Raw genomic sequence first — 144179 nt, forward strand, 5'->3', positions numbered from 1 at the left:
TAGAGAAGTTTCCCCTTCTTTACAATTTCAAGGATAGATTTATTCTTACCATAGCTCTTAGCTACCTCAGATACAAATTTTTTCTCTTTCCTTATTAAGTAGATAACTTTCCCCTTTTCACTTAAAGGCAGCACTTTATGGCTTCTCTTTGGCATACCCAAACTGTCTGCTGTCTTCCTCTAATCTTAATATCTGTGTGAACACAGTGTGATGATCAAAACCAAGAAAGCATCAATGAATATATGAGAAGGCAGAAGAGCAGAGCATCTTCTCATTGATCATCCTACTGGTCTCCTCCCTTCACCTCAATCTTCACAGTACCTGCCATCAAAAGTTTGGTCTAACAATGCAAACAGATGGCCATAGATACCAACAATTTCTAAGTGAGTGGGTGGATGGACATTGGACAACAGAATAATGGCTTTCAATGAAGTACAATACTGCCAAAAATAATAAGTGAAAAAATAAACAAGTCTGCATTAAATGAATTAGATAGCCTACCCATGCCAAAATATTTCACACTATTTACTTCTCTGTATTTCTTCACTCATCTCATTTTTTCTTCTTTTTGAATAGATAAATGAAATATATTCTGCAAACATCCATTATCATCAGAAGACACCCCATGTGGAAGAAGCAAATTATTTTTGTGCTAAAATGGATATTATCAACTGCAAAGAAAAAGGTGACTATTTCACAAGTGAGCCAGAACCTTTACAGTGTAGTACAAGAGCAATTGCTACCTTTGCTTTTTTCCCCCCTTCTTCAATATGATCACCATGCTTTTCATTACGCAGCTACTCAGTATTTCTAGTCCACTGATTGACATTTTTAAAAGTTTTCAAAGGTATTAATATGAATACACATTTTTTATATTGAATTAGCCAGAGGAAAGCAATTTCTATCTGCCAACTTTACTTTTTTCTTTTCACCTGGCTGCCTCTCTTCACATTCTAGCCCCAAGAAGGAAATTCCATTTCTTTACAATGGCTGCATTCTTAGATCCTGTTTTAAATATCTTTGGTTAATGAGTTCACAAGCAAGGAGTATGAGAAACTGGTGCAAAACCTCCACTAACTTATATGAGTTCAGAAGTTTGTTTCTTTGTCTCTGATTTTTAAGAGCTTTAATAAAATAAAATCAACCTGAGACACATTCATACTAGAAATCCTGAAAACAGGGTTTGTGGAGGACAAAGTCTGCCCTTTCCTCACCAACCTCTTGCCAAATCTTCAGCAAACATTATATAAGACCTCACTAGGGCACGGTGGCTCACACTTGCGATCCCAGAACTTTGGGAGGCCGGGGTGGGTGGATCACTTGAGGTCAGGAGTTGGAGATCAGCCTGGCCAACATGGTGAAACCACATCTCTACTAAAAAACGCAAAAATTGGCTGGGCATGGCAATGGGTGCCTGTAATCCCAGCCACTCAGAAGGCTGAGGCAGGAGAACAGCTTGAACCCAGGAGGCGGAAGTTGCAGTGAGCCGAGACCACGCCATTGCACTCCAGCCTGGGTAACAGAGCAAGACTCTGCTTCAAAACAAACAAACAAACAAAGAAAAACTTATTGAATGGATCAGATAATGAGATTTCAAATTTCCTAGTGGACATCTAGAATTATTGATTGAAGGATTGGATGAGAACTGAGAACTGAGAACTGTTCAACATTGAAGACAACATGTCTTCCTATGAGTGATACTGACATTGTCAAAGAGAAAATGAATCCAAAAGTCACTCTTTTTCAAACTGTCTTTTGAATTCAGGATTTTTGTCTCTAAAGAAAATATCTGGAGCAGGTGCTTCGCAGGAAATCTGTCTGGCTTTGAAACTTGTCCTGCTACGTGTTGGCTGTGAGCTATGTGGCCCATTATTTCACCTCTGAAAAAGTTGGTTTATCAAAGGAATTATGTACTCATTTAATGTAACCCGTTGTTATTACATTATCCACGTGTAATCTCCAGCTACCTCAAACATTCAGGGTCATATTGACCACAGTCAGAACTCGACCTTGGATTCTATAAGTAGGATTCCAACTTGCCCTTGAGAAACCCAGTTAATTTCAGCGACTTTAAAACTCAAACTTCCCCACACCTAGTAGTAAATGTGCCTCAACTATCACTCTCATGGAAAAGACATTATGATTCAGTTTGAGAGCACTAAATCCTGGATTTGGGAAAACTTTAAAACCAATAAAAGCCTATAAAACAAAACAAAAAAGTGGAAATGCCCATTTCCAATTTAGGGAGGAAAGCAATATACAGCCCCTACAATGAAGAACACAAGATGTTCAGGTAATGTCAATTAAATGGAAGCTCATCTATACTAAAAACATGAGACACATTTTTGTTTCCTCAGCTTTTGTCTGCCTTACTCTGGAAGCCTTAGAAGTGGATGATCAGTGCTTGATATGTGCTGCAGAAGAAGGAGCTGTCCCCAAGGCTTCCTGCTAATTCAAATAACAAAGCAAGCGAAGAAAGACAGAAAGGGGAGAGAGAGAGCGTACTACATTTAACGGAGTTTCACTCTTGTTGCCCAGGCTGGAGTGCAATGGCGCGATCTTGGCTCACCGCAACCTCCGTCTACTGGGTTCAAGCGATTCTCCCGCGTCAGCCTCCCAAGTACCTGGGATTAGAGGCATACGCCACCACACCCGGCTAATTTTGTATTTTTAGTAGAGGCGGACGGATCACCTGAGGTCAGGAGTTTGAGACCAGCCTGGCCAACATGGTGAAACCCCGTCTCTACTAAAAATACAAAAATTAGCCAGGAGTGGTGGTGGGCACCTGTAATCCCAGCTACTCGGGAGGCTGAGGCAGGGAGAATTTCTTGAATCCTGGAAGGGGAGGTTGCAGTGAGCCGAGGTCACACCACTGCACTCCAGCCTGGGTGACAGAGCGAGGCTCTGTCTCAAAAATAAATAAACAGAATAATTGTTTTAAAAACATATGTGTATATATGTTATATATACATATATTAATTATATATATATATATTAGGAAGTAACCACATATTTTTTAATTGAAGAGATTTTGAAAATGAAAATGTCTTTAACCCTGAATAATTTGTTAGAAAATTAAACTTTCAATTTGATGGTCCAGTGTTTGAGTTCCTTTTCAGACCCTGATAGTGTTTTTTGTTTCCCTCACTCAGTTCTAATAGAATCCTAGTAAAACCCAGCTTTCTCCTGGATAAACTTGTCTATGTTTCATTCTCCTTGCATATGTTACTTTGGTTCAGCAGAAGTAAGAAAAGCCAGCGTAACTCCATGACTTGAGGCTGTGTATTCTGTTCTACTGCAGGGGAGATCATCTATTTGCAGTTCTTTTGTATCTAGAATGTAGTTATAAGGTCAAACTACCGTGTAAAACATTGACCTGGATTGGTTCTCTTTTTAAATTCTGATATTAATTTGAAATTTTTTTTTCTGTTTTCAAATTTAAAGTACTTTTTTTCTGTATAGTTGTTAGTTTTATTTTTAAATTTGGCTGTGTAAACCATTAACATGATTCCAGTAAACAAAACTATACAGAGAAGTATCACTCAAGATAAATTTTCAAGCTGCCAGAGATTGTTACATCTTGGGACCCTCTCAGGTGGAGGACTGAAAGAGCCCTTCAAGCCTCTTCTTGGAAGCCAAATTTGGGGTGAGCTGACAAGACTGGAATGGTAATATTTTTGTGTAGCATCAAATTACTCTTCTCTTGATGTACCTGTAAGATAGAATGAAAAACCTAAAGGTTTCGGAAACAGAGTCACATATAAGGGATCTTTGTACTAAATTTCAGATTCTCAAAACGCTCAAAGATGAAATTATAATGTTTAGGATATAAAAAAAGTCACGACTACTATAGAGGGGGTGTAGCTCAGTGGGAGAGCGCGTGCTTAGCATGCACGAGGCCCCGGGTTCAATCCCCGGCACCTCCAGTAGGTGGTGTAATATGTTCCACCGCAAATGACGATGTGCGGGTTTCCTGAGTGGCAGTCTCGATTTCTTGTGGTGTTTAAAAAACTCGTCTTGATTTACAGGAAGATAATCTGTGCTACTATCCTATTCTAGAAAAGTTTATTTTCTGTTTGTATTTTAAACATTTTCTATTTGTATTTTAAATTTTAAATTGACAAGTAAAATTATAATTTTATAATTATAACACACACATGCATTGTGGAGTGGCTAAATCGAGCTAATTACCATATGCATTACCTCACAGTTATTTTTGTAGCGACAACACTTTAAAATCTCATCATGTTTCAATATATTGTATTGTTTTTACCTATAGTCATCATGTTGTAGAATAGATTTCTTGAACTTCTTCTAATTTTAATTTTGTATTCTTTTGCCAACATCTTCCCAATGCTTCCCCTACCCTACCAAAGTTACTTATTGACATTTTTGTTATTCACTTACTCTCTCTCTAGCCACTCTGAGCAATCACTGCTGTGTGGGCTACAGTCTTGTAGTTCACAAAAATTTAATGGGAAAAATTAAAGTTCTGAGAGCAGGAAAATCACCTTAACTTGAAAATCATCTCCTTAGACACTTAACCACACTTCCACCTCATCTTTAATGCACCTGAGACTAGCATCAGGAATTAGTTCAAGAGGGTTTATTCTCGGATTTGGGGGAAAGTTTAATATTAATATTAGAAGGCTGGAGCTATTTATTTATTTATTTATTTATTTATTTATTTATTTATTTGACGGAGTTTCGCTCTTGTTACCCAGGCTGGAGTGCAATGGGCGATCTCGGCTCCCCGAAACCTCCGCCTCCCGGATTCAAGCGATCCTCCTGCCTCAGGCTTCCGAGTACCTGGGACCACAGGAGCGTGCCACCACGCCCAGCTAAATTTTTGTATTTTTAGTAGAGACGGGTTTCACTGTGTTAGCCAGGATGGTCTCGATCTCCTGACCTCGTGGTCCGCCCGCCTGGCCTGCCAAAGTGCTGGGATTACTGGCGTGAGCCGCCCCGCCCGGCAAGGTTGAAGCATTTTTTAAAAGTCAGCCTGCTCAAGTACTTTGGAAAAAGTAGCATCCTGTGGGATGAAGAACCCAGTAATGAAAAGCAAGGCTTTTGTTACACAATGTGTGGAGCCCAAAGTCTATGAACAGCACTGGTCACAGACCCATGAGACTGGCCCTGGTGACAGGTATAGAAGAGATCATCCCCAACAAAGAAACTATTTTCTTGTTTCTTTACCTTCTCCTAAAAGATAGAAAAGTAGATGTTCAACAATGCCAGTTGTGAACTGAGGAGGCAGGAGATGCTTATTCACCACAAAGACTTGCTACCTTGTCCTCCTCGTATTGAATCGTGAAGTGAAAGAAGCGAGAGCGCAGAAAAACTCCTTTGTCTTCTACCTGTGCTGAGCTGAGACTCTGGGTATTGTTGAGAGAGTACCACCTTTTGAAAAGGCTGCAGGCCGGGAGCAGTGGGTCACGCCTGTAATCCCAGCACTTTGGGAGGCCGAGGTGGGCGGATCACGAGATCAGGAGATGGAGACCATCCTGGCTAACACGGTGAAACCCCGTCTCTACTAAAAAAAATACAAAAAATCAGCCAGGCGCGGTGGTTGGCGCCTGTGGTCCCAGCTACTCCGGAGGCTGAGGCGGGAGAATGGCGTGAACCCGGGAGGCGGAGCTTGCAGTGAGCCAAGCTTGCGCCACTGCACTCCAGCCCGGGCGACAGAGCAAGACTCCGTCGAAAGAAAGAGAGAAAGAGAGAAAGAGAGAGAGAGAAAGAGAGAAAGAAGAGAAGACCTGCAAGAAGAAGAAGAAGGAGGAGGAGGAGGAGGAGGAGGAGGAGGAGGAGGAGGAGGAGGAAGAAGAAGAAATGTAGTGGAAGTCCTAAGAAATGTAGTGGAAGTCCTAAGCATTTATGGAGACATCAGAGAAGGGCACAGACACAGCATCACATGAACAGGGGGCACAGACACACCCTCTGCACTGAGTTACGACAATCCCCTTATGTTTGCGGGATATTTCTACCTTTTCCCTCCCAGTAGTCTAAATTTGTAGTCCTAATAATAACTTTGATGAATCAACATAAATTGGATTACACAATCCAGCTTATGACAGAAAATAGTTTTTGTGTTTCACTTAAACTAGGAGAAAATATTTTAGAGGGAGACCTGAGTGCATAAGGCAAGAGGTTTGAAGGAAAAATAAAGACTGTTGTATCTGTTGAATAAAATGTCTAGGAGGCCATTGATTTGGACTAGGCTCCTCCACTAAGCCTAACAGACCAAACTAATATGGAGTTGAAATACAGTAGCTGAGCTTTAATTACTTGCTGGAGGCTCTGTAACCAATTAACAAATTGAGCTGTAACCAATGAGGTTGTCTCCACTGTGTTTCTGTTTCCCATAAATGCTGTTAGGCCATGTTATTGGTTGGCATTCTCTGAACCTGCTCTGGTTTGCAGGGTTGCCTGATTCTTCAGTCTTTTTTTGTTTTGTTTTGCCATGTTTCATTTTGTTGTTCTTTGTTCAAATAAGCCCAGTTAAAATTTAAACTTGTCTAAGGATATTTCCGTGAAACATGAAAAAAGGACTTTGGTCACAGAAAAGATGATTGGTCTGGTTTGTGTTAATTTAGTGCTTGCTCAAATAATTTGCCACTTTTTAAAAGAAACCAAGTGGTCACTAAAGTCAGAGGCCACACTGTAAATGTTTCAAAAAAGGAGTTTAGGAAACCTGCATGTCAGGCCAGGAGCTGTGGCTCACGCCTGTAATCCCAGCACTTTGGGAGGCCTAAACAGGCAGATGACCTGAGGTCGGGAGTTCAAGACCAGCCTGACCAACATGGAGAAACTCCATCTCTACCAAAAATACAAAATTAGCTGGGTGTGGGCTGGATGTGGTGGTGCATGCCTGTAATCCTAGCTACTCAGGAGGTTGAGGCAGAAGAATTGCTTGAACCCGGGAGGCGGAGGTTGCGGTGAGCTGAGATCACACCATTGCACTCCAGTCTGGGCAACAAGAGCAAAACTCCTTTGCTCTTGAAAACAAAGAAAACAAAGAAAAGAAACCTGCGTCTCTCTTACCCCACAAATTTGGACAACTTTGAGTCACAAAAAAATAGTTGTTTTGTGAACTAAATTACACGAGCTCTAGAACACATGCTCCATCCAAAGTAAATGGGAATTGTCTTTTCCAGGCAAAAAGAGCCACACCAAGCCATTCCGTGCCACCAGCTTTATGTAGCATCAAAGTTACATTTTCCACAGAAAATACTCCCTCCACTTTCCCAGAAAGACCATCCGCACGTAATGTCTGGTGATTCAGCCAAGCACATATTATAGGAGCATGTTTCTGGAATCTACAGCATAAATGAATTGTATTAAAAACTTCTCCCCTCTCTAGTAGAGACGTCAGTTGCTGCTTACAGGTCCTTTTGGAGTGAATGCTGTTGTCATTCCCCTGAGACTCAAGCCTGTCAAATATACCAGACTCTGGCTCTCTCTCTTCTGTTTCTATCAACTCCCATTGTCATTTCCTTCTTCTTCACTGCAGATTCAATCTCTGGATCTACTCCACCCCAAATGCTGTCATTATCGTCAATGACCTAGGCAGGGTTTTTGTGCTCTATTTTGAATATACATTTGTGTGTGTACATATATTTAAAATTGCTCATATATCTATATATAAAATGGCTTATATACACCTATTATTATACATTATAATAATGTATGTATATAAATAATATAAACTATATATTGTATGTTTTATATACATATTTACATTATTATGGGAGTGGCATCCCTTTCCCTTGCCATATTCTATTGGTTAGAAGTCACAAGTCCCAATCACTCTCAAGGGGAGAGTATTACACAAATACTTGAACACTAGGAGATAGAAATTATTGGAGATCAACCTAGGGACTCTTTGTCAAAGTAAGCTTGTGCAAAATTAATTGTGTTTTCCAGGCTTTTAAATATACTCCTACTGTAATCTGAATGTTTGTGACTGCCCCCATCAACGAAAATTCATATGTTGAAACCTAATCACTGATGTCATTAAGTTAGGATGTAGGGCCTTTGGAAGGTGATTAGGTGATAAAGGTGGAATCTTCATGAATGGAATTAGTGCTCTTATAAAATAAGCCTGAGAGAGACTTTTTTCTGTAAATGGCCAAGTAGTAAATATTTTAGGATTTGCAAATCAAATGGCCAAATCAAGGATATTATGTAGGTACTTATATAACAAGGGAGAAAAAAGTCCACTCATATTTATTAATGAAATTCAAAATACAATACTAATTGAGTTAATGATTAATAATGATAAGAATTAAATCATCGTTATAATAATAATTATTATTACAGATGGGGGCTCAAAGTTAGTGTTTCTATCATCAAAGTCATTTGCTAATGCTCATCTGTTAATGACCTGTAGTATAATTTTATTTATTTCACTTTGAAAATATCTTTTCATAAAGATAGGAGATGTCAAATGGCTAATATTAATCTGTGAGTATATGATTTGGGGCATATTCATTGCATGGAAGACATTTATGGATTCTAGTAGGTTCATCTCTTTATGTCTGCTTTTAGCATGTCATTACATTGCAAGTTAGTCACTTCAAAGTGAGACTTAACTTGAAACTCCTCAATTGCATAGTTAAGTAGATTTTTAAATACGGAAATTGCTTTTGCACTTGCATTAAGTTTTTAACACACTGTTGGTACTTTAGTTCGAGCTCAGAGAATATATCTGCTGAAAATGTCTGTGGGATTGGAGAATTGCCTCTTTTAACTTTTGACAGCACAGGCAGTGCACAGGGCAGCTTGATATTACTATGATTCTAGCAGTGTTCGCTGTCATCAAAATGACTTTACTGCGGTACAAGTTTTGTATATGAACATTGTTTTGCCTTGTAATTTGGGGCCGAATTTATTAAAAAGCATTATCCAGTCTGAAACAAAAGCTAACTTCCAAAGCCATTCAGTGCCTGATCATAGTAATTGAGGGCAGTTCTTCCCCTTCAAAAAAAATTTCCATCTCAGCCCTGAGTTAAAAACAAAAACAAAAACAAAAACAAACAAACAGACAAAAAACACACACACACACAACTTTGCAGCGTTAAGTCATTAAACTGCTGTGTGATCCCTCTTGTCAGGAGCTTCAGTTTCTAATTTCTGATGGCTGGTCTACCAGAGCAAATTAAGTCCACTGTTGACATTACTGTTAAAAACACCTGATACCATCAAATATTTTCCACAAATTATCTGTTGATGAATAACACAATAAATAACAATAGCCTTACATTTATCACAAGATTTTTAAACTTGTTCAACCAAGCCTCTTTCTGTCCTTCTCATAATTTTATCATCACTAGCTGTAACATATCTTAGCAGATTTAGCTTCAGGTTGCAATGAATTATTGTTTTTCCAACCTCTTAGAAAATACTGTACTTCTAGGCCGTGCGTGGTGGGTCATGCCTGTAACTCCACTACTTTGGGAGGCCGAGGCGGGTGGATCACCTGAGGTCAGGAGTTCGAGACCAGCCTGGCCAACATAGTGAAACTCCTGTCTCTACTAAATACACAAAAATTAGCTGGGTGTGGTGGTGCATGCCTGTAATCCCAGCTACTCGGGACTGAGGGAGAAGAATTGCTTGAACCCGGGAGACGGAGGTTGCAGGGAGCCGGAATTGTGCCACTGTTCTCCAGCCTGGGCGACAGAGTGAGACTCCCTCTCAAAAAAAAAAAAAAAAAAAAAAAAGACTGTTGACAGAGATTCTAATCTTCATTCCTTACACTAATAGTTTGAATGCTTATCATCTGAGCTACATGAATCTATCGATCTACCTGGGACACACATATATATTCCACTAACTCATTTGGTAGCTGTAGTCCTAATCTGTGAATCTCCTTTGAATTCTCCTCTTTGCAGAGAAAGTTCCATTTTCAAGGGACAATATAATCGCTAAAGCTCCAGAACGCTCTGTTTTCCTCCCTCCTGTCTTCCTTGTCTCCCATCTCTTTATGATTCTATGTCAAGAGCTGTAAAGTTTCCTAGAAAAAGTCGCTGAGGTTATTAGCTCCTTTACTCATTTTCCTTCCTTTTCAAACTTGTGTAAATCATAGGAACTGCATGTGCTCATTTCCAGGGGTTGACTTTTAAAGTGAAAGAACTTGTGGCACTTCCCTTCTTTCACAGATGCACAATCTAAACATTAAGTCAAATGCCTCAGAAAGCCTAAAATGGGCCGGGCGCGGTGGCTCACGCCTGTAATCCCAGCACTTTGGGAGGCCGAGGCGGGCGGATCACGAGGTCGGGAGATCGAGACCAGCCTGGCTAACACGGTGAAACCCCGTCTCTACTAAAAATGCAAAAAATTAGCCGGACGTGGCGGCAGGCACCTGTGGTCCCAGCTACTTGGGAGGCTGAGCCAGGAGAATGGCGTGAACCCGGGAGGCGGAGCTTGCAGTGAGCCGAGATCGCGCCACTGCACTCCAGCCTGGGCGACTGAGCAAGACTCCGTCTCAAAAAAAAAAAAAAAAGAAAGAAAGAAAGCCTGAAATAAAAATATTTCTCATATTCTCATAGTCCGTTCTCTTTTGATGTTGCTTCAATTTTTCCCTCGGCTTGAGTTCCCATAAGGCAATGAGGCTCCAAGCCTCATTATAACAGTAAGGTTATAAAGAGCAAGAGAAAAAGACTGGCAAATCAGTGCTTCCACCAAAGCTGTTATTCTCTGTCTTGAACGTCTGTGGGTGGGATCAAAGGCCAAATAAAAATCCAATAAATGAACAACTTTTTGTTTTTAATTAAAAGGAAAATCTAAATTCTACTGCAAATACCAAGGTGTACTCTGATAGAAGGAAACCAAGGACAGTTTCCACGGGCTCCGTGGCTTAGTTGGTTAAAGCGCCTGTCTAGTAAACAGGAGATCCTGGGTTCGAATCCCAGTGGGGCCTCGGTTGGTCAAGGTGAGAGTGTCTTCATGCCAACTCTCTTTAAACTTGAGGTTTTTCTGTCGTTCCTGTCTACCATCAGGGATCCTCCGCCCCTGATCTTGGACATAGCAGGTGGCATCCAAAGACTTTGGAAACACACTGACTGTACATCCTGATCTTGGACATAACAGGTGGCATCCAAAGACTTTGGAAACACGCTGACTGTACATCCTCCCAACGTAAGACTACATAAAAATAGCAAAGAGCAGTACGGTGATTATAGTATACTGCCTATTTTTTGTTTGCTTTTTTTTTTTTTTAATACAAGCCATATCTTACATTGGGATTTTCTGTGCAATGTCATTTCAAGTATTCCAATTTTATATAAAGAGTTAAGAACAACGAATTGAAGTTTAGAGAGGAAATGTATACTGTAGGTGTGGATTTTAATACGGTACTGGCCATGCTCTTGGGATTATAATTCAGCGATAGGCGTGTGAAGAGTTAGAATGTCTTCAATTCTCCAAATTTGTAAAATGTCAACTATGAATTAATAATCTGTAATTATGAATGTCGATTATAGATACTACAATTATATGTACGTGAATGTCGATTTAATATTGATGAAGGTCAGCTACATAATTTACAGGTCCAGTGTAAAATGAAAATACAGGGTCCCTTATTCAAAAAGCGGGGGCAACTGCCATAAAAAGTGCTAAAATACAAAGCTTTTCCCTTTCAGTCGCTCTTTTTTCAGCCTGTCATGGTATTTTTCATTTTCTGTCTAAAGTCACTCTAATTAAGAAAAAATAAAATAAAATTGTAAGTATCAAAATGAATTTTACAGTTCATCTTTATTTCACACATCAAAATTCATGGGGCATCGCGATTGCTTTATTATACATGGAGAAGCAAAAGAAGGCAGACATGTAATTCCTTTGCTTGTGTGCCATGTTCTTTTGCTCCCCTGAATATCAATTACTAAACATAAATTAAGAGATGCAGTTCATACGAAATTTTAAGACTGCAAAGGTAGATCGCTGGTAGAGTATCTGAAAAGGCAAAGTTGCCAAAACCCTGAATTGAACCATTCTCCTTTAGATCTTCAGTCTAATACCCTCCCAACCAAGCTATCTCAGCTACTGCAGACTGAAAACTTCATTCAATTTCTCTTTCAATACTTCGATTGTTTCCAACTTTTTAGCTTTCAGGTTTCTTAAGTGCTTTTATTATACAATGTATTTACCCACTAAGAAATACTTGGAACTTATTGAATCCTACATATGATGGCTGAATCCAATTCCCTGGCAGTGTGGAATGGATAGGTGGAGGAGGGACACAGAAGATAAGTGACAGGAATTAAAAAACAAACAAACAAACAAAAAACTTTCTGCTGTTCCACATCCTGTTGGTTGAGCCAGACACAGCAAAGAAAATTTAAAAATAAAAGTAAAAATAAAATGTGATGGTGTTCTTTGTTTTTCTTTTCTTTTTGTCTTTGATAATCTTTAAAGATGCAGAGAATCGGAACCCAAGGTTAATTTCTGTTAATGTGGGGTCAGGTTTCTGTCTCCTAGTGATGATTTCGAATGAGCTATTAATCCTTTGTTTTATCCTCTTCCATCTAGTCTTTGCCATAGTCTTTTGCAGAAGTTTATGGCGTACAAATGGAGTAGCACTAAAGGGAGTCCTTTGGATCATGTATGCGAGTAAAGTGTATGAGAAAAGAAGAGGTGGTGGTTGGCGAGTAGCTAAAGAACAGGGACATTTTCAGGAAATGAAACCAAGACAGCACACATGTTAAGTATGCTTTCTACCACCGAGCAACACTCTCGTGATAGCCAAGCTCTCTTGCACATACATCTTGATATATCAGTGTCAGTATTTCTAATTTTCAAAACATAATGGTTGGCGGGAGAAAATCCACTGAGATAAATCCCACTATTTCTGAAATCACTAAACTGGATCTCCTTTCATCGCTCTACCACGAGAAAGGTTACTGAACTGCAGACTAAATGACAATGCATCAGCTTCTAGGACATTCCCAGTCCAATCTGAAAAGGGTAGACAATTGCTGAAACATGTTTGTATGAATATTGTTTTACTTGTACATAATTAACCTAGGGTGAATAAGTTTCTTTCTTTTGAACTGATAGAGCTTTGTTTTCCTTTGTTTTTCACATTGTGGAATTTGTCACAGACCATTGTCACAATTGTTTTGACCTAATTAAAGTGTGGAGTATATTGCTGCTAATTATTTTCAGTATTCCTCTTTTTATTAAGAGCTAGAATAAGTCTTTATTGTGGATCAGAAGCTGACTGGGAAACTCGGAGCTAGTTTTAATGTAAGAAACATCATAAAATTTTATTATTCAAAATTTAGGACTTAAATTTAGGGAAGACAATATCAAAAAGAACTGCCAAAATGCAACTGTATTACATCAGGATACTAGATGTGTAATGTAAAAAAAAAATTTTTTTTTGCTGTAAAAATTATTAGTTGAATAGGAATGGTGAGAAGGGAAAAATTTATTAGGATTATAATAATAGTACACTAACTAAAGTCTTAGAAGTTTAGTTTCCTTTTGTCTTCAGAAAATTCTTTGCTTATTTTTATGTAAAATTGTAATAGTCCCTAGAGCCACATTAGTAAAGGAATTCCACTGAATATAAAAGTCTATATAGCCTAATGTATTAAGTTTTTTTCTGGAGATAGAAAAAGTTCAGGGAATATGTCTCTTTGAAAAATATTTCACATTCATACAACTGAAGACTTTTAAAATTTTTTCTGGTGTAAATTAGAAAACTCAGGAGTTCTTCTAGATTCACGTTTCTCTACTGCACACCCATATTACATTTGTCTACATGAGGCTGATATCTGTACCACGTGTCTCAATGACACCCCCAACATAAAAAATGAATTTACACAAAGAAATGTGCATCTACACAAATAAATGAAGAGCACTGGGAATTATAAGGATGTAGTAAATATAAGAATTTTTTTGCTATTATTTAAATCTGCTTAAAAATAATTGTTTAGAATACAAATAGTAACAATATGTTGTGGAGTTATAACATATGGAGAGGTTACGTTGTTAACATTAGCACAAACTCCGGTAGAGAAGAAATGAACACAGAGTGGTGTAAAGTCCTTATCTACCTTATCTATACATGAAGTAATATAATACCACTTGAAGTTACAGTGTGATTTTTTAAATGCATACTATAAAGCCTAAAGCATCTACTAAAATTGAATCGCAGGCCTAAGTGTAAAACATAAAACTATACAACTTCTAGAAGAAAACATCTTTGTGACCCTAGGTTAGGCAAAGATTTTGTAGATATGACAGCAAAAGCGTAAAATGTAATAATTTGAACTCATCAAAAATTTAAAAGGGCTTGCTCATCTTTCGGGCGTAGAGCTCAGTGGTAGAGCACATGCTTTGCGTGTATGAGGTCCAGGGTTCAATGTTCAGCACTTCCATGGTTTTGTTTATTCGATTTCCCCAAGTACTTTTATACCACACATACCTTCAGTAACGCAATGCGGAAGCCTCTCTCCTACTTTATGCCTTCAGTTCCCTTTTTTTTTCCACCGGCTCACACAGAAATTAAGCGTGATTTCTGTGATAGCAGAAAGAAGAAACAAAAGAAAAAAAATGCGTATTCAACATCACGAATGCAATAGCACTAACCAGCTTTTCACCTATTCTTTCTTTCTACAATGTTACTTAGGAGAACGAAGAGAAACGAAGAAGAAGAAAAAAAAGAATGTCATGGACATTTTTTTTTTTTTTTTTTTTGCCGTAATAGCTAATCCTGAAGACACTAGCAGTGGAAATTACTTGGGTGTTATCCTAAAGACACCAGCAGTGGGGAAAATTAGGATGGTTTTCCAGCCATCCCAGGAAAAACACTTCGGATAACAAATCGAATGTCTAGGACACAGACTATTTATAAACCTTTATCACGTAGCTGGAATAGAACACAAGAATTTGAATAAGGGCTCTTGTACCTCGTGAAGGAGCTTGAAAAAAGAAACAAAAGTAAGGAAAGTCCCACCACCAACGTGCTTTAATTTTCAAGACAAAATCATGTTCATTCACTGTGATGGAGAACATTTGGCTTTCAGATAAATTCAAGTGATGGAGAGGATTTTTTCCCTCTCCTCCTTCTTCCTTCTGTGCGGTCTTCCAATCCAGAGCTTCTGCATCCACTAACAGGTGTCCCAGGTTCCTAGAACTGTGCCTGTCTGTGATACACACCACTTTTTTTTTTTTCAGACTCGTTATGGAAGTGATAAAAAGCATCCCAGGGACAGAATAGCTATTAACTATGCTCTTCCCCTGCCGGCCAATCCAATTCTATTAGCTCTGTGTTATCCAGGACTTCCTTGCATTTTTTTCATTCATTGATGGCGCTCTGAACATTCCCAGGACTCTCCGGCTTTATTCTTTCAAACATCTATATGTATAGCAGACTTTCCTGTTGTGATAGCTTTGCTCAGTCGCCCATCCTAGCTTCGCTGTTCTGCTTTTGCTGTTGCTCTGTTTATTTTTCTAGTCTGGAAAATCGTCAATTCATTAAAGTTAATAAAATTTTGCAGGTTTTAAAAAAAAATCCTTTGTGAACATAGTTCTTAAGGGAGGGTTAGAGATGGAGGTGTGGAACCAAAATTGAGGACAATCTCAGAGCTCGTGATGCATTAACGAGGATTGAGAGTCAACTGGAAAATGGATGTTGTCACAGCTTCCAACAAATACAGTGTGAATTCAACTCGCGGAAGGCTGCCTCTGGACCGAGCAGCACTTCATTTGAGTCAGTATTGCGGGAGAAAGTAGAAGTGTGGCAAACACAGCTCAGTTGGAAGAGCTCTGGATTAAAGGTCTAGACTAAAATCAGGGATCCTTCTCCATGACCGAACAGTCCTCAATGTTGGAAGTCTGTGCTTTTTGCTGATGGAGGAAAGTAGCTTTCATGCAGTTTGCTTGTGAATGGAGCTTGGAGCAGGCTAACAGGAATGGGAAAGTCCAAGGATAAGAAACTGTCATTTGGACTATAATCTTAGTGTCTTAGTATACTGTTATAAATGTATTAGGATACTGTTAGCTGCCAAACTATATCCAGTTCAGTGATTTCACCGAAGTAGTGGAATTTAATCCAGTGATCCTTCTCCAACCAACAGAAAATGAAACCAACAAACTGAAAACAAAGTGATATTTTATATATTAGCCAACAGGATCTCGTCGTGGGCAGGGGGTGTAGCTCAGTGGTAGAGCGCGTGCTTCGCATGTACGAGGCCCCGGGTTCGACCCCCGGCTCCTCCAGCTGTCCATTTTCTTCGTTCTCCCTTCTCATTCTTTGCATGCGTTTGTCACGCTTGCCCTACTTCTATAAAAAGAGGAGAGTGTCAAATGTGTTGCTTTTAATACTGTGCTGTTTATTCGGGCAGTAATCTGTGGCGTTTTATAAAACTTAGCGTGAGAAGAATATATTGCTAACGTGAGTGAAACAAGCAGACGTTGAAACTGGGCACAAATCACAAGGAGTTCTTGTGGGTCATGGTATTATCATTTCTAACTATATGTAGATATCGACTTGTAGCCCAGCTTAAAAAAAAAAAATCATAAATAGATAAATTTTCCATCAGGTCTCCTTGGCAGGAAGCACGAACCCTGCAGTCACACTACGGACCCATGCATTAGGCGGTATCGCTAAAGAGCGAGACTCAAAAAGAAAGTAAATAAGAAAAAGTTTTGTGAAATAAGAAAAAAATCAGAGAAAATTTTCCTTGCATCTCTGTTTTATGAGCATTAGGTCGTCCAAGGCTGAGGAGCAGAAAATCTTCCCACTGGTTGCCTTACGCGTCTCTCCTCGGGGCTCCTCCAACAGCCGCCTCTGCCTCTGAGAATTGAATTGTGAGCAACAGAGGAGCTGGGCGTTCAGTCCTAAGTTTTTCTGAGTGAGTTAGTAGGCAAAGGTTGTCCAAATGTAAGGTGGCACTCAGCGCTTTGCCTCACGAACGCTTAAAACATAATTTGGATGACTGAAGACAGCTAGCTCTCGTTCGCTGGAACAGCTTACAGCCTGCAGCAAGCGATCTACCAAAAGGTTTTAAAGGTTAGGTCTTGGCTGGGCGCGGTGGCTCACGCCTGTAATCCCAGCACTTTGGGATGCCTAGGTGGGTGGATCACCTCACGTCAGGAGTTCGAGACCAGCCTGGCCAACGTGGTGTAAACCTCTTCTCTACTAAAAATTTAAAAATTAGCCGGGTGTGGTGGCTGGCGCCTGTAATCCCAGCTACTTGGGAGGGTGAGGCAGAAGAAACGCTTGAACCCGGGAGGGGGAGGTTGCGGTGAGCCAAGATTGGGCCCCTCCAGCCTGGGAGACAGAGAGAGACTCCATCTCAAAAAGAAAAAAAAAAAGTTAGGCCTTGGGTTTTGGCAGCAGTTATTTTTATTGCATATTAAATCGACTTTCACAGGAAATGTACACAAAATATGTAATAGAAAACAACAAATAACTATGTAATAGAAGACGCCAAATAATTCCCCCTCCCCCATTCCCCAAACCAAAACATCTAGCTGAAGTAAAAATCTCAGAAGCATTGCCAAATAGCGTAATTAAATCATTTGCTTTCTACATTTCCTCGATGAACTTCAGGGTTTTTTGTTCTTGAGTCTTAAATGAATTAATCATACTTCACATATCACTGCACCAAAGGCTCCAAAGGCAGGTGTGGCCAAAGGGGTGTGGATGAGGAACAGGACTAGATAAAGTTGCCTGAATTTCTAGAAAGAAACACTTGTTAAAGAGTCAGTAAAAATTATGGTATATCATTGTTCTGCACTTTCTTTTCGGTACAAATCATGTGTGGGTGAATGTATCAAAATCGACACCAGTTTTCTTTGTCAAAGCCTTTGCATGCTACCTTTTGTATTAGAAAAGGAAGTTTTAAATGCGAAGTTGAAATTCCAAATATAGCATCAAATTTCCTTTGTTTGGAAAAAACTAAGAGCACGCTCCTCCCAGTTCCTTAAGGAGTGGGAGAGGGAGCAAGGATGAATCACAAGCTCAGTTTTCTCTAACACCCAAACCCAGCTCAGAGGTTTTAACCCTAAGTCACAGAGTCCCCCGGCAGGCCTATCCCCATCAGGTATGTTACGGTCATGCTGCTGTCTGAATTATTTCTGGGCAAAGACAAAATGATAGGCCTTCTTTCTCTTGACTCCTGATCCTTGCCTCCTGATTGGCCCACAGGGTCCCCAAATCAGTGAAAAACAGCTTGGACCACCTTCCATTTTGCCAAGCATGGATTCTCAGGGCATCTTTTACCTCTTGCTGTTTATAGCCCTACAGTATTTAGTGTGGAGCCCTCAACACACCTCAGGCATCTATCAAAAGCCATGAAAGACAAAACATCCCCATGAAGCAGTAGAACTCTGGCCGTTGTAATCCATGAGGGAATCCATATTTTGGACACCCCTTTCCAGGAAAAGGGAATAGCTAAGCCCTATGACCTCAAAGCTTCACACACAAACAAGCCTGGCCAAAGTTAACCCACTTGGCTTCAGGTTGGAGCTCCAGTGTGTTTCTCTTTCTCCAGGTAGTCTCCACCCTATCACAGATTTCCCACACCATTGCACCAGGGCCCCTGAATTTTCACTGCTTCTGACTGTCCGCCCAATTAGAAATGCTAGGAGGAGGTACAAAAAAGCAGAACTCAGAAAGTTGTCTGGGTAAATCTACATCCAGATGGAAGAAGAAAACAAGTCCCAAATGAAAACCTATGTGTGCTTTTCCGCGTTACCCACAGAAGAGTCCGTACGTTGTTCTGGATTCCCGCTGTGACTTAAAGGGAAACTTTCACAATGTCCGGAGCGGTTGATGTCCTGCAAATGGAGGAGGAAAATGTCCTTAAGTTCCTTGCAGCAAGAACCCACTTTGGTGGCACCGATCTTTACTTCCAAATGGAACAGTACATCTATAAAAGGATCCAGGCAGCCTTCCAGGAGCCATGGCTTCCTGTGGTTACCGACCCCAGGGTTGACCACCAGTCTTTCACGGAGGCATCTCATGTTAACCTACCTACCACTGCTCTGTGTAACACAGATTCTCCTCTGTGCTATGTGTACATTGCCATTCCACGCAACAACAAAGGAGCTCACTCAGTGGGTTTGATGTGGTGGATGCTGGCCCCGAAAGTTCAGCACGTAAGTGGCAGCATTTCCTGTGAACACCCGTGGCAGGTTATGCCTGATCCCTGCTTCTACAGAGATCTTGAAGAGATTGAAAAAGAAGAGCAGGCTGCTGCTGAAAAGGCTGTGACCAAGGAGGAATTTCAGGGTGAATGGACTGCTCCAGCTTATGAGTTCACTGCTACTCAGCCTGAGATTGCAGACAGGTCTGAAGGCATGCAGGTGCCCTCTGTGCCTATCCAGCAGTTACCTACTGAAGACTGGAGCACTCAGCCTGCCACAGAAGACTGATCTGTAGCTCACACTGCTCAGACCACCGAATGGGTAGAAGCAACCACTGAATGGTCTTAAGCTATTCTTGCACAGGCTCTTGGACAACATGGAAATAAGGTTGACGGCAAATAAACATCAATTTCAAAGAAAGAAAGAGAGAGAGAAAGAAAGAAAGAAAAGAAAAAAGAAAGAGAAAGAAAGAAAGGAAGGAAGAGAGGGAAAGGAAAGGAAAAGAAAAAAGAAAAGAAAGAAAAAAGAAAAACTTAAGTGTATACTGTCACAGTCACTGCTCTAGCAAACTCTTCAGTGAATCATCATGATCAGGAAACTCAGCAGTGCCTTTGTCTCAGGGAAGCTGCAGTTCCGCACCTGAGACCTACAAAGAAACACATAGGAGGCATTTAAGTTTAAGTGACTTAAATTTCTGTTACAACCTCCTTACTCTTACTCCGTCCTCCTGGAGAGATTCTGAAACCTCAACCATCACAATGGCACAGATAATAGACACTTTCCTTCTGTTGTTAAATTTTGGAGGGTCCAAATATGTCCACATAAATTTTAGGAGGTAATCCTAAACCATTGTGCCTTCTCTTTTACTTTTAACTTTCTCTCTAATATTTTTCTTGTTTATGCAAAATCTGTATATTCCTGAATACGTGAACAAATTATGTATCAACTTCTTGGTTCCATCCCAATTTTTGTCTCCTGTCCCCATCCCTGCTAGAATTAACTGAGTGAGGCTCACTTGTGGCTGGAAAGTCACTGAGATGGGGGTTTAGAGGCAAGGCGACATTTATAACAGAGCTAACCAGAAACAACCTCCAATAAAGAGTCAAAAGGTTTTAGACTGGAATGCAGTGTTTCCTGAGCCTGAGGAACTGCCCTGAGAACTTCAATGGTATTCCCGTTTGTAACTTACAGCTCCGTAGTGAACCGATAATCACCGGATAGGGCGAAAGATGGGGATCTTTACAATTGTAAGGTCTCCCTCAGATGATTATCATTCAGGCTTGAGAACGCCAACCTAGAAAGTGAAGCTGCAGAAACTGTAGTGAGCTGAGCTGCTGGGGGAAATTTAGGTAGGAGCAAGCAATGGAACCGAATCAACGGGAATGGGAGAAAGTGAAGGTGAAGATGACAAGAGGTGGTGAAGAAAACCAGTGGGGAGATAGTAGGAGGCAGGTGGTTGCAGAAGAAGAAGGGACGAAGGAGAGAGCCTGAAGCCAGATCTTTACGGAGGCCCAAGATTTGAATGACCCTGAAAGTGCCTGTATTGCCAATGTCTCCTAGGCTCCTCTATAATGTTTTGTTTTGTTTTGAGACGGAGTATAGCTCTGTCGCCTAGGCTGCAGAACAGCGGCGCAATCTCGGCTCACTGCAACCTCCGCTTCCCGGGTGCAAGCGATTCTACTGCCTCAGCCTCCCAAGTAGCTGGGATTACAGGCGAGCGCCACCGCGCCCAGCTATTTTTCCTATTTGTAGTAGAGACAGGGTTTCGCCATGGTCTCGAGCTCCTGAACTCAGGTAATCCACCCACCTCGGCCTCCCAGTGTGCTGGGATTACAGGCGTGAGCCACCGCGCCCGGCCCCTCGGCTCATCTTTGGCTGTAGGAAACCAGAAGGTCTTTCCCTCCCAAGGGAGGTGAACTACAAGTTTCTGTTCCACAGGAAAACATAACCCTTTATGTCCAAGACTGACACCGCTTTGAGAGCGACCAGAGGCTTTTTCCATCTCTGAAAATAATTTTCTCAACTGTGTATTTTGAAAGTCTCGGAGTTTCGCCAGAAGTGTCTTTCTTTCGGACAAAATTCTAAACATTCCTTCTTTAGAGAAAGCTGGGATCACAGCGCTCTCATGACTAGTGATTGGACCCACCTTTTGCCGCCCAACCAAGATTCTGTGAGTGGTGGAAATGTAAGGGGAGTATGAGGAAAGGTGGCGGGGAGGAGAGAAATCTAATGGATGTTTTCCAAGGGCGATTTTGTTTTTCTTTTCTGTCTTCCCACCCGCCCCCCCCACCAACCCCCGATTTCTTAATAGTATTGAGAAACGGCAGCAAAGGAGAAGAGTCTTATATGGCCGGCATGCCTGTTGCTTCACTGTCAGGGGATCTTGAATAAGCAGCTTCTCTGTTTCAGTAAATGACTATAAAGCTGTGCTGAAGCAGTCAGGTTGGGAGGCTGAAGGAGTGTTAGGACCCATAGTACAAATGAATGACTACCAAATGGCTTACCTTCTCTGTGAGTAGAAAAAAACACAAGGTAAAATATGCACAAAGAAAAAAGAAAAGACTGAAATGAAGTATTCAAACACTGAAACGAAATGCTCAAAGTATAAGAAAACCCTCGTGGAGGTGCTGGGGATTGAACCCAGGGCCTCATGCATGCTAAGCATGCGCTCTACCACTGAGCTACACCCCCACTCGAAGTACTTCTTTTTTACTGGTTTATTATATAGTGTTATCTAAAGGTGAAGGTTTAGGCGTGATAGGTTAAAGTCCACTATGTATGACTCATGTTTCTGAAATTTCTGAATGGAATCTTGTCTTGACGCTGTGTCAAGAGGAGAAAGGCATTCTGGACCGAAAGACCCTTGGATCCTCCCGTCATCTATTTCAAGGACTGCTTTTAGCCAACTGTCTGTGTCAGTTTCCATCCACCTGGAGCGAAGTCCCAGGATTGAATCTTCTTGTATGCTTGTATGTGTTCAGATTCTCTCCTTTTTAAAAAAAACCTTCTCTGCCTATGAAGCTCCCAACACACACACACACGGTAGTGCCAGAGAATATAAAGACTAGTTCTGTGAGTGCTGCAGAGAAAACCTAGATCCAGGTGATGAGATAAGACAAGATGTAGCAAAAGAAAAAGCTTCTTCACAGCAAAGAAAACAATCAACAGAGGAAAAAGGCAAACTATGAAATGGGAGAAAATATTTGCAAATCTTTTATCTGATAAGGGATTAATATACAAAATAAAATTTTTAAACTGCTACAAGTCAACAGCCAAACACACACACACACACACACACACACACACACACAACTTAAGATCCCAAATAACCTGATTTTAAAATGAGCAAAGGACTTGAGTAGACATGTCTCCAAAGAAGACATACAAATAGCCACTAGGTATGTGAAGAGGTGCTCTTAACATTACTAATCGGCCGGGCGCGGTGGCTCAAGCCTGTAATCCCAGCACTTTGGGAGGCCGAGGCGGGCGGATCACAAGGTCAGGAGATCGAGACCATCCTAGCTAACACGGTGAAACCCCGTCTCTACTAAAAAATACAAAAAACTAGCCGGGCGAGGTGGCGGGCGCCTGTAGTCCCAGCTACTCGGGAGGCTGAGGCAGGAGAATGGCGTGAACCCGGGAGGCGGAGCTTGCAGTGAGCTGAGATCTGGCCACTGCACTCCAGCTTGGGTGACAGAGCGAGACTCCATCTCAAAAAAAAAAAAAAAAAACATTACTAATCATCAGGGAAATGCAAATCAAAACCACAATAGATACCACCTCACACCTATTAAGATGTCTCTTATTAAAAAGAACTCAAAAAATAAGTGTTAGTAAAGATGTGGAGAAATTGGAACCCTTCTACAACTGTTGGTGTCTAAAATAATGCCACTACTATGGAAACTAGTATGGAGTTTCTTCAAAAGATAAAAATAGAATTATCACATGATCCAGCAATCCCACTTCTGGGTATACATCCCCAAAACATCGAAATTTGAATCTCAAAGAAACATATACACTCCCATGTTCACTGCAGCATTATTCACAGTAACCAAGATAAGGAAACAATCCAAATGTCCATTGACAGATGAGTGGACAAAGAAAATGTGGTATATACATACAATGGAATGTTGTTCAGCCTTTTATAAAAAAAGAAATTCTGCCATTTGCACCGGCATGAATGATTAACCTGGAGGACATTATGCTAAGTGAAATAAGCCAGTCACAGAAGGACAAATATTTCATGATTCCACTTATATGAGGTATCTAAAATAGTCAAAGTCATAAAAGCAGAGAACAGAATGGTGATTGTCAGGGACCAGAGGCAGAGGGAAAAGGAGAGTTGTTGCTCAGTGAATTAAAATTTTAGTTATGAAACATGAAAAATTCTAGAGATCTATTGCACAACATAGTGCCTTCAGTTAACAATGCTATAATGTACACTTAAAAATTTGTTAAAAAGATAACTCTCATGTTTAAGTCTTCTCGCCACCCATGCACATGACAGAACACAAAGAAACTTTTGGAGTTGATAAATGTGTTTATTACCCTGATTGTGGAAATAGTATTATAAATGTATGCATATGTCCTCACTCACAAATTGCTTACATTCAACTTGTGTAGGGGTTTTGCATATATCAACTGTACTTCAATAAAGTTGTTATTAACTCCTGAAAAACAACCAAACAAGCAAAGACAAGAGGTTAATTCACAACACTTGACAAAAACAAAGAGTGACAAAGGTGGCAGTTTTGCACATGGTTGCGTCCAACATCTGGATTTGGAAATGTGGCAGCGGCTTCATCAGCGATCCTACAGCTCTGGTTTTTTGTTTTGTTTTGTTTTTGATTTTGATTTTTTATAGAGATGGGATGGGGGGCGGGGGGCGGGTCTGTCTTCTCCCTATGTTGCCCAGGCTGGTCTTGAACTCCTGGGCTTAAGTGATCCTCCCGCCTCGGCCTCCCAAAGTGCTTGGATTATAGGTGTTTGCCGCCAAGCCTGGCTAGCTCTGGTTTTAAAGACAATACAAAAGAAGACGAAGACAGAGGACTCTTTGAGAGCAAATTTTTTTGAGCAAGGAGGAAAGCACAAAGGAAGCTAGGCTCAACCTGAGAAAACCAATTCAGCCTTTGTAAAACCTTCCCTACACCCGCACGAGTGAAAATTTCATCAGTCCCTGAAGTGCAGAAAGTAGACTCTTTCCACCTTTATCCAAAATGTGGTGCGACTGTTTAATCCAGATACGAATTTTGGAGAACACTGTAAACCCGGCAGGGGTGTAAGGGAGAGTATGGAGAAGTTTATCCCTAATCTACAGGTTATGTTCTTACTATACTAGAAAGGCAAGTGGCTGGGAACTGAAATGATCTGAGGAGTGGACGCAAAGGAAGGCTTTGAGAAGGAAGGAAGGGCTCTTGGCGCCGGGACGGACGAAACTGAGTGGAGGAGAGAAGAAGCAGCGGAGAATAAGGCAGAAGAAAAATCGGGGATGCGTCTTTAAAGATGGATAGTATTGGGACAAGCGTGGAGGAAGAAAGCAGCCATGCGCCGCGTCTCTGCCAAGATTTCTCTACGCCCTGGGGAAGAGAGAAGGCTGTAGGTGAGTGGTTTCAAAGTGTGTATCCCACAAAAGGATACGGCTCGTGTTGCCCAAGATTTTGTGACTGTGAGAGTGCCTCACTGCACTCTCCATCGCAGGAAACAGGCTGAGCATTTTCGAGGGCGTGTGGTTGAGTATTCGTGGAGCAGTAGCCCCTGGTATTGGAGGTTTGAGGAAAGTGACGTTGTATCAGTTCTCATCTGGGAGCAGCCTGCAGCTTTGATACAGGCAGCAACTGTTTTGTTTGTGCTTCTTTTTGTTTGTTTATTTTGGTGTGTTTGAGTTTAAAACACAAGAGAAACAATGAGGAAGAAAGGTTAAGTAGTGACTGAACGTTTTGGGTTAGAGTGGATACCCACTAAAACCATCGCACTTCTGGCTAGCTCAGCTCGAAATGCATCAGGCCATTCGTCCGGAAATTGAGGAATCAGGATGCTATTCTGAAGTAGATACTTCCCATTTTCCCATACTTCTTTTTAATTCATACTCAATAGGCTACTGAACCCAGCTTTCTCCTGGAGCAATCGGGGGAGTATTTGCGGTACGGTTTGCTACTTACATACTCTTCTGTCTCAGCGGGTTTCTGAAGAGCAATATTTGACAACGGGGAAAGCCGGATTTACAGAGAGCTATTCATTCAAGGCTCTTTTCTGCCCTACTGTCAAGTGGATGAACAAAACACTGACTTAAGGTACGAGGAGGATCGCACAGTGTTGAGAGTGTAGAAAGTGTTAAGTCAAAACATAGACATAGTTTGCTCATAATGTAAATTATTATTATTATTATTGTACTTATTTATTTATTTATTTTTTGAGAGGGACTCTCACTCTGTCGCTCAGACTGGAGTGCAGTGGCGCGACCTCGGCTTACTGCAACCTCCGCCTCCTGGGATCAAGCGATTCTCCTGCCTCAGCCTCCCGAGTAGCTGGAATTACAGGCACCCGCCACTACACCTGGCTAATTTTTGTATTTTTAGTAGAAACAACATTTCACCATGTTAGTCGGGCTGGTCTCGAACTCCTGACCCCAGGTGATCCACTTGCCTCGGTCTCCCAACGTGCTGGGATTGATTACAGGCATGAACCACCGTGCTTGGCCATAAATTTATTAATATCATCAAAAATTATTGGTCAGGAGCAGTGGCTCACACCTCAAATCCCAGCACTTTGGGAGGCCAAAGCAGGAGGATCAATTGAGTTCAGGAGTTGGAGACCAGCCTGGCTAACATAGTGAGAGCCTGTCTCTACAGAAACAGAAAAAAGAAAAATTAGCCAGGTGTGGTGCACACCTGTGGTCCCAGCTACACCAGAGACTGAGGCAGGAGGATTGCCTGGGCCTAGGGGTTTGAGGCTGCAGTGAGCCATGCTTGTAGTGCCACTGCATTCCAGCCTGGGTGACAGGTGAGACGTCAACTCAAAAAATAAATAAAATAAACTTTACTTTAAAAAAATTACTGAAGGAACATCCAGAGTGTCTCACGCCTGTAATCCTAGCATTTTGGGAAACCAAGACATGAGAACTGAGTCCAGGAGTTTGTGCTCAAGTAATAACAATAATATCAGCACTCAATCTTGTTATCTTAAAACTTGACATTTAAATGAAATTTTAATTTGAGTCAATTAAGAATACAATATTCCACTTTTGCATAATTAACCATGAATTCACGCAGCAAATCGAAATTTATTTATTTTATTTTTATTATTATTATTTTTTGAGATGGTGTCTCACTCTGTCATCCAGGCTGGGATGCAGTGGCATCATCTCAGCTCATTGCAACCTCCACCTCCCGGGTTGAAGTGATTCTCGTGTCTCAGTCTCCGGAGCAGCTGGGATTACAGGCGCACGCCACCACACCTAGCTAATTCTTGTGTTTCTAGTAGAGATGGAGTTTCACCATGTTGTCCAGGCTGGTCTTGACCTCCTGACCTCAGGTGATCCGCCGGTCTCGGCCTCCCAAAATGCTGGGATTACAGATGTAAGCCACCATGCCTGGGCCAAATTGGGATTTAGTACCCACATTTATCTTAACTCAGTAGTTTCTAAGTAAAAGAAATTTGTGAGGCCGGGCGCAATGGCTCACGCCTGTAATCCCAGCACTTTGGGAAGCCGAGGCGGGCGGATCACGAGGTCAGGAGATAGAGAACATCCTGGCTAACACGGTGAAATCCCGTCTCTACTAAAAAATTAGGCAGGCGTGGTGGCATGCGCCTGTAGTCCCAGCTACTCAGGAGGGTGAGGCAGGAGAATCGCTTGAATCCGGGAGGCGGAGGTTGCAGTGAGCCAAGATCGCAGTTCTCACCACTGCACTCCAGCCTGGGCTATAGAGCGAGACTCCGTCTCAAAAAAAAAAAAAAAAAGATTTCTTTGTATGTCAATCTAGGAACAATTAATTTACACCCATCTCTACTTTGAACCACCCAAAAGGCTGATTTATGTGAATTTAATTTCACTTCAGAATTAATTAAACTCCTTTGCATGTCCTGTCTTTTTGTTTTTGTTTCTTGTTTTGTGTGCCAAGAGACTGCATTTGCGCTTGTAGTTCACCCCTGCTCAAGCAAGACATACATTGTTTTGTTTTTTCAGATGTGAGTAAATGTCTCTTTTCCTCAGCAATATAGGGTCCTGTGAGATTTCTTAGGGAGCCCTGGCTCATTTTGCTGACAGGGTTGCCAGACTCTTGCCGTGATAATAGTGCATTCTTTGAGCACTTTGTTTTTAAATTCTGGCCACCCTTCAAAACTATGAAGTTGAATGAGTGTCCCAACCACATGAGTTCCAGGTTATTGTAATTGAGCCTTTATCACTACATTTTGATGAAAGGTTTTCCTACTAGAATTCGGATTTGTGACCTTCAGATTTTTGTGGAAATTTATTAACAATGTTTGACTCTCGAATTTTGAGAGCCCAAAGAAAGTTTTTGATAGAAACTTCCTTTTCTTGGTGGTATAATCTCCTTGATTGTGACTTCTTCCTCTTCTTCTTCCTATTTTTCTTCTTCTCTTTCTCCTTCACCTTCTCCTGGTTCTCCTCCTTGTTTCTGCTTTTATTAACCAAGGTCTGGAATGACTTTATTTTTCTGTTTACCGTTTTATTTAAGCTTGTGTTGAGAGTAATAAGGAAATGGTAGAAATCAGAGAGAATGGCATAGGCCCTGTAAGTCACCATCATCTCTAATGTGGATGTTAACCAGTACAAGTACCCCGTTAGAGTTGCATTTGCTTTCTAGGGCAAAAATCTTTGCTCTAAGTTTTTTTAAACACATGACTGTGTATATTTTTTAAAAATCATTTTTTATTTTATAGAGTATAATTGTCCAACAGTCTTAGATTTACAGAAAAATTTAGAAGACATTAGAGTTCCCATATACCCTGCACCCAATACTCTTACTATTATGATAGTCCTTACTATTAAGATGGTACTTTTCTGCCGGGCGCGGTGGCTTACGACTGTAACCCCAGCACTTTGGAAAGTCAAGGCGGGCGGATCACTTGAGATCAGGAGTTCGAGACCAGCCTGACCAACATGGTGAAACCCCACTCTCTACTAAAACTACAAAAATTAGGCGGGTGTGGTGGCAGGAATCCTAGCTACTCGGAAGGCTGAGGCAGGAGAATCGCTTGAATCCAGGAGGCGGAGATTGCAGTGAGCAGAAATTGTGCCACTGCACTCCAGCCCAGGTGACAAAGTGAGAAATAAATAAATAAATAAATGAAATGCGGGGCACAGGGGTTCACGCCTGTAATCCCAGCACTTTGGGAGGCCGAGGAGGGCGGATCATCTGAGGTCAGGAGTTCGAGACCAGCCTGGCCAACGTGATGAAACCCCGTCTCTACTAAAAAAAATACAAAAATTAGCCAGGTGTGATGGCGGGCGCCTGTAATCCCAGCTACTTGGGAGGCTGAGGCAGGAGAATCTCTTGACCCCGAGATGCGGAGTTTTCAGTGAGCTGAGATCAGGACTGCACTCCTGCCTGGTTGACAGAGCGAGACTCCGTCTCAAAAAAAAAAAGGTACTTTTTGTGTTGTGTTTGTTAAATTCATGAAACAAGCAGGACAAGACCATAAATTGGAAAAACCAAGCCAATTCCAAATTACGAATGCCTCCGGTAGTACCTACGCCAAGGACAAAGTGCACTTTAATAATCAGTACACACCTTGCTTACTTACTGGGTTCTTGCTTTTCGTCAATATTCTTCGCTCATTTCAAGTTTCTAAAGCCTTTTTTTTGAAAACCGTCTTGCAGAAAGCTCAAGGAAACATGCAGAAACTAAAGCTAGTTCCTGACAATAGTAAGGACACGACCACGAAGGGACTCGAACCTTCAATCTTCTGATTCGGAATCAGACGCCTTATCCATTAGGCCACGCGGCCACACGCGAGTGTTGATTTTCAAATACGAAAACTGAAGTGCAGTAGGAAAACGTTGAGTTTCTGTTTTCAAACCTTTAACTTCGCAATTGCAGATTTAACAACCTGAAGCGGGGTGGGGAGAGGCGAGGGAGGATGCGCTCTCCAAAATTCCTAATAGCAATTCCTTAGAATTACAAACTGCGAGATGATCAGAAGTGACATCTTTGCCTTCGTTGAAGACTCTCTTCTGTAAGTTACTAATAATGATGATGCAAATTCGTGTACAGAAATACAAGCCAAGAACTCAAGTCTGCAATGAAGGAGTGGACATGACAGCGTAAGAAGGAGCATCGTTTGATATATTTTAACCTTTTCCGTCTCAAAGATACGACGGTGCTTCCTCCAGGGAGAAAAGCTTGTAAAGGTCAAACAAGAGCTGCCCTGGAACAAAAGACACTGGAGACTGGAAGAGGTGGGAGGCAGGGAGGGGGACAAGGATTGAAAAACTGCCTGTTGAGTATTATGCTCACCACCTGGATGACGGGTTCAATCCCCAGACAGTGGCAACACGCAATACACCCTTGTCCCAAACCTGCACTGTACTCCCTGAATCTAAATAAAAATTGAAATTAAAAAAAAAAAAAAAAGCTCACTCTTGTCAGAAAAGCCCCAAGCATTTTGCCTAAAGGTTGCTTGCTCTAAGCTCACCTTTGGACTGATCCACAAAACAATCTAGGACGACTTTTTGTGACCCTTTCCCCAGTTATGTCCCGTATATTGATAGGGTAGGAAAGATAAAAAAAGATTAAAAAAAAAAAGACAAGTTTGTAAAGTAAACCAACTGCAAATTCCCTCAGTTTTCACGTCGTCTTGGCTTCGTGGAAATGACGAGCTACTGGGAAGAAACTTTCATTTTTCCAGTGCCCAGTCTTATCTCCTTTCCCGAGAGAGATGCATCTCTCAGCCCTAAACTTGTCCTGGATCCCTTGTACACCATTTTCTCCAGGTTTCTCCAGTCAAAACTAAATAATTGTTTTAGGCCATATTTTGGATGGTGTATCCTATGTACACTAATTATCAAGTAATGACCCATGTATGAGACCACCGAACGCTAGTTCTGGGGCCAGAGTAGATGAGTCTGGGTAGACCAAGGAAATGTCTTCAGCTGTTTCCTATGAAACTGATTTAGTTAAGTCCCTTTCTTTCTCGGAAAGCATCCTATGAGTAGTATTAGATTGAATAATGGTTTCTGGTGTGATCCAGTTTGGGGAGGCTACTTACTCTAGTCAATGCTGAAGAATCCAACTCTACTTTGGGCAAGGTGCCCTACTAGGACTTATGTTCCAACAGACGCAAACTTATTCATGTGTTTTGAGATTGTTCTCAGTTTTGGTTCCTCACCTTCTCACTAGTGGATGTTGTGCCCAAAGAATAGCAACCCAAAAATCTCAAAATCTAACAAATTTAAATAAATGGGCATTTTTTTTGTTCAGTCTGGAGGAGGAAAAGTTAACTGGCAGACATAGATAGCAGTTAGTAAAGTTGGCACAGTTAGTAAGATTGGCATACTGAGCAAAACCATCAAAATGTATTTATTTATTTATTTACTTTTTCCTGCTCTTTGAGGAGCAGGGCTACCCTATAGAAAGTGTGTCCAAAGTAGCCTGAAATTTCTTTCTTTGGGAGGATGCTAAAAAGGATTGGCACTGAAATTTGAAAGAATAATACTAAGAAGCTATTAAATTGTATAAAATGTTTGTTTATACCAGTGACACCACTTCTTCTCCAAAGCCTTTCAAAGTTTTCTCTGGTGCCTTTTGATTTTTATCTGATGTGTTCCAGGCAAGATTCCTTTAAAATTTTTAAACATTTCTAACAAAAGTATTTTGTGAGGAATTCAAGAGAAATATGAAAGCATGACATTCTTAATCTCTCTATATCAATCTGTCTAGATAATTTCACTGAAGAAATGGATGGAGGAGGGTGTCTGTAGATAAACGCTTCTATAATTGAGCTTTTAAAAAAGTAGCATTTATTTATTTATTTAGATGAAACCAGACAATCTGCCAAGCCCTGAATCAAACTGGGGGATGTATTAGACCTTTAGACAAAGAATCTCCCAATGTAGCTACTTTAGCCATTTTACAAAAACCCATAATGCATGACCCTAGTAATCTTCTTAACTTAGAATTTGGAAAACTCAGCATTTCCTGTGAGGTGTGATTCAGTGTACAACAAACTTTCACTCACACACACAGAAAGAACTAAGATTGGCAGCCTTCATGGTTTGGTTATTGACCTGACATGTGTGCGTGTGTGTGTGTGTGTGTGTATGTGTGTATGTGTGTGTGTTGGGGTGGGGGCTACTGTGAAAGGAAAGGATAAAGAAAACTCAGAGAATAAAGGTTTTCTACTCATATATCTATTTGTCATTCTTTTGTCTATACGTCTTTTTTTTTTTTTTTTTTTTTTTGAGACAGAGTCTTGCTCTGTCGCCGGGGCTGGAGTGCAGTGGCCAGATCTCAGCTCACTGCAAGCTCCGCCTCCCGGGTTCCCGCCATTCTCCTGCCTCAGGCTCCCGAGTAGCTGGGACTACAGGCGCCCGCCACCTCGATCGGCTAGATTTTTGTATTTTTTAGTAGAGACGAGGTTTCACCCTGTAGCCAGGATGGTCTCGATCTCCTGACCTCGTGATCGGCCCGTCTCGGCCTCCCAAAGTGCTGGGATTACAGGCATGAGCCACCGCGCCCGGCACTATATGTCTTTTAAAAGAAGACATACAAATGTCTTGATCATCAAATAAATGCAAATCAAAACTAAAATGAAATATTATCTCACCCAAGTTAAAATGACCTTTATACAAAAGACAGGCAAGGATGTGAAGAAAGGAGAACCCTAGTACACTCTTGGTGGGAATATAAATTAGTACAACCACTGTGGAGAACAATATGGAGGCTCCTCAGAAAACTAAAAATATTACCATATATTCCAGCAATCCCCCTGCTAGGTATATACTCAAAACAAAGTAAATTAGTATATCAAAGAGATATGTGCACTCTCATCTTTATTGCAGCACTATTCACAATAGCCAAGATTGGGAAGCATCCTAAGCGCCCGTCAACAGATAAATGAATAAAGTAATGTTGTACATATACACAACGGGGTGCTATTCAGCCATGAAAAGAATGAGATCTTGTCATTTGCAAAGTGGATGGAACTATGCTCTGTGCAGGAAACACGAGAGGGGAGAAGAAAAGACATACACACAATACCTTTAAGGGTAAATAACATTTATCCCACATAAATGGCAACGCAGATATAATAAACAAATGATACAATAAGCAAATTGCAATGGGAAGGGGAGAAGAGAAAAGATATATATATGTATATAGTAAATGTATGTATATAGTATATATATGCATGTATATAATGTGTATGTATATATATATAATGAAGGATTCATCACCAGACCAGGAAGCAACAGCACAGGCTCCAGAGTCAGCCACTCGTCCGTGCACAGAGAAGGAGAGGCCTCAAGAAGCTATGGTGCGGTCTGGGACCCTAGCTCTTTTTGTAACAAGTTGTTTGGCATGAGGCCCAGTCACGAGGGCCCTTCGTGACTGGGCTCAAGGAACAAGAAAAGGTCAACTTGTTTTTGAAATTGCCTGTTGTTTTTCAGTAACTTACATGTAGGAATAGATTGAAACAGAGATTTCTCCGAAACAGCCCTGGATGAACACCTCAAGGGGCTCATACAACCTGTTCCAGGATTTGGTGACTATTGTTTGTGTCCATGTTCAATTGAGTTCAAATTTAATATGTAACTTTTCCTCCACAAACTCCAGGACATTATGTTAAGCCATGTACAGAAAGTAAAACTTCACATATTCTCTCTCATTTGTGGAAGCCAAAAATAAAACAATTGAACTCATGGAGACAGAGTAGAATGATGGTTACCAGAGGCTGGGAAGGGTATTGGAGGGGGCAGTGAGATGGTTAATGGATACAAAAATACAGTTAGCATGAATAAGATCTATCATTTGATAGCACAACAGGGTGATTATAGTCCACAACAATTTATTGTACATTTAAAAATAACTTAAAGATAGTAACTGGAATGTCTGTAACACAAAGAAATAATAAGATGTTGAGGCGATGGATGAGGTGATGGATGCTTCTTTTAACCTAATATGATTATTACACATTGCATGCCTGCATCAAAATATCCCGTGTATCATACATACATATATATGCTATGCACCCATAAAAATTAAAAATTTAAAAAGATCCATAGATGAAGAAAAAAATACCTTTAAAAATAAAACAAGGAAAAAAGAAAGAAAAGATCCATTATTAATTACTGCCTTTGTCTATCGGTGTTTGGAGAACGAATATCTGGCAGAAAAAGGCTTGCTGTGTTTAACATCACTATTTCTTATACCTTTAGGCTGTGACCAGCAAAAACGGCACTAAATGCTAAACCAAAAGACACTGTTACACGCGGTTTTTCCCTCTCTGGCCAGCCAGACTGCCGGTCTGAGGTCCACTTGACAAAGTGATACCTGGCTGGCAGTTTCATCCATCAACAGGAAGGGGTCCGTTATGGAATGTTCTCTTGCATCTTCAAATTCTTCTTCCTTCGTCTCTCTTACCTCTGCCGACAAAGGCTGCAAGAAAGACATACAAGACAATACTGAGAGATACGAACAAAAGTAGCTCCACTGTTGCCTCTAGAAGTTTAGGCTGCAGGTAATTGGCGAGAATGAAACTCTCTGTATCAAGCAACTCCACAGTGCTTTGTGTAGAAGACGCCTCATCTCAGGTTACGAAAGTCTACAGAAAGGAGATGTTTAAAAGGAGAAAAGGAAAATGTTCCTAGCGGTCATAATGTCACTCTTAAGCAGGATCTTCGAAATGAGGAGAACTCAAGTAACGTGATTCACAAATTGCAACATGAAACATAAAACGAATGGAACAAATGGCGAAATCTAGATTAGATACTCCGTGGACAGCATTGCACAAGGGCCTGGATAGCTCAGTCGGTAGAGCATCAGACTTTTAATCTGAGGGTCCAGGGTTCAAGTCCCTGTTCAGGCGGAGTTTCTGTCTATTTTACTCTAGATCAGGAGTCCTTAGCCTACAGTACACTAACCGGGTACAAGGCAGCGCGGCAGGAGAGCCAGCGAAGCTTCATCTGCACTTACACAGCAACTCCCCCATCGCTCCTATGACCGCCTGAGCTCCCCCTTCCTCCCAGATAAGCGGCGCGTCAAATTCTCATAGAAGCCCAAACCCCACTGTGAACGGTGCATGAAAGGGATCTAGACTGTGGGCTCCTTATGAGAATCTAATGCTTGATGATCCGTCACTGTTTTCCATCACTGCCAGATGGGACCGTCTAGTTGCAGGAAAACAAACACAAGGCTTCCAGTGATTCTACATTATGGTGAGTTGGATACTTATTTTGTTATATATTACAATGTAATAACAATATAAATAAAGTGCACAATAAATCTAATGTGCTTGAATCATTCCCAAATCATCCCCCCAACGCCTGCTCCCTCATCCATAGAAGAAATTGTCTTTGATGAAACGGTCCCTGGTGCCAAAAAGATGGGGAACTGCCGCCCTAGATAGCTTATACCAATTAAGCACAGGAAAAGGTTCAGATACTGTTTGTACAGCCACTAAAACTTTGCTACTTTATGCATCACAAATGTGGAATGATTTACATCATGAAATTACTAGCCCTGAGGGATTGCCTTACTGAAGTTGTTTTCCAAACACCAGAATACAGAAATCTAAACTATTTTAGAGACTGTTGACCTAGAGATTTGCATTTTTATGTATTTTTTAGAGAAGAATCTCCTTCAACAGCTGACTGAAAACAAAATCAATCAAAATTTCTAAACTCTAAAAACAGATAAAGAGATATTAAAGAGATATTGAAAACAACAAAAGAGACAAAACACCTTACCTAGAGAGAAAACCAATTTCCATATTAGTGGGTATCTTATCAGAAATCAAAGAGGTCAGAAAGAGTGGCACAACAGTTTTCAAGGACCAAAAGAAAAGAATTGTTAATTCTGAATTCTACATCCAGAGAAAATATCCTTTAGAGCTGAAGAAGAAATCAAGACATTTTCAGAGCAAAAAAAAACTAAGATAATTAGCTTAGCAGAATTATCCTTTAAAAAACAGCTAAATTTCTCCAGACAGAAAAGAAATGATAAAAGAAGAAATAATTGATATCAGGAAAGAAGAAAGAACACGGTAAGCAAGAAAAAAATGGGTAAAAACAATACATTTTCCTTTTCCTCTTGAGCTTTCTAAATTATGTTTAACAGTTGAAGCATAATTTAGAAGGTCATGTTACACCTTCTAACATGTTAGAACGTGACCAGGCACCGTGGCTCATGCCTGTAATCTTACCACTTTGGGAGGCCAAGGCCAGCAGATCGTGAGGTGAGGAGATCAAGACCAGCCTGGCTAACATGGTGAAACCCGTCTCTACTAAAAATACAAAAAATTAACTGGGCATGGTGGCACACACCTGTAGTCCCAGCTACTTGGGAGGCTGAGGTGGGAGAATCACTCGAACCCAGGAAATGGAGGTTGCAGCAAGCCAAGATCACGCCACTACACTCAGGCCTGGGTGACAGAGTGAGACACTGTCCCCCCCCCCAAAAAAAAAAAAAAGTATAACATGGTCCAATGTGGTTCTAAATGTATGTAGAAGAAATACTTTAAGACAATTATATTACAAGTGGGAGAGGCAAAGTGACAAAAAGGGAGGTAAAGATGACACACACCACTTTAACTGATAAAAAAAAATGATACCAGTACACAGTGATAAATTAAATAAATATCATGTAATACTCAGACAAATCACTAAAAGAGTTATATAAAGAGAGCATTTAAAAACACTACGCATAGGCTGGGCACAGTGGCTCACACCTGTAATGCTAGAACTTTGGGAGGCTGAGGGGGATCACCTGAGGTCAGGAATTCGAGACCAGCCTGGCCAACATGGCAAAACCCTGTCTACTAAAACTACAAAAATTAGCTGGGCATGGTGGCGCATGCCTGTAATCCCAGCTACTTGGAAGGTTGAGGCAGGAGAAAAAAAACAAAAATAAAACCACACACACAAAAAAACACTACAGATAAATGACAATGAAATTCTAAAACGTATACAAGTAGTCCATAAAGAAGACTTTAATAACTAAATACATACATACATATCCTCAGAAAATGGCAGTAACAGGGTACAAATAGAAAACAAACTGCTGGATTTAAGCCCCAACATATCAATAATTACATTAAATGTAAATGGTCTAAAGGTACCAATTAAAAGACAGAGATTAACAGCGTAGATTAGAAAATATAAACCAACTACATGTTGTCTACAAGAAACTTATTTCAAATATAATTTTACAGACAGGTTGAAATTAAGAGTATAAAAATATATAACATTCAAATGCTAATTAAAAGAAAGCAAAAGTGAGTATATTAATATAATATGAACTTTATTTATTTTTCTTTTTTTTTGAGATGGAGTTTCACTCTTGTCACTCAGGCTGGAGTGCAATGGCGTGATCTCTGCTCACTGCAACCTCTGCGCCCAGGGTTCCAGTGATTCTCTTGCCTCAGCCTCCCAAGTAGCTGGAATTACAGGCATGTGCCACCACCACTGGCTAATTTTTGTATTTTTAGTAGAGACGGGGTTTCACCATGTTGGCCAGGCTGGTCTCGAACTCCTGACCGTAGGTGATGTACCTGCCTCAGCATCCCACGGTGCTGGGATTACAGGTGTGAGCTACCACATCTGGCCTAATATAAACTTTAGAACAAAGAAAAAATTTTAAAAACCCACCAAAAATGCGTAACAATTCTAAATATGTATAAACCAAAGAGAGTTGGAAAATATGTAAAGAAAAAAAGGATTAAAAAATAGACAAATCCACAATTACATTAGAGACTTCAACACTTCTCTCATAATAATTGATAGAACAACTAAACAGAAAATCAGCAAGGATACTGAAGAACTCAAAATCATCTTCAGCTAACAGAATTCAGTTAACATTTAAAGAAGAGTCCACACAAGAAAAGCAGAACACATAGCAAGATAGAACATATCATGGGCTGTAAAACAAACCTCAGATTTAAAATAATTAACGCATACGGTTAAAAAAACCACTGAGAGAGAAATGTATACCACTAACTGCATACATTAGAAAAAAAAAAAGTCTCAAGTCAGTCATCTAAGCTTTTACTTGAAGAACCCAGGTGGAGAAAAAAGCAAAATAAACCCAAAGCAAACAAACAAAAGATAACAATAAAAACAAGAGCAAAATTCAATGAAACTGAATACAAACAAAAAAAAGAAAAACAAACAAAAAGCCAGTTCCTTTAGAAGATCAATAAAAGAAGACCTCTAGTAAGACTGAGAAATTTTAGGAAGCTAGATAACACAAATTGCCAATATCAGGAATAAAAAGAGGATATCACTATAGACTCTGCTGACATCAAAAGGATATGTTTTTGGACGATTTCCTTAAAAAAACTTAGCCTGGTGCGGTGGCTCACACCTGTAATCCCAGCATTTAAAAAACAATTAGCCGGGCATGGTGGCGGGTGCCTGTAATCCCAGCTATTCGGGAGGCTGAGGCAGGAGAATCGCTTGAACTGGGAGGTGGAGGTTGCAATGGGCCGAGATAGCGCCATTTCACTCCAGCCTGGGCAACAAGAGCGAAACTCCGTCGCAGACCTTTTTCTCCTCCTTGTAAGGTTGGAGCATTCCCAGTCAGGAAACAACATTTCTCCACTCTAGGTTTATCCGGCCTCGCATCTTTCCCCAGCTGGGCCCAGCCTCAGCCTATGCTGCAGAAATGATTAAAGTCGAACATGTAGAGAAGGAAAAAAACAAAACAAAACGGAAAGTGAGGTGGAAATTAAAATAGCAGCTACATATGAATCTCAACATAGTGCTTAAAATGTGCATAAACGAGACTAGGAGTGCCCTGCACTTTTGTGAAAAGTTCATTTAGAAATAAACGGGAGAGAAGGTGGAGAGGAGCCGAGAATCAACTGGTGGGGAAAGGGAAGAGACAGGGTAGGGTTAAAAAAATGGAGGAAAAGGCCGGGCGCGGTGGCTCAAGCCTGTAATCCCAGCACTTTGGGAGGCCGAGACGGGCGGATCACGAGGTCAGGAGATCGAGACCATCCTGGCTAATACGGCGAAACCCCGTCTCTACTAAAAAAAATACAAAAAACTAGCCCGGCGAGGTGGCGGGCGCCTGTAGTCCCAGCTACTTGGGAGGCTGAGGCAGGAGAATGGCGTAAACCCGGGAGGCGGAGCTTGCAGTGAGCTGAGATCTGGCCACTGCACCCCAGCCTGGGTGACAGAGTGAGACTCCGTCTCAAAAAAAAAAAAAAAAAAAGAAGGAAAAGCATCCTCAAGATTATTAGGAATATATATAAAATATATATTATTATGACATATATATGATATATATCATGATTACATATACGGATATATTATATCCTAATAATACAAGTAAATATAATATATAACTTGCTAAATAATATAATATATTTTATAACTATGTTATTTATTATATAATATTAGCATAACATTAATACAATATTTTATATATCATATGTAGTATGATATATTATATCCTAATAATACAAGTAAATAATAATATATAACTTGCTAAATAATATAAATATATTTTATAACTATGTTATTTATTATATAATATTAGCATAACATTAATACAATATTTTATATATCATATGTAGTATGATATATTATATCCTAATATGTAAAATTAATATTAGGATAAGGGAATACTATTGTTGTAGTAAACTGAGGAACGGAGAGACCAATATGGGAGAACAGGAGGATATTATTTTAAGGTACACACCAGCTGAGTGGATTCACATCCAAAAAGCTGAGCACTGGCTGGACCCTGTGGTTCATGCCTGTAATCCCAGCACTTTGGGAGGCCAAGGCGGGCAGATTACCTGAGGTCAGGAGTTCAAGACCAGCCTGGCCAACATGGTGAAATCCTGTCTCTACTAAAAATACAAAAATTAGCCGGGCGTGGTGGCACAGGCTTGTAATCCCAGCTATTCGGGAGGCTGAGACAGAATTGCTTGAACCCAGGAGGCGGAGGTGACAGTGAGCCGAGATCGTGCCACTGCACTCCAGCCTCGCCGACAGAGCGAGACTCTGTCTCAAAACAAAAAAACAAACAAACAAAGTTGAGCATTGAACAAAGACAGAGCGGGAGTTTTTATAAGCAAAACAAAGGCAGTTAATCAAACAGTGCGTAACTTCTGGCCTTGCAGCTGCATCCAAAGAAAAACAAGAACTGGCTAAATACAGACATTTGTAAAACAGTTATGCTTAAGAAGCCAGGGAAAGGAGTAACAGTATAGGAATTTGTCTTTCCCTCTTTTGTTTCCCTTCAACCTTGCTCTTGAGGGGGTAGAGGGGAAGGGGGTGTCTGGAACCCATTCTTTTGGCCTTGGCTTTTCGGACAGTGTTATCTTATAACTGTCCTTGAAGTGAACTACTAAGCAGAGGAAAACTTGTTTTTTTTCTTTTTAACCCTTGCCTGTTACTTTTCTTGGAGTGAATGAATGCATATTTATTTTTAAATTTCTGCCTCACTATGAATAACTCTTTACACACAAACTTGACAATTTAGATGAGATAGACTAATTCCTTGAAAAACACAAATTAACACAACTAACTTAATATGCAATACATTTTTTATAACCCTGTAACTATTAAGGGAATTAAATTTGTAACATAAAAAAAGAAAAATCAGGAATCTGGCCGGGCGCGTTGGTTGTAATCCCAGCACTTTGGGAGGCTGAGGCGGGCAGATCACCTGAGGTCAGGAGTTTGAGACCAGCCTGGCAAACATGCTGAAACCCCGTCTCTACTAAAAGATATAAAAATTAGCCGGATGTGGTGGCAGGTGCCTGTAATCCCAGCTAGTTGGGAGACTGAGGCAGGAGAATCGTTTGAACCCAGGAGGCGGAGGTTGCAGTGAGCCAAGATCACGCCATTGCACTCCAGCCTGGAGGACAACAGCAAGACTTGGTTAAAAAAAAAAACAAAGAAAAGAAAAGAAAAAAATCAGGAATCTTCGAATCTAAGAAAATTTCACTGAAGAATTCTGAGAAGTGCTTAAAGAGGCCAGGCGCGGTGGCTCATGCCTGTAATCCCAGCACTTTGGGAGGCCGAGGTGGGCGAATCATGAGATCAGGAGATTGAGATCATCCTGGCTAACACGGTGAAACCCTGTCTCTACTATAAATACAAAAAATTAGCCGGTGTGGTGGCTGGCGGCTGTAGTCCCAGCTACTCGGGAAGCTGAGGCAGGAGAACGGCGCGAACCCGGGGGGTGGAGCCTGCAGTGAGCCGAGATCGCGCCACTGCACTGCAGCCTGGGCGACAGAAGGCGACTCCGTCTCAAAAAAATAAATAAATAAAAGTGCTTAAAGAATTAAAACAAGGTCTACACAATCTATTTTGAAAAAACAGAAGAGGACAGAAAACTTTCCATTTTTTTATGAAGGTAATAGTATCCTGTTGCCAAAACCAGGTAAATACAGTACAAAACGATGGGTATTGGTGCATAAATACTTACCAAAATATTATCAAATAGAATTCAGCAATATATAAGAAGCATTATACACCATGACCAAGTGGGGTTTATTCCAGAGATGTAAGAGTAGGTAAATTTAGAAACAATCACTGCAATCCTCCAGGTTAACAGGCTAAAAAATAAAATTACACGATCGTTATCACAGTAGAAAAAGCATTTGCCAAACTTCAATAGCTACTCATGACAAAAAGTCTCAGAAAAATAGGAGTAGAGAAGAGCTAACACTGTACATCACGTTAAAAGACAGAATGTGTGTTAGTCCATTTTCACACTGCTATGAAAACACTACCCAAGACTTGGTAATTTTTTTTTTTTTTAGATGGAGTCTTGCTCTGTAGCCCAGGCTGGAGTGCAATGGTGTCCTCTCGGCTCATTTCAACCTCTGCCTCCTGGGTTCAAGCAATTCTTCTGCCTCAGTCTCCCGAGTGGCTGGGACTACAGGCGCAGGCCACTATGCCCGGCTAATTTTTGTATTTTTAGTAGATATGGGGTTTCACCATGTTGGTCAGGCTGGTCTGTAACTCCTGAACTTATGATCCGCCTACCTCAGCCTCTCAAAGTGCTTGGATTACCGGCGTGAGCCACTGTGTTGGGCCAGACTGGGTAATTGATAAAGGAAATAGGTTTAAGTGAGTCACAGTTTCACATAGTTAAGGAGGCTTCAGGAAACTTATAATCACGGCAGAAGGGAAATGGGAAGCAAGGACCTTCTTTACATGACAGCAGGAGAAAGAAGTATGAGCAAAAGAGGAACTTGCCAAACACTTATAAAACCATCAGATCTCATGAGAACTCACTCACTATCACCAGAACAACACGGGGGAAGCCACCCCCACGATCCAACTACCTCCCACCAGGTTTCTCCCACAAAGTCAAAGGAATTAGGATAATCATTTAAAATCTAGGAGGAACAATCTACCTGATTTCAAGATTATTGTATTACATTCATGTATTCTCTTACTATTGTATTACTGTATTATTACTATAGTAATTAAGACTGTATAGTATTGGCAAGGAGATAGGCATGTGGATTAACAGAGATAATGGAAAAATAAACCCACACAAATATTATCAGCTGGTTTTTGACAAAGTTGCATAAGTAGTAATTCCATGAAAGAAAAATAAGTCTCATGACTTCACAAAAGTGAACTTAAAACGGATCGCAGATATGAATGTAAAATGTAAAACTATAAAACTATGAGGAAAAAACATGGAAGATAATCTTTCCGATCTAGGGCTAAACAAATAATTTTACAGTTGACAGTGAAACATGATCTTGTAAAAGCTGGTTCTTTTTTCCTCCTTTCCTCTCCTGCTGTGTCAGTTGCTTTGGCTGGCACAGAGGCTGACCAAATAGAAACAGAAATAAGAGAGCACTAAAGGCAATGAATTGGGTCATGTTGTTACTTTTTATGCGACAAACAAATGACAGAATCAGTGGTCAGGCGCAGTGGCTCATGCCTGTAATCCCAGCACTTTGGGAGGCCAAGGAGGGCAGATCACCCGAGGTCAGGAAGTCGAGACCAGCCTGGGCAACATGGTGAAACCCCATCTCTACTAAAAATTAGCCGGGCATGGTGATGCACGCCTGAAATCCCAGCTACTTGGGAGGCTGAATTAGGAGAATCACTTGAACCCAGGAGGCGCAGGTTGCAGTGAGCCGAGATCACGCCACTGCACTCCAGTCTGGGTGATACAGTGAGACCCTGTCTCAAAAAAAGAAAAGAAAAAAAAAGAAATGAGAGAAAAGGAAAGAAAGGGAGAGATAGAAAGAGGGAGAAAGAGAGAAAGAGAAAGAGAAAGAAAGAAAGAAAGAAAGAAAGAAAGAAAGAAAGAAAGAAAGAAAGAAAGAAAGAAAGGAAAAAGAAAGAGAAGGGAGAGTAGAATGTTAAGAAAGGAAAGAAATAAAGAAAATTGGCTCGAAAAAGTCTCCTGGCTCACAAGAACTCTGGTGACTTCTTCTACAGGAAAATCAGAGTCTCTTGTGTGTGACCACCAAAAGCACCTGAAATATTGACCGAGTCAAAGAGATAATAAATCCACCCCCACCCCTGATGTAAGGCAAATACAAACCTCACTGACTTTCCTAGGTGGTTTGAGTTTTTGATTGAGAATAGGTAGGGAACCCCGGAAACAACTCTTCCTCCTCAGCAGGAGCCTGGCCCTAGACTTCCTTCTTAAACCTCTAAAACAGTGCTTCTCAAACTTTAGCATCAGAGTCACTTGAGGGCTTATTCAAACACAGGTGGCTGGGCCCCACCCTCAGCAATTCTGATTCAATAGATCTGAGGTTGGGCCTGGAATTTGGCATTCTGCTTGCAGCACCCTAATCCCTCACCCCTTACTCTCCTGTGCAGTGTCCACTGTGACTAACGTGCCACTATTTGCTTAAAGTGCCTGGAGAGAAACAGTGGATAGAAGGGGGGGGGAGGGGGAAACAAGTACGAAATGAAAAGAAAATGTCTGCATTGCTTTCCTTCAAAAAAAAAAAATATATCTTATAACAAACATATGATTGGCCCCTGGGGCACACAGCCAGTCTTCAGCTAAGCAGGTTTCACCAGACAATATCCCTCCTGTATGCTGGCTGTGGATATTTTCACTGAACAAAAGAATCAAGAAGTAAGGACAGACTAGCCTGATAGAGTGTTTGACTAGTGGACTGATGACAAATGTCGTACTCTGTTGCCTCTCAAAGACACTTTTGATTCAACAGCAAACATATACACAGAGGACAGCAGTTTTGAAACATGCAGCATTGGAAACCCCTAAAAAGTGTCATCGGTAGATAGGATTTCCTGGAGTTCCCTGGTCATACAAAGCAGATGCGATAGGATTGACAGAGAAAGAAGTAAGATTTTTTGTTTTAATCAGAAGAAGCGCCAACACACCTGCAATTTACTCACCTTTACATTGCATCTATTTTCCGTTGTGGCAGAAAAGCTTTCTCTACTTTTTCATATGAGGCCTCTGTTTACTGTTGACAGAGATTTCCAGGCAACCTTTTATGTTTTGTTTTGTTTTGTTTTGAGACGGAGATTCTCTCCTGTTGCCCAGGTTGGAGTGCAATGGCGAGATCTTGGCTCACTGCAACCTCCGCCTCCCGGGTTCAAACGATTCTCCTGACTCAGCCTCTTGAGTAGCTGGGATTACAGGCATGCGTCACCACGCCAGGCTAATCTTGTATTTTTAGTAGAGACGGAGTTTCTCCACGTTAATCAGGCTGGTCTCGAACTCTCGACCTCAGGTGATCGCCCCGCCTCGGCATCCCAAAGTGCTGGGATTACAGGCGTGAGCCACCGCGCCCGGACCCCAATACTTTATTTTAACGAGGAAAATGGAGTGATTGAGGAAATCCAGGAAAATGAATCAATCGTATGGAATATCAGTGGGGAATGTGTTGATTCGTATTGATTTCGCTCCTTCAGTGTTGAAGACCTCTAATTCCCTGACAGTCTTCGATCGGTTGTCCAGCGTCCTGCCACTCTCATCTTAAGCGGCGGAAGAGCCACAGCAGTCCTTTTCTCAGTATTGGATCGCACTTGTGGCTGTGCTCTCTGTGCAGGTCGACAGGGAGAGAAATCAGTGGACAAATGCTTTGACTCTGGATTTGGCTCAGAAAACAAAAACAACGACCAAAACAAAATGCCCGGGGGGCGCTTTTCTCCCCTTCTTCTACAGTCTTTCCTTCTCTTTAATCACAGTACAAAACCGATGCCAAAGTGAGCCGCCTGTTGATGTGCACGCTTTTGTTTGCTTTCAAGAGGCCCTCTTGGGACCTCATTCTTCTTTCCCCCTCATTTCTTTCTCGTCTTCCTTCTGCCGTCGCAATCGCCTTGGGTGAGGTCGAGGCTTACAGCATAGCGATGGAACGTAAGTGAGGGCAGTTCATTGGGTTACGTTTTTACTCTCCATACATGCAGAAATAAGATAGAAAAAGGTGAGGAAGTAGAAGGCCATGTTGCTTGAGAATTAGATTTGAGCACTGCCAGAGCAAAACTACCATTTGGAGGTGCTGGGGATCGAACCCAGGGCCTCATACATGCAAAGCATGCGCTCTACCACTGAGCTACACCCCCTTCCTGAAAGGCTGTTTTATAATAATTTTCAGGAAGTAACTTTCATTTTCTGAGACTGTCTCCGTGAGCATGCTGGTAGTAGTGGTTAGTATTGTGGAGCGTCTGCAGCTGGAAAAGTGTCAGACAACCGCCACAATAAGTTTCCATTGTGGCTTTAAAATGTTGAGTTGTTAGGATCTCCTTCTTCTGTTATGCTTGGCAAGGAATCAAATTCTAGTTTTTCATTCTTTTGATTTCTTTCAGAAATGATACAAAGCTATTGAAATTCAGCTTTTTCTTACCTAAAATGCTTCATATTTGTTGTTTTCTCAGCCGGAATATTAAAGGTTAGATTCGATTGAGGAAAGCCACAGTCAGAAGAAAACCTGAGAGCGATGCACTCAGCATTTCATCATAAGGGTCTTTAGCTGGCATGGTGTCCTGCGCCTCTACTCACAGCTATTCCAGAGGCTGAGGCAGGAGGATCACTCGACCTTGGGAGCTGGAGGTGGCAGGGAGCTATGATCACGCCACTGCACTCCAGACTGGGTGATGGAGTGAGACCCTGTATCAAAAAGAAAAAGAAAAGAAAAGAAAAAATTGTAAGGTGTGAGTGAAACAACACCTCCGGGGATGACGAGAAGAGCTGAATTATGAGGGTGAGATCAAAAATAAGTAGAAACAGGTTTAAGAGGTATGGGGGGAAAGTGGTTTAGAAAAACAAACAGGCTCTTGCCAAACAGAAGGAGGTGCAGAAAGGGGGAGTTTTTAACAACTCTTTAAGGAATGGGAGAAAGATTGGAAGATGGAAAAGATAACTTAGCTTGGCTCATGCGAAATTCAGTATATCTGTGGGGCGCACTGTGAGGATGTTACAGGGAGAACTCAGGCAATTGACTCTGTCTCCAGCCTGGGATTTGCGAGCATTAGTAGCAGTAGGCATCCACCCATGGATGGTGGAGAAAGACTAAAAAGGGTCCTTTTAGATTTGGGAATTACAAACCTATTCATGATATTTGTAAAAAAGAAAGAAAGAAAGAGAGAGAGAGAGGGAGGGAGGGAGGGAGGGAGGGAGGAGGGAGGAAGGAAGGAAGGAAGGAAGGAAGGAAGGAAGGAAAGAAAAAGCCGGGGGTGGTGGCTCACTCCTGTAATTCCAGCACTTTGGGAGGTCAAGGTGGGCGGATCACCTGAGGCTGCAAGTTCAAGATCAGTCTGGCCAACATGATGGATTTGGGAATTACAAACCTATTCATGATATTTGTAAAAAAGAAAGAAAGAAAGAGGAAGAAAGAAAGAAAAGAAAAAAGAAAGAAAGAAGAAAGAAGAAAGAAAGAAAGAAAGAAAGAAAGAAAGGAAGGAAGGAAGGAAGGAAGGAAGGAAGGAAGGAAGGAAGGAAGGAAGGAAAGAAAGAAAAGAAAAGAAAAGAAAAGAAAAGAAAAGAAAAGAGAAAAGAAAAGAAAAAGCCAGGGGTGGTGGCTCACTCCTGTAATTCCAGCACTTTGGGAGGTCAAGGTGAGCGGATCACCTGAGGCTGCAAGTTCAAGATCAGTCTGGCCAACATGGTGAAACCCTGTCTCTACTAAAAATACAAAAATTAGCTGGGCGTGGTGGTGCACACCTGCAATCCCAGCTACTCAGGAGACTGAAGCAAGAGAATTGCTTGAACCTGGGAGGCGGAGGTTGCAGTGAGCGAGATCATGCCATTGCACTCCAGCCTGGGCAACAAGAGTGAAACTCCATCTCAAAATAAATAAATAAACAATAAAGTTAAAAAAAAGAAATTTTTGTTTTAAGTTGGCTCCTCTGTGTTCTTGAATCCTGGTATTTATCATTATTTGCCATGATTAAGACTATGTTCTTTGAACTACATAAGAAGATGAGAAGAAAATCCATTTCCTGACACCAAATTTCTAGTGACTGTTAACTCTTTCTCATTCTGATTTACCCATATATGCGCCTTTACCAACATTCATAAAATTTTAGAACTGGCAGAAAATAGCAGGTTATATTGGCAGAACTTTTCCTTTCAGTTGGCTGATGGAATTTCTAGAATAAAAATAAAAATAGGAAGCACTGAATGCTAGGTTTCACTGAATAGGAGACAAGAAAAGTGTTACACACCGAACTGGTGTGTATGCGTGTGTGTCTGCCTGTCTGTATGTGCATGTAAATGCTAGGGAGATTATCTTGGCTCTTTGATGCTGTAGAAGTAATATTAGGACAGTTTGCAGAAACACTCCTTCATCATTATGTCATGTTGCACCCAGAGAAACCTGGATGTCTACTGGATTCTTGGGAATTCATCATAATATGAAGGTCTGCTTTTTTGTTTGCCTCTTGAAAAGAGGAGAATTTTAAATAATTAAATATCTGTAGCTCTCTTCTGACTACCTACAAATGACACAATTGAAACACATTTTTTTGTAAAAACTGTAGGATGAGCTTATTTAACACAGAATTCCTCTGAGGAATTACACATTTAATTCTGAAGACAGAACACCCTCATGTGATACATACTCAATTCAGAAAACCTAAAAATATATAAAGTATCTGTTTAAACCTGCACTGTCCCATATGGTTACTATTAGCCACACTGGCTACTGAATGCTTGAAATTGCCCAGTCTAAGTTAAGATGTGTTCATATGGTTACTATTAGCCACACTGGCTATTGAATGCTTGAAATTGCCCAGTCTAAGTTAAGATGTGTTGTAAGTGTAAAATAAATATCAGATTTGGTCAGGCACAGTGGCTGGCGTCTGTAATCCTGGTACTTTGGGAGGCCAAGGTGGGTGGATCACAAGGTCAGGAGTTCGAGACCGGCCTGACCAATATGGTGAACTCTCATCTCTACTAAAAATACAAAACTTAGCCGGACGTGGTGGCACACAGCTGAAATCCCAGCTACTCGGGAGGCTGAGGCAGGAGAATTACTTGAACCCGGGAGGTGGAGGTTGCAGTGAGCCGAGATTACGCCACTGCACTCTAGCCTGGGTGACTCCTTCTCAAAAAAAAAAAAAAAAATATATATATATATATATATATATATATGTTTGTATATATACACCAGATTTCAAAGATGTGTAATACTATTTTTAAATATAAAATATGTTACTAATAATTTTAAAAATGATAGCGTTTTAAAATAAGTTTTTGGATATACAAAGTGATTTAAATATATTATTGAAACTGGGCATAAAAGATAGCAACAACAAACACTGGGGACTATGGGGAGGGGTGGGAGGGAGGACAGAAAGGCTTGAAAAGCTACCTCTTGGGTACTGTACCTGGGTGATGGGATCAATTGCCCTCAAAACCTCATGCAATTTACCCAGCATCATGTCGTATACCCATGTAACAAACCTTCACATGTACCCCCAAATCAAAAATAAAAGTTGAAATTATATAAAAATATAAATATTAACTGTTTTTTTTCAATGTGACTACTGCAAAAGTTAACACTACAAAATGGCTGTCATTTATGACTTGTATTATCTCTCGATTGGACAGAATTGTCTAGAGACAATGTTATCTATTTAGGTGCTGTTCTGGGAGAATCTCAGAGGCAGAGAACTTGGAGCATGATCTGCCAGTAATTAAGTTTCATGCTGTGAGTGGACTTGACAGAATGCATTTCTATTCATGATATCCTTTGATCTTTACAACATCCCATTTTACAAAACCATTATTAACCTCATTTTTAAGCCATTGAATGGCAGACAAATCATGCTTGGAATTACCCTAGGCCCTCCATTTCAACAGAATGTAAAGGAATCTTTACTGCATTAGGCACAAAGACATTCAGTGTTACTGTTTGTCTAGTCAAGTATTTCTTAATGAAATCAAATACAAACTTCTGAGCTGAGAAAGCCTCAGTGACCTAAAGGATAAAGTATCTGATTCCCAGTTTCTGTATAGTCAATGTCCCTACCCTGAGGCTGCTTCTCATTTGATACTAATTTTCCTTTTGCAACTTGCTGCAGTTGTAATGGTGGAGAACTGTAGATTATTGTATCCTCACAGGGTATGCAGAAGTTAGGGAAAAATAACACTGAAACTGAAGCAGTAATTTGAAAGAAGAAAAAAAAATCAAAATGACAAAAAAAAAAAAAAAAAAAGACCTATTATTCCAACACAGAATTTCAAGAGAGGAGTTGAAGTGAAAAAGGGAAAATGGGGCACATGCACCTAAGTCTTGACTTTGCTGCCCATTTGCTTTCATTTTCAGTATTCTATGGCCCCTCATGAATGTTCGATAGAATAATTCATATAGAAATACATATATTTCTTTTTTCCTGGATACAAACATGGAAACAGCTTAAGATTTGGAAATTCGGCCGGGCGCGGTGGCTCAAGCCTGTAATCCCAGCACTTTGGGAGGCCGAGACGGGCGGATCACGAGGTCAGGAGATCGAGACCATCCTGGCTAACACTGTGAAACCCCGTCTCTACTAAAAAATACAAAAAACTAGCCGGGCGAGGTGGCGGGCGCCTGTAGTCCCAGCTACCCGGGAGGCTGAGGCAGGAGAATGGCATAAACCCGGGAGGCGGAGCTTGCAGTGAGCTGAGATCCGGCCACTGCACTCCAGCCCCGGCGACAGAGTGAGACTCCGTCTCAAAAAAAAAAAAAAAAAAGATTTGGAAATTCTAGACAAGGTTGCCAGGCTGAAGAAATGTCTTCTCAGCAAAAAAAAATTTGGAATGTTCTTGTAATTGGGCCTGATGCAATGACTCCTGCCTGTAATCCAAGCACTTTGGGAGGCCTAGGCCAGTGGATTGCTTAAACCCAGGATTTCAAGACCAGCCTGGGCAACATGGTGAAACCCAGCGTCTACAAAAAAATACAAAAAAAAAAAAAAATGAGCTGGGCATGGTGATGCCTACTCAGGGTGCTGATATGGGGAGTTGCTTGAGCCTAGGGAAGTAGAGGCTGTAATGAGCTCTGATCGTATAACTGCACTCCAGCCTGGATGACAGAGTGAGACCCTGCCTGAAGGAGAAAAGAAAGGAAGGAAAGAAAGAAAGAAAGAAAGAAAGAAAGAAAGAAAGAAAGAAAGAAAGAAAGAAAGAAAGAAAGAAAGAAAGAAAGAGAGAAATAAAAAGAGAAAGAGAGAAAGAAAGAAAAAAGTTCTTCTGACAGCGGTTTAATGATGGAGTTGACTCAAGGTACAAACCTGGGGTTTTCTAACTTCAAAATGTTTCTTGCATACACCACACCCCCATATATATGGTCATACAGTATAGTAGTTACTTCACTGTACGTTTCTTTTTTTTTTCATATTTCTTGTGATTTAAAAATATCCCCCGCCCAACACATATAAATAATATAAAACCAAAAATGACTTGTAAATGCTGCAGCATATAGCACGTTGGAATTTCTTAGGTTTTAAAACTAATAACTTCCTGAGTTTAAGACTTTAAATAAGGACGGGCCCAGTGGCTCACGCCTGAAATCCCAGCACTTTGAGAGGCCGAGGCAGGTGGAGCACCTGAGGTCAGGAGGTCGACCCCAGCCTGACCAACGTGGCGAAACCTTATCTCTACCAAAAATACAAAAATTAGCCAGACTTGGTTGCGGGGACCTATAATCTCAGCTTACTCGGGAGGCTGAGACATGAGAACAGCTTGAACTCGGGAGGCAGAGGTTGCAGTGAGCGGAGATCGTGCCGTTGCACTCCAGCCTGGGCGACAGAGCGAGACTCCTTCCAAGAACTTTAAATAATTTATGTAATGACAGTACTTCATGGAATACTTCAGTGGAACATACAAAGGCGAGAGTGATACAAACATGTACATTACCTTTATCAGACTTTCAAAAAAACCCAAAAATTGGAGATATGTACGCTACTGGGATTGGCGTGCAAGTGTTGTATAAGGGAGTGATAATTAGGCAGAACTCAAAAGATACTGGTTGAAACCCCGGGGTTGAACCAGGGACCTTTAAGGTCTCGTCAGTCTAACGCTCTCCCAATTGAGCTATTTCAGCTACTCTAAGCACACACCCTTAGTCATTTCTTCAAAATATAAAAACCGTCATTTGTAGAGTGAGTGTATTTTCTAATGCCTAATTCTGTTTTGTTCAATATCGATACAAAAATTAGCCAGAGGTGGTGGCGCGCGCCTGTAATCCCAACTAGTAGGTAGGCTGAGGCAGGAGAATTGCTTGAACCCGGGAGGTGGCGGTTGCAGTAAGCCGAGATCACGCCTCTGCACTCCAGCCTGGGCGATGGCGGGAGATTGTCCAAAAAAAAAAAAAAAAAAGACAAGAAAAGAAAGAAGGATCTCTTATGTCCTCCAGTACATTCTATCTCTTCCTTAGAGTTTTTAAAATTGTGTTCTGCACTCTGGTGCATAACAACTCTTTTCTGTTGTTGTTGTTTTCGAGACAGGGTCCCGCTCTGTTGCCTAGGCTGGAGTGCAGTGGTGCAATCTCGGCTCGCTGCAACCTCTACTTCCCCGGCTCAATCGATCCTCCCACTTCAACCGAGGGAGAGGGAGTCTCTCTCTGTCGCCCAGGCTGGAGTACAATGGTGCGGAGTAGCTGGGATTACAGGCGCGCGCCACCATCCCTGGCTAATTTTTGTATTGATATTGAACAAAAAAGAATTAGGCATTAGAAAATTACGCTCACTTTACAAATGACGGTTTTCATATTTTGAAGAAATAACTAAAGGGGCGTTTACGGAGTAGCCGAAATAGCTCAGTTGGGAGAGCGTTAGACTGAAGATCTAAAGGTCCCTGGTTCGATCCCGGGTTTCGGCAGTTTCTTTGTTCTGCCTAATTATCACTCCCTTACACAACACTTGCACGCCAATCCCAGAAATGTATATATCTCAGTATAAGAAATTCTTTCGTTAAGTCAAAAGTGGGAAAACATTGGACTTCTCTGCTTAGACAGAGAAACAAATTCAGAGGTTTACAGAATTTCAGAAACAACCCTCTCTGGAATGAGAAAATTGTGGAGGCCGACGATGACTTGCAAACTAAATTTTAATAAAACCCTTTCTATGTCTTAACAGTTTTCAAACTCAGTCTCCTATTCTGAGAGTCGAGGCTTTTTATTTTTAGCCAAAATATGGTGGGAGGGTCAATTAGGATATGTTTTTCGATGATTTCCTCAAAAAAAGTTTTAGACTCCCTTACAGACTTTTTTCTTCCCTTGTAAGGTCTGAGCCTTCTCAGACAGGAAACATTCCTCTACTCTAGGTTTATCCCCGTCACGCATCTCTCCCCAGCTGGGCGCAGCCTCAGCCTATGCTGCAAAAATGTTTAAAGCTGAGCATATAGAGAAGGAAAACAAGAAAAAAAAAGAAAGTGATGTGGAAATTAAAATAGCAGCTACATATGAATCACAACACAGTGTTTAAAATGTGCGTAAACGGGTCTAGGAGTGCGCTGCACTATTGTGAAAAGTTCGTTCTGAAAACTGGGCGCAGTGGCTCACACCTATAATCCTAGCACTTTGGGAGGCCGAGGTGGACGCATCACTTGAGATGAGGAGTTGGAGACTAACCTGGTGAAAATGGTGAAACCCAGTCCCTACTAAAAATACAAAAATTAGCCGAGCGTGGCTCTTGTAATCTCAGCTAATCGGGAGACTGAGGCAGGAGAATCTCTTGATCCCAGGAGGTAGAGGTTGCGGTGAACCGAGATCGCGCCACTGCACTCTAACCTGGGCGACAGAGCGACACTCAGTCTCAAAAAAAAAAAAAAAAAAAAAAAAAAAGGAACGGGACACGCCGAGCAGCTTGCGGGGAGAGGGAAGAGGCGGGGTGCCGTGAAGTGGAGGAAGAAAAGGACAAAAGGGAGAGGGATAGAGGGCAAGGAAAAGCATCCTCAAGATTATTAGGACTTGGATGAACTGGATGGCAGAGTGAGTCTAAGCGCCACATCTCTCCGTCGCTTCCTCTGGATATGAGGGAATAGAGGCTCCTTTTTGTCTGTAGGGAGGGAGGCTCGACCAGGAAAGGGACTTGGTTCGTTTCGCCCAGGCTGTCACGGCTTCAAGAGCGCCTCACCGCTCTTTCCGTTGCTGGACAGACCAGCTGAGCTCTTTGGGTACGCACGTAAGGTCGCATTTTGATTTTTGGTTCAGGAAATGCTGATACTGGAGCTCCTGAGGGAGTTGCAGTGATTTCCAGATTTCCTGCGTGCCTGTGTGGAAAGTTAGAAGCGGAATCTACCGGCAGCTTCGAGACTAAGCATGACGGTGGAAACATCTAATTTTATTAGCTTTCGCCTGAAATGCAAAAGATGAGAAAGAAAGTTTCCGTTTGTTTGCTCCACATATTTCTCTTAGAAGCCTATGGAAAGCCAACTTTCCACCTGAAGAAACTCCTCCTGGCATTTGCAAGGAGCTCCTTTACTCCTCTTGTCCAACTCTTTTCTCAAAAGGACTCTGCAGAGCCGGACAGCGGCTGAGGAAAGGCTAAGTTGGGGGAAAATCCGTGTTAACTGCGTATGCAGCCACCGTTTCCTTAGTCCTACTACTGAAGGAAATAATGTATACAGTGGTCCATTTCCAAGACAAAGTGCCTTGAATCGGCTTAGGTCAGCAAAGTACAGAAGAAATCTGATATACTAGGCCCCTGCTTGGATAGCGGATGCCTGCTTGTCGACCCCCGCCTCTTTCCTCCCCCTTCCCCCCGATCCTTAGTTGCTCTCACCCAAACGAAAACAGTTTAGTCTAAGATATAAGTTTACTAGTCCGCAAAATAGCTCACTTTGTCTGTTCTTATCAGCCTGCCCAGCTACTTAGGTCATAAGTCAAATACTTAAAGAATCCCTGAGCTAACCAGGATTGCAATGCATTGTGGGCTGCAACAAAATGCAGCAAGACAACCCCAAAAAAGAAACACCTAAAGCCCTTGCCTAACAATCAATAGGCAAACTCCGAGAAAATTGTAACCCCATAGCACTCAGCCTATGAGGAACCGGGGGAGGGACTTGCGCACTAGGGGATAAATTGCTTGTTGAAACTTCTGGGTGTGCCTGCACGTCCCACACTCGATCTTAATCTCGCAAGACCGTCATTAGAAGTCTCACTTTCGCTGTTCTCCGGGTCTCTGAGTCCATTCTTTGGGTTTGGATGTTTGAGCTTATTTCTCACATTACAGCTGCAGAGGTGGTACAGGTGAATCCCTCTCAAGTCGAGTGAGTTAACCTCAAAATTGACTTTAGGGATGGCTTGTGATCGCCTGGTAGATGGTGGACGGTTACAGCGTTTAGAAAGTGAGTAAAAGAGATGATGCATACAGAAGCCCCACTGGGTTGCTTGGCTTCTGCAAATGGAGAAAGAGGCTGCTTTTCTGCCTTTAGGTGTTCAGTAACTTAATTTTTAATCCTTTGAAGAAATAGAGCTGAAAATAAAAGCAGATTTTCTTTTAACAAAACAGTGTCAAGATGCTTGCCAAGTATCCCCCTGTGAATTTCTGCTTAGCACTGTGATATCAGAATTAGAAATTGTGCAAAGAGTTCTAATCTGGAGTTATGGGTTGTTCAGTAGCTAAGAAGGAAGTTATTCCTGGAGAGTAAGTACAGTGAGATAGAAAAGGATCCATTGGGATTGGGAGAATAAAAGCTCATTATTTTTATTTACTTAAAAAGCAAAAACAAACAAACAAACAAAAAAACAGCTTTTACCCTAGATGGATCTTGGACTCTGGAGTTCAGAGAGCTTGACATTTCAGACCAGAAACTTCCTTAAAGAACCCAGAGAAGTAATTTTCTCCCTGCCAAATTTCAGCTGAGGTGATTGAGATCTTTTCCTCATTTGTCATTGTATTGGTTATTTGTCGTTATGTTTGTAGCTAAATAGTTTGGATTAAGTTTCAGAGTTTGTGGGTCTCCAACAGAAAAAATGACCACCAGCACATCACCAGCAATCATCAACCACTGGTAGTGGAATCTTTTGGTGAAAACTTGCAGGACTTTTGCAACCTGGGTGAGGAAGCAGTTAGAAGAAAGTAAGAAACACAAAAGAACTTGAGCCTTAACCTTCTGATCTGAAATCAGCCTTAGGTCACAGAATTCCATGGTGTCTGAAAATTTCATTTAAGCTGGAAATCGGCTGGATGGCAAGGAATACTACTTGCTTCTATAGTGCATGATCCACGTTAGTGATTTGTGGAACTACTTAGGTGGATAATCCTAAGCAACAAATAATTGTAAGTGAATGAACACGAATTACCTCCCTGTATGAGAGAGAAATGCAGAGGCCAACACAATTCACCTTGAAAATCATTATCAAATAACTTAGAGAAATAATCTGTGTCTGATATATATATGTATATACACTATACAATACATACATATGATATGTATTCCAGTGTTGTTGATTGGTTATTGAGGAAAATCAGAAATTATTCCAAGATTTGAACAATATACGCTTCTCAGATGGTTCCCATTTCATTTTAAATGTTGCTAGGCAGAGACAAAGATACAAATTTCTCAATTTGTATTAGAACGTAGAAGGTGTTTTATTCTATCTTCCTTGTCACACTCCTTGCTTGTGAGTCAATCAACTAAAGACATCTGAAAGAGAGAATTTCTTTCTCAGAGTCAGGAGGTGATGAGGGGCTGCTGCGGTAGGGAAAGAAATGGTGAAGTTGTTCTTTTTTGGAGAAAAGAAGCAAAAAGAGAGAGAGGAGAAAAAGAGAAAGAATGGAAGGAAGGGAAGAAGGAAAAGAAACAGTGAAGTTAACAAACAGAACTCCCTTCTCTCTTTATTAATCTTTAGGAAAGGTAGGGTTGGAAACTATAACATCCCTGGAAACCATTTAAATAGGGCCATCAGTAGGCCAGAAATTTTGATTAATGCCTTGAAAATAAAACCAGAAGTGATTAGATAGACAGGAAACAGCAGAGAAAATGGCTACTCTTTCACTACAGTTAAAACGTCTTAGACATCTGTGAACTATTTGTCTTCTTCTGAGAGGAGGGACACTTTTTTAGATACTAAAAAAGAATTGTTTGGCACTTCATGGCAGCAAGATATTTGATGTTTACTGACATTTCCAGACATCCAGGCATGATTTTTATTTAGCTGCTTTAAAAGAAGGATGAGTTCGGCCAGGCATGGTGGCTCATGCCTGTAATCCCAGCACTTTGGGAGGCCAAGGGGGGCAGATCACAAGGTCAGCAGATTGAGACCATCCTGGCTAACACGGTGAAACCCTGTCTCTACTAAAAATACAAAAAAATTAGCCGGGTTTGGTGGCGGGCATCTGTAGTCCCAGCCACTCAGGAGGCTGAGGTAGGAGAATCGTGTGAACCCAGAAGGCCTGGGCGACACAGCGAGACTCCATCTCAAAAAAAAAAAAAAAAAAAAGGATGAGTTAAAACACACACACACACACACACACACACACAACACACAAAAACATGAGCCAGGCGTGGTGGCTTGCATCTATAGTCCCAGCTACAGCTACTCAGGAGGCTGAGGAGGAGGCAGGAAAACAGCTTGAGGTCAAAAGTTGAAAGCTCCAGTGCTCTATGATTGCCCTGGTGAATAGCCACTGCACTCCAGTCTGGTCAACAAAACAAGATACCGTCTATTAAAAATAGAAAGAAAATAAAGGAAGACAGAAAAGAAAGGAAGGAGGAAAGAAGGAAGGAGCGAGAGAGAGAAAGGAAGGAAAGAGAGAGGAGGCAAAAGGAAAAAAGGAATGGAGGGAGGGAGAGATTGACAGAATAGATTAGAAAACGTAATCCAACTATACACCGTCTAAAAGAAATGCATTTCAAATATAATTATACAAGCAGTCTGAAGTTAAGGGAATAAAAATATATTACATGCGAACGTTAATAAAAAGACAGCAAAAGTGACTATATTAATATAAACTTCAGAACAAAGAAAATTCACCAAGAAGGCATAACAATCCTAAATATGTATACACCAAACAGCAGACCTGCAACATATGTAACGAAAAAAAAAAAGGACCGGGCGTGGCGGCTCACGCCTGTAATCCCAGCACTTTGGGAGGCCGAGGCGGGTGGATCACAAGGTCTGGAGATCGAGACAATCCTGACCAATATGGTGAAACCCCATTTCTACTAAAAATGCAAAAATAAAATAAAATAAAATAACATAAAATAAAGCTGGGCGTGGTGGTGCGCGCCTGTAGTCCCAGCTACTCGGGAGGCTGAGGCAGGAGAATCACTTGAACCTGGGAGGCGGAGGTTGCAGTGAGCCGAGGTCGTGTCACTGCACTCCAGCCTGGGCAACAAAGTGAGACTCCGTCTCAAAAACAAAAAAACAAGCAAACAAAAAAACAGGCAGGGCGCAGTGGCTCAGGCCTGTAATCTCAGCATTTTGGGAGGCCGAGGTGGGCAGATCACCTGAGGCCAGGAGTTGGAAACCAGCCTAGCCAACATGGTGACACCGTCTATACCAAAAATACAAACATTAGCCGGGCATGGTGGCGCGGTGATGTGCGCCTGCAGTCCCAGCTACTAGGGAGGCTGAGGCTCCAGAACTGCTTGAACCTGGGAGGTGGAGGTTGCAGTGAGCTGAGATGGTGCCACTACACTCCAGCCTGGGTGACAGAGCGAGACTCTGACTCATAAATAAATAAATAAATAAATAAACGTAATACATAAATAAATTTTTTTTAAAAAAAGAAAAAAATGATAGAACTGAAAAAATCGACAAATTCAGTTACATTGGAGACTTCACTTCCTTCATAATAAAAGAACAAATAAACTGAAAATCTGCAAGGATATTGAAGAACCCCAAATCATCTTCAGCCAGCAGAATTCAGCCACCATGTATAGAACAGTCCACACAAGAAAAGCAGAACACACATTCATTTCAAATTCATACAGAACATAGATCAAGATAGAACATATCTTGGGCCTCAACAAATTTAAAAGAAGTGACTGATACGGTATGATCCCTAACCACAATGAAATCAAACTAAAAATCAGTCACAGAAAGACAACAAAAATATCCAAACACTTGGAAAATGAAAAACACACTACTAAACAGTCCATAGGACAAAGAGAAAGCCTTAGAAGAGATCAAAAAATAAATTAACCTGAATAAAAATGAAAACACAATGTATCAAAATGTCCAAGACGACTTAAAGGAGCTCTGAGAGAGAAATTTACAGCACTACTTGCATACATTAGAAAAGAAAAAGTCAGCGCGGTTGCTCACACCTGTAATCCCAGCACTTTGGGAGGCCGAGGCGTGTGGATTAGGAGGTCAGGAGTTGGAGACTAACCTGGCCAAAAAAAAAGAGAAAAGAAAAAAGTATCAAATCAGTCCTTTAAGCTCTTACTTGAAGAACTCAGGTGGGGAAAAGGGCAAAGTAACCCAAAGCAAATAGGAGAAAGCAAATGAGCAGAAATAAATGGAACTGAACACACACAAAAAATGGAAAAACAAGCAAAAAGTTAGTTTCTTTAAAAGATCAATAAAAGAAGTCCTCTCGGAGGACTAAGAATTTTTAAGAAGAGAGATGACACAAATTACAATATCAAGAAAAAAAAGAGGAGTATATCACTACAGACTCTGCTGACATCCAAAGGGTAAAGGAATACTATGAACAACACTTTACACACAAATTTGAAAACTTAGATGAGATGGACTAATTCCTTGAAAATCACTAACTACCACAACTCCCTCAATATGAAATATATTTTTCTGGCCGGGCGCGGTGGCTCAAGCCTGTAATCCCAGCACTTTGGGAGGCCGAGACAGGCGGATCACGAGGTCAGGAGATCGAGACCATCCTGGCTAACACGGTGAAACCCCGTCTCTACTAAAAATACAAAAACTAGCCGGGCGAGGTGGCGGGCGCCTGTAGTCTCAGCTACTCGGGAGGCTGAGGCAGGAGAATGGCGTGAACCTGGAAGGCGGAGCTTGCAGTGAGCTGAGATCTGGCCACTGCACTCCAGTCCCGGCGACAGAGCGAGACTCCGCCTCAAAAAAAAAAAAAAAGAAATATATTTTTCTGTAACCTTGTAACTACTAAGGGAATTCAATTTGTGATATAAAAACTTAAAAAAAAAAAACCAGACACTTCAGTTTCAAGAAAGTTTCACTGTATAATTCACCCCCCTCCAACCCCAACCCCCAGAAGGTGTCTTGCTGTGTCGCCCAGGCTGGAGTGCAGTGGTGCAATCTCGGCTCACGGCTCACTGCAGCCTCCACCTCCTGAGTTCAAGCGATTCTCCTGCCTCAGCCTCCCAAGTAGCTGGGATTACAGGCACGTGCCACCACGCCCAGCTAATTTTTGTATTTTTAGTAGAGACAGGGTTTCACCATGTCGGCCAGGCAGGTTTCCAACTCCTGGCCTCAGGTGATCCACCCGCCTTGGCCTCTCAAAGTGCTGGGATTGCAGGCATGAGCCACCGCACCCGGCCAATGTAGGCATATTTTAAAAGGATGCATGACAGGCCGGGCACGGTGGCTCATGCCTGTAATCCCAGCACTTTGGGAGGCCGAGGCGGGCGGATCACGAAGTCAGAATATCGAGACCATCCTGCCTAGCACGGTGAAATTCCGTCTCTACTAAAAATACAAAAACTTAGCCGGGCGTAGTGCCGGACGCCTGTAGTCCCAGCTACTAGGGAGGCTGAGGCAGGAGAATGGCCTGAACTCAGGAGGTGGAGCTTGCAGTGAGCCAAGATCGCCCCACTGCACTCCAGCCTGGGCGACAGAGCCAGACTCCGTCTTAAAAAGAAAAAGAAAAAGAAAAAGGATACATGACCTGGGGATATTTTGAGTATTGATGTTAATTTTTAAAGAACATCGAGGCATGGTGGCTCAGGCCTCTAATCCCAACACTGTGGGAGGATGAGGCAGGCTGATAGCTTGAGCCCAGCAGTTTGAGACCAGTTTGGGCAACATGGCAAAATCCAGTGCCTACAAAAAATACAAAAATCAGCTGGGTATGGGGGCACGGCCTGTAGTCCCAGCTACTGGGGAGGCTAAAGGGAGAGTCCCTTGAACATAGAGGCAGAGGCTGAAGTAGGCCGAGATCGCGCCACTGCACTCCACCCTGGGTGACAGAGTGAAACCCTGTTTCAAAAATAAAATAATAATAATAATAATAATATTTCGATCCATTGGATAAAAAAGATTGAGTTATTACTAGTAGTAAATAAATTACTGAAGAGGAAAGCGGGGGAACAGGGGACATGTTACTGCACCACGGTATACCAACTAATAAATGTGGAAGAAATGATAAATTTAAAATATCGTGATACCAATACAGTAATGATCGATTAAGGTAAAATTCATCAATCAATCCATAAAATTATGAGTAAAACTTTGATGAAAATGGAATATTTGCATGTCCTCAAATATTTCCTTACAGATTACATACTAGTTACATGGGGAGGAAATTATGACTTTACATTTAGTTAACATCACCAAAAATGGGGGAAAAAAATCCTTATGCGATGTACTAAAAACACAACATATCTTATGTTATATTCTCGCCAAATGTACATAACCTGAATCTAATCCTGAGGAAACATCAGAAAACTCAAACTAAAGAACATTCTACTGACAACTGGCTTGAATTCTTCAAAATCAATGTGATAAAATACAAAAGAAAGGTTGGGAAACCACTTCAGATCAAAGGATACTAAAGAAACAAGAAGGCCGGGCCCGGTGGCTCAAGCCTGTAATCCCAGCACTTTGGGAGGCCGAGGCGGGCGGATCACAAGGTCAGGAGATCGAGACCATCCTGGCTAACACGGTGAAACCCCGTCTCTACTAAAAAATACAAAAAACTAGCCGGGCGAGGTGGCGGGCGCCTGTAGTCCCAGCTACTCGGGAGGCTGAGGCAGGAGAATGGCGTAAACCCGGGAGGCGGAGCTTGCAGTGAGCTGAGATCTGGCCACTGCACTCCAGCTTGGGCGACAGAGTGAGACTCCGTCTCAAGAAAAAAAAAAAAAAAAGAAACAAGAAAAGATATGTTGGAATTCATGGCGAAATTTAGACATAGAGTGTATATTAAATAATAGTTTTGTATTAATGTTTAATTTTTTGAGTTTGAAAATTAACTGTGGTTTACAAGAGAATGTTCTTTTTCGTAGGAAGTACACATTGAATTACCAGAGATAAAAATACATGATATACGCAAACTATAAAAAACCGATCGGGAAAAATAACGTGTGTGTGTGTTCATATTTGTAGAGATAGATAAAGAAAGAAGAATCAATGTAAAGTATTTGAAATTGCTAAATCTGTGTAACGAGTGTATGGTAGTTCTTTGTATTACTTTTACAAGTTTTCTGTAGGCTTGAAATACTTTCAAACTAAAACTATTTTTTAACTTCTCACTTCTTACATATTCTTTTCCTTCTGCCTTCAAGGGCTGTCACACGGAGAGTAAAGTAGGTGGATACAAAAACAGAAGGGTCAGTACCGCCTGGGGGGATTTAGGTCCAGGTGAGGAGGTGAGAAAGTGGAAATCCCAGCTCTTAGAAATGAAAACCCAGGAGCGTGGGTCGCTGACCGTCCTTACCCTCGCCAGCCCCTGGGCCGGCACCGTGGCTGAAACTCAGCATGGATTTCATCTTGGGGACGCTGTGGCTCCAGTTCTGAGACTCAAGAAACCACGGAAGGAGAGGAGAACGAGGACCACCTGCGAAAAGAGCGCGAGGAGGGAAGCAGGGACGCGTTGGGGTGCGCACCTGCGGCGGCGGAGGCGGAGCGAAGAGGACGAGCGCCTGAGGCTGCCAGAGGATCTGGGCAGCCCGGGTGCCCATCTCCACTGCGTTTCCTCGGTGTCCGCGATGAGCGAGAGGGCTCATTCCCAGTAGGAGAAGTGAACTGAAAACACTTTCCCGCAAGATCTCTCTCGTTTTGCTTAAGGTAGTCGCGGCGTTGAGAATGCCTGGTAGCTCCTTTACTGGCTCGGACACTGGGGATCACGGGTACTCTTGAGTTTTCGTACAGGCGGGTGGTACTGGTGGCTTCCGAGGAAACGACAGAGAAGCCGGCTATTTCCAATCCCTACTGCTCGCGAGGGGGAGAGTGTTGAACCAGGAAGAGACCCTCCTGCTTAAGCCCCTTTGTTATAAGTAGGAGAGTGTGTTCTGTTTTCGTATTTGAGAGAGAGAGAGAGAGAATAGCTTCTTGAGCTTGGAATATGTCGTGAAAAACAAGAAATGTCAGGGAGCCTCAGTATATTTTAAACTTAAATTGGTTTTCAGAAGCACTTCTACCTTGTTCCTAAGGAATTCAGGGTGTCCAGATTTCAACCTACCTAGCAGTGCGAAGCTCTATGAATCGAATAACCTAGGCTTTCTTCCACATCAGCAAGCCTCTGAAATTTAGGTTTCTTCCTGGAGAATATCACCCACACTTTGGCAGTGGGCTCCTACCTTGCCTACACCCAACTCTTGGAAGCAAGAAGAGTGGGGAAAGTCAAGGTCACCACACAAAAGAGTATCCCTACACGAGATAAGTGGAAATAAAGCGCTGGCTTAGGTGTGGAAAGGTAGAGACAAATGTGAAAACGCAGAAGGTGGACAGAGAACATCTTCCAAGGAGGAAGAGAAACAGTCTGCTAACAACAAGGAATTCTCTACTTAATGCTGCGAAGATATTTTAATTACATTTTATGCATTAGACTGCGCTTTTTTGTTTGTTTTTGTTTTTTGTTTTTGATGGAGTCTCGTGTGTGCAGTGGCGCGATCTCGGCTCACTGTAATCTCCGCTTCCCGGGTTCAGAGGATTCTCCTGCCTCAGCTCCCCCGCAGCTGGAACTACAGGCGCAGCCACCATGCCAAGCTAGTTTTTTATTCTCCTGCTTCAGCCTCCCTGGCCACCATGCCCAGCTAATTTTTGTATTTTTGGTAGAGATGGGTTTCACCATGTTGGCCAGGATGGTCTTAATCTCTTGACTTCGTGATTCACCCGACTTGGCCTCCCAAAGTGCTGGGACTACAGGCGTGAGCCACCACCCTCAGCCACATAGACTGGGTTTTAACAACTTGATCTTAGATCAGAACATTGGCAGAATTGGTGGGAGCTGGAGAGACAGGAGGGTGAATCCCAACCCTGAGGATGGAGAAAGAGTGATTAGTGTCTTCCTTAGAGCTTAGAAACTTCCAAGCCCGGGTTTCAAATTGAAAGGCCAGAAGAGCTCGAGAGGGCTCCAGGTATTTTGGCTGGAAATAGTCTTCTGGCTCTAAAGAACCCCTGTGAGTTCTTCTACAGGAAAATCAAAGGCTCTTATGTGTGATCTCCAGTCATCTAAAATATTGAAGGTCTCAAACAGACAACAAATTCACTCTCATCCCTGATGTAAGGCAAATATAAACCTCACTGGCTTTCCTATGTGGTCTGAGTTTTTTATTGAAAATAGGCAGGGAACCCCGGGAGCAACTCTTTCTCCTTAGCAAACATCTGGCCCTGGGACCTCCTTCTGAAACTCCTAGAGCAGTGCTTCTCAAACTTTAGCATCAGAGTCACTTGAGGGCTTATCCAACAAGGGCAGCTGGGCCCCACTCTTATCAATTCTGATTCTGTAGATCTGAGGTTGGGGCTGGAATTTGGCATTCCACTGGTAGCACCCTAATCCCTCACCCCTTGCTCTCCTGTGCAGCATCCTTTGTGGCAAATATGACACTGTTTCCTTAAAGTGCCTCGAGAGAACCAGTAGATAGCAAGAAATGAAAAGAAAATATATGGCATGTCTTCATTACCTCTCCAGAAAATGCATCTTAAAACAAACATATGATTGGCCTGGGGGCACACAGCCAATCCTCAGCTAAGCAGGTTTCACAAGACAGTATCCCTCCTGGAAGCTGGTTATGGATATTTTTACCGGATAAAAGAATCAAGAAGTAAGGACATCCCAGCCTGATAGAGTGTTAGACTGGTGGATGGTGACAAACATCATACTCTGTTGCCTCTCAAAGATGCTTTGATTCAACAGCAAACCTATACACAGAGGACAGCAATTTTGAAACATACAGCATTGGAAACCTCTAAAAGGTATCATCAGTGGATAGGATACCTGGGAGTTCCCTGGTCATACAATGCAGATGTGATGGGATTGATGAGAAAGAACAAAAAAAATTTTGTTTTGTTTTGTTTTTACCTGAGGAAGTGCTCAACACATCTGCAATCCACTCACTTTTTACTCTGCGTCTATTTTCCACTGTGACAGAAAAACTTTTCCTACTTTTTCATATGAGTCCTCCGTTGGCCGTTAACAGAGGTTTCCAGGCAATGTTTTATTTTAACGAGGAAATGGAACGGCTGAAGAAATACAGGAAAATGAATCAATTGTACGGAATATCAGTACGGAATGTTGATCCATATTGGTTTCTGCTCCTCGCATGTGGAACGCCTCTAATTCCCCGACAGTCTTCGTTCGGCCATCCAGCATCCTTCCACTCCCATCTCAAGCTGCTGGAGAGCCACAGCAGTCCTTGTCTCTGTATGGGATCACACTTGTGGCTGTGCTCTCTGCGCAGGTTGACAGGGAGAGACTGTAGGAGAAATCAGTGGATAGATGCTTTCGCTCTGTTCTTTGGCCCAGAAAACAAAACTAATGTTAAAAAAAGATGATGCTGGGAGCGGTGGCTCACGCCTGTAATCCTAGCATTTTGGGAAACTGTGGCGGGTGGATCATCTGAGGTCTGGAGTTCGAGACCAGTGTGGCCAACATGGTGTAACCCCGTCTCTACTAAAAATACAAAAATTACCCAGGCATGATGGCACGCGCCTGTAATCCCAGCTGCTGAGGCAGCAGAATCGCTCGAACCCGGGAGGCAGAGGTTGCAGTGAGCGGAGATCGCACCACTGCACTGCAGCCTGGGCTACAGAGAGAGACTCGGTTTCAAAAAAAAAAAAAAAAAAAAAAAAAGGCCAGGGGGCCTTTTTCTCCCTTCTTCTTCTTTGTCTTTCCTTCTCTTTAATCATAGTACAAAATGAGAGCGAATGTGAACCGCCCGTGGATGTGCACGCTTTTGTTTGGGTTCAAGAGACCCTATTGGGATCCCATTCTTTCTTCCTCATTTCGTTTTCACCTTCCTTCGGCCGTCGCAATCGCCTTCCGCGATGTCGAAGCTCACAGCATAGAGATTGGTTATAAATGAAGGAACCCATTGGGTTACGTCTTTACTCTCTACATGTGCAGAAATAGGATAGAAAAAGGTGCGGAGGCAGAAGTCTATGTTGCTTGAGAATTCGGAGTCTAATGTTGCTTGAGAATTAGGTTTGAGCACTGCCATAGCAAAACCAGTGTTTGGAGGTGCTGGGGATCGAACCCGGGGCCTCATACATGCAAAGCATGCGCTCTACCACTGAGCTACACCCCCTTCCTGGAAGAGCTTCTTGTAATATTTTTCAGGAGGTAGCTTTCTTTTTCTGAGTATTATGGAGCGTCTGCAGCCGCTATGAGTAGAAGATCCTCGGTACTAACAGGGGATATAAATTATTTAGAATACTGTATACGACATGAAATGGAAGGCGCCTGTAATCCCAGCTACTGAGGCAGGAGAATCCTTGAACCCGGGAGGGCGGAGGTTGCAGTGAGCCGAGAACACTCCAGGGCACTCCAGCCTGGGCGTCAGAGGAAAACTCAAAAAAAAAAAAAAAAGAAAAGAAAAACAACAAAATCACTTCCTAGGTTTAAGACTTTAAATAATTTATTTAATGTCAGCGCTTCATGGAAGACTTCAGTGGAATATGAAACCAAAGGAGAGAGTGATGCATATATGCATGCATATATATGTATATACACACTCATATGTGTGTGTGTGTGTGTGTGTATTACCTTTATCGGATTTTCAACAGCAAAAAATTGGAGTTCTATACACCCTTCTGGGATTGGCATGCAAGTGTTGTATAAGGGTTGTATTAGCCGGGCGCTGTGGCTACGCCTGTAATCCCAGACCTTTGGGAGGCCGAGGCTGGGGGATCACCTGAGGTCGGGAGTTTGAGACCAGCCTGACCAACATGGAGAAAGTCCGTCTGTACTAAAAATACAAAATTAGCCAGGTGTGGTGGTGCCTGCCTGTAATCCCAGCTACTCGGGAGGCTGAGGCAGGAGAATAGCTTGAACCCAGGAGGCAGAGGTGGCAGTGAGCTGAGTTTGCTCCATTGCATTCCATCCTGGGCAACAGGAGTGAAACTCCGAGGAAAAATAAATAAATAAATAAAAATAAGGGTTCCATTAGGCAAAACTAAAACTGAAAAAAGAAGCCTGCCAAAACCCGGGATTGAACCAGGGACCTTTAGATCTTCAGTCTAATGCTCTCCCAAACTGAGCTATTTTGGCTGCTCTGAGCCTACTCTTTTAGCTCTTTCTTCAAAGTATAAAAACTGTCATTTGTAGGGTCAGTATATCTTCCAGTTCTGTTGTCTTCAATATCCCCTGTCATTCACTCACCCCTTCACCCCCAAAATATAGATTCTGCTCCAATTTATGTCTGAAAATAGGACCCAATTTTAAGGACAATGAATGGTTTAGCAAAAGCCGGGGAAAGAAAAGGCAAAGGTGAAGAATAGAGCAAAGCAATGAGGAGAGAACCATTTCTCTTACTGTCTCCTGTCTCTGAAGAGGAGGAGGAAAAAAAAGTTGAAAAACAACAGGAAAAAGTCAGTGGCAAGACCCACCAGTGCCACTGATGACCAGGCCTGAGGTTAAAAGATTAATCCCCTACTCTAACCACATGTGCTCTCAATCTATCACGACCCTTTCACGTAGAACCCCTTGGAGTTGTAAGTCCTTAAAAGGGCCAGGAACTCCGTCTTCGGGGAGCTCGGCTCTTAAGACGAGTTTGCCAACGCTCCCGGCGGAATAAAAACCTCTTCCTTCTTTAATCCGGTGTCTGAGGAGTTTTGTCTGTGACCCGTCCTGCTACATTTGTTGGTTCACTGACCGGGAATCCAGGTGATTAACACGCGGTCGAGGCAGCCCTTTAGGCCACTTAGGCCTGCCCTGTGGAACATCCCTGCAGGGTACTCTGGCCAGCTTGAGCGACGGGGATCCTGAGAGCGCTCCTGGGTAGGCAATTGCCCCGGTGGAATGCCTCCTCAGAGCAGTGCACAGCAGGCCCCATAGAGGATCAACACAGTGGTTGAACATGGGGAAGGAACTGGCCCTTTAAGTCTGGACATCTGAAAGGTGGTATGACTAGTCTTTGGAACTTGCCCACTCCATTTGAGTGGATCACCAGATCACCCACGGCTTGCCTGAACCGGCACTTTGGCTTTGACTTGACTTGAATTGCTTGATACTTTGGATTTGGTTTTGACTTGGCTTGGATTTCTGGATACTCTGATTTTGGTTTTGATTCTGGTTTGGTGTAAACTAAAAGAGTGTGTGTGTGTGTGTGACCTTTTAATGCCTTCTTTGTTCTGTGTTGTGCGTGTGGTGTGAGTGTGGTGTTTTGTGTCATGGAAACATGGGTCAGACACAAAGCCTACTCCACTAGGAACTGTGTTGCAAAATTTCAAGGAAGGATTTAGTGGAGACTATGGGGTTACTATGACACCAGGAAAACTTAGAACTTCGTGTGAAATCGATTGGCCAACATTAGAAGTGGGTTGGCCATAAGAAGGAAGTTTGGACAGGTCCCTTTGTTTCTAAAGTATGGCACAAGGTAACTGGTAAGGCAGGATACTCAGACCAGTTCCCATACATAGATACTTGGTTACAGCTGGTGCTAGACCCCCCCACGGTGGCTAAGAGGGCAAGCAGCAGCTGTCCTAGTAGCAAAGGGACAGATAGCCAAGAAAGGATCCCGCTCCACCTGCCAAGGGAAATCAACTCCTGAAGCTCTGTTCGACCCAACATCAGAAGATCCATTGCAGGAGATGGCGCCAGTGATCCCAGTGATGCCCTCCCCTTACTAGGGAGAGAAGCTCCCCACTCTTGAGCCCACAGTGCTTGACCCTCCACAAGACATACATATCCCTAGGCCACCTAGAGTAGACAAGAGAGGAGGTGAAGACTTGGCAGAAACCCCTCCCTTGGCAGCTCATTTACTACCCAAAACTGGGATACAAATGCCCCTGAAAGAGCAGCGGTATACTAGGCTAGATGAGGATGATCACATGGTGGAGAGGCATGTTTTTGTGTATCAGCCCTTCACCTCTGCTGACCTTCTCAACTGGTACCCTGTCCTATACTGAAAAGTCACAAGCTCTAATTGATTTGCTCCAAACTATTATCCAGGCCCACAACCCCACCTGGGCTGATTGCTACCAGTTGATCATGCTCCTCTTTAACACAGATGAAAGGCGGAGAGTGCTCCAAGCAGCAACTAAGTGGCTGATTAACAAAACCCCCAAGAGTATGTAAAGACCTAGTTACCAGGAACCAACTGACCCCAGTGGGACCCAAATGAAAGAGAGGATGTGGAAAGGCTAAACCGATACAGGGAAGCTCTCTTGGAAGGATTAAAGAGGGGAGCCCAGAAGGCCACAAACGTTAACAAAGTCTCTGAGGTCATTCAGGGAATAGAAGAAAATCCAGCACAATTCTACCAGAGACTGTGTGAGGCCCATCGTTTGATCCCAATAGCCCTGAAAATCAGCACATGATTAACATGGCTTTAGTTAGTCAAAGCGCAGAAGACATTAGAGGAAAACTGCAGAAACAGGCTGGGTTTGCAGGGATGAATATATCACAGTTATTAGAAATAGCTAACCAGGTGTTAGTAAACAGGGATGCAGTAAGCCGTAAGGAAAACTGCAAAGAGGATGAATGTCAGGCCCGGCAAAACGCTGACCTGTTAGCTACAGCAATCAGAGGGGTCCCCTCAAAGAGGCAAGGGAAGGGGGGGCCTGGGAAAGAAACTCAGCCTGGCTGTCAGAGTTTGCAGCATAACCGGTGTGCTTATTGTAAAGAAATAGGACATTGGAAGAACAAATACCCTCAGCTAAAAGGAAAACAAGGTGACTCAGAGCAGGAGGCCCCAGACAAGGAGGAAGGGACCCTGCTCAACCTGGCAGAAGGGTTCTTGGACTGAGGGGGACCGGGCTCAAGTGCCCCCAAAGAGCCTATGGTCAGAATGACAGTCGAGGGTAAAGACATTGATTTTCTTGTTGATACCAGTGCTGAACATTTGGTAGTAACTGCCCCATTCACCCCGTTATCCAAAAAGACTATTGACAATCGGATTCACAGGGGTTTCAGCAAAGCAAGCTTGCTGCTTGCACTGGACTTGTACTGTAGGAGGACATAAAGTGATTCATCAGTTTTTGTACATGCCTGACTGTCCCTTGCTCTTGTTGGGAAGGGACTTGCTTAACAAGTTGAGAGCCACCATCTCTTTTACAGAACACGGCTATTTGTTGCTAAAGTTACCCGGAACAGGAGTCATTATGACCCTTACGGTCCCCCGAGAGGAGGAATGGAGACTTTCTTAGGTGAGCCAGGCCAAGATATAAGAGCAGCTCTAGCAAAGCGGTGGCCAAAAATGTGGTCACAAGACAACCCTCCAGGGTTGGCAGTCAACCAAGTCCCTGTACTTATGGAAGTTAAGCCTGGGGCCCAGCCAGTTAGGCAAAAATAGTACCCGGTCCCAAGAGAAGCTCTTGAAGGTATCCAGGTCCACCTCAAGCACCTAAGAACCTTTGGAATTATAGTTCCTTGTCAGTCTCCATGGAACACTCCCCTCCTGCCTGTTCCCAAGCCAGGGACCAAGGACTACAGGCCGGTACAGGATTTGCATTTAGTTAATCAAGCTACAGTGACTTCACATCCAACAGTACCTAACCCGTACACATTGTTGGGGTTGCTGCCAGCTGAGGACTGTAAATGTTTACAGTCTTACCTTCACTGAGTTCTAAGGCCCGAATTAAAGCAATGAGTTCAGCTTTCTGGGCTGAAATGCCCCGGGGCAACGATCTGGCTTCAACAACAGTGTCCAGGGTTACCACTGCATACCCTCCACATCTCTCTCCTTGTGGGTTGACAAAGCTGCTCCCATCCATGTATAGTTCCCAGTCTACTGATGCCCAAGGCTGGTCCTGGAGGTCAGGTCTGCTAGAATAAACTGAGTCCAACACTTCTACGCAGTCATGCTCGACAGGGCTCTCTTGATACCGGGAGTAAGGACTGGTTCACCTGCTTGGACCTGAAAGATGCTTTCTTTAGCATCAGATTAGCCCTTGAGAGTCAGAAACTGTTTGCCTTTCAGTGGGAAGATCCAGAGTCAGGTGTCACTGACTCAGTACACTTGGACCCAGCTGCCCCAACGGTTCAAGAACTCCCCCACCATCTTTGGGGAGGCATTGGCTCGAGACCTCCAGAAGTTTCCCACCAGAGACTTAGGCTGCATGTTGCTCCGGTACGTTGATGACCTTCTGCTGGGACACCCCACGGCAGTCGGGTGCGCCAAGGAAACGGATGCCCTACTCCAGCACCTGGAAGACTGTGGGTATCAGGTGTCCAAGAAAAAACCTCAGATCTGCCGACAGCAGGTACATTACTTGGGATTTACTATCCCACAGGGGGAGCGCAGCCTGGGATCAGAAAGAAAACAGGTCATTTGCAATCTACCCGAGCCTAAGACCAAAAGGCAAGTGAGAGAATTCTTAGGAGCTGTAAGGTTTTGCAGAGTGTGGATCCCAAACTTGCAGTATTAGCCAAGCCTTCGTATGAGGTCACAAAGAGGGGGGACTGGGAAACTTTTGAATGGGGATCCCAACAACAGCAAGCCTTTCATGAGTTAAAGGAAAAACTTATGTCAGCCCCAGCCCTGGGGCTACCCAATCTGACACAGCCTTTTACATTGTATGTGTCAGAGAGAGAAAAGATGGCAGTTGGAGTTTTAAGGGCCCTGGCCGAGGCCGGTGGCCTACCTCACCAAACAACTAGATGAGGTTTCTAAAGGATGGCCCCCATGTTTGAGGGCCTTGGCAGCAACTGCCCTACTAGTACAAGAAGCAGATAAGCTGACTCTTGGGCAAAACCTGAACATAAACACCCCCTATGCTGTGGTGACTTTAATGAATACTAAAGGACATCATTGGCTAACAAATGCTAGACTCACCAAGTACCAAAGTTTGCTCTGTGAAAATCCCCGTATAACTATTGAAATTTGTAACACCCTGAACCCTGCCACCTTACTCCCGGTATCAAGAGAGCCCTGTCGAGTATGACTGTGTAGAAGTGTTGGACTCAGTTTATTCTAGCAGATCTGACCTCCGGGACCAGCCTTGGGCATCAGTAGACCGGGAACTATACATGGATGGGAGCAGCTTTGTCAACCCACAAGGAGAGAGATGTGCAGGGTATGCAGTGGTAACCCTGGACACTGTTGTTGAAGCCAGATCGTTGCCCCGGGGCATTTCAGCCCAGAAAGCTGAACTCATTGCTTTAATTCGGGCCTTAGAACTCAGTGAAGGTAAGACTGTAAACATTGGCCGGGCGCGGTGGCTCAAGCCTGTAATCCCAGCACTTTGGGAGGCCGAGACGGGCGGATCACGAGGTCAGGAGATCGAGACCATCCTGGCGAACACGGTGAAACCCCGTCTCTACTAAAAAATACAAAAAACTAGCCGGGCGCGGTGGCGGGCGCCTGTAGTCCCAGCTACTCGGGTGGCCGAGGCAGGAGAATGGCGTAAACCCGGGAGGCGGAGCTTGCAGTGAGCTGAGATCCGGCCACTGCACTCCAGCCTGGGTGACAGAGCGAGACTCCGTCTCAAAAAAAAAAAAAAAAAAGACTGTAAACATTTACACTGATTCTCAGTATGTCTTTTTAACCCTTCAAGTGCATGAAGCATTATATAAAGAAAAGGGCCTATTGAACTGTGGGGGAAAGGACATAAAATATCAACAAGAAATCTTGCAATTATTAGAAGCAATATGGAAACCCCACAAGGTGGCAGTTATTTATTGCAGAAGACACCAGCGAGCTTCCACCTTGGTGGGTCTGGGGAATTCCCGCGCTGAATCAGAGGCTCGAAAAGCAGCATCTGCCCCCTTCCGGGCATCAGTCACAGCCCCTCTGCTCCCTCAAGCACCTGATCTTGTACCTACTTATTCTAAAGAAGAAAAGGACTTTCTCCAGGCAGAGGGAGGGCAAGTGATGGAGGAAAGACGGATTTGGTTACCAGATGAGAGAGTAGCTGTGCCACAGCTGCTAGGAGCTGCAGTTGTACTGGCTGTGCATGAAACCACCCATCTAGGTCAGGAGTCACTTGAAAAGTTGTTAGGCCGACATTTCTGCATCTTGCATTTGTCAGCCCTTGCCAAAACGGTGACGCAGCAGTGTGTTACCTGCCGACAGCACAATGCAGGCAAGGTCCAGCCGTTCCGTCATCCATACAAGCTTATGGAGCAACCCCCTTTGAAGATCGCCAGGTGGAATTCACAGAGATGCCAAAGTGTGGAGGTAACAAGTATTTACTAGTTCTTGTGTGTACCTACTCTGGGTGTGTGGAGGCTTATCCAACACGAACTGAGAAAGCTCATGAAGTAACCCATGTGCTTCTTTGAGATCTTATTCCTAAATTTGGATTCCCCTTATGGATCGGCTCAGATAACGGGCCAGCATTTGTGGTTGACTTGGTACAGACGACGGCAAAGGTGTTGGGGATCACATGGAAACGGCATGCCACCTACTGGCCTCAAAGTTCCAGAAAGGTGGAATGGATGAATCGGACTATCAAAAATAGTTTAGGGAAAGTGTGTCAGGAAACAAGATTAAAATGGATACAGGCTCTCCCTATAGTATTATTTAAAATTAGACGTACCCTTTCTAAAAGAACACGATATTCCCCTTAGGAAATATTATATCATAGGCCCCCTCCCATATTGTGGGGACTTCTAGGCACTCCCTGAGAGTTAAGTGAAGTTGAGTTACAGCGACAGCTACAGGCTTTAGGAAAAATTACACACACAATCTCAGCCTGGGTAAATGAGAGACACCCTGTTAGCTTTTTCTCCCCAGTTCACCCTTTCTCCCCAGGTGATCGAGTGTGGATCAAGGACTGGAACATAGCCTCTTTGTGCCCACAGTGGAAAGGACCCCAGACTGTCGTCCTGACCACTCCCACTGCTGTGAAAGTAGAGGGAATCCCAGCCTGGATCCACCACAGCTGTGTAAAACCTGCAGCACCTGAAACCTGGGAGGCAAGACCAAAGCTGGACAACCATTGCAGAGTGACTCTGAAGTAGATGATAAGCTCTGCTCCAGTCACACCCGGAAGCTGACTGGTCCACGCATGGCCAAAGCGTGAGGAAGTTCATCATGGGATTCATTTTTCTTAAATTTTGGACTTGTACAGTAAGGACTTCAACTGACCTTCCTCAGACTGAGATAGGGCAAAAAGTTGAAAGAGTCTTTTGTTTAAAAGGGACTTGTGTGTATAATGCCACCCAGTGCAAGGTATGCAGCCCAGGAAGTGACCAGACTGATGTGTGCTATAACCCATTAGAACTACTTGATCCCCATTGGAAAACAGGAGAGTATGTAACTCTAGAAGTCAATGGAACTGGACTGGCAGGAAGACCTGGATAGTGAAGATGAGAGTGAGAACTCCCACTAGTGAGTGAGGTTCTCAAAGGGGGGAATGAGGAGAGAAACCATTTCTCTTACTGTCTCCTGTCTCTGAAGAGGAGAAGGAAGGAAAAGTTGAAAAACAACAGGAATTAAGTTAGTGGCAATACCAGCCAGTGCCACTGATGACCAGGCCTGAGGTTAAAAGATTAACCCCCTACTCTTTCCACATGTGCTTTCAATCTATCATGACCCTTTCATGTGGAACCCCTTGGAGTTGTAAGCCCTTAAAAGGGCCAGGAACGCTGTCTTTGGGGAGCTCGGCTCTTAAGAGCATCTGCTGATGCTCCCGGCCAAATAAAAACCTCTTCTTTCTTTAATCCGGTGTCTGAGGAGTTTTGTCTGTGGCTCATCCTGCTACAGCAAGAACATGTTCCCCAACATGGTCACTGCTCAGAATACCAAGGGAATTCAACAGAAAAATTTCTAGGCTTTTCAAAACCTTTTCTCTTCTCTGGGCTCTTGTTTTTCTGTCTTACTCTTCAATGATATGGCAAAAAGGAACAAAGGATTATTGGGCATGTTAATGTGATGGTGGGTTTATAGCTTCCGACTAAAGAAATCCTGAGGAAGACAATTCATTTTCGCTATTCCCTTCCTGTCACTCATCTTGGGCTGACACATCCACCTTAGGTGGTACAGAGACCCAGGGAGTGGAAATGGAAAGTATAATATGTTTATTTTAGTGTGACCACACAAAACATGTTTTTAAAAGGAGAAAAGTACAGAATGGCGAGAATTGTGAAAAACAGATGAATATGTATGCTTTTGAACCCTGTGCAAGGCAAGGACACACTACCACTAAGCTACACCTCTCTCACTACAGAAACATAGTGAAGATCTTTTTTGATGCTTTAGCCATATTTCTGAGAGGTCTTCAAAAATATGGTAAGTTGGCCAGATAGAAAATCCACTGTCTCATATCTCAGTATTTCTTACCCCTAAACTATATCCCCTAAAGCTGCTAGGAGAAATGTAAGAGAATCACAGACCAAATCACACTATTTCTGCTTCTAGAACATTTCATCCCATCAGTTTATTCTGAGGTTTTTCTCTCCAGCAAACTGCCTGGGGGCATTTTCTCCCACAGCCAACAGGTAAGATGTCCAGATGGAACTTTCTCTGGGGTCTTCAACCTGTCTGTGTCCATTTCTTCTCTTTCATCTGCTTACAAAGTTTTTCAAGCCCCATCCTCTTTAAGAAAAGATGAGGCTGGGAGTGGTGGCTCATGCCTGTAATCCCAGCACTTTGGGAGGCCGAAGTGGTCGGACACGAGGTCAGGAGATCAAGACCATCCTAGCTAACACGGTGTAAACCCCATCTCTACTAAAAATACAAAAAATTAGCTGGGCACGGTGGCATGCACCTGTAGTCCCAGCTACTCGGGAGGCTGAGGCAGGAGAATGGTGTGAAACCGAGAGGTGGAGCTTGCAGTGAGCCGAGATCGTGCCACTGCACTCCAGCCTGGGTGACAGAGCAAGACCCTGTCTCAAAAAAAAAAAAAAAAAGGTGATGAGCCACAGTCTAGGGGAAGATATTTCAATACTTATGTTTTACTAAGGATCTTTATCTGGAATATGTTAAGAACTTCTACAAAGTACTAAGAAAAAGACAAACTTCAATAAGAAAGAGCAAATTAATATGCACTTCACAAAAAATCACTATTGAGTGATATAAAATATGCTCAACATCTTTTGCTAAAAAGGAAATGCAAATTAAAAACACAACAAAGCTGAGCACGGTGGCTCATGCCTATACTCCCAGCACTTTGGGAGGTCAAGGCGGCTGTATCTCCTGAGGTCGGGAGTTCAAGCCTGGCCAACATGGCAAAACCTGGTCTCTATCACAAATACAAAAATTTAGACTGCCACGTGCCCCGGTAGTCCCAGCTACTGGGGGAGGCTGAGGCATGAGAATCTCTTGATCCTGGGAAGCAAAGGCTACAGAGAGCTGAGATTATACCACTGCACTCCAGCCTGGGCAGCAGAGCAAGACACCATCAAAAACACACACACACACACAAAATAATACTGCTCTTCATCAGAATCATTTAACGTAAAAAGTGGATAATATCAAGTGTTGCTGAGTATGTGAAGCAATTGGAACATGCAAACATGGCTGATGAGACTGTAAACTGCTATATCTACACTGGGAAACTATCTGAAAATATCAACTAAAACTAAATATATATATAAAACCTGTGACCCAAAACTAGACAGTTACGTTTATGCCCAAGAGAAGTGCATGAGCATTTCCCTTGAAGGACATGTATCAGAATGTTTACAGCAGCAGTAAACATTTCAACCAAAAACTAGGGGTGCTGCAAATGTACTTGGACAGTAAAATGAATCAATCATGGTGTACAGTATTCAGACAATGGAATACTCTAGAGCAATAAAAAATAACTGCTGTTACTAGTGACAATATATCGACAATGAATCTAATTTTTTTTTTTTACAGAAATTGAGTAAAAGAATCCATACTCAGATGAGTACAGATTTGCTATGGTTTGAAAGTGTCCCCTCCAAAGCTTAGGTGTCACCATGTGATAATTATCAAGAGATAGGGCCTTTAAGAAGATTAAGCCATGAGGGTTCCTTCCACATGAATAATATTAGGTACCCTTATAATAAGACTTGACAAAGGAAGTTCATCTCTCTATTGCCCTCAGTTTTCTGCCATGTGAGGACACAACAAAAAGGCCATCACCAGACAGCAGAGCCAGTGCCTTGATCTTGGACTTCCCAGCCTCCAGAACTGTGAGAAAATAAGTTTCTGGGCCTGGCACAGTGGCTCTTTCCTGTAATCGCAGCATTTTGGAAGGCCAAGGTGGATGGATCACCTGAGATCAGGAGTTCAAGACCACCCTGGCAAACATGGTGAAACCCCATCTCTACTAAAAATACAGAAATATTAGCCCGGTGTGGTGGCACTCGTCTGTAATCCCAGCTACCCAGGGAGTTGAGACAGGAGAATTGCTTGAATCCAGAGGCGTAGGTTGCAGTGAGCCAAGATGGCTCCAGCGTGGGGAACAAGAGTGAAACTCTGCACTCCAGCCTGGGCAACAAGAGTGAAACTCTGTTGAAAGAAAAGAAAAGAAAAGAAAAGAAAGAGGGAGGGAAGGAGGAAAGGAAGGAAGGAAGTTTCTGTTCGTTACAAATTACCATGAAGGAAGGAAGGAAATAAGTTTCTGTTGGTTATAAATTACCAGTCTTGAGTGATTTTGTAGCAGCCCAAAATATGATGATATTATATGATCCCACTTATATTATTTAAAACATAAGGAAAATAATCTATGGAGGTGGAGGTCAGAGAGTTAGGATAATTGAAATGAGGCAAAAGGCAGCTGTTGGTTGCTGAAAAATTCAGTGTCTTGGTCTGAGTTTTGGTTATATATATAATAAGCTATAAACTGAATAGGTTTCATGCGTTTTATTTTATATAAATGAAGGCTTAAATTTAAATACAAGAAAAAAAAGAAGGTTCTCCTAGATACTTCCTATCCTCCAGCACATTCTCTCTCTTTCTTAGGGTTGTTCTGTTTTGAGACGGAGTCTCGCTCTGTCGCATCCTCAAGATTATTAGGGCTCGGATGGACGGGATGGTAGAGTGAATCTAAGCGCTACATTCCTCCGTCGCTTCCTCTGGATATGAGGGAAGAGGGGTACTTTTTTTGTCTCTAGGGAGGTAGGCTCGACGAGGAAGGGGACCTGGTTCGTTTCGGCCAGGCTGTCACGGCTTCAAGAGCGACTCTCCGCTATTTCCGTCGCTCAACAGATCGGCTGAGCTCTTTGGAGGAGCAAGGGATGTTGGATTTTGGTTTGCGCTTCAGGAACCGCCGATACTGTAGCTGCTGAGGGAGCTGCAGGGATTTCCTTATTTCCTGCGTGCCTGTGTTTAAAGTTAGAAGCGGAATCTGCTGGCAGCTTCGAAACTGAGCATGACGGTGGCAACATCTAATTTTACTAGTTTTTGCTTGAAATGCAAAAGATGAAAAAGCAAGTTCCCGTTTGTTTGCTCCACATATTTCCTCTTAGAATGAAGCCGACTGAAAGTTAACTTCACCCTGAAGAAACTCCTTCTGGCGTTTGCAACGATCTCCTTTCTTTTCCTTTTTTCTTTTTTTTTTTTTGTTTGTTTGTTTGTTTGTTTGTTTTTTGAGACGGAGTTTTGCTCTGTCGCCCAGGCTGGAGTGCGGTGGCCGGATTTCGGCTCACTGCAAGCTCCGCCTCCCGGGTTTATGCCATTCTCCTGCCTCAGCCTCCCGAGTAGCTGGGACTACAGGCGCCCGCCACCACGCCCGGCTAGTTTTTTTGTACATTTTGGTAGCGATGGGGTTTCACCGTGTTAGCCAGGATGGTCTTGATCTCCTGACCTCGTGATCCGCCCGTCTGGGCCTCCCAAAGTGCTGGGATTACAGGCTTGAGCCACCGCGCCCGGCCGCAACGATCTCCTTTATGCCTTACGTCCAGCCTGACTCGAAAGGACTCTAAAGAGCTGGAGAGCGGCTGCGGAAAGGCGGAGTCACGGTACAATGGTTAACTACGTGTGCAGCCACTGCCTCTTTAGTCCTATTACAGGTGCAGCGGCAGTATGGATGAATCCCTCACAAGTCGAGTGGGTTGACCTCAGATTGACTTTAGCGATGGCTCGATAGATGGTGGCCGTCACAGCGTTTAGAAAGTGAGTAAAAGAAAGGATGCAGGCCGGGCGCGGTGGCTCACCCCTGTAATCCCAGCACTTTGGGAGGCCGAGGCGGGCGGATCACGAGGTCAGGAGATCGAGACCATCCTGGCTAACACGGTGAACCCCGTCTCTACTAAAAATACAAAAAGGTAGCCGGGCGTGGTGGCGGGCGCCTGTAGTCCCAGCTACTCCGAAGGTTGAGGCAGGAGAATGGCGTGAATCCGGGAGGCGGAGCTTGCAGTGAGCCGAGACCCTACCACTGCACTCCAGCCTGGGTAATAGAGCGAGACTCCGTCTCAAAAGAGAGAGAGAGAGAGAGAGAGAAATGTTCCCTAGCTTACAAGGAGGTCAATCCTGGAGAGTAAGTACAGTGAGGTATAAAAGGATCCTTTGGGATTGGAAGAATAAACGTTCATTACTTTTATTTATGTAAAACAACAAAATGAGCTTTCTCCTATCCTGATCTTGGTTCCCGGAGTTCAGAGTGTTAGCATCTCAGACCAGAAGCTTCCTCAGAGGACCCAGAGAAGTGCTTTTTACTTCCACCAAATTTCAGCTGAGGTGAATGCTATCTGTCATTTGCTGTGTGTTTGTAGTTAAATAGTTTAAGTTTCAGAGTTTGTGGGTCTCCAACGGAAAAAGTGACCACCACACATCAAATCATCAACCCCTGGCAGTGTAATCTTTTAGTGAAAGCTTGTAGGGCTTCTGCAACCTGGTTAGCGGGAGTTAGAAAAAGAAATAGAAAAGGACTTGAGCCTTTTAGCTTCTGATCTGAAATCAGACTTGGGCCACACAGTTCTATGGTTTCTGACGATTTCATTTACAGTTAGAAATCAGCTGGATGGCCAGGAATGCTACTTGCTTCCCCCCGTGCGTGGTCCATGTTAATGATTGATGGGTCTGTTTACGAAGAATAGGCGGATAATCCTAAGCAGCAAATAACCTCACGTGAACACGAATCACCCTCTGTATGAGAGAGAAATGCAGAGACCAACACAATTCACCTTGACAGACAGAAAATTTTAAAGTTGGGGAATATCATGGACCACTTCTTACTGGTGTCCCAGGGAAGAAAACAAAACCTGGAGGTACTGGGGATCGAACCCAGGGCCTCGTGCATGCTAAGCACGCGCTCTACCACTGAGCTATACCCCCTTGACAATGCAAGTCTTTCAGGAAACACTTTGGTGACCGCCAATATCTGAGTCTGCCCTCTGTGTCAGGATAATCATTGTATGTTTCCAATTCCACTGTTAATTCCCTACATATGGATCTACCGGCATTCGGGATGTACACCTTGAACTAAAAGATTTAACACTTCTCGGCCAAAGAGGGAACTTGCACTTTATCAGTTTTCCAACCCAGGACCTGTCTACTTTTATCCAAATGGGAAGAGATAAAAACTTCTCAACATTGCAACCGATGCTATGTGCTACAGGAGGTGGTGCCTACAAGTTTGAAAAAGATTTTCGCACAATTGGAAACCTCCACTTGGATGAACTTGACTGTCTTACAAAGCGTTTGCTGTGTATAGACTCTGTCAGTTTCAATGGACAAGCAGAATGCTATTATTTAGCTAATGCCCAGAACCTCAGCGACGCCAAAAGATGCCTTCTAACCTGGATGATCCCTATCCGCTGCTTGTAGTGAACATTGGCTCAGGAGTCAGTATTTTAGCAGTCCATTCCAAAGACAACTACAAACGAGTGACTGGGACAAGCCTTGGAGAGGGTACCTTTCTGGGTTTATGCAGTTTATTGTACGGCTGTGAAAGTTTTGAAGAGGCTCTTGAAATGGCATCCAAAGATGACAACACACAAGCTGACAAGCTGTCCCATGATATTTATGGAGGAGATCATGAAAGATTTGGTTTGCCAGGTTGGACTGTAACATCTAGTTTTAGGAATATGATTTATAAAGAGAAGAGAGAATCTGTTAGTAAAGAAGATCTGGCAAGAGCTACTTTAGTTACTATCACCAATAGCTTTGGTTCTGTGGCACGAATGTGTGCTGTTAATGAGGAAATAAACAGAGTTGTCTTTGTTGGAAACGTTTTACATGTCAATACTCTCTCAATGAAACTTGTGGCATATGCACTGGGTTTCTGGTCAAAAGGTCAACTGAAAGCATTGTTTCTAGAACGTGAGGGATGCTTTGGAGCAGTTAGTACACTTCTTGGGCTGACAAATTTCAGCTAAAGCACCAGGTCTCTCTCTCTGCTAATAAATGTCATCCGAGAGGAACTGAAACCAGAGACATTATTACTGCATTGTTTGTCACGGGGAACCAAAGGATAAAAGAGTAGCATAAGCTACTGAATATTGCCATATTAAAGGAGAGAACTTAGTAACGTGAAAAAAATAATAATTTTAAAAAGACAATAACGTATAATTTCTAACAAAAAAGAAATACTTAGATGTAAATCTAACAAAACCTGAATAATGCTGAAAAAGACACAATGCAATGTAAGGTGGGTGTGGTGCCTCCAGCCTGTAATCCCAGCACTTTGGGAGGCCAAGGCAGTTGGATCACCTGAGGTCAGACGTTCAAGACCGGCCTGGCCAACATGGTGAAACCCCATCTCTACAGAAATACAAAACTTAGCCAGGCATGATGGCAGATGCCTGTAATCCCAGCTACTCAGGAGGCTGAGGCGGGAGAATCACTTGAACCCAGGAAGCAGAGGTTGCAGTGAGCCGAATCATGCCATTGCACTTCAGCCTGGGCTATAGAGCAAGACTCCGTTAAAAAAAAGAAGTGTACACAATGTAATGTACACAATGCTGATGAAATAAGTTTTAAAAAACCAAAAATACAACAACAACAAAAACTACATAAATGGAGAGATGTACAGGGTTAACAGTTTGCAAAACTCAACATGGTAAAGATGGCAGTTCTTCTCAAATTGACATATAGGTTTAGTGAAATTCTTATCAAAATCCAAGCAAGATTTTTATTAATATAGACACAATTATTCTAAAATGTATATAGGAAGTTAAAGGAATTAGAATATCTAAAATAATCACTAAGAATAAAAATATAAGGGGAAGAAATAGTCAACTTGATTTCAAGACTATTGTATTACATTGTTGTATTTTTATATTATTGTATAAGAAAGGGAGGAAGCAAGTCGGGGGCCCTGGCTCATGCCTGTAGCCTCAACAACACTTCGGAAGACTGAGGCGGGAGGATTGCTTGAGCCCAGGAGTTGCAGATCAGCCTGAGAACAAAGGATGATCCTGCCAATACCAAAAAAAAAAAAAAAAAAAAAAAAAGCTGGTCATAGTGGTCTTGCGCCTGTGGTTCCAGATACTCAGGGAGACTGAGGTGGGAGGGTCACTGGGGTCCTAGAGGTTGAGACTGCAGTGAGCAATGATACTACCACTGCACTCCAGCCTGGATGACAAAACAAGGCTCTGTCTCAATTTTTTTTTTTTTTTTTTTTTGAGACGGAGTCTTGCTCTGTTGCCCAGGCTGGAGTGCAATGGCATGATCTTGGCTCACTGAAACCTCTGCTGCCTCCTGGGTTCAAGTGTTTCTCCTGCTTCAGCCTCCCGAGTAGCTGGGATTACAGGTGACTGCCACCACTCCCGGCTATCAAAAAAATTTTTGTTTTTTAATTAAAAAAATTTTTAAAAGAATGTCAACATTATGCCTTACACAAAAATGAACTCAGAATAGATCAAGGATGTAAATGTAAAACGTGAAAGTATAAAACTTTTAGGAAAAACATGGAAGAAATCTTTTGGATCTAGGGCAAGGCAAATAATTTTGCAGTTGACATGGAAACATGATCCAGAGATCTTGTAAAACTGGTTCTTCTTTTCCTCTTACTCTCTCCTGCTGTGTCATTTGTTTTGGGTGATGCTGAGGCTGGAAATAGGAAATGCAAATAGGAGAGCATTAAAGGCAACTAATTGGGTCATGTCTTTACTTTTTTTTTTCTTCTTCTTCTTCTTCTTTTTTTTTTTTTTTGAGATGGAGTTTCTTCCCTCTTGTTGACCAGGCTACAATGCAATTGCTCAATCTCGGCTCACCGCAACCCCTGCCTCCTGGGTTTAAGCGATTCTCCTGCCTCAGCCTCCCAAGTAGCTGCGATTACATGCATGTGACACCATGCCCAGCTAATTTTTTGTATTTAGTAGAGATAGGGTTTTACTTTGTTGGTCAGGCTAGTCTCAAACTCCTGACCTCAGTTGACCAACCTGCCTCTGCCTCCCAAAGTGCTGGGATTACAGGCGTGCACCATCGCACCCGGCCTGTTTTTACTTTTTATTTGATCAAGAAATGAGAGAAAAAGAAAGAAGAAAAGGAGAGAAAGAGAGAGAAGGGAAGAAAGAAAGAGAAGGGAGAAGATAGAAGAAATGAAAGAAAGAAAATTGGAAGAGTTGAATCAGAGTTCTTTGAGGAGTGTGTTTGAGGAGTGAGTCAGAGAAAAGTAAAAAATAAAAGTACACAGAGTTGAACCCAGGGCCGCAAAAATGCAAAACACAAGCTTGTCTATCACTGTCATATAAAGACAAATCCAAGCTAAAATAAGAAGAGATCATATTCAAAAGAAAGACTATTGCAATAGGAGAGCACTCAGCAATCTAAGCATCTGAAAATCAAACAGAAAACGCTTTTCTTTTTCCTTTTCTTTTTTCTTTCTTTTTTTTTCTTTTTGAGATGGAGTCTTGCTCTGTCACCCAGGCTGGAGTGCAATGGCACAATCTTGGCTCACTGCAACCTCCGCCTCCTGAGTTCAAGCGATTCTCCTGCCTCAGCCTCCTGAGTAGCTGGGATTACAGGTGCAACACCACGCCTGGCTAATTTTTGTATTTTTAGTAGAGAAATACAAAATTTTGCCTAGCCCTCCCTACCTATAAAAGAAAAGCATAGGCTGGCATGGTGGGATCACCCCTGTAATCCCAGCACTTTGGGAGGCTGAGGTGGGCAGATCACTTGAGGTCAGGAGTTTGAGACCAGCCTGACCAACATGTCAAAACCCCGTCTCTACGAAAAATACAAAAATTAGCTGGGCATGGTGGCAGGCACCTATGATTCCAGATACTCAGGAGACTGAGGCAGGAGAACCACTTGAACCCGGGAGGTGGAGGTTGCAGTGAGCCAAGATCTCACCACTGCACTCCAGCCTGGGTGACAGAGAAAGACTCCCTCTCAAAAAAAACAAAACAAAAACAAACAAAAAAGAGATGGTAAATCCAACCCCACCCCTGACATAATGCAACTACAAACCTCACTGGCTTTCCCACGTGGTTTGAGTTTTTGATTGAGAATAGGCAAAGAACCCCAGGAACAAATCTTGCCCCTCAGCTAGTGCCTAATCCTGGGACCTCCTTCTTAAACCTCTAGAACAGTGCTTCTCAAACTTTAACATCAGAGTCACTTGAGGGCTTATTCAAACACAGGAGACTGGGCCTACACTCAGCAGTTCTGATTCAATAGATCTGAGGTTGGGCCTGGAATTTAGCATTCTGCTTGCAGCACCCTAATTCACCACCCCTTGCTCTCCCATGCAGTGTCCACTGTGACTGGCATGCCACTGTTTGCCTGGAGAGAATCCATGGATGCCAAGAAATTAAAAAAGAAAAAGTATGAAACAAAAAGAAAATACATGGCATGTGTGTATTACCTTCCTCCGAAAAATGTATCTCAAAACAAACACGTGATTGGCCTGGGGTCACACACACAGCCAGTCCTCAGCTAAACAGGTTTCACTAGACAGTATTCCTCCTGGATGCCAGTTATAGATATTTTCACTGGACAAAAGAATCAAGAAGTAAAGACATGCCAGCCTGATAGAGTGTTAGGCTGGTGGACTGGGAACAAACATTGTAGTTTCTTGCCTCTCAAAGACACTTCAATTCAACAATAAATAAATATGTACAGAGAGAACAGCAGTTTTGAAACTGTACACCATTGGAAACCCTTAACGGGTACCATGAATGCATAAAATTTCTTGGGAGTTCCCTTTTCAAAAAAAAGCAGTTGTAATCAGATGGATCGAGAAAGAACATGAAATGTTTGTTTGTTTTTTTCCACCAGATGAAGTGCCCAATATGATTGCAATCTACTTACCTTTTACTCTGCAGGTATTTTCCATTGTGACAGAAAATCTTTTCCTGTTTTTTTCATATGGGCCTCCGTTTGCTGTTACCAGAAGTTCCCAGGCAATATTGCAGTGACTGAGGAAATACAGGAATATGAACATGAATCAGTCTCATGGAATATCAGTACGAACGTTGATCCATATTGGTTTCTGTTTCTCGCATGTTGAAGGCCTCTAATTCCCCGACAGTCTTTGTTCGGTCATCCAGCGTCCTTCCACTCCTATCTCAAGCGGCTAGAGAGCCACAGAAGTCCTTGTCTCAGTATTGGATCGCACTTGTGTCCCTGTGCAGGTCGACAGGGAGAGACTGGTGGAGAAATCAGTGGACAGATGCTTTCGCTCTGTTCTTTGGCCCAGAAAACAAACAAAAACATATTCACCCCCTTTTCATCTTTGCATCTCTTTAATCACAGTACAAAATGGAAAGCCGGGTGCGGTGGCTTATGCCTGTAATTCCAGCACTTTGGGAGGCCAAGGCGGGTAGATCATGAGGTCAGCAGTTCGAGACCAGTCCGACCAACATGGCGAAACCCCGTCTCTACTAAAAATACAAAAAAATTAGCTGGGCGTGGTGGCGGGTGCCTGTAATCCCAGCTGCTTGGGAGGCTGAGGCAGGAGAATTGCTTGAAACCGGAAGACGGAGGTTGCAGTGGGCCGAGATTGTGCCGCTGCACTCTAACCTGGGCAATGGGAGCAAAACTCTGTCTCAAAAAAGAAAAAAAAACAAACCCAAAAACAAAACAAAACAAAATGGGAGCCAACGCGAGCCGCCTGTGAATGTGCACGCTTTTGTTTGGGTTCAAGAGACCCTTGTTTCTATCCCGTTCTTCTTTCCCGCTCGTTACTTTTTTGTCTTCCTTCTGCTGTCGCAATCGCCTTATGTGATGTTGAGGCTCACAGCATAGAGGTTGGAGATAGTTCAAGGCAATGCATTGGAGTACATTGTTACTCTCTATATGTGCAGAAATAGGATAGAAAAATGTGAGGAGGCAGAAGACTGTTGCTTGAGAACTACCAGAGTGAAACCATCACTTGGAGGTGTCGGGGATCGAACCCGAGGCCTCATACATGCAAAGCATGCGCTCTACCACTGAGCTACACCCCCTTGCTAAAAGACCTGTTGGTAATAATTTCCAGGAGGTGACTTTCATATCCTGACACTCTCCATGAGTATGCTGGTAGTAGTGGTCAGTACTATAGAGCCTGGAGAGCTACTCTGAGCAGGAGATATTTGGTACTAATGGGGGATACAGATTCTTTAGAATACTGTGTAGGGCTTGAAACGAAAAACAAAAGATAGAAGAGTGTCAGATAATAACCACAAGAAGTTTCCATTGTGGCTTCAAGACATTGAGTTCTTTGGGTCTCCTTCTACTATGCTTGGCAAGAATCAAGTTCTGGTTTTCGTTTCTTTTGATTTCTTCCAGATATGACAGCCATTGACATTCAGCCTTTCCCTGCCTAAAACGCTTCATATTTATTGTTTACTCAGTCGGAATATCAAAGGTAAGATTTGAAGGGGGAAAGCCATAATCAGAAGAAAACCTGAGAGCGAGACACTCAGCATGTTTTCATAAGGGTCCCTAGCTGGCGTGGTGTCTTACGCCTGTACTCACAGCTACTCCAGAGGTCGAGGCGGGAGGATGGCTTGAGCTCGGGAGTTGGTGGTTGTAGGGAGCTATGATTGCGCCACTACCCTCGAGCCCCGGCTACGAAGTGAGAAAGGCAAGCAAGCAAGCAAGAGAAAGTGGGAGTGAGGGAGTAAGGGGGGGCCAGAAAAGAGGGAAGGAAGGAAGGAAGGAAGGAAGGAAGGAAGGAAGGAAGGAGAAAGACAGAGGTAGAGAGGGAAGGAAGGAAAGGAGAGAGAGAGAGAGAAAAGGAGACAGGAGGTGAGGGGAGGGGAGGGAATTCACAAGGCATAACTGAAAAACAGCTTTGGGGGTGGAGAGGAGGGTTGAATTATGAGAGTAACACGAAAGATAAATAGAAATAGGATTGAAGAGTAGTTCAGAAAAAACAAACATGCTATTGCCAAAGACAAGCAGGTACAGAAAGGGAGAGGTTTTAGCAACTCTTTTAGGAATGGGAGAAAGATTGAAAGATGGAGAAGATGAGTTAGTTTGGCTCATGCTAAATTTAAAATATCTGTGGGGCACACTTGTGAGGATATTACACAGAGAACTCAGGCAATTAACTCCATCTCCAGCCTGGGATTTGTAAGCGTTAGTAGTAGTAGACATATTATCTGGAGGTGAATAAAGACTAAAAAGTGTACTTTGAGATATGGGAATTACAAACCTATTCGTGATATTTGTAGGCAACAAACAAGTTTGCTCCTAAATAGTTCTCAAATCTTGGGACTTATCATGGTGAGACTCGGTTCTTTGAACTATATAAGAAGATGAGAAGAAAACCCATTTCCAGGAACGAAATTTCTAGTGACTGTTAACTCTTTCTCATTCTGGTTTGCCCATATATGAACCTTTGCCAATGTTAATAAAATAACATTGATCCATTTTAAAATTGGCAGATCGCAAGTTGTATGCCAGACTTGGCTTTTCAGTTGACTGATGGGATTTCTAGAATGAAAATAGGAAACACCGAGTAACAGATTTCACTGAATGAGAGACTAGAGAAGCGTTACACACAAAATTGGTGTGTATTCATGCGTGTGTGTCTGCCTGTCTGTGTCTGTGTGTGTGTGCATGTAAATACTGGGGAGGATTATCTTCACTCTTTGATGCCGTAAAAGTAATATTAGGACAGTTTGCAGAAACTCTCCTTCATCCTTATGTCATGTCACACCCAGAGAAACCGGGTTATCTATCAGATTCTTGGGAATTCATAATAAGACGGTATACTTTTTTGTTTGCCACATAAAAGGGAGGGATTTTGAAATGATTAAATCTCCATATCTATCTTCAGACTATCTACCAACAACATGATGGAAACACTTTTTTTTTTTTTTTTTTTTGCGTATAATCTGTAGGATGAGCTTGTTTAACACAGCATTCTTCTGAGGAATTAAACATTTAATTTTGAAGACAGAACACCCTCATCTCATACATACTCAGTTTTGAAAACCTAAAAATATATAAAGTATCTGTTTAAATCTGCACTGTCCAATATGGTTACCATTAGCCACATTGGCTATTGAATGCATGAAATTGCCCAGTCCGAGGTAAGATGTGTTGTAAGTATAAAATATATACCGGATTTCAAAGATGCAATATCATTTTTAATATAAAATAACTCACTTATAATTTTAAGATGGATTACTTAAAATAATGTTTTTGTTATACAAGGCGATTTACATATATTATTAAAACTGGACGTAAAAGACGGAAAGAGTAAACACCGGGGACTACTAGGGAGTAGCCAGGAAGGGGAAAGGCTTGAAAAGCTAGCTATTGGATACTATGCTCACTACCCGGGTGATGGGATTAATCCCACCCCAACCCCAGCATCATGCAATATACTCATGTAACAATCTTGCACATGTACCCCATGAATCTAAAATAAAAGTTGAAATTATTTTAAAAATGATATAGAGGCCGGGCACAGTGTCTCATGCCTGTAATCCCAGCACTTTAAGAGACCGAGGCGGGCGGATCATCTGAGATCGGGAGTTCAAGACCAGCCTGACCAACATGGAGAAACCTCGTCTCTACTAAAAATACAAAATTAAGGCCAGGCGATGTGGCTCAGGCCTGTAATCTCAGCACTTTGGGAGGCCGAGGCGGGCGGATCACGAGGTCAGGAGATCGAGACCATTCTGGCTAATACGGTGAAACCCCATCTCTACTAAAAAATACAAAAAGGTTGCCGGGCGTGGTGACAGGCGCCTGTAGTCCCAGCTACTCGAGAGGCTGAGGCAGGAGAATGGCGTGAACCCGGGAGGCAGAGCTTGCAGAGCGCGCCACTGCACCCCAGCCTGGATGACAGAGCGAGACTCCGTGTCAAAAAACAAAACAAAACAAAACAAACAAAAAAATTGGCCGGGGTGGTAGCGTATGCCTGTAATGCCAGCTACTCGGAAAGCTGAGACAGGAGAATCCCTTGAACCCAGGAGGCGGAGGTTGCGATTAGCCGAGATCGCACCACTGCACTCCAGCCTGGGCAACAAGAGCGAAACTGCGTCTCAAAAAAAAAAAAAAAAAAAAAAAGATATAGAATAAATATTGCCTTATTTTAAAATGTGACTACTAGAAAATGGAAAACTACAAAAGTGGCTCGCATTTATGACTTGCATTTTTTTAAAATTATTTTTATCCCAGAAGATAAAGTAGAAGACTTGTATTATCTTTTGTTGGACAACATTGTCTAGAGATGATGTTATCTCTTTAAATACGGTTCTGGGAGATTCCCAGAGCCAGAGAGCATGGAGCATGGTCTCCCAGTAATTAAGTTTCATGCTTCGAGTGTTCTCGACAGAATGCATTTCTATGCATAATCTCCTTAGATCTTTACAACATCCCATTTTACATAATTATTATTAGCCGCATTTTTAAGCTATTGAATAGGAGAAAAATCTTGCTGGGAATTAGCCTAGAACTTCCATTTCAACAGAATGTAAAGGAATCATTACTGTGTTAGGCAAGAAAACATTCAGTACTACCATTTATCTAATCAAATATTTCTTAACGAAATAAAACACAAGCTTCTGAGTTGAGAAAGCCTCAGTTACCTAAAGGATAAAGTATCTGATTCCCAGTTTCTGTGAAGTCAACGTTCCCACCTTGAGGTTGCTTCTCATTTGGAACTAATTTTCCTTTTTCAACTTGCTGCAGTTCTGATGTTGAAGTACTGTAGATTATTGTCTCCTCACACAGTATGCAGGAGTAAGGGGGAAATAGCTCTGAAAATGAAACAGCAATTTGAAAGAAAAAAAGAGGGCGGGGGGAAGACCGATTACCCCAACACAGCATTTCAACAGAGAAGTTGAAGTGAGAAAGGGAAAATGGGGCACATGCACCTGAATCTTGATGACTTTGCTGCCCATTTGCTTTCATTTTCAGTATTCCAGAACCCCTCATGAATGTCTGACAGAATAATTCATATAGAAGTACTTATTTTTGTTCTTTCCTGGATACCAACACAGAAATAAGTGAAGATTTGCAAATTGTAGACAAGGGTGCCAGTTGGAAGAAATGTCCTGTCAGTAAGAAAACTTAGACTATTCCTGTAATTAGGCCTGGTGTGGTGGCTCCAGCCTGTAATCCCAGCATGGTGGGAGGCAGAGGCAGGCCAGGATTTCGAGAAGAGCCAGGGCAAAAGAGCCAGGGCAACATGGTGAAACCCAGTATCCACCAAAAAATTCCAAAAAAAAAAAAAAAAAAAAAGCCAGGCTTGTTGTTGCATTTCTGTAGTCTCAGCTACTCAGGAGGCTGACGTGGGAGGATCACTTGAGTCCAGGGAGGCTGAGGCTGCAGTGAGCTGTGATCATATCACTGCACTCCAGCATGGGTGACAGAGTGAGACCCTGCCTCAAACAAAACAAAACAAAACAAAACAAAAGTTATTTTTCCAGCAGTTTAACTGCAGAGCTATGGAGTTGACTCAAGGTACAAACCCAGGTTTTTCTAATTACAAAATGTTTCTTGAATATACCACCACCACATATATACACTCATACAGTATAATAGTTCTTCTTCCACAGGTTTCTTCACATTTCTTGTGATTTAAAACACCTCCATCCAACACACATAAATAACATCAAGTCAGAAATGAATTGTAAGTACCACAGCATATAGCATATTGGAATTTCTTAGGTTTTAAAAGTAATAACTTCCTAGGTTTAAGGCTTTAAATAATTTACATCCTGCCAGTTAACACCTCATGGAAGTCTTCAGTGGAGAGAGTGTTACAAATACATATATCTATGTACATTACCTTTATGGAATTTTCAGAAAACAGCAAAAAGAAGTGGAGTTATATATAGACCTCTGGGATTGGTGGGCAAGTGCTGTGTTAAGGGAATGACAATTATGCTAAAACCAAAAAGCATCTGCCGAAACCCGGGATTGAACCAGGGACCTTTAGATCTTCAGTCTAACGCTCTCCCAACTGAGCTATTTCGGCCACACGGCGCATGCTCCTTTTGTCATTTCTTCAAAATACAGAAACTGCCATTTGTAAGGTCAGTGTATCTTCCAGTGCCTAATTCTGTTGTCTTCAATATCACCGGTCATTCACTTACCTTCCCTACACCCCAAAAATATAAGTTCTGCTGCAATTTATGTGTGAAATAGGATTCAATTTTCCCCAGCAAAAGACGGGAAAGAAAAGGCGAGGAATTGGTCAAATCAGGAAGATATTCCTATGCTTGGTCACCGTGTAAAACACTCCTCAGAAAACTAAGGAATTCAAAATGAAATTATCTCGGCTTTTACTTTATTTTATTTTATTTATTTATTTATTTTGGGGACGGAGTCTCGCTCTGTCCCCCAGGCTGGAGTGCAGTGGCGCGATCTCGGCTTACTGCAAGCTCCGCCTCCCGGGTTCGTGCCATTCTTCTGCGTTCAGCCTCCCGAGTAGCTGGGACTATAGGCGCCCACCACCACGCCTGGCTAATTTTTTGTATTTTCACCGTGTTAGCCAGGATGGTCTCGATCTCCAAACCTCGTGATCCGCCCTCCTCGGCCTCCCAAAGTGCTGGGATTACAGGTGTGAGCCACCGCACCAGGCCTACTTTTCTCTTTTTTCGGCTTTTCTTTTTCTGACTTGCTCTTCAATGACAAGGCATAAAGGAACAGAAGATTATTGGACACGTTAACATGGTAGTGGGCTTATAGCTTCCGAAAAAAGATATCCTGAGCGAGGCAGTTCTTTTTTTCTGTTTTCTTGCTTTTACCAGTCTTGTGCTCACACATCCACCTTGGTTGGTACGGAGATCCAGGGAGTGAAAATGGAAGGTATAATATGTTTGTTTCTTTGTTTCTTTGTTTTGAGACGGAGTCTCGCTCTGTCACCCGGGCTAGAGTGCAGTGGCACGATTTGAACTCATTGCAACCTCCATCTTCCAGGTTCAATCGATTCTCCCGACTCAGTCTCTTCCAGTAGGCGGGATTACAGGCGCGCGCCACCACGCCCAGCTAAGTTTTTTGTATTATTAGTAGAGACGAGGTTTCACCTTGTTGGTCAGTCTGGTCTCGCCTCGGCCTCGCAAAGCGCTAGGATTACAGGAGTGAGACACCGTTCCCGGCCTATGCCTTAGGGTTCAAAGAATTGTGGTCTGCCCATTGATGCATAAGTATTGTTTTTTCCTCCTGGGTGCAGTGGCTCACGCCTGTAATGCCAGCACTTTGGGAGGCCAAGGCGGGCAGATCACCTGAGGTCAGAAGTTCGAGACTAGCCTATCCAACATGGCGAAACCCCGTGTTGTCTCTACTGAAAACACAAAAATTAGCCCGGCGTCGAGACGCGCCCCTGTAGTCCCGCTACGGAATCACTTGAACCCGGGAGACGGAGGTTGCAGTGAGCCGAGATCACACCACCACACTCCAGCCTGGGCGACAAAGCAAGACTCCGTCTCAAAAAAAAAAAAAAAAAAAAAAAGCCTTTTACATACACATCTGTGATCACGAGATTTTATTTATTTATTTATTTTTATTTTGACAGTGTCCCACTCTACCAGACTGGAGTGCAGTGGCAATCTCCTCTCACCGCAACTTTCACGTGCTGCCTCAATCAGTTCCCCCACCTCAGCCTAGAAATTTTATATCAATTCGAAAGTGTCAAGACAATGGACTCCTCTTGCTAAATAACTTAAAAACAATTTAAGATGTTTACAGAATTTCAGAAACAATTCTCTCTGGAATGAGAGAATTGCTGTGGCCAATAATTATTTGCAAACTGAATTTTAATAAAACCCTCTCTATGTCTGGACAGTTTTCAAACTGAGTCTCCTATTCTGAAAGAGTCAAGGCTTTCAGTTTTAGCCAAAATTTGATGGAAGAGTCGATAAGAAATTGTTTTTAAGGGGGCGTGGTGGCTCACGCCTGTAATCCCAGCACTTTGGGAGGCCGAGGCGGGTAGATCACCTGAGGTCAGAAGTTCAAGACCGGCCTGGTCAACATGGTGAAACCCTGTCTCTACTAAATATTCAAAAATTAGCCCGGCGTGGTGGCAGGCGCCTGTAATCCCAGCTACGCAGAAGGCTGAGGCAGGAGAATCATTTGAACTCGGGAGGCAGAGGTTGCAGTGACCCGAGATCGTGCCACTGCACTCCAACCTGGCAACAAGAGCGAAACTTCGTTCCACAAAAAAAATTTTTTTTGGATGATTGGATGATTTCCTAAAAAATAAATAAATAAAAATTTTTAAAAAATGTTCTCTTACAGGCTTTGTTTTTTCCTCCCGCGTGTAAGGTCCGAGTCTTCTCAGACAGGAAACAACATTCCGCTAGGTTTATCCCCGCCGCCTCAGGTCTCTTCCCAGCTGGGTTCAGCCTTAGCCTATGCTGCCGAAATGTTTAAAGTTGAACATATAGAGAGGAAAATAATGGAAAGTGATGCGGAAATTTAAACAGCAGCTACATATAAATCTCAACACTGCTTAAAATGTGTGTAAATGGTTCTAGGACTGCTCTGCACTATTGTGAAAAGTTCATTCAGAAGTAAACGGTAGGGAAGGTGAAGAGGAGCCGAGCGCCAACTGGCGGAGAGAGGGAAGAGACGAGGTGCGGTGAAGTGGAGGAAGAACAACACAAAAGGGAGAGAGATAGAAGGCAAGGAAAAACATCCTTAAGATGGTTCGGATTTGGATGGACGGGATGGTAGAGTGAATCTAAGCGCCACATCTCTCCGTCGCTTCCTCTGGCCATGAGGGAAGAGAGGTGTCCCTAGGGAGGTAGGCTCGACCAGGAAGGAAACCTGGTTCGTTTTACCCAGGCTGTCACGGCTTCACGAGCGCCTCTCCGCTATTTCCGTCGCTCAACAGACCGGCTGAGCTCTTTGGAGTGATGTTGGGTTTTGGTTTGCGCTTCAGGAACCGCTGATACTGTAGCTTCTGAGAGAATTGCAGGGATTTCCTGACTTCCTGGGTGCCTGTGTTGAGAGTTAGAAGTGGGATCTGCCGCCAGCTTGCATGACAGTGGAAACATCTAATTTTATTAGTTTTTGCTTGAAATGCAAAAGATGAGAAAGAAATTTTCCGTTTGTTTGCTCCACATATATCTCCTAGAATAAAGCCAATCGAAAGCCAACTTCACCCTAAAGAAATTCTTCCCGGCGTTTACAACGAGCTCCTTTACTCCTCACGTCCAGCTCTTGGCTCAGGACTCTGCAGAGCTGCACAGCGGCTGCAGCAAGGCGAAGTCGCGGTACAAACGGTGTTAACTAAGTGTGCAGCCACCGTCTTCTTAGTCCTATTACAGGTGCAGAGGCAATATAAGTGAACCCCTCACAAGTCGAGTGGGCTGACCTCACATTGAGTTTAGCGATGACTTGTGACCCCCTGGTAGATGGTGGACCGTTACAGCATTTAGAAAGTGAGTAAAAGAAAGGATGCATACAGAAGCCGACAGGCTTGCTTGGCTCCTGCAGATGGAGAGAGGTCGCTTTTCTGCCTTCTGGGTGTTTAGTAACTTATTTTTCCCCCTTTGTTGGCATGAAATAAAGCTGAAAATAAAACAGATTTTCTTTCAACAAGTTAGTATTAACATGCTTGCAGAGTATTTCCCTGTGGATTTCTGCTTAGTACTGTAATGCCAGAATCCGAAACTCTAAAAAGAGCTCTAATCTGGAGATATGGGTTGTTCCCTAGCTTAGAAGGAGATTATTTCCGGAGAGTAAGTACAATGAAGTAGAAAAGGATCCGTTGAGCTTGGGAGAATAAACGTTCATTACTTTTATGTATGAAAAACAACAAAATGAGCTTTCTCCTATACTGATCTTGGTTCCTGGAGTTCAGAGTGTTTGCATCTCAGACCAGAAACTTCCTCAGAGGACCCAGAGAAGTGCTTTTTACTTCCACCAAATTTCAGCTGAGATGACTACTATCTTTTCATCATTTGCCCTGTGTTTGTAGTTAAATAGTTTAAGTTTCAAACTATGTGAGTCTCTAATGGAAAAAGTGACCACCAGCACATCAAATCGTCAACCACCGGCCGTGTAATCGTTTAGTGAAAGTTTGTAGGGCTTCTGCAACCTGGTTTGAGGGAGTTAAAAGAAGAAACAGAAAAGGACTTGAGGCTTTTAGCTTCCGATCTGAAATCAGACTTGGGCTGCACAGTTCTATGGTTCCTGATGATTTCATTTACAACTAGATATCGGCTGCATGGCCAGGAATACTACTTGCTTCCCTCGTGCGTGGTCCATGTTAGTAATTGGTGGACTGCTTAGAAAATATAAGTGGATAACCCTAAGCAGCAAATAGATTTAAAGGAATAAACACGAGTCACCTCTGTGTATGAGAGAGAAATGCCAACACAATTCACCTTGACAGACAGAAAATTTTTAATTTGGGGATTATCACGGGCTGCTTCTTACTAGTACCCCGGGAAGAAAAGAAAACCTGGAGGTACTGGGGATTGAACCCAGGACCTCGTGCATGCTAAGTATGCGCTCTACCACTGAGCGACAACCCCCCCCCCCCCCCAAGCTCTTGTTTCAGAGAATACTTTCATGACTATTATAGTCTGAGTCTGGGCTCTGTCTTGACAATCTTCATGTTTCTAATTCCACTCTTAATTTTCTACAGGAAGCGTTTCCTGTCTTAGGACCCGCTACACCAAAAGAAAGGCAGCTTAATAGTACAAATAAAGGCACTGTTCCTGATTTGTGGTCAGCCCAAGATCAACTCACCCCAAGGTGGGCTCCCCATCGCGTTAGATTTCCTGGGGTATACTTCCATTCAGTCATTTGAGTGTGTCCTGGCATACAACATTCTCTTGCAAATTTTCTGATTATAATATTCCGTATTCTTTTGACTCTTGGAAGCATGTTAGTCTCAAATAGTCAAAAAATAAAACTGACTCAAGTGTGTGTGAAAATACCCTAAAATTCAGTACAAATAGACTCAAATTAAAACTGCATTGTGAAACAATAACGTAACCCCATTGAAATAACTGATTTAAGAAAATGCTTTACACAGTTCGTTGTTTAATTGTAAGCACAAAAAGAAGAGGAAAGAAATCTTAAACTCTATGTATGAGGGTTATTTTTTGTAGAGCTAAAGCTGTAGGAATTCTGAGATTTTATGTGAATTTTAGGATTGGGAAAATGAGTGTGTGAGACTGTGTGTGTTGTTGGAACCAGGTTGTCACTGTAAGAAAAAGAAGGTAAAGAATAGTCCTGTTGGTGTTGATGGGAATTGGAGGCATCAGTATGAAGTTATACATAGCCGGGCGCAGTGGCTCCCGCTAGTAATCTCAACACTTCGGGAGGCTGAGAGGCGTGGATCACTTCTTTCAGGTCAGAAATGGAGAACAGCCTGGCCAACATGGCAAAATCCCGTATCTACTAAAAATACAAAACTTTGCAGGGTGTAGGGGCCGCGCCTGTAGTCCCAGCTATTCGGGAGGCTGAGGCAGGATAATCGCTTGAATTCGGGAGGAGGACGTTGCAGCGAGCCAAGATCGCGCCACTGCACTCAGTCTGGACGACTGAGTGAGACTCTGTCTCAAGAAGAAAAAAAAAAGAAAACAAAAAGTACATTTTCCCTACAGATCTGTCTGCTAACTGGGCCTGGAAGAAATACCTGAGAAACAATGAGCAAGATAACTCTATATTTTGATTTTCAAATACCATTCTCTACTAAAAGGAACCAGAGATACTAATAGAAAGTAGCTACTATTATCAACTACACTGATTCCAGGACTGTGCCAGGAAAACTACAAGATGAACCTAAGATATTTTTCTGTGCCAGAATGATGGGGATGATTTAAAAGAACACAGAAGCGCAGGGTTAGCTCGCGCCTATAATCCCAGCACTTCGGGAGACCGAGGCGGGCAGATCACCAGAGGTTAGGAGTTCCAGAACCACCTGGCCAACATGGTGAAGCTCCGTCTCTATTAAAAATACAAAAACTGGCCTGGCGTAGTGGTGCATGCCTCTAATCCCAGCTACTCGGGAAGCAGAGATAGGAGAATCGCTTGAACCCGGAGGCAGAGGTTGAAGTGAGCCGAGATCGCACCACTGCACTCCAGCCTGGACAAGAGGGCAAGACCTGTCTCAATAAATAAATAAAAATAAAGTCCATGAGAAAAATACTAGTGTGTGTGTGCGTATTTAGAAGTAAAGAGAGAGGAGAATCATTGTGGCAAAATACCAGGAATTGCTAAATCTGAGTATCGTGTGTATGGTAGTTCTTTGTATTATTTTTGCAACTTTTCTGTAGGTTTGAAATAATTTCAAACCAAAAAGCTTGTTTTAAATTATCCCTTCTCACATTTCTTTTCCCTCTTCCTTCAAGGGCTGTACTCGTCTATCAAGAGTTAACGTAGGTGGATACTAAAACAGAAGGGTCAGTACCGCCTCGGGGATTTAGGTGCAGGTGAGGAGGTGAGAAAGTGGAATTCCCAGCTATTAGAAATGAAGACCCAGGAGCGTGGGTCGCTGCCCGTCCTTACCCTCGCCAGCGCCTGGACCAGCACCGTGGTCTCGAAACCCAGCATGGATTTCGTCTTGGGGACGCTATTGCTCCAGTTCTGACACTCAAGAAACGACGGATGGAGAGAACGAGGACCGCCTGCGAAAAGAGCTCGAGAGGGAAACAGGGACGCGGTGGGATGCGCAACCTACGGCTGCAGCGGCAAAGGCGGAGGAGAAGCGAAGTGGGCGAGCGCCCGAGGCTGCCAGAGGATCTGGGTGGGCCGGGAGGCGGAGTGCAGCCCGGAAGCCCATCTCCGCTGCGTTTCCTCGGTGTCCGCGATGAGCGAGAGGGCTCATTCCCTGTAGAAGTGAACTGAAAACGCTTTCCCGCAATATCTCTCGTTTTGCTTAAGGCAGTCGCAGCATTGAGAATGCCTCGCAGCTCCTTTACTGACTCGGACACTGGGGATAACGGGTACTCTTGAGTTTTGGTACAGGTGGGTGGTATTGGTGGCTTCCGAGGAAAGGACAGAGAAGCTGCCTATTTCCAATCCCTACTGTTCGCGAGGGAAGAGTGTTGAACCAGGAAGAGAGACCCTCCTGCTTAAGCCCCTTTGTTATAGATAGGAAGAGTGTTCTTTGCTTTTGTTTTTGTTTTAGCTTGTCAAGCTTGGAATACAAGTCATGGAAAACAAGAAAGGTAGGGCAGTCCCAGTATATTTTAAACTTAAGAGGGTTTTCAGAAGGAGTACTACCTTGTTTTTATGGAATTCAGGGTGTCCAGATTTCAACCTACCTAGCAGAGAGAAGCTCTATGAGTCTAATATCTTGGCTTTCTTCTACATCAGCAAGCCTCTGAAATTCGGGTTCCTTTCTGGACAGTATCACCTACACTTTTGCAGTGTGCTCCTATATTACTTACATCCAACTCGTGGAAGCACGAACACTGGGAAAAGCCAAGGTTACTACATAAAAGATCCTTACATGAGACAAGTGGAAATAAAGCAGCAGCTGAGGTGTGTGTGTAGAGGAAGAGACAAACGTGAAAATGTAGAAAGTGGATAGAGAATTTTTTCCAAGGAGGAAGAGGAATGGTCTACTCACAACAAGGAACTCTCTACTTACTGCTGCGAAGATACTTTTATTACATTTCATGCATACACTGGATTTTAACAACCAGAGCATTGGTAGAATTGGTGGGGGCTGAAGAGACAGCAGTACTCCCAACCCTGAGGGTTAGTCCCCACCCTGAAGGTGGAGAGAAAATGATTACTCTCTGTCATAGGGCTTAGAATCGTCCAAGCCTGGGTTTCAAATTGAAGGGCCCAAATAGCTTGAGAAAGCTCCAGATATTTCAGCTCAGAAGAGTCTCCTGGTTCAAGAGAATTCCTGTCAGTTCTTCCAGAGGAAAATCAGTCTGTTGTGTGTGACCTGAAAAGTTACCTAAAATATTCAAAGGGTCAAAGAAACGGTAAAACCCCAGCCCTGACATAAGATGAATACAATACTCACTGACTTTTCCTAGGTTTGAGTTTTTGATTGAGAATAGGTAGGGAACCCCAGGACCAACTCTTCCTCCTCAGCAGGTGCCTGACCCTGGGACCTCCTGAAACTTCTAGAGCAGTGCTTCACAAACTTTAGCATCAGAGTCACTTGAGGGCTTATTCAAACACAGGAGGCTGAGCCCCATACTCAGCAGTTCTGATTCAATAGACCTAAGGTTGGGCCTGAAATTTATTATTCTGCTTGCAGCACCCAAATCCCCCACCCCTTGCTCTCCTGTGCAGTGTCCACTGTGGCTAACATGCCACCGTTTGCCTGGAGAAAACCAATGGATATCAGGAAATTAAAGAAGGAAAAGTATGAAACAAAAAGAAAATACATGGCATGTGTGTATTACCTTCCTCCAAAAAAATGTATCTCAAAACAAACATATGATTGGTCTGGAGGCACATACAGGGCCAGTCCTCAGCTAAGCAGGTTTCACCAGACGGTATCCCTCCTGGATGCTGGTTATAGACATTTTCACTGGACAAAAGAAGCAAGTAAGGTCACGTCAGCCTCATAGAGTATATCTATCATGCCAGCCTGACAGGCTGGTGGACTAGGAACAAACGTCATACTCTCTTGCCTCTCAAAGACACTTGAATTCAACAGGAAATACGTACAGAGAGAACAGCAGTTTGGAAATCATACATCACTGGAAACCCTAAAAGGTATCATGAGTGCATAGGATTTCTTGGGAGTTCCCTCTCCAAAAAAAGCAGATATAATCAGATGGATCGAGAAAGAACATGAAAAGTTTGTCTGGTTTTTCCCAGGGCAGGAAGTGCCGGACACACCTGTGATCTACTTACCTTTTAGTCTGCATGTATTTTCCATTGTGACAGAAAATCTTTTCCTAGTTTTTTATATGGGGCCTCCGTTTGCTGTTACCAGAAGTTCCCAGGCAATATTTTATTGTAACGAGGAAAACGGAGTGGCTGAGGAAATACAGGAATACAAATCAGTCTTATGGAATATTAGTACCGAATGTTGATCCGTATTGGTTTCTGCTCCTCGCACGTTGAAGGCCTCTAATTCCCCTATGGTCTTCGTTCGGTTGTCCAGTGTCCTGCCACTCCCATCTCAAGCGGCTGGAGAGCCACAACAGTCCTTGTCTCAGTACCGGATCATACTGGTGGCTGCGCTCTCTGCTCAGGTCGACAAGGAGAGACCGGTGGGGAAATCAGTGGACAGAGGCTTTCGCTCTGTTCTTTAACCCAGAAAACAAAAATAACTTAAAAAAAAAAAAAAAAGATACCTGCAGAGCGCTTTTCTTCCTTCTTTTCCTTTGTCTTGGCGTCTCCTTAATCATAGTACAAAATGGGAGGGAACGCGAGCCGCCTGTGAATGTGCACGCTTTTGTTTGGTTTCCAGAGACCCTGTTGAGATTCCGTTCTTCTTTCTCCCTCATTTCTTGTTTGTCTTCCTTCTGCTGTGGCAATTGCCTTAGGTGATGTTGAGGCTCAAGGCATAGCCAGTGGAGATAGTTCGAGGCTGCGTATTGGGCTACATTTTTACTGTCTATTTGTGCAGAAATAGGATAGAAAAATGTGAAAAGGCAGAAATCTGCTGCTTGAGAACTGCCAGAGCAAAACCATCACTTGGAGGTGTCGGGGATCGAACCCGAGGCCTCATACATGCAAAGCATGCGCTCTACCACTGAGCTACACCCCCTTGCTAAAAAGACCTGTTTGTAATAATTTCCAGGAGGTAACTTTCATTTCCTGAGACTCTCCGTGAGCATGCTGGTAGTAGTGGTCAGTATTTTGGAGTGTGGAGAGCCGTTCTGAGCAGGAGATACTTGGAACTAACGGGGGATACAGATTCTTTAGAATACTACGTAGGACTTGAAATGAAAAACAAAAGATTAGAAAAGTGTCAGGTAATAACTACAAGAAGTTTCCATTGTGGCTTCAAGACATTGAGTTCTTCGGGTCTCCTTCTATTATGCTTGGCAAGAATCAAGTTCTGGTTTTCGTTTCTTTTGATTTCTTCCAGATACCACACGAAGCCATTGAAATTCAGCGTTTTCCTGCCTAAAACGCTTCATAATTGTTGTTTGCTCAATAGGAATATTAAAGGTAAGATGTGGTGGAGGAAAGCCACAATCAGAAGAAAACCTGAGAGCGAGGCACTCAGCATGTTTTTCATAAGGGTCCCTAGCTGGTGCGGCGTCTTACGCCTGTACTCACAGGTACTCCAGAGGCTGAGGAGGGAGGATGGCTTGAGCTCAAGAGTTGGTGGTTGTAGGGAGCTATGATTGCGCCACTGCCCTCCAGCCTGGGCAACAGAGAGGGAAGGGAAGGGAAGGGAAGGGAAGGGAAGGGAAGGAAGGGGAGGGGAGGGGAGGGGAGGGGAAGGGAGGGGAGGGAGAAGAGAGGAGGGGAGGGGAAGGGAAGGGAAGGGAAGGGAAGGGAAGGGAAGGGAAGGGGAGAGAAGAGAGGAGGGGAGGGAAGGGGAGGGGAAGGGATTCATAAGGCGTGAATGAAAAACAGATATGGGGATGGAGAGAAGGGTTGAATTATGAGAATAAGACCGAAGATAAATACAAACAGGATTGAAGAATGGTTTAAAAAAACAAAGTCTATTGCCAAACACAAGCAGGTGCAGAAAAGGGGAGAGGTTTTAACAGCTTTTAGGAATGGGAGATAGATTGGAAGATGGAAATGAGTTAGTTTGGCTCATACTAAATTTAAAGTATCTGTGGGGCACGTTTGTGAGGATGTTACATACAGAACTCAGGCAATTAACTCCGTCTCCAGCCTGGGATTTGTAAGCATTAGTAGTAGTAGACACATTACACGGAGGATGAGTAAAGACTTTTAAGTGTACTTTGAGATATGGAAATTAGAAACCTATTCGTGATATTTGTAGTCAACAAACAAGTTTGTTCCTAAGAAGTTCCTGACTCTTGGGACTTATTGTGTGTCCTTTGAACTATATAAGAAGATGAGAAGAAAACCCATTTCTCAGCACCAAATTTCTAGTGACTATTAACTCTTGCTCATTCTGGTTTGCCCATATACGAGCCTTTGCCAATATTAATAAAATAACATTGATGCCTTTAAAAACTGGCAGATTGCAAGTTGTGTGGCAGACTTGGCTTTTCAGTGGGCTGATGGGATTTCTAGAATAAAAATAGGAAACAATGAGTGATAGATTTCACTGAAGGAGAAACTAGAAAATTGTTATATACAAAACTGATGTGTATTCATGTGTGTTTGCCTGCCTAACTCTGTCTGTGTGTGCATGTAAATGATGGGAAGGATTATCTTGGCTCTTTGATGCTGTAAAAGCAATATTAGCACAGTTTGCAGAAACTCCTTCATCTTCATGTTGTGTTACACCAAGAGAAACTTGGCCGTCTATTGGATTCTTGGGAATTCATAGTAAGAAGGTTGCCTGACAAAAATGGGAGAATTTTAAATAATTAAGTATCTGTAGCTATTTTCAGGCTATCTACCAACAACATGTTTTTTGCATATAATCTGTAGGATGAACTCATTTAACACAGCATTCTTCTGAGAAATTAAACATTTAATTTTGAAGACATACATACATACTCAATTTTGAAAACCTAAAAATATGTAAAGTATATGTTTAAATCTGCACTGTCCAATATGGTTATCATTAGCCACAATGGGTATTGAGTACTGAAAATTGCCCAGTCCAAGTTAAGATGTGTTGAAAGTGAGAAATATGTACCAGATTTCAAAGACGTAATTTTCTTTTTTTCGTGGAGTCTCGCTTTGTCACCCAGACTGGAGCGCAGTGGGACAATCTTGGCTTACTGCAACCTCTGCCTGCCGGGTTCAAGGCGTTCTCCTGCCTCAGCCTCCTGAGTAGCTGGGATTACAGGCGTGTGCCACCATGCCCGGCTAATTTTTTTTTTTTTTTTTTTTTTGTAGTTTTAGTAGAGATGGGGTTTCACCGTGCTGGCCAGGCTGGTTTCAAACTCCTGACCTCGTCATCTGCCCTTCTCGGCCTCCCAAAGTGCTGGGATTACAGGCAGGAGCCACCGCGCCTGGCCAGATGTAGTATCATTTTTTAAACATAAAATATCTCACTGATAATTTTAAGATTGATTACTTGTTAAAACAATATTTTGGACATGCAAGGTGATTTACATATATTAGTAAAACTGGACATAAAAGATGGAAACAATAGACACTGGGGACTACTAGAGGGGGAGGCGAGAAGGGGAAAGACTTGAAAAGCTAACTATTGGATACTATGCTGACTACCCGGGTGATGGGATTAATCCCACCCCAACCACAGCATCATGCAATATACCCATGTAACAAACCTGGACACGTACCCTTTGAATCTAAAATAAAAGTTGAAATTATTATTATTAGTGTTATTATTATTTTGAGACAGTCTTGCTCTGTCTCAGGCTAGAGTGCAGTGGCGCTATCTGGGCTCGCTGCAAACTCTTCCTCCAGGTTTCAAGTGATTCTCCTATCTCAGACTCCCAAGTAGCTGAAATTACAAGTGTGCGCCACCACACCCAGCTAATTTTTGTATTTTTAGTGGAGACGGGGTTTCACCATGTTGGTCAGGCTGGTCTCGAACCCCTGACCTCAGGTGATCTGCCCACCTCGGCCTCCCAAAGCGCTGGAATTACAGGTATTACCCACTTTGCCTGGCTAAAAGTTGAAATTATTAAAAAATGATATAAAATAAGTATTGCCTGTTTGTTGTTTAACTGTGACTACTAGAAAATTTAAAACTACAGAAGTGGCTCTCGTTTATGATTTGTATTTTTTTTAAAAAAGTTCTTTTTATCCCAGAAGCTAAAGTAGAAGACTTGTATAATCTTTCGATTGGACAGCATTGTCTAGAGACAATGTTATCTATTTAGGTGCTGTTCTGGGAGAATCCCAGAGCCAAAGGACATGGAACATGGCCTGCCAGTAATTAGGTTTCACACCACGAGTGGACTTGACTAAATGCATTCCTATGCATGATCTCCTTAGACCTTTACAACATCCCATTTTACATAATCATTATTAGCCTCATTTTTAAGGTATTCAATGAGAGACAAATCATGCTTAGAATTACCCTAGGCCTTCGATTTCAACAAAATGTAAAGGAATCATTACTGTGCTAGGCAAGAAAACATTTAATGCTGCCATTTGTGTAATCAAATATTTCCTTTTTTTTTTTTTTTTTATGACGGAGTCTTGCTCTTGTTGCCTAGGGTGGAGTGCAATGGTGCGATCTAGGCTCACTGCAACCTCTGCCTCCCGGGTTCAAGGGATTCTCCTGCTTCAGCCTCCTGAGTAGGTGGGATTACAGGCATCCACCACCACGCCTGGCTAATTTATTATTATTATTATTATTATTTTGTATTTTTAGTAACGACAGGGTATCACCATGTTGGCCAGGCTGGTCTTAAACTTCTGATCTAAGGTGATCTACCTGCCTTGGCCTCCCAAAGTGCTGGGATTGCAGGAGTGAGCCACTACGCCCAGCCTATCAAATATTTCTTACTGAAATAAAACACAAGCTTCTGAGTTGAGAAAGCGTCAGTGACTTAAAGGATAAAGTATCTGATTCCTAGTTCCTGTACAGTCAGTGTCCCCACCCTGAGGTTGCTTCTTATTTGGTACCAATTTTCCTTTCACAATTTGCTGCAGTTCTGATGTTGAAAGTACTGTAGATTATTGTCTCCTCACACAGTATGCAGGAGTAAGAGGAAAATAACACTGAAAATGAAACACAAATTTGAAAGAAGAAAAGATATTCAAAAAAAACAAAAACTCAGGATAAAAAAGGCCCAGTATCCCAACACAGAATTTCAAGAGAGGAGTTGAAGTGAAAAAAGGAAAATGGGGCACATGCACCTGAGTCTTGACTTTGCTGCCCATTTGCTTTCATTTCCAGTATTCTAGGGCCCTTCATGAATGTTTGACAGAATAATTAATTTAGAAATACTTATTTTTGACTGGACACAGTGGCTCACACCTATAATTCCAGCACTTTGGGAGGCCGAGGCAGGTGGATCACGAGGTCAGGAGTTGGAGACCAGCCTGGCCAACGTGGTGAAATCCCGTCTCTACTAAAAATACAAAAATTAGTCGGGCATGGTGGTGGATGCCTGTAATCCCAGCCGCTTGGGAGGCTGAGGCAGGAGAATTGCTTGTGCGGGGGAGGCGGACGTTGCAGTGAGCTGAGATCCTTCCACTGCACTCTAGCCTGAGTGACATAGCAAGGCTCCGTCTCCAAAAAAAAAGAAAGAAAAAAGAAATACCTATTTTTATTCTTTCCTGGATACCAATACAGAAATAACTTAAGATTTGGAAATTCTAGACAAGGGTTCCAGGCTGAAGAAATGTCCTGTCAGTAAGAAACTTAAAATATTCCTGTAATTAGGTCTGGTGCAGTGGTTCCCACCTGTAATCCCAGCATGTTGGGAGGCAGAAGTGGGCAGGTTGCTTGAGCCCAGGATTTCAACAACAGCCGGGGGAACATAGTGAAGCCCAGTTTCTACAAAAAAAGTACAAAAGAGAGACAGAGAAAGCCAGGCTTGTTGTTGCATTTCTGTAGTCTCAGATCCTCCCTGACATGTGAGGATCGCTTGAGTCCAGGGAGGCTGAGGCTGCAGTGAGCTGTGATCATACCACTGCACTCCAGTATGGGTGACAGAGTGAGACCCTGCCTCAACAAAACAAAACAAAACAAAAGTTATTTTTCCAGCAGTTCAACTGCAGAGCTGTGGAGGTGACTTAAGATACAAACCGAGGGGTTTCTAATTGCAAAATGTTTCTTGAATATACATACCACCACCACCACCACCACATAGTTCTTCTTTTACAGGTTTCTTCACATTTCTTGTGATTTAAAATACCCCCACCCAACACACATAAATAACATCAAATCAGAAATGAATTGTAATTGCCACAGTCTATAGCATATTGGAATTTCTTAGATTTTAAAATTAGTAACTTTCTAGATTTAAGATTTTAAATAATTTACATGCCATCAGTTAACACTTCATGGAAGATTTCAGTGGAGAGAGTGATACAAATATACATACATATATATGTACATTACCTTTATGGAATTTTCAAAAAACAGCGAAAAAATTGGAGTTATATATAGACCTCTGGAATTGGTGTGCAAGTGTTGTATAACGGAAAGACAATTATGCAAATAACCAAAAGGCATCTGCCGAAACCCGGGATTGAACCAGGGACCTTTAGATCTTCAGTCTAACGCTCTCCCAACTGAGCTATTTCGGCTGCCCTAGACTTGTTTCATTAGTCATTTCTTCAAAATGTAAAAACTGCCATTTGTAAGGTCAGTGCATTTTCCAATGCCTAATTCTGTTGTCTTCAGTATCACCCGTCATTCACTCACCTTCCCACCAATCCAAAAATACAAGTTCTGCTGCAATTTATGTCCGAAAATAGGATCCAATTTTCCCCCGCAAAAGACGAGAAAGAAAAGGCAAGACGACAGGGCACGATGACTCACGCCTGTAATCTCAGCACTTTGGGAGGCTGTGGTGGGTGGATCACTTGAGGTCAGGAGTTCAAGACCAGCCTGGCCAACGTGGTGAAACACACCCCACCTACAAAAAATATAAAAATTAGCCAGAAGTGGTGGCGCACACCTATAGTACCAGCTACTTCGGAGGCTGAGGCAGGAGAATCACTTGAACCAGGGAGTTCGAGGTTGCAGTGAGCTGAGATCACACCACTGCACTCCAGCCTGGGCGACAGTGAGACTCCGTCTCTAAACAAAAAAAAGAAAGAAAAAGCGAGGAATAGGTCAGATCAGGAAGATGCTCCCATGCTTGGTCACCATGGAAACACTGCTCAGAAAACTAAGGGAAATTATCTAAAACTAAAATGAAATTATCCAGACTTTTTCTTTTCTCTTCTTTTGGCTCTTTTTTGTTTTGTTTTCTGTCTTGTTCTTCAATGACACGGCAAAAAGGAACAGAAGATTATTGGACACGTTAACGTGGTAGTAGGTTTATAGCTTGCAACTGAAGAAATCCTGAGCGAGCCAATTCTTTTTCTCTGTTTTCGTCCTTTTACCAGTCTAGTGCTAACACATCCACCTTAGGTGGTACGGAGACCCAGGGAGTGGAAACGGCAAACATATGTTTATTTTAGTGTGACCACGCATTATATATAATACATATAAATATATAAATTTAAAATTTAAAATATAAATATATTATGATATAAATATTATATAATATAAAAATACATATATATAGAGAGAGAAGATTCCAGAGAGAGAGAGAGAGAAAGAGAGAGACAGTCCCACTCTGCCAGGCTGGAGTGCAGTGGCAATCTCCTCTCATTGCAACTTTCGCCTCCCGGCTCAATCAGTTCTCCCACCTCAGCCTAGAAATTCTTATATAACTTCAAAAGTGTGAGAACATTGGACTCCTCTTGTTAAATAACTTAGAAACAATTTCAGAGTTTACCGAATTTCTGAAACAATCCTCTCTGGAATGAGGAAATAACTACAGCCAACAACGACTTGCAAATTGAATTTTAATAAAACCGTCCCTATGTCTGGACAGTTTTCAAACTCGGTCACCTATTCCGAGAGAGTCCAGGCTTTCTGTTAAAAAATTTAGATTCTCTTACAGGCTTTTTTTTTTTTTCTTCCTCTCCCTCTTGTTAGGCCTGAGCCTCCCCAGACAGGAAACAACATTCCTCTAGGTTTATCCCCGCCGCCTGACGTCTCTCCCTAGCTAAGCGCAGCCTCAGCCTATGCTGCAGAAATGTTTGAAGTTGAGCATATAGAGAAGGGGAAAAAAATGGAAAGTGATGTGGAAATTAAAACAGTGGCTACATATATAAATCTCAATACAGTGCTTAAAATGTGTGTAAATGGTTCTAGGAGTGCACTGTACTATTGTGAAAAGTTCATTCAGAAGTAAACGGGAGGGAAGGTGGAGAGGAGCCGAGCGCCAGCTGGTGGAGAGAGGGAAGAGACGAAGTGCGGTGAAGTGGAGAAAGAAACACAAGGGAGAGGGGTAGAGGGCAAGGAAAAGCATCCTCAAGATTATTAGGACTTGGATGGACGGAATGGTAGAGTGAGCGTAAGCATGCATCTCTCCGTCGCTTCCTCTGGATATGAGGGAAGAAAGGTTCCTTTTTGTCCCTAGGGAAGTATGCTCGACCGGGAAGGAGACCCAGTTCGTTTTGTCCAGACTGCCACGGGTTTGAGAGCGCCTCGCCGCTCTTTCCGTCGCTCGATAGATAGGCTGGGCTCTTTGGGGGAGCACGTGTTGTTGCGTTTTTTTGTTTGTGGTTCCGGAACCGCTGATACTGTAGCTTCTGAGGGAGCTGCAGGGATTTCCCGATTTCCTGCGTGTCTGTGTTGAGAGTTAGAAGCGGGATCCGCCGACAGCTTCGAGACTGAGCACGGCAGTGGAAACGTCTAATTTTATTAGGCTTTGCTTGAAATGCAAAAGATGAGAAAGAAAGTTCCTGTTTGTTTGCTCCACATATTTCCTTTAGAATGAAGCCGATAGAAAGTCAATTTCACCCTGAAGAAACTCCTCCTGGAGTTTGAAATGAGCTTCTTTACTCCTCACGTCCACCTCTTGGCTCAAAAGAACTCTGCAGATTCGCACAGCGGCTACGGAAAGACAAAGTCGCGGTACAATAGGTGTTAACTACGTGTGCAGCCACCGTCTTCTTAGTCCTATTATAGGTGCAGAGGTAATATAGGTGAATCCCTCACAAGTCGAGTGGGTTAACCTCAAAACTGACATTAGCGATGGCTTGTGACCACCTGGTAGGTGGTGGACCATTACAGCGTTTAGAAAGTGAGTAAAAGAAAGGATGCATACGGATGCCCACTGGCTTACTTGGCTTCTACAGATGCAGAGAGAGAGATCGCTTTTCTGCCTTCCGGGTGTTTAGTAACTTAATTTTTTATCTTTTGTTTAAATGAAATAGAGCTGAAAATAGAAGGAGAATTCCTTTCAACGAGATAGTATTGAGATACTTGCAGAGTATCCCCGCATGGATTTCTGCTTAGCCCTGTGATACCAGCATCAGAAACTGTGCAAAGAGCTCTAATCTGGAGGTATGGGTTGTTCAGTAGCTTAGAAAGAGGTTATTCCTGGAGAATAAGTGCAGCCAGTAGAAAAGGATCCATTGGGATTGGGAGAATAAAAGTTCATTCATTATTTTTATTTATGGGAAACAAAGAAATGAGCTTTATCCTATACTGGTCTTGGTCCCTGGAGTTCAGAGTGCTTGCATCTCAGGGCAGAAACTTCTTTAGAGGACCCAGAGAAGTATGTTCCCCGTACCAAATGTCAGCTGAAGTGACTGTGGTCTTTTTGTCATTTGTCATTATGTTTGCCATTTATTGTATGCTTGTAGTTAAATAGTTTACATTAAGTTTTAGAGTTTGTGGGTTTCTAATGGAAATAGTGACCACCAGCATATCAGGTCCTCAGCCACTGGCAGTGAACTCGTTTAGTGAAAGCTTGTAGGGCTTCTAAAACCTTGTTTAGAAGAAGAAACGCAAGGCCAGGCATGGTAGCACACGCCTGTAATCCCAGCACTTTGGGAGGCTGAGGTGGATGGATCACCTGAGGTTGGGAGTTCGAGACTAGCCTGACCAAGAGGGAGAAACCTCCATCTCTACTAAAAATACAAAATTTAGCCAGGCATGGTGGTGCATGCTTGTAATCCCAGCTACTCGGGAGGCTGAGGCAGGAGAATCACTTCAATCCAAGAGGCAGAGGTTGTGGTGAGCCAAGATTGCGCTATTGCACTCCAGCCTGGGCAACAAGAGCGAAATTCTGTCTCAAAAAAACCAAACAAACAAACACCACACACACAAAAGGACTTAAGCCACACAGTTCTGTGGTTTCTGATTATTTCATTTACAGCTAGAAATTGGCTGGATTGCCAGGAATAATACTTACTTCCATATTGTGTGGTTCACCTTAGTGACTACTGGGACTGCTTAGAAAGAACAGGTGGATAATCATAAGCAGCAAATAACCTTAAGTGAATGAACAAGAATTACCTCTCTGTATGAGAGAGAGATGTAGAGGTCAACCCAGATATCTTGACAAGGCAGGAAATTTTGGACAGCTGGGGAAGGTCATGGAGCTCTTCTTACAGTGCCACCAGGAAGAAAATAGATCTCTGGAGGTACTGAGGAATGAGCCCAGGACCTTGTGCATGATAAGTACACACTCTACCACTGAGCTATACCCCCTCATAACTCCTGTGTATTTGGAACACTGGTGATCACCATTATCTGAGTACGTGCTCTATGTCATAAAGACAATTACCATGTATTTCCAATTCCACTGTTTTTGATTTCCCTATATCTGAGTGCCCCCTCTCTTAGGCACGGTTACACCACGAAAAGGTAACCGCTTTTCACCATAAAAAGAAAAGCACTGTTCCTGATTTGGGATCAGCAAATCTGTTTCCAAATAGAGCAAATTAACTGTATTTCAAAAGTATAACATAACCACATTGAAAATTCAGGAAAGAATTGACCTAAGAAAATGGTTTACACATTGTTCTCATTGTAAAAAGAAAAATAACAGCAAGCAAATCTTAAACTCTATATATCAGGAATATTTTCTGTAATGCTAAGGCAACAGCAATTCTGATATTTTGTGTGAATTTTAGGATTGGGAAAATGAGAGTGTGTGCACCTGTGTGTTGTTGGAAGCAGGTTCTCACTGTGGGAAAGGAGGATGGTAAAGAATAGTCCTATTGGTGATGATGGGAATTAGAGGCATCAGTATGAAGTTACACACTTAATTGTAAAATTTCTCCACAGATCTCTCTGCTAACTGGGACTAGAAGAAATGATACCTCAGATGCAATGAGCAAAGATAATTCTATGTATTGATTTTCAAATACCATTCCCTACTAAAAGGAACCAGCCATACTAGTAGAAAGTAGCTACTAGTGTCAACTACACTGACTCCAGGACCGTGCCAAGGAAACTACAAGATGAACCTAAGATATCTTGCTGTGCCAGAATATAAGTGCTCAGAATTGATGGGTATGATTAAAAGGACACAGAAGCCAGCTTGAAAGGGATCTAAATGGTCAAATCTGACACATTTTGAGCATTAATGATGACAATAAGTGATTATCAATCTTGGGAACTTAAACAAATAAATATGGAAGATGGTGAGATTTTCCTTACAGTTGTATGCGAAGTGATAAATGTGGAAGTAAGGATAAAATTGGAAAATCCTCATTTGGGCCGGGCGTGGTGGCTTACACCTGTAATTCCAGCACTTTGAGAGGCCAAGTTGGGGGGGATCACCTGAGGTTGGGAGTTCAAGACCAGCCTGACCAACATGGAGAAACCCCATCTCTACTAAAAATACAAAATTAGTTGGGCGTGGTGGCGCATGCCTGTAATCCCAGCTACTCAGGAGGCTGAGGCAAGAGAATCGCTTGAACCTGGGAGGCAGAGGTTGCGGTGAGCCAAGATCACACCATTGCACTCCAGCCTGGGCAAGAAGAGTGAAATTCCATCTCAATAATAATAATAATAAATAATAATGAGAAAAACTGACATCACATGCCTCTTGGTGTGATAGAGGATAACATGATTTCTGTGACATTTCCATAACCTGAATCTAACCATGGCTACACAAATTAAGAAACATTCCACAAAACCACAGGCATGTGCTCTTCAAAAACATATTCATGTCGTGAAAGACAAGAAGATTAAGAATCTGTTCCAAAGTGAAGGAGACTGAAAAGTCAAGACAACTAGATTCATGTGTGATTCTGAAATGGCACCTAGTTTGGGAGAAAAATTCTGTAAAATATTTTATTGATATGATTTAAATTTGTATAGACTGTATATTAGATAATACTATTTTATCAATGTTAAGTTCACTAAATTTGATAATTGTACTGTGGTAAGAAATTGACCTCATTCTTAAGAAACACACATTGAAGTATTTAGGAATAAAAAGATATAATGTCTGAAAATCATTATCAAATAGTTTAGAGAAATATTTTTTGTCATCTATAGATAAATATATATACACACACATACACACACTCACACACACACACATGTAGATTCCACTGTTGCTGATTGTTTGGTTGTTGAGGTGAGAAAGAGGCAAGATAGTGTTCTGAAATGATGTCAAGATTTGGACAATATGTGTTTCTCAGATGGTTCCCATTCCATTTTAAACGTTGCTAGGCTGAGACAAAGACACAAATTCCCCAATTTATATTAGAATTTAGCAGATGGTTTGTTCTGTTTTGTTCTGAGACAGAGTTTTGCTCTTGTTGCCCAGGCTGAACTCCAATGGTGGGATCTCATCTCACTGCAAACTCGGCCTACCTGGTTCAAGTGATTCTCCTGCCTCAGCCTCCCAAGTAGCTGGGATTACAGGTGTGCGCCACCATCCCCGACTAATTTTTTATTTTTAGTAGAGACGGGAATTTCACCATGTTGGTCAGGCTGGTCTCAAACCCCCAACCTCAGGTGATCTGCCCGTCTCAGCCTCTCAGTGTTGGGATTACAGGTGTAAGCCACTGTGCCCGGCCAGCTCCTTTGTAATCTTATAAGACCACCGTAGGATATGCGGTCTGTGATTTACTAAAACGTCAACATGTAGCACGTTACTGTACTCATATCAGATTTTTGGCCTCCAGAAGTGTGAAATAATAAATTTCTGTTGTTATAAGCCACTCAATTTGGGATACTTTGTTACAGCAGCCATAGGAAACTAATCAACGACAAGCTTATTCTACTCTGCCAACTGCCTTGAATGGTTTTGAGGCTCATGAAGCCTAAATAACGTAACATTGAAATTACCATCTTGGCAAAATTCAGCAGCCTTTCACGCTAAAAACTCTCAATAAAATAGGTATTGATGGGACGTATCTCAAAATAATAAGAGCTATTTATGACAAACCCACAGCCAATATCATACTGAATGGGCAAAAACTGGAAGCATTCCCTTTGAAAATTGGCACAAGACAGGGATGCCCTCTCTCACCACTTCTATTCAACATAGTGTTGGAAGTTCTGGCCAGGGCAATCAGGCAGGAGAAAGAAATAGAGAGTATTCAATTAGGAAAAGAGGAAATCAAATTGTCCCTGTTTGCAGATGACATGATTGTATATTTAGAAAACACCATTGTCTCAGTCCACAATCTCCTTAAGCTGATAAGCAACTTCAGCAAAGTCTCAGGATACAAAATCAATGTGCAAAAATCACAAGCATTCCTATACACCAATAACAGGTAAACAGAGCCAAATCATGAGTGAACTCCCATTCACAATTGCTAAAAAGAGAACAAAATACCTAGGAATCCAACTTATATGGCATGTGAAGGACCTCTTCAAGGAGAAGTACAAACCACTGCTCAACAAAGTAAAAGAGGACACAAACAAATGGAAGAACATTCCATGCTCATGGATAGGAAGAATCAATATCGTGAAAATGGCCATACTGCCCAAGTAGTTTATAGATTCAATGCCATCCCCATCAAGCTACCAATGACTTTCTTCACAGAATTGGAGAAAAACTACTTTAAAGTTCATATGGAACCAAAAAAGAGCCTACATTGCCAAGACAATCCTAAACAAAAAAGAACAAAGCTGGAGGTATCATGCTACCTGACTTAAAACTACACTACAAGGCTACAGTAACCAAAACAGCATGGTACTGGTACCAAAATAGATACATAGACCAATGAAACAGAACAGAGCCCTCAGAAATAATAGCACACATCTACAACCATCTGATCTTTGACAAACCTGACAAAAACAAGAAATGGGGAGAAGATTCCCTATTTAATAAATGGTGCTGGGAAAACTGGCTAGCCATAAGTAGAAAGCTGAAATCCAGGAAAGCTGGATCCCTTCCTTACACCTTATACAAAAATTAATTCAACATGGATTAAAGACTTAAATGTTAGACCTAAAACCGTGAAAACCCTAGAAGAAAACCTAGACAGTAGCATTCAGGACATAGGCATGGACAAGGACTTCATGTCTAAAACACCAAAAGCAATGGCAACAAAAGGCAAAATAGACAAATGGGATCCAATTAAACTAAAGAGCTTCTGCACAGCAAAAGAAACCACCATCAGAGTGAACAGGCAACCTACAGAATGGGAGAAAACTTTTGCAATCTACCCATCTGACAAAGGGCTAGTATCTAGAATCTACAAAGAACTTAAACAAATTTACAATAAAAAATCAAACAACCCCATCAAAAAGTGGGCAAAGGATATGAACAAATGCTTTTCAAAAGAAGACATATATGCAGCCCAACAGACACATGAAAAAATGGTCATCATCACTGGCCATCAGAGAAATGCAAATCAAAGCCACAATGAGATACCATCTCACATCAGTTAGAATGGCAATCATTAAAAAGTCAGGAAACAACAGTGCTGGAGAGGATGTGGAGAAATAGGAACACTTTTATACTGTTGGTGGGACTCCAAACTAGTTCAACCTTTGTGGAAGACAGTGTGGCAATTCCTCAACGATCTAAAACTAGAAATACCATTTGACCCAGCCATCCCATTACTGGGTATATACCCAAAGGATTATAAATCATACTACTATAAGGACACAGGTACATGTATGTTTATTGTGGCACTATTCACAATAGCAAAGACTTGGAACCAACCCAAATGTCCATCAATGATAGACTGAATTAAGAAAATGTGGCACATATATACCATGGAATACTATGCAGCCATACAAAAGGATGAGTTCATGTCCTTTGTAGGGACATGGATGAAGCTGGAAACCATCATTCTGAACGAACTACAACAAGGACAGAAAACCAAACACCACATGTTCTCACTCATAGGTGGGAAATTGAACAATGAGAACATTTGGACATATGGTGGGGAACATTACACACTGGGGCCTGTTTCAGCATAGGAGGAGAGGGATGGGATAGTATTAGGAGAAATACCTAATGTAAATGAGGAGTTAATGGGTGCAGCACACCAACATGGCACATGTATACATATGTAACCAATCTGCACATTGTGCACATACCCTAGAACTTAAAGTATAAAATAAAAAAAAAAAACCTCAAGAAAAAAATAAATTAACGTCTTGAGTCACGTGTTTACTTCTCATGTGGCAGGCCAGGCAACGAAAAGAGAGTAAGACACCTGAGTGTGCATTGTACTGAGGAGTGGTATTAAGAACTTGGAAACTGACCGTTGGAGGTGCTTGGGAGCTGAACCTGAGGCCTCCTATATGTAAGGCACATGTACTATTGTTGAACTACATCTCCTCATGGCAAGAGATATTTGTGTGGTCCTCCAAGTACTATTGCAGTATATGAAAACAATAAAAATATGGAAATAAAAAATAACTTTAAAATTTTAAAGGTGGCTGAGCACTGTAGCTCATGCTTGTAATCGCAGCAGTTTGGAAGGTGGAGGCGGGCAGATCATTTAAGAACAGAAGTTCGAGGCCAGCTGAGCCAACATGGTGAAACCCTGTCTCTATTTAAAACACAAAAATTAGCCAGGCATGATAGCACACACCTGTAATCCCAGCTGCTCAGAGGTTGAGGCAGGAGAATCTCTTGAACCTGGGAGGTGGAGGCTGCAGTGAGCTGAGATGGCGCCACTGCACTCCAGCCTGGGGGACAGAGTGAGACTCTGTCTCAAAAAACAAACAAACAAACAAAAGCCAAAAAAACCCTAAAAAGGTATTTCTCCAATCTAAAGATGTAAAAAATTAAATAAAATGAAAAATAAAGGAATATGTCACTTTATTCTGTGGGTCACCATTCCTGGGTTCATTGTTTTAGCACTGAGTGTTGGGTGTAGAAGCAGGATTTGTGACCATTTTAAGTTAGAAGACCCCCAGCTGTGGGGGATATTGAAATTCTGGCAAATAAAGTTTGAAATGGAACACAAAATACTGGAAACTTGCATTAGAAAACTGACCAGCTTTTTCCTAAATAAAACACTTCTGCTATTGCCGTTTGCTCCTCAGGAATGGTAAGAGCAAAACTTGGATGAGAAAACCCCAGGTGAGAATAAAACCACATGCAACTTGTTATTCATTGCCAAGGGGTTCTTGACTGTATTACAGCATGAAGGCAACTGAGGAGGTTCATGGAGTAGTCCAGAATAATGTTCAAGACATGAAATAAATAGTAGATTCAAGGATGGAGAAAAACTTTGAAATTTTGAAAGCACGTTCATAGGTAGCTAGACACAGGATTCGAAGACTTATTGGATCTACAGAACAAGCCAGAAAGTGGGGAGTCCGTAAAAGAAAGCCTCCACAAACAGGAGGAAAAAAAGCAGAATAGAGAGGCTTATTGTTCTTTGAAGGAATGAACAAGATATTAGGAGGAGGAGGTGAGTTTGTTTGGGAACGTGTTGAACTTACCATATTCTTCCTTAGGATCCTGCCCATTGATGAAACACAGTGAACTCAGCCCAGTGCTCTGACCTGAACACGTGGAGGTGGGAGTGAGTAGAAGGCACCAATAAAGTGTGAGTACAATGAGAACTCAAAGTGTCCTTTGAGATATGAAGATAAAGAATTTATTTACTGATAGTTGTGAAAAGCAAAAAAATGAACTTCTTCCTAGATGATCTTCAACCCTGGAATTCACACTGGTTATCACCATAGCCTTGAAACTTTCACAAAAGACCCAGAAAGTCTCATTTCCTGCCAGTTTCCCAGTAGGTATTATATTTTCTCATTCGTCTTCATTCTCATCCTCCATGTGTATGACTTTACCTATATTGGTAAGTATATCACTGAGCCCCTTTCGAAGTTGAGAACACCTTATGGTTTGGCAGAATTTCTCTCAGTTGGCTCATGGGGATAGTGGAATAGGTAAGAGGAAACATAAATGGCAGGTTTCACTGAAATTGAGTATTAGAGATGTGTCACTCAAAAAACTCTACAAGCTCTGTGGTGTGTGTGTGTGTGTGTGTGTGTGTGTACCTGAAAGTGCTAGGAGGATGTGAGGAAAAGTATCTAGGCTGTTTGATGATGTGAAAGTTTCCAGAGTCATCATGTGATTATTCTCTGACTTGCACCTGAAGAAACCAAGATACTAGTTAGATTACCGAAGTTCCTCACAAGGAGGTGTTTCTTTTTCTTTCTTTCTGGTTTTTTTTTTTTTTTTTTCTGCTCTGTTTTCCCCAAGGTACAGAGAACACTGTGAGAATTGTTTATTAAGTTTCTGTAAGCATTCAGAAATATCTATGCATGGGGAGACATAGGATGAGTTCTAAATGTATGAGATTTTTCTGATGAACCAACCATTTATCTCGGGAGATAGAACTCATCCATACCTAATTACTCTGTTCGGGGAGCCTGCAGACATGGGAAAGACATCTCTAGTGCATCTAGAACCAGAGAGAAGATTGTAACGGGTTGAGTATTGTTTTCCTAAAGTTGACAGATCAAAAAGGTGGAGTAATAGTTTTTACGTAAGGAACTTTTATATGATAATCTAGAAATTGAATTCACACTCTATATTCTTTGGTATTTACATCTTGATTTGTTGACAGGGAGAAGGAGGTTTGATTACACTGTTGTAAGTCTTCCACCTTGATTGAATATTTTAAAAAAATTCCTGAACTAGACAGTAAAGGGTTAAATAATATTTTTTCTTCAATTAAATATGTCTTTGAGGAGGCCGAGACGGGCGGATCACGAGGTCAGGAGATCGAGACCATCCTGGCTAACACGGTGAAACCCCATCTCTACTAAAAATACAAAAAAAAAACTAGCCAGGCGAGGTGGCGGGCGCCTGTAGTCCCAGCTACTCGGGAGGCTGAGGCAGGAGAATGGCGTAAACCGGGAGGCGGAGCTTGCAGTGAGCTGAGATCTGGCCACTGCACTCCAGTCCGGGCGACAGAATGAGACTCCGCCTCAAAAAAAAAAAAAAAAAAAAAGTCTTTGAAAAGAATAAAACTCTACCTTTTGAGTCAGATTGACTACATGGCGTAATGAATAGTGTCTGCTTCCATGTCACTGTGCAACCAATGGTCCTGCCCACCTGCCGCTTCCCACACATTCACCCAGGGTCTCACACATGGCCACATCCTCATTCCTCTCAGAAGTCCTTATTTATTTATTTATTTTTTTGAGATGGAGTCTCATTCTGTCACCCACGTTGGAGTGTAGTGGCACAATCTTGGCTCACTGCAACCTCTGCCTCCCGGGTTGAAGCAATTCTCCTGCCTCAGCCTCCTAAGTAGCAGTGATTACAGGTGGCCGCCACCATGCCCAGCTGATTTTTGAAAGAGGTTCTTAATTTCTCCCTGGAGAAAATTTTTTTTAAATATGATCTCATTGAAGTATACAACCCCAAAATAAAATATAGTTGAATTTCCAAAATTCATCTATAATGTACCTTAAAATGATTCACTATTGTCCCAGGCCAAAGATAGGCACTGTTTGCTCTCAAAGAAATATTTCTGTCTGTCATATGTCATTTGTTTTCGTTGTCCTAAGATGTTTTTGAAATCTCCATCCTGTATTTCCTATAGCTTTCTTATATTAAACTCTTGATTTTTGCATCCTATCCATTTCTACCTTAAATTACAGAGGTGGACTTCCTTAAAGTCTATTGTGGTGAGCAGAAAAAAATATTTCCATGTGGGCCTGAGCCCTAGCATAAAGCAATGGTAATAATTCATGATATTCTTCCTCACACTTTTACTATATTCCTTTGCAAATTGATTCCCATGATTGAAGCCTGTGAATAATTTTCTCCTTCCACAGTGGGTATAAGTGGCAAAGAGACATTGTGGAACTGTACTTTCAAAACGAGAAAAGAGAGAGAAAAAATGTCAACAGAACAGAAAATTATCTATTTCCCACATCAAGAAAGTGTGGCTCCTCAGTACTAGCTCTGAATCTTTCTTTAAAGAAGTAAACTGAAACCCAAGACATCTTAATCTGAGAAAGAATGACTTTTGGAACTTATTTTCTCCACTGAAAATTTCCTAATCACTTCACAGGGAGAGAGGTGGCCTGACATTATATCAGAAACCAAGGATTTCCCAATTCTTGCAATATCCTTCAGCTCACACGTTCATTAGGATTAGCAAGGGTTTTGGATCTTTAAAATCTATCACAGGGCTTAGAATACAAAATGCAGTTAATACAAAAGTTCCTGAAGATTTGGTGGTAGTTGATGAGGAGAGGGCTGTGTATTCTGGAATGATTACAAGGTCTTATCCTATTTAAAATGTTTCAGAGCAAAGATACAAACTTCCCAGTTTACATTAAAAGTTAGGACAGCCTTTATTGCAAAACTTGAGAAACTTTTATTAAAAAGAAAATGAAGGCCGGGCGTGGTGGCTCATGCCTGTAATCCCAGCACTTTGCGAGACAAGCAGATCATGAGGTCAGGAGTTCGAGACCAATCTGGCCAATATGGTGAAACCCCCGTCCCTACTAAAAATATAAAAAAATTAGCCGGGCGCGGTGGCGCGCGCCTGTTGTCCCAGTTACTTGGGATGCTGAGGCAGGAGAATCGCTTGAATCGGGGAGGCGGAGGTTGCAGTGAGCCGAGAGCGCGCCAAGGCACTCGAACCTGGACGACAGAGCGAGACTCTGTCTCAAAAAAAAAAAAAAAGAAAAAAAAAAAAGAAAAAAGAAAATGAAAACTTCACATCATATTCAATAATGAATAGTGTTTCAAAAAATATTAATAAATACAATATTACCAGAGAGAGAAGGAACAGAGTCAATGATAAGAACACAAAAATGATTCAGCAATAGAAATAAATTTTTTTTTGCAATTATGTTTTCTGTGTTAGAATAGAAAATTGGGGAAAAAAATACAGCCGTGTATTTATACCATACACCCTTACTCCACGTCAAAGCACGTCATAATGCTTCTTAAATATGCAAAAGAATCTCTTGTGGATCCTGTTAAACTGCTGCTTCTGGTTCAATACGTCTGAGGTGAAGCTGAGATTTCGCTCTTCTAACAAGCTCTCCGGTGCCACCAACTCTTGCGTGAACCAAGAGTGTGAAAAATATCTTTACGATAGAGGGCGCCCCTGTCTTAGGTAAAATTACTTCTGTAACGTCATCTAAGGAAAGTCAAATTATCCGGCAAGAGTAAAGACAGAATAAAACTGGAAATCAGTGCGTGAACTTTGAGATCTTCAGCAGAGCATGCTTCCCAATGGAGCTATTTCGGCAGAAGTGTGACGCCTCTACATTCCCTGATGAAAATATCTTTCTCAATTTCCCAGTTTGGAAGGCTCTGCGCTTCTCAGTGCTCAGCGTGCAATGGATTATGGCTAAACAAGGACCAGAAAAGAAAGGAAATTGTCTGAGAGCTTACGTTTTTCTTTTATTAAATATTTCTACATTTATCTTTTATTTCCTACTTTTTAAGTAATAATACTGCAAAGTAATAATACCCCAAAGGTTAATGAGCTCGTCAATTTGGCGACGCCATTGAAGTTTTGGAATCAGGAGCCGTCTTTGTCTTCCAGCTCCATCTTTTCCACCTTTTGCTTGGGCAGCCCCCGGTGAGTCGCGTCAAGGCCGAGGAGTAGAAATGGAACAGCACTAACATTAATGGCGAAACCTTTGTGAAATAGGTTTGCTTTCTGTTTAACAAGGAAAAGAAAGTAAAGCAATGGAAAAGAATTTAAACAGAAAAATAACTGGAGGTGCCGGGGATTGAACCCGGGGCCTCGTGCATGCTAAGCACGCGCTCTACCACTGAGCTACACCCCCTTATTGAAATCGGTCTCTCGAGAATATATTCAAGACAGAATCTGACCATTTTGCTACGTTTCAGAGCAATTAGTTGTAACAAGCCAAAGTCTATTTTATTTAGTTATTTCTTATATCTTAAATTTAGGTTTTGTGTCCCTGTTTGCTGACAGCTGAGCAAACCGCATTCTACACCAAAGACCTCTATTGATGGTCCTGGGATTTTTCTGCTCGTCAGTCCGGAGTCACTTCCTGGCCACCACTAGAAGAACCAGGGATGAAACATTTTCTCCCGAGTCTTGACTGTCTCCTTTCTTTCTCCGCTGCTTTAAAGGGCTACGAGAAAGTCACAAAGTACAAAGCGAGGCATTTAGAGACATATTAGATGCAGGTGGCGAGGGAAAACAGGTAGACAAAAGCAGACAGGTTCGTGTCGGTGCAGCCACTGCTTTGGACCCGAGCGTCCGTCCCGCCGGCGGCCGGGGTGCTGAGCCCAGCGAGGCGCGGACTTGGGCGCCAGGAAGAGGAGCACGCGCCAGATCGCGCCCCCTTTCGGGCAGAATCTGCTCCTGGTCCAGTCCCGATTCGGCAGAAAAAGATACGAGGGCAGTATACATTCAACACGAGCATGAACGATATATCAAGCCCTCCATGTGCCGGGTCTGGCTCACTAACCTCATCCTCTGAGCTCTGGACTTCTGCCTCCCAGCCCAACGAACCCACAGGATCTCAGCCAATATTTGGAGAGTAGCTTACACCGGCAGAAAGACAAGATAAGGGGATGTGATGAATAATAGAATTATCCAATCCTATTATCAGCCCAACTGAGATTAAAGGGACGTCAATCACACTTGAATACTTTATAAAAAAAAAAAGTTTGCAAAGGGTCGCATACAAGAAGAATAAAGTGGGTTTTTTCATAAAAATGTGGATTCAGGGGCACTATCGGAAATAATCAAGGAACGGGGAAGAGTGTGGTGAGAGAGTTTGGGTCCAGTATACTTGTCTCCGCACCATATTCTTTTGTAGTACCTGTGAAACATACATGAAAATGGACCACAGAAGAAAACCTCCGTAAGTTCCAAAGCATGTTAATCACACAAACATCATTCTCTGACCATTCTCTGACCATCACGCAATAAAACTAGAAATTGATAAAATAAAAAATAAAAGTCCCTTCTACCTGAAAATGTTAAAGCATGCTATAATACAACTCGAGTCAAGAAGGAAATACAAATTTTAATTACACAATTTTTTGAAAAGGACAAAAGTGCAAATGTGACATAGAATCTATGAGATAGAGCTAAAGCATTTATCAGAAGGAAATTTATTCCCTCACATACCTATATCGATAACAACGAAAAACAACAAATGAATCAAACACAGCTCAAGATGCTATTAAATGAACAACAAAATAAAATAAAAGCATGAGGAAGGAAGGGTTATAAGGACAAATTCAGAGAATGAGTTAGAAACAAAGTAGAACTAATAAAGATACAAAAAAGTTGGATATTTGAAAGTCAACAAAATAGACAAACCTCTAGCCAACAAAGAAAATAAGTGCAAATACACAAAATTAGAACTAACTGAAGGAAATAATCATCAACACAGAAGACCTTTTTTGAAATCATCGGAGATAATATAACACAACTAGCAAATAACTGGCAAACTTGGTGAATTTTGTAGATAAATGTAGCATACTCAAATTAAGCCTTGTAGAGACAGAAAGTCTAAACAGACCAGTTAAGAAAAATAGTTTAACAGGCATACTCAATAAAAAGGGCACCAAGTTCAAATACTTTCATAAAGAAATTCTACCAAAATGTCAAATATCAAAAAAATCATCATGCTACTTAAATTATTCAAAGCATTAAGAAACAGCATTTTATAAAGTTAGTATAACATTGATCATAAACATTTCAGTTTGCACTAAAAATGAAAACTACAGGTCAATTTCACATATGAAATATATGAAATGTAATGCCTAAATCTTAAATAAAATTAATAGTAAACAGAATCCAACAGCACATTTAAAACAATAATACAGGATGTCCAAGTGGGGTTTATTCCAGGCATGTAAAGATCACTCATTATTAGGAAAGATACTAATATAATCCATTGTAATTGGAACTGGAGGTCATTATGTTAAGCAAAGTAAGTGAGAAACAGAAAGACAAATTTCACATCTTTTCAGTCATATGTGGGAGCTAAAAATGTTGATCTCATGGAGGTAGAGAGTAGAATCATAGACACCAGGGTCGGGGAAGGGTGTGTGCGTTGGAGCTGCATACAAAGAGAGGTTGGTCAATGGGTACAAACATAATTAGATAGAAGGTATAGGTTCTCTTTGGTTTTTTTTTTTGAGTTGGAGTCTGGCTCTCTTGCCCAGGCTGGAGTGCAGTGGCACCATCTCAGCTCACTGCAACCTCTACCTCCCAGGTTCAAGTGATTCTTCTGCCTCAGCCTCCCGAGTAGCTGGGATTAGAGGTGCCTGCCACCACAGCCAGCCTCTAATGTTGATAGTAGAGTAGGGTGACTGTAGTTAGCAACAATGTATTGTATATTTCAAAGTAGCTAGAAGAGAGAACCTGAAACCAACACACGGAAATGATAAATACTCAAAGTGATGGATACCCCAAATACACTGACTTTACTCATAATAAGTGAAATACACACTAAATTAGATTGGATAGCATACTTTGTTGCCAAGGTTGCCAAGAAATTAGTCTTTTCATAGAGTACTGGTGGGAAGGGAAAATGGTATAATTTCAAGGGCAGAAAATTTGCAGTATCTAGAAAAAGGGTATAATTATTTATCCTTTAACCCACAAATTCACTTCTACAAAGCTATCCCTAATATATACTATCAAAATTAAAAGGGCCAGGCACAGTGGCTTACTCCTGTAATCTCAACCCTTTGGAAGGCTCAGGCCGGCAAATCACTGGAGGCCAAAAGTTTGAGACCAGCCTGGCCAACATGGTGAAACCCTGTCTCTACTAAAAATACAAAAAGTAGTCAGATGTGATGGCGGGCGCTTGTAATTTCAGCTCCTCAAGAGGCTGAGGCAGAATTGCTTGAATCCAGGAGGCAGAGGGTGCAGTAAGCCAGTATCACACCACAGCACTCCAGCCTGGGCGACAGAGCAAGGCTCCATCTCAAATAATAAATAAATAAATAAACAAACAAATAAATAAATAAATAAGAAGGAAATAGATGCATGACTATTCATCACAACTCTATTTGTAAAGCAAAAGAAGGAAACAATCCAGGCCAGGCACGGTGGCTCACGCCTGTAGTCCCAGCACTTTGGAAGGCTGAGGCGGGTGGATCATGAGGTCAGGAGATCGAGACCATCCTGGCTAACACGATGAAAAACCTCGTCTCTACTAAAAATACAAAAAATTAGCCGGGGGTGGTGGCGGGTGCCTGTAGTCCCAGCTATTCGGGAGGCTGAGGCAGGAGAATCGCTTGAACCTGGGAGGGGAAGGTTGCGGTGAGCCAAGATCACTCCACTGCACTCTAGCCTGGGAGACAGAGCAAGACTCCGTCTCAAAAAAAAAAAAAAAAAAAAAAAAAGAAAAAAAAAAAAAAAGAAGAAGAAGGAAACAGTCCAAATGCCAAATGTCTGACAAAAGGGTCAATTTGAGAAAACTATGGTACATCAATATCATGTCACTGTAAAAAGGAATACAGGGCCGGGCGTGGTGGCTCACGCCTGTAATGCCAGCACTTTGGGAGGCCAAGACAGGCGGATCACGAGGTTAGGAGATCGAGACCATCCTGGCCAACACGGTGAAACCCCGTCTCTACTAAAAATACAAAAAATTAGCCGGGCGTGGTGGCGGGCGCCTGTAGTCTTAGCTACCTGGGAGGCTGAGGCAGGAGAATGGCGTGAACCCGAGAGGCGCAGCTTGCAGTGAGCTGAGATCCGGCCACTGCACTCCAGCCTGGGCGACACAGCCAGACTCCGTCTCAAAAAAAACCAAAAAAACAAAAAAAGAATACAAAATGATCAGCTTCAATCTCCCCTTCCCCTATGAAGAAAGGCGTATACGCATCTGAACTTCACTAGGACACTGGGCAATCACTCTTCTACAATTACCCCATGCTTATGTATGTTAAATAAATGCTGTGTGTCTTTTTCTTTTATTAATCTGCCTTTGTCACTTCATTTTCAGCAAATTTCAGTGGGCAGAGAAGAAGCTTTTCCTCCATCCTTAGATAGTTAATACTCTACCTTGAGCATGGCACACAGAGAATACTGAGGTGCTAATAGCTCTTACTGCAGCATGTGAGGCAGTGGCTTCAAAACAGGAAATACAAGCCAAGAGGATTTCAGACCACTGCACTCCATCCACTGAGTGTTTAGCATCTAGAACATTTCTTTCACAAAGAGAAGCATGCAATTGTTCCCACCTCTAGCTCCAGAGTCCTAGCTCTGAGATTTTTCCTATAGAAATAAGTGAGCCAGCCAGGCATGGTGGCTCATGCCTATAATCCCAGCACTTTGGGAGGCCAAGATGGGCAGATCACCTGAGGTCATGAGTTTGAGACCAGCCTGGCCAACATGGCGAAAACCCATCTCTACTAAAAATACAAAAAAAAAAAAAGCTGGGCATGGTGGTGTGTGCCTGTAATCCCAGCTACTATGGAGGCTGAGGCAGGAGAATCGCTTGAACCCAGGAGGTGGAGGTTGCAGTGAGCTGAGATTGCGCCACTACACCCCAGCCTGGGTGACAGAGCAAGACTCCATCCCAAAAAGAGAAAAAAGAAGAAGTGAGCCAAAAAGTAGATAGCTTCCAATCCTTCCCAAAATAACTGATTTAATTTGTAACAGAGAATAGAGAAGTTGAAAGCTAAGGGCATTCTCAAGAATGGTGGAGATTCTGATGAAAGGTAATTGGGAGGAAATTTGTGAATCTAAGAAAGATGGATCTTAAACTGTAGTCTGGCTATTATGCAGGAGAGCATCAGGAGATAAGACAGTTAGGAGGAACCCTTTTGGGGTCAGGACAAATATCAAATACTTACATCAGAAACTATTCCATTTAAGGAGCTACATTTTGATTGGATTGGTTCATAGAGGAATTTATACCTCAGGGCATTGTTGAAAACAATGCAACAACTGGTCAGCAATAAGTGAAACATAACAGTAGGGTGTGGTCAGAAAAAGAACATTGCCAGCACCACCGTCATCCCAGGGTGACTGGGGGCATACCAAAAACTGCATCACCACGAAGGGTAATATCAGAGGATTAGCACTCCTGGGAGTGAAATATCCAGGGATACACAATACTCCATGTTAATAAAATGAAGGGCAATAATCACATGATCATCTCAAGTGACATAGAGAAAGCATTCAACAAAATTCAACACACTTTTATGAAAAAAGCACTCAGCAAGCTAGGAATAGAATGAAACTACCTCAACTTAATAAAAGCCATATATGAAAAGCCCACAGGTAATATATTCAGTGGCCTTAAGCTTTTCCTCTAAGATCTAGAACAAGGCAAGAAGGCTTACTCTCACCACTACTGTTCAGCATAGCACTAGAAGTCCTACTCAGAGCAATCAGACAAGAAAAAGAGCCCCACTGCGGTGACTACCGCCTGTAATTCCAGCACTTCGGGAGGCCGAGAGGGTGCACTGCTTAAGCCCAAGTGTTCAAGATCAGCCTAGGCAACATGGTGAAACCCCATCACCACAAAAAACTAGCCAGACACAATGGCATACACCTGTAATCCCAGCTACTTGGGAGGCTGAGGCAAGGTTCACTTGAACCCGGGAAGCGGAGGTTGCAGTGTGTCCCGTCCAGCGGGATCGTTAACACAGACCTTGGAGGAGGGGATGGGAATTTAGAGAGACAAGAGACACAAGAAATGGAGACAAGACAGTATCCTGATCAAGTCTCGTTTAATGGCGGCGGTGCAATGCCTTATATAGGCTGGCAGGGAAGAGGAAGTGCGGCAGAGCAGGCGGGGAGGAGAATAATGAGAGATGTCACCAGGCGCATGCTCGGTAGACTTAGTCTTTCCCGGGGGCGGGAAGTTATCTACGCCCGCGCGGGAAAAGTTCGCGCGCAAGGGAAAAGTTGATGATGAAGAACCAGGAAGTGCGCCATCTTGTCTCCGCAATGCGGAGCTTAAGCAACAGAGGCCACGGCAATTTCCGGGCCTCACGGCTCGGGACAGCAGTGAGCTGAGATCACACCATTGCACTTCAGCATGGGCGACAGAGCCAGACCTCCTCTTGTAAGAAAAGAAAAGGAAGAAGAGAAAAAGAAACAAAAGTCATCCAAACTGGAAAAGAATACTAAAATTATCTGTTTACAGATGACATGATCATATCACACAAAAAAGCTATTACAACTAATAAACAACTTTAGGAAAGTAGCAAGGTATAAAATGAACACACAAAAATCAGTTGCATTTCTACAAACTACAATGACCAACCTGAAAAGAAAATTAAGAAAACAATCCCATTTACTATAGCACCAAAAAGAATAAAATATTTAGGCATAAACTGAACCAAGGAGGTAAAAGTTTTCGTACAGAAAAAACTACAAAACATTGCTAAATCAGGGAAGATACAAATAAATGGAAAGGCATCCTGTGCTTGTGGAGTGGAAGACTTTAATACTGTGAATACGTACCTATTATCCAACGTGATCCACAGATTCAATGGAATTCTTGTCAAAAACTCAATGGCATTTTTTGCAGAAATAGGAAAAAACCATCCTAAGACTCATATGGAATCTCCAGGGAACCCAAATAGCCAAAACAATCTTGAAAAAGAAGAACAAAGTTGTAGAACTCACTCTTCCTGATTTTGAACCATACTACAAAGCAATGTTAATTAAGATGGTTGTAGGGGCCAGGTGCGGTGGCTCATGCCTGTAATCCCAGCACTTTGGGAGGCTGAGGCGGGTGGATCACTAGGTCAGGAGTTCGAGGCCAGCCTGGCCAGCATAGTAAAACCCTCTCTCTACTAAAAATACAAAAGATTAGTTGGGCATGATGGTGCGCGCCTATAGTCCTAGCTATGGTGGGAGGGTGAGGCAGGAGAATTGCTTGAACCCGGCAGATAGAGGTTGCAGTGAGCCGAGATTGTGCCACTGCACTCCAGCGACAGAGCGAGACTCCGTCTCAAAAAAAAAAAAAAGATGGTTGTAGTACTGACATAAAGACAGGTATATAGACTCATGGAACAGAGAGCCCAGAAATAAATCCTTGCATATATGGATGAATAATTTTGACAATGATGCCAAGAACTACACCATGGAGAAAGGACAGATCCTTCAACAAACAGTATTGGAAAAAGTGGATATCTACATGCAAAAGAAAGAAGTGGACCTTATCTCTATACATATGCAAAAAAATTAATTCAGAATGGGTTAAAGACCTAAACATAAGACCCAAAACTATACAACTCCTAGAAGAAAACATAGAGGAAAAGCTTCAGGATATTGGATTTGACAGTGATTTCTTGGAGAGGCCACCAAGAACACAGACAACAAAAGCAAAAATAGACAAATGGGCCCACGCCAAACTTAAAAACTTCTGCACATCAAAGGAAACAAAAAAGTGAAAACACAACTTATAGAACAGGAGGAAAAGGCTTGCAACTGAGAAAGGGTTAATATCCACCGTATATAAGGAACTTCTATAACTCAACAACAAAAACTAATATCCTGATTTAAAAATGGGCAGCAGACTTTAATAAACATTTCTTGAAAAAGATACACAAATAACCAATAAGCATATGAAAAAATGCTCAACATGACGAATCATTAAAGAAATAGAAATCAAAATCATGACATATAACCTCACATATGTTAGGATGGCCCTGTGAAAAGAACAGAAAATAACAAGTGTTGCAGAGGATATGCAGAAATTGGAACCGTGTGCACTGTTGGTGGGAATGTAAAGTGGTGCAGCCATTATGAAAAACAGTGTGGAGTTCGTGGTCTATATACATATATATACATGTATATATACAAGTTATATGTTTTCATCCATGGTTACTGGTTCATAACTTCCATCTCCCTTGTTACAGTCTCTTGTTATAATGTTGTGTGTGTTAGGCCTCAGGGGCATGCCTCAAGGAACAGAATCTCTCTCCTGCCTTCCTTTCACCTGCCCCAAGGCAGAACTCTAATATTACCCCATCTTTTTCATTATGGGTCTTAAGACCCTCCCCTGGGAGGCTCCAGCCTCATACCCTGGAGGAAGGAATGCTTCCATAAAAACCCAAGAGGACTGGGTTCGAAGGCCTCCAGATAGCTGAACCCATGGAGGTTCCTGGAGGATGGCATGCCCAGAGAGGGCATGGAAGCCCCATACCCCTTCCACCATACCTTGCCCTTCACGTCTATTCATCTGTGTCCTTTATAATATCCTTTATAATAAACAGGTAAATGTAAATGTTTCCCTGAGTTCTATGAGCCACTCCAGCAAATTAATTGAACCCAAAGAGAAGGTTGTAGGAACCCCAACTTGAAACCAGTCAGTCAAGAAGTCCCAGAGACCCGGACTTGCAACTGGTATCTGAGGCTATGGGGGGAAGTCTTGGGGACTGAGCTCCCAATCTGCAGGAACTGAAATTACCTTCAGGTAGATAGTGTCAGAACTGAATTGGAGGACACCTAGCTGGTGTCTGCTGCTTGATGTGTGGGGAAAAACCTTCACACATTTAGCCACAGTAGTCTTCTATATTGATGATTATTGTGGTGTGAGACTAGAGGAAAATGGTTGGTGAGAGTTTTCCCAACACAAAATTAAAATTATGATTCTCATATAATCCAGCAATCCTACTTCTGGGGGCGTTTCAAAAGAATTCAAAAGAATTCGAAGTAGGATCCTAAAGAGATATTTGCAGCATTATTCACACTAGCCAAGAGGTAAAAGCAAAACAAATGTCAATTGACAGATGAATGGATACACAAAATGTGGTATATACATACAATGGAATATTATGTAGCCTTAAAAAAGAAGGAAATCCTATCACATACTACAATAATAGATAAATCTTGAAGACATTATGGTAAGTGAAGCAAACCAGTCACAAAAGAACAGACACTGTATGATTGCACTAATATGAAGTATCTAAATTGGGCAAAATTACAGAAACAAAAGGTAGAAAGGTTGTTGCCAAGGCTGGCTGGAAGGGAGAGGAGAATTCATGTTTGTTGGGCATAGAGTTTCAGTGTTGAAAGATGAAAATGTTTCAGAGATCTGTTGCATAACAATGTGAATATACTTAATTATGGGGTGCAGTGGCTCACACATGTAATCCCAGCATTTTGGGAAACCGAGGTGTGTGGATCACGAGGTCAGGAGTTTGAGACCAGCCTGGCCAACATGGTGAAACTCTGTCTCTACTAAAAACACAAAAATTAGATGGGCGTGGGGGCACATGCCTGTAGTCCCAACTACTGGGGAAGCTGAGGCAGAAGAATCATTTGAACCCGGGAGTCGGAGGTTGCAGTGAGCTGAGATTGTGCCACTGCACTCCAGCCTGGGGGACAGAGTGAGACTTCATCTCAAAAAAAAAAAAAAAGAAATCCACTGTTAGAAGAGAATAAAATAGAGTGGAAACAAGAAGACCGAATAGAAACAGCTCTAGTCTGTAGCTCCCAAAGTAATTGATGCAAAAGATGGGTGATTTCTGCATTTCCAACCGAGGTAACTGGTTCCTCTCATTGGGATTGGTTGGATAGTGCATATAGCCCATGGAGGGTGAGCTGAAGCAGGGCAGGGCATTGCCTCACCCAGGAAGCGCAAGAGGTCAGGAGATTTCCCTTTCCTAGCCGAGGGAAGCTGTGACAGACTGTACCTGGAAAATTGGAACACTCCTGCTCTAATACTGCACTTTTCCAGTGGTCTTAGCAAACGGCACACCAGGAGATTATACCCCAAGCCTGGCTTGAAGGGTCCCATGCCCATGGAGTCTTGCTCACTGCTAGTGCAGCAGTCCAAGATCAAACAGCAGATGGCAGCCTGACTGGGGGAGGGGGCACCATTGCTGAGGCTTGAGTAGGTAAACAAAGTAGCTGGGAAGCTCAGACTGGGTGGAGCCCACCACAGCTCAATGAGGTCTGCCTGCCTTTGTAGACTCCACCTCTGGGGGCAGGGCATAGCTGAACAAAAGGCAGCAGAAACTTCTGCAGACTTAAACGTCCCTGTCTGACAGCTCTGAAGAGAGCAGTGGTTCTCTCAGCACAGAGTTTGAGCTCTGAGAACGGACAGACTGCCTCCTCAAGTGGGTCCCTGACTCCATGTAACCTACCTGGGAGACACCTCCCAGTAGGGGCCGACTGACACCTCATAAAGCCAGGTGCCCATCTAAGATGAAGCTTCCAGAGGAAGGATCAGGCAGCAATATTTGCTGTTCTGCATATTTGCTGTTCTGCAGCCTCCAGTGGTGATACCTAGGCAAACAGGATCTGGAGTAGACTTCCAGCAAACTCCAACAGACCTGCAGCTGAGGGACCTGACTGTTAGAAGGAAAACTAACAAACAGAAAGGAATAGCATCAACATCAACAAAAAGGACATCCACACCAAAACCCCATCTGTAGGTCACCATCATTGAAGACCAAAGGTAGATAAAACCACAAAGATGGAAGAAATCAGAGCAGAAAAGCTGAAAATTCTAAATACTTGAGCGCCTCTTCTCCTCCAAAGGATCGCAGCTCGTCACCAACAACGAAACAAAGCTGGACAGAGAATGAATTTGACGAATTGACAGAAGTAGGCTTCAGAAGGTCAGTAATAACAAACTCATCCGAGCTAAAGGAGGACGTTTGAACCCATCATAAGGAAGCTAAAAACCTTGAAAAAGATTAGACAAATGGCTAACTAGAATAAACAGTGTAGAGAAGACCTCAAAGGACCTGAAGGAGCTGAAAATCATGGCACAAGAACTACGTGATGCATGTACAAGCTTCAGTAGCCAATTCAACAAGTGGAAGAAAGCGTATCAGTGATTGAAGATCAAATGAATGAAATAAAGTGAGAAGAGAATTTAGAGTAAAAAGAAATGAACAAAGCCTCCAAGAAATATGGGACTATGTGAAAAGACCAAATCTTCATTTGATTGGCGTACCTGAAAGTGACAGGGAGAATGGAACCAAGTTGGAAAACACTCTGCAGGATATTATCCAGGAGAACATCCCCAACCTAGTAAGGCAGGCCAACATTCAAATTCAGGAAATACAGAAAACACCACAAAGATACTCCTCGAGAAGAGCAGTCCCAAGACACATAATTGTCAGATTCACCAAGGTTGAAATGAAGGAAAAAATGCTAAGGGCAGCCAGAGAGAAAGGTCGGGTTACCCACAAAGGGAAGTCTATCAGACTAACTGCGAATCTCTCAGCAGAAACTTTGCAAACCAGAAGAGAGTGGGGGCCAATATTCAACATTCTTAAAGAAAAGAATTTTCAATCCAGATTTTCATATCCAGCCAAACTAAGCTTCATAAGTGAAGGAGAAATAAAATCCTTTACAGACAAGCAAATGCTGAGAGCTTTTGTCACCACCATGCCTGCCTTACAAGAGCTCCTAAAGGAAGCACTAAACGTGGAAAGGAACAACCGGTACCAGCCATTGCAAAAGCATGCCACATTGTAAAGACCATTGATGCTAGGAAGAAACTGCATCAACTAACAGGCAAAATAACCAGCTAACATGATGACACGATCAAATTCACACATAACAATATTAACCTTAAATGTAAATGGGCTAAATGCCCCAATTAAAAGACACAGACTGGCAAATTGGATAAAGAGTCAAGACCCACCAGTGTGCTGCATTCAGGAGACCCATCTCACATGCAGAGACACACATAGGCTCAAAATAAAGGGATGGAGGAAGATCTACCAAGCAAATGTAAAGCAAAAAGAGGCAAGGGTTGCAATCCTAGTCTCTGATAAAATAGACTTTAAATGAACAAAGATCAAAAGAGACAAAAAAGGACATTACATAATGGTAAAGGGATCAATTCAACAAGAAGAGCTAACTATCCTAAATATATATGCACCCAATACAGGAACACCCAGATTCATAAAGCAAGTCCTTAGAGACCTACAAAGAGAGTTAGACTCCCACACAATAATAATGGGAGACTTTAACACCCCACTGTCAATATTAGACAGATCAATGAGACAGACCATTAACAACGATATCCAGGACTTGAACTCAACACTGGACCAAGCAGACCTAATAGACATCTACAGAACTCTCCACCTCAAATCAACAGAATATATATTCTTCTCAGCACCACATAACACTTATTCCAAAATTGACCACAAAGTTAGAAGTAAAGCACTCCTCAGCAAATGTAAAAGAACAAAAATCAAAACAAACTTGTCTCTCAGACTACAGAGCAATCAAATTAGAACTCAGGATTAAGAAACTCATTTGAAACTGCACAACTACATGGAAACAGAACAACTTGCTCCTGAATGACTACTGGGTAAATAACAAAATGAAGACAGAAATAAAGATGTTCTTTGAAACCAATGAGAACAAAGACACAACGTACCAGAATCTCTGGGACACATTTAAAGCAGTGTGTAGAGGGAAATTTATAGCACTACTGCCCAAAAGAGAAAGGAGGAAAGATCTAAAATTGACACCCTAACATCACAACTAAAAGAACTAGAGAAGCAAGAGCAAACACATTCAAAAGCTAGCAGAAGGCGAGAAATAACTAAGATCAGAGCAGAAGTGAAGGAGATAGAAACATAAAAACCTTTCAAAAAAATCAATGAATCCAGGAGCTGATTTTTTGAAAAGAAAACAAAATTGACTACTAGCAAGACAAATAAAGAAGAAAAGAGAGAAGAATCAAATAGATGCAATGAAAAATGATAAAGCGGATATCACCACCGACCCCACAGAAATACAAACTACCATCAGAGAATACTCTAAACACTCTATGCAAATAAACTAGAAAACCTAGAAGAAATGGATAAATTCCTGGACACAGACAGCCTCCTAAGACTAAATCAGGAAGAAGTTAAATCCCTGAATAGACCAGTAACAGGCTCTGAAACTGGGGCAATAATTAATAGCCTACCAACAAAAAAAAGTCCAGGACCAGATTAATTCACAGCCGAATTCTACTGGAGGTACAAAGAGGAATTGGTCTGATTCCTTCTGAAACTATTCCAAACAATAGAAAAAGAGGGACTCATCCCTAACTCATTTTATGAGGCCAGCATCATCCTGATACCAAAGCCTGGCAGAGACATGACCAAAAAAAGAGAATTTTAGACCAATATCCCTGATGAACATCGATGCAAAAATCCTCAATAAAATACTGGCAAACTGAATCCAGCAGCATATCAAAAAACTTATCCACCAAGATCAAGTTGGCTTCATCCCTGGGATGCAAGGCTTGTTCAACATACATAAATCAGTAAATGTAATCCATCACATAAATGGAACCACAGACAAAAACCACGTGATTATCTCAATAGATGCAGAAAAGGCCTTCAACAAAAGTCAGCCTCACTTCATGCTAAAAACTCTCAATAAACTAGGTATTGATGGGACGTATCTCAAAGTAATAAGAGCTATTTATGACAAACCCACAGTCAGTATCATACTGAATGGGCAAAACCTGGAAGCATTCCCTTTGAAAAGTGGCACAAGACAAGGATGCCCTCTCTCATTACTCCTGTTCAACATAGTGTTGGAAGTTCTGGCCAGGGCAATCAGGCAGGAGAAACAAATAAAGAGTATTCAATTAGGAAAAGAGGAAGTCAAATTGTCCCTGTTTGCGGATGACATGATTGTATATTTAGAAAACCCCATTGTCTCAGTACACAATTTCCTTAAGCTGATAAGCAACTTCAGCAAAGTCTCAGGATACAAAATCAATGTGCAAAAATCACAAGCATTCCTATACACCAATAACAGATAAACAGAGCCAAATCATGAGTGAACTCCCATTCACAATTGCTACAAAGAGAATAAAATACCTAGGAATCCAACTTTCGAGGGATGTGAAGGACCTCTTCAAGGAAGACTACAAACCACTGCTCAACAAAATAAAAGAGGACACAAACAAATGGAAGAACATTCCATGCTCATGGATAGGAAGAATCAATATCATGAAAATGGCCATACTGCCCAAGGTAATTTATAGATTCAGTGCCATCCCAACCAAGCTACCAATAACTTTCTTCACAGAATTGGAAAAGACTACTTTAAAGTTCATATGGAACCAAAAAAGAGCCTGCATTGCCAAGACAATCCTAAGAAAAAAGAAGAAAGCTGGAGGCATCATGCTACCTGACTTCAAACTATACTACATGGCTACAGTAACCAAAACAGCATGGTACTGGTACCAAAACAGAGATATAGACCAATGGAACAGAACAGAGCCCTCAGAAATAACACCACACATCTACAACCATCTGATCTTTGACAAACCTGAGAAAAACAAGAAATGGGGAAAGGATTCCCTATTTAATAAATGGTGCTGGGAAAACTGGCTGGCCATATGTAGAAAGCTGAAACTGGATTCCTTCCTTACACCTTATGCAAAAATTAATTCAAGATGGATTAAAGACTTAAATGTTAGACCTAAAACCATAAAAACCCTAGAAGAAAACCTAGACAGTAGCATTCAGGACATAGGCATGGACAAGGACTTCATGACTAAAACACCAAAAGCAATGGCAACAAAAGGCAAAATAGACAAATGGGATCCAATTAAACTAAAGAGCTTCTGCACAGCAAAAGAAACCACCATCAGAGCGAACAGGCAACCTACCGAATGGAAGAAAATTTTTGCAGTCTACCCATCTGACAAAGGGCTAATATCCAGAATCTACAAAGAACTTAAATAAATTTACAAGAAAAAATCAAACAACCCCATCAAAAAGTGGGCAAAGTATATGAACAGACACATCTCAAAAGAAGACATTTATGCAGCCAACAGACACATGAAAAAATGCTCATCATCACTGGTAATCAGAGAAATGCAAATCAAAACCACAATGAGATACCATCTCACACAAGTTAGAATGGCAATCATTAAAAAGTCAGGAAACAACAGGTGCTGGAGAGGATGTGGAGAAATATGAATGCTTTTACACCATTGTTGGGACTGTAAACTAGTTCAGCCATTGTGGAAGACAGTGTGATGATTCCTCAAGGATCTAGAACTAGAAATACCATTTGACTCAGCAGTCCCATTACTGGATATATACCCAAAGGATTATAAATCATGCTACTATAAAGACACATTCACATGTATGTTTATTGCGGCACTATTCACAACAGTAAAGAGTTGGAACCAACCCAAATGTCCATCAATGATAGACTGGATTAGGAAAATGTAGCACATACACACCATGGAATACTATACAGTCATAAAAAAGAATGAGTTCATGTCCTTTTTGGGGACATGGATGAAGGTGGAAACCATCATTCTGAACGAACTATAACAAGGACAGAAAACCAAATACCGCATGTTCTCACTCATGGGGGGAATTGAACAATGAGAACACTTGGACACAGGGCGGGGAACATCACACACCAGGGCCTGTCATCGGGTGGGTTAGCGGGGAGGGATAGCATTAAGAGTAACACCTAATGTAAATGATGAGTTAACTATGCAGGACACCAACATGGCATATGTATGCACATGTAACGAACCATTGTGCACATGTACCCTAGAACTTATATAAAAAAAAGAAGAGAATAAAATATTTTCCCCCTTAGACCCGAGCCCTGATAGTATTTATTTATAGTTCTGAAGTTCTGACCCCCTACTATAGCTTCTTACTTTTTGACAATTATCCAATTTTTTTTTTTTTTTTGAGATAGAGGCTCACTGTGTCACCCAGCCTGGATTGCAATAGCGCAATCTCAGCTCACTGCAACCTTCACCTTCCAGGTCCCAGTGATTCTCCTGCCTCGGCCTCCCAAGTAGCTGGGATTACAGGTGCCTGTCACTACGCCTGGCTAATTTTTTGTATTTTTAGTAGAGACGGGGTTTTGCCATGTTGGCCAGGCTGGTCTCAAACTCCTGACCTCAAGTGATCCACCCACCTCGGCCTCCCAAAGTGCTGGGATTACAGGCATGAACCACCATGCCCAGCCAATTGTCCTTTTCCTAACACAAAATACTTCCATGGTCTGAACACTGTGAATGAGGCTGTCCAACCAGAAAAGTGAGTTAAGCTGAGATGCAGACCTGCCAAAGTCTCAACCAACACCATGGGGAGCACTGGATTACATATGGCCTATACTCTTGTGGTGCCAAAATGACAAACCTTTTTATTCCACTGCAATCAATTGTTGAAAGTGTATCATCCCAGGAAGGGTGTGCTTTTGGGAGAATCAAACTTGCTGCAGCTGAGATAAACCTTAGAACATTGGCAGCACTCCAAACAACTAAGGCAGGTCTGCATTGCAGCTTAACTCACTTAGGAATATGTGCCTATAACAATAGCTGAGTCTTGGCCAATCCCAGCGGCTGTAATTCAACCATTCATACACTGCTGAGTGTTCAAACTGTGTTCAAATAAGGCAAAAACCAAGCTGTAACCAATCCAGCCATTCTGTACCTCACTTCCAATTTCCATCCATCATTCCTTTTTTTTTTTTTTTTTTTTTTTGAGATGGAGTTTTGCTGTCTTGCCCAGGCTGGAGTGCAGTGGCTCGATCTCAGCTCACTGAAACCTCTGCCTCCCAGGTTCAAGCAATTCTCCTGGCTCAGCCTCCTGAGTAGCTGGGATTACAGGAGCATGCCACTACAGCTGGGTAATTTTTTTGTATTTTTAGTAGAGATGGGGTTTCACCATGTTGGTCAGGCTTGTTTTGAACTCCTGACCTCGTGATCCACATGCCTCGGTCTCCCAAAGTGCTGAGATTACAGGTGTAAGCCACTGCGCCCGGCCCCTGCCCCCACACCGCCCCTTTTTTTTTTTTGGTCTATAAATCTTCTTCCACCACGTGGCTGCGCTGAGTCTCTGTGAATCTGTTGTGATTCTGGGGGTTGCCCGATTCGCAAACCGTTCGTTGCTCAATTAAATTCTTTTAAAGTTAATTCAGCTGAAGTTTTTCCTTTACCAATGCCCATATTCTGAAGGTGTGAGTGAGCCTGTACCAATAAGGTCAGGTTCAAACCTAGCCATTTTCTTCCAAAGTGTTAACCACAGTATTAAATAGCACCCCAAGGTTTTTAAAATAACTGAGACATTTACACCCAAATCTATGTTTAAAAAAGAGAGATGGCCAGGGGCGGTGGCTCATGCCTATAATCCCAGCACCTGGGAGGCTGAGGCAGGAGGGTCAGCTGAGGTCGGGAGTTCAAGACCAGCCTGACCAACATGGAGAAACCCTGTTTCTACGAAAAATACAAAATTAGCCAGGCGTGGTGGCGCATACCTGTAATCCCAGCTACTCGGGAGGCTGAGGCAGGAGTATTGCTTGAACCCGAGAGGTGGAGGTTGCCGTGAGCCGATATCGCACCCTTGCACCCCAGCCTGGGCAACAAGAGTGAAACTCCATCTCAAAAAAAAAGAAAACAGAGATATAATCCAGTACCTTATATCTGTGCTACACCCTCATACTGTAGGCTTTGTATAACTGTACAATGCTCTTCTTTGTATGACTTCAAACCCGAGAAAAGTGTTCCTATTCTTATGTCAAAATGTCCTAGCACTACTTATGGAATGAACTGTTAGGGGGAAAATGAAATAAAAAAGCAATGTCATTTCCCCTAAATCTTTAGTAAGCACTTGTTGGATTAGTACATCTGAGGCCTTGCGTGCAAGTCAGAGGATGGCAGCTCAAACTCACTAGAATCCATCTGGTTGTCTCCTCTTTCCTTTTGTCTCACATGCTTTGTTATGTATCAGTTTAACTATACATATTTTAAAACAAGGACTTTCAGGGCAAAACGTCTTACAAACATATACTATCACCATAACTTCATGTAAGCCTGAATTTAGTATATGGTAAGTCTGAACTTATAAAATGTTCATTCAGGCTTCCATCAAGTTATGGTGGTAGAATATGGTAAATGAACTTATAATGTGATCTTATAAACTTCATTTTTTTTAGAGCAGTTTTAGGTTTACAGCAAAATTGAGTGCATACACCCCCTCACTCCACAATCACAACCTTCCCCGTTAGCAACATTTCACCAAAGTGATACATTGGTTACAATTGATGAACCTACATTGACACGTTATCACCCAAAGTCCATAGTTTACATTGGGTTTCACTGTGGTATTGTACATTTTATGTGTTTGGACAAACATATAGTGACATGTATCCACCTTTATAGTAGCACTGTAAAAGAATAGTTTCACTGCCCTTACCCTAAACTTTTTTTTTTTTTATTATTTATTTATTTTTTTATTTTTTATTTATTTATTTTTTTTGAGACGGAGTCTTGCTCTGCCGCCCAGGCTGGAGTGCAGTGGCCGGATCTCAGCTCACTACAAGCTCTGCCTCCCGGGTTCACGCCATTCTCCTGTCTCAGCCTCCCGAGAGCTGGGACTACAGGCGCCCGCCACCTCGCCCGGCTAGTTTTTTGTATTTTTTAGTGGAGACGGGGTTTCATCGTATTAGCCAGGATGGTCTCGATCTCCTGACCTCGTGATCCGCCCGTCTCGGCCTCCCAAAGTGCTGGGATTACAGGCTTGAGCCACCGCGCCTGGCCTACCCTAAACTTTTAACATCAAAAAGCAGAAAAGCCATGAGTGAAGAATAAAGGGCTAGTCCTTTAAAACGTATAATGTTAGAACCCAGAAAATGATACCCCCAAAGTATGGCATTTTTTGTCTTTCTGGTTAAAGGAGATATATATAAAAGGAGATTCTGGCTTAAATCCCAGCTGTTCTTTTTCAGCTTTTGCCCTGAAGCATGATTTCAAGTAGGCAGGGAACTGCTTTAATACATTATGTCCTTCTCATTTCACTGTCTCAGAAACCAAAGCAGCCATATTCACTTGAAAGTAGTTGTTCACCTCACATTGGTGCATTTGTTAGTCTCAGAAGTTACCTCTCTGCGCTGTATATAGTACCTGATTCTCTTTCATGGCACGGATGGTGCACTTATCTCCCTAAAGAAAGTCTACTAGTTAAACACAGTCCAGAGGAAAGGATTAGGGAAATACTGAGATGGAGAAAAAAGTGTTTTCAGATTCATTACTCTTTGCAAGCTATAAGAGGCACAGATCATTTGAGCAAGAATACGTAAAAGTGGAAATTATAAAACAATCTCATTAGGATGTAGGATAGACGGGTGTGTGCTGACTGCTTTTTTTCAGAGGCAAAGATGGGGTGAGGTCCGCTGGGGTGGCTCCAACTGTAGTCCCAGCTACTCAGGAGGCTGCGGCGGAAGGATCCCTTCAGCCCAGGAGTTCGAGGCTGCAGTGAGCTAAGATGGCACCACTGCACTCCAGCCTGTGCAATAGAGAGAGACCCCTTCTCTTCAAACAAACAAGCAAACAACAAAACAAAAGCATAAACAGAAAAAGGAGGGAAAGATCTGATGAAGTGAGACTTGAGTATATCTAGGAGTTGGTGAAGAAGGCTGAGATGATCAGAATTATCTATTGATATTGGTGCACCAATGGGCCCATCTTGATCCCTTTATCAGATGAGAATGCAAAATAATGCCATATACTGACTGGTACTTTCCCCCAGGCAACTCTGATTTGTTGATGGTTCATATCTTTAAAAAGTCATCAAGGTATCAGTGCTGTTTCTCGATTACAAATAAAATAAAACAAATTCAAGCCACACTCTTCTACTGGATATGCCATAACTTCTTAATTTTCTGTAATGGAAACTATCCTTTTGCTAACATCTACTCAGATGACTGGACTAATACAGTCATGCCTAGATCAACCTCAGGGATATGATCTGAGAAATTAAGTCATAGGCCATTTCATCACTGTGCGAACATTTTAGAGAGTATTTAACACAAACCTAGATGGTATAGCCTACTCCACACCTAGGTTATATGGTGTAGCCCATTGCTTCTAGGCTACAAACCACTACAACATGTTACTGTATTGAATACTGTAGGGCAGTGGAACACACAGATAAGTATTTGTGTACTTAAACACAGAAAAGGTACAGTAAAAATACGGTATAATAGTCTTACAAAACCACGGTCGTATATGTGGTCAGTAGTTGACAGAAAGGTCCTTGTGTGAAGCACAACTGTAGTTCCAGTTTGAGCGTGACACCGTGTTGAAATTTTAAGAGTTAACCTGCCGGGCGCGGTGGCTCAAGCCTGTAATCCCACTGCTTTGGGAGGCCGAGGCGGGCGGATCACAAGATCAGGAGATTGAGACCATCCTGGCTAACACAGTGAAACCCCGCCTATACTAAAAAAAAAAAAAAAAAAAAAAATTAGCAGGGCGTGGTGGCAGACGCCTGTAGTCCCAGTTACTCCGAAGGTTGAGGCAGGAGAATGGCGTGAACCCGGGAGGCGGAGCTTGCAGTGAGCCGAGATCGCGCCACTGCACTCCAGCCTGGGAGACAGCAAGACTGTCTCAAAAAAAAAAAAAAAGAGTTAACCTGTATGGTGAGAGTATACATGTGGTTCAGGTTGTTCATATACATATGGCATCACGTTGTTCATACATATTATTATACACTATTATAAAGTATTTTAAACTTCCATGCGCACTGCAATAAAACATAGGAAAATGTTAATGATTTATTAGAGGAAAATAACTGTTACGAATATTGAAGCCCATTCTAAAGATAGAACTATTGAAGCTAAAGAAAATGCCCTGGATAACTACTATAGGTATTGTAAAAACAGTTTCTCTGTGCTTTGAAAACCCAGAAGAGCATATTCAAAAACAAGAATGTACCATACGGAAAGGTATTGGCCATCTCAAAACTCTCACATACGGCAAAGGACTTTGGTCTTCCCAAGATAGCCATCTGGTGGCGCCTAAGTCATTCTCCAGAACTTTGATGTGCCTAGCACATGAAAGCACCCATAAATAATGGCAGGAAAAAATTCACTCCAAATTTTCAAGATTATTGTTAGAAAATTTTCCTCAAGAAGCTCTATGGGTGGCTGAATCTTTTCTTCTCTGTGTTGATCATAACCCTCCCAAAAACTGAGGCTTCAGTTTTTTATCTCCAGTACCGTTTGGGCATTTACAAATGGATTTTATTCAGTTGTCCAAAATTTGTAAAAATTGAACGTGTTTCAACATATTTTCAAAAGTAAAATTGTGTAATTTTGGGTTGGACTGAAGCTTTCTCTTCTAAAAGATTAATACTTTAAAGTATTGTTGTCAGATAGGGCTTCCTACAATGATGAAAAAGTTCTATATCTGTGCTGTCCAATTGGTAGGTATGACATGCCACGTGTGACTATTGAGCGTTGAAATAGGAATAGTACAACAGCTGTGTTACCAAAACATAACAATTATTATTCAAAGCTTGCAGATTTTGTTTTTCCACGTGGGAAATACAAAACAATTAGCACTGTTAATGGACAGAGAAATCCACTTCAGTAGTGAAATTCTTAAGATTCTCCCATTAAAACACACACGTTTTGTTCTTATTCTCAAAATCTGAGAAAGCAGCACAAATTTATGGTCTTCTTTAAATCAACATTTGAAAACACCGTTGTAAAATTACAACTGAGACCGTGAAAGAGATCTGACCTAACCAATTCCATCTCTCTTCTAACCTCCAAGCTGTCCTTGTTCATTCCTGGTCATAGACTGACCTAACTTTGCGAGGAACTTATTTTAACTTAGTTCAGCTTTGAAACAAAGACAATAGCAGCCGTTTCCAAAACACACCCGCTTCCTGCCTGGAGACTAGACTGCTTTTACAGGACTAACAAATTAGCCACAAGATTAGAAAAGTATGGTTTAGGAGTTATAGGCCAGGCGCGGTGGCTCAAGCCTGTAATCCCAGCACTCGGGGAGGCCGAGGCGGGTGGATCATGAGGTCAGGAGATCAAGACCATCCTGGCTAACATGGTGAAACCCCATCTCTACTAAAAATACAAAAAACTAGCCGGGCGTAGTGGCGGGCTCCTGTAGTCCCAGCTACTCGGAGGCTGAGGCAGGAGAATGGTGTGAACTCGGGAGGCGGAGCTTGCAGTGAGCCGAGATCGCGCCACTGCACTCCAGCCTGGGCGACTGCGAGACTCCGTCTCAAAAAAAAAAAAAAAAAAAGGAGTTATGCAGCTGGAGGCTGCAAGATTCTAAACCTCCCCAAATTGCTCCTGGGGATAACGTCACTATTGTAAAATCTAAGATCAGTGCTTGAGATATTTTGCAGACCCTGCACTCTATGGATCAGCAGGCACCACCCATAATGATAAACTGCCTCATCTGGTCTTGTGGCCCCCATCCAGGAATTGAGTCAACACAAGAGGACAACTTCGACTCCCTCTGATTCATCTCAAACCCGACCAATCAACTTTCCCAATCACTGGTCCTCTACCCACCAAATTATCCTTAAAAACTCCAATCCACTTGGGGAGACTGATTTGAATAATAATAAAATGAGTCTCCCGCACAGCCAGCTCTGCATGCCCCTGTCTTGATAAATGGTTCTGTCTAGGCAGTGGGCAAGCTGAACCCATTGGGTGGTTACACATTTTCAAATGTTCAGACCTTTCCTTAGACTAAAATTTTACCATCAGTCCTAAGATAATATGATCTATGATACAAAACTCGCCATAAAAAAGTTACTATATAGCACTACTATAGAAATCTATAAAGTGTTTCCTGCGTAGGAGGGCTGATTACAGTCAAGGCGCCCAGACGGAATGGTATGATCTTTTTTTTTTTTTTTTTTTTGAGACGGAGTCTCGCTCTGTCGCCCAGGCTGGAGTGCAGTGGCGCGATCTCGGCTCACTGCAAGCTCCTCCTCCCGGGTTCACACCATTCTCCTGCCTCAGCCTCCCGAGTAGCTGGGACTACAGGCACCCACCGCCACGCCAGGCTAATTTTTTTTTGTGTTTTTAGTAGAGACGGGATTTCACCGTGTTAGTCAGAATGGTCTCGATCTCCTGATCTCGTGATCCGCCTGCCTCAGCCTCCCAAAGTGCTGGGATTACAGGCGTGAGCCACCGCACCCAGCCTCTAAATCTTTTTAATAAACTTTCACCCCTGCTCTAAGACTTGCCTTGGTCTTTCCTTCGGCCTTATGCCCCTCAATCGAATTCTTTCTTCCTCCTGAGAAGGCAAGAATTAAAGTTGCTGCAGACTCCTTACAGATAATGGCACAGCTAATATGTTGAGATGGTCACATATGCATGTGTGAGGCCCTTCAAAATGTGAGCTGCATTTAGAATTGGGAAGAGAAGGGAGTGGGGATGTGTATATTTTCTGATTCCCTTCCTCATCTCAGCTTTTAAAACTAGCTAAGTGCTGCTTCAAGTCAGCCAGACACGAAGGCTTCAATTTATTTAACACAATAAATAATTTATATTTGGATCCAAAGCTTACATTATGTTTTAATAAATGTTACCCTTAAAAAGTCAGAAACAGTAACAATGAGTCAATGAAATGCATACAAAGTAGGCCGGGCGTGGTGGCTCACGCCTGTAATCCCACCACTTTGGTAGGCCGAGGCGGGGAGTTCGCGACCAGCCTGACCAATATGGTGGAAACCCCGTCTCCACTGAAAAAAAAAAAAAAAAAAAAAAATTAGCCGGACAGGGTGGCGCTTGCGATGGGAAGAGAGTGGCGGGGAAATCCGTGGGGCAGTTTTCTTATTCTCTGGGTCTGTCCCTTGACCAAGGAACAGCTCAAAAAAGAAGGGATCTGAAAAAATGATGTGTGGTTTCACATTTGTTTTCTGTCTTTTTCTTTCTTGCTTGCTCTTCCAAAATACTGGGAATTGCAACCAATGTGATTGGGCTCGTTGATTTGGTGCCTTGTTTGTTTTTCGGGTTTTGGAATTCTGAGCCAGTCTGTGCTTCCCCAGCCTCTTTCATTTTGTCTTTCGTCACCTGACACAACCACCCAGGATGGTGTCAAAGCCTTAGAGCAGAAATGAATCAATATTAAAAGCAAAATAGAGCTTCTTTTCCTTCGTTTCCATGTGAATTCGAAGAATTGATAGAGAATGGAAGTGCCACAAAACAAAAAACAAAACAAAATTGAGGCGAGTCATAGACATGACAGACATGGTTTTGCAAACAATGCCACAACCAGGAGAGGAAAAAAGAAAAAAGAAAAAAAAAAACCTGGAGGTGCCGGGGATTGAACCCGGGGCCTCGTGCATGCTAAGCACGCGCTCTACCACTGAGCTACACCCCCCCATACTCACCTTG

General features: G+C 42.3%; 1 protein-coding gene, 1 long non-coding RNA gene, 17 other non-coding genes and 1 pseudogene across 19 annotated transcripts; 8 read left to right on the top strand and 12 right to left on the bottom strand.

Annotated features, from left to right (window-relative positions):
• Nucleotides 1-3854: 3854 nt before the first annotated feature.
• On the top strand, nucleotides 3855-3926 carry TRNAA-AGC. Its single transcript has one exon. It is a non-coding gene; the product is annotated as a tRNA-Ala (tRNA).
• Nucleotides 3927-10844: 6918 nt separating this feature from the next.
• TRNAT-AGU lies at nucleotides 10845-10918 on the top strand. The gene has a single exon. It is a non-coding gene; the product is annotated as a tRNA-Thr (tRNA).
• Nucleotides 10919-16152: 5234 nt separating this feature from the next.
• On the top strand, nucleotides 16153-16224 carry TRNAA-CGC. Its single transcript has one exon. It is a non-coding gene; the product is annotated as a tRNA-Ala (tRNA).
• Nucleotides 16225-18768: 2544 nt separating this feature from the next.
• On the top strand, nucleotides 18769-19578 carry LOC117088504 (annotated as a pseudogene).
• Nucleotides 19579-21717: 2139 nt separating this feature from the next.
• On the bottom strand, nucleotides 21718-21789 carry TRNAA-AGC. Its single transcript has one exon. It is a non-coding gene; the product is annotated as a tRNA-Ala (tRNA).
• A 7205-nt stretch (nucleotides 21790-28994) lies between these two features.
• TRNAR-CCG lies at nucleotides 28995-29067 on the bottom strand. The gene has a single exon. It is a non-coding gene; the product is annotated as a tRNA-Arg (tRNA).
• Nucleotides 29068-34070: 5003 nt separating this feature from the next.
• On the top strand, nucleotides 34071-34143 carry TRNAK-UUU. The gene has a single exon. It is a non-coding gene; the product is annotated as a tRNA-Lys (tRNA).
• A 10600-nt stretch (nucleotides 34144-44743) lies between these two features.
• Nucleotides 44744-44815, bottom strand: TRNAA-UGC. The gene has a single exon. It is a non-coding gene; the product is annotated as a tRNA-Ala (tRNA).
• A 6666-nt stretch (nucleotides 44816-51481) lies between these two features.
• On the top strand, nucleotides 51482-51554 carry TRNAF-GAA. Its single transcript has one exon. It is a non-coding gene; the product is annotated as a tRNA-Phe (tRNA).
• Nucleotides 51555-55988: 4434 nt separating this feature from the next.
• LOC117088675 lies at nucleotides 55989-75286 on the top strand. Its single transcript, XR_004439272.1, has 2 exons — nucleotides 55989-56046; nucleotides 75194-75286. It is a non-coding gene; the product is annotated as an uncharacterized LOC117088675 (long non-coding RNA).
• On the bottom strand, nucleotides 65016-65087 carry TRNAA-UGC. Its single transcript has one exon. It is a non-coding gene; the product is annotated as a tRNA-Ala (tRNA).
• On the bottom strand, nucleotides 65976-66049 carry TRNAF-GAA. Its single transcript has one exon. It is a non-coding gene; the product is annotated as a tRNA-Phe (tRNA).
• Nucleotides 75287-79058: 3772 nt separating the features above from the next.
• TRNAA-AGC lies at nucleotides 79059-79130 on the bottom strand. The gene has a single exon. It is a non-coding gene; the product is annotated as a tRNA-Ala (tRNA).
• Nucleotides 79131-79241: 111 nt separating this feature from the next.
• On the top strand, nucleotides 79242-80287 carry LOC117088505 (pantothenate kinase 3-like; the record flags this gene model as incomplete). The annotated part of the gene is given in 2 exon segments (XM_033219803.1): nucleotides 79242-79557; nucleotides 79560-80287. Coding segments are annotated over 2 exon segments (930 nt in total), but the record flags the coding sequence as incomplete, so codon positions are not given.
• A 4833-nt stretch (nucleotides 80288-85120) lies between these two features.
• TRNAA-UGC lies at nucleotides 85121-85192 on the bottom strand. The gene has a single exon. It is a non-coding gene; the product is annotated as a tRNA-Ala (tRNA).
• A 4903-nt stretch (nucleotides 85193-90095) lies between these two features.
• TRNAF-GAA lies at nucleotides 90096-90168 on the bottom strand. Its single transcript has one exon. It is a non-coding gene; the product is annotated as a tRNA-Phe (tRNA).
• A 9600-nt stretch (nucleotides 90169-99768) lies between these two features.
• Nucleotides 99769-99840, bottom strand: TRNAA-UGC. The gene has a single exon. It is a non-coding gene; the product is annotated as a tRNA-Ala (tRNA).
• Nucleotides 99841-105340: 5500 nt separating this feature from the next.
• On the bottom strand, nucleotides 105341-105413 carry TRNAF-GAA. Its single transcript has one exon. It is a non-coding gene; the product is annotated as a tRNA-Phe (tRNA).
• Nucleotides 105414-119820: 14407 nt separating this feature from the next.
• Nucleotides 119821-119892, bottom strand: TRNAA-AGC. The gene has a single exon. It is a non-coding gene; the product is annotated as a tRNA-Ala (tRNA).
• A 24201-nt stretch (nucleotides 119893-144093) lies between these two features.
• Nucleotides 144094-144165, bottom strand: TRNAA-AGC. The gene has a single exon. It is a non-coding gene; the product is annotated as a tRNA-Ala (tRNA).
• Nucleotides 144166-144179: the final 14 nt, after the last annotated feature.

Source organism: Trachypithecus francoisi, unplaced genomic scaffold (assembly GCF_009764315.1).
Source record: "Trachypithecus francoisi isolate TF-2019V2 unplaced genomic scaffold, Tfra_2.0 Lachesis_group10, whole genome shotgun sequence".
In the NCBI taxonomy this organism is placed as follows: domain Eukaryota; kingdom Metazoa; phylum Chordata; class Mammalia; order Primates; family Cercopithecidae; genus Trachypithecus; species Trachypithecus francoisi.